This window comes from Odocoileus virginianus, chromosome 30 (genome assembly GCF_023699985.2).
Source record: "Odocoileus virginianus isolate 20LAN1187 ecotype Illinois chromosome 30, Ovbor_1.2, whole genome shotgun sequence".
NCBI classification, from domain to species: domain Eukaryota; kingdom Metazoa; phylum Chordata; class Mammalia; order Artiodactyla; family Cervidae; genus Odocoileus; species Odocoileus virginianus.
Genome location: NC_069703.1, coordinates 13,020,105 through 13,164,283, shown reverse-complemented (window position 1 = coordinate 13,164,283; position 144,179 = coordinate 13,020,105). Strand labels below are relative to the sequence as shown.

The following is a 144,179-nucleotide window of genomic DNA, read 5'->3' as shown; positions in this document are numbered from 1 at the left end:
GGAGAATCCCAGGGACAGCAGAGCCTGATGGGCTGCCGTCTAGGGGGTCGCATAGAGTCGGACACGACTGAAGCGACTTAGCAGCAGCAGCAGCAGCAACATATTAATAACTCTGTTTTATCTAATCTTAGGTAATAAATGCATGTGCGCTCAGTCCTGTCCAACTCTTTGCAACCCCAGGACTGTAGCCTGCCAGACTCCTCTGTCCATGGCATTTTCCAGCTAAGATACTGGAGTTTATTAACATTTCCTTCTCCAGGGGATCTTCTCAACCCAGCGATTGAACTCCTATCCCCTGCATCTCCTGTATTAGCAGGCAGACCCTTTACCACTTGAGTCAATCGTTCTAATTCTGCTTTTGTGAAATGTCATAAATTCCTGCCTCTATTAGTCAGAATAGACTATGCACACTGCAATAACAACTAAACCACAAATAATCAGTATACAATGAAAAGTTATATTGCTCGTCTGTATCATAACCTGATGTTGGTTAGTTAGTCCTCTTGAGTCATTTTATTCCCAGTGTTTATTCACCAGGTAGCTTCCTTCTTAAAACTTTATGTCTTGAAATACTTCTAATCCAGCCATCTGGACAAGAGAGAAAGAGCAAGACTGTAGGAGACAGGAAGAATAAAAGAAAAACAGACTCCAGCAAGGGCCGCAGGAGAAATTTATAATTATTGATAAACTGGATGCTATAAGGCATGAGACTCTTGGAACAAGTCCAGAGGGGACAGTTCATAGTCTTGAAAACAAGATATGATCCTGGGGTCAGAAAAATGACCCCGGACTGTTTCTCAACTGGCATCTGAGTCACATGTCTTATGTATCTGGTGGAAAATCTATAGACAAGAATATTAGTCTTAGTTACTGATCTGTTATTGATTACTGTTTCTTTGTTACTTAATGGTTAATGATCATTTTGTTCTTTGGCCTTGAAGGACACATGAATTATAGTTTATATTCTTTCCTTCACACATATTCTTTCCTTCACAGCTGAAAGTATAATAAAGCTAGCTTGGATTCAGTTTCGGCGCCGTCACCTTGGAGCAGTGTTGGTCCCCCTGATCTTCACTTTTCACTGAATTCTTACCTTGTTCCTCATTCTCTCACCCGTATCACGCTTTCAGAAACCCTGCTTGTCAGGCCAGCCTCGACACAAGATGACCTATACACTCTTTTATTTCTCAAATTACTTCATCCCATTGGTGAGAACGATTCGCACCCTGAAATGTGGAGGAGCACAGGAACATTCTCTGAGCACTGAAAGCCTCAATACTTCTTGGACTGCACCTCGCAGGCCGGTAGGCCTCATGTTTGCCAGCTTCAAGACCGAAGAAAGAGCCCAGAGTCAGAGACACAGACATCAGTAGTTTAATGGATAGGGGAACTTACACGTCTGAATCAAGGTTCTGGAGTCCACCCTGCTGTGTGCAGTGTAGGCAGGCAGAACATGGTGGCAGTCTTCAATCCTGGGGGTTAGGCGAGGTTACCAGTTACAGGGGGATTTGCATCAGGTGGGCTTATTAGTTACGGAGGAAACTGGCAGAGGAGCACATCCCTCACTGCCCCCTTACATAAAAACTATCACCAGTTGCGGCCTGGAGCAAGTACACATTTGGAGCTTATCACCAACAGAAGTCTAAACACTTCTGCCCTCTATGTCCTGATACCATAATCACCAAGGAAAATATTAATACAACACAACAAGTAACATAACCAGATTAAGTCCATGATAGAGTCATTCATGACAAGCCCCAGCGTGAATGAGGGTTTCTGTGCTGGCTCTCCCAGAAAAGAAAGTCCTAGGTCAACCAGTCAGCACTTACTCACATAGCACTAGTTACCTGACCTGACTCCAAGTCTTCTCTTGGTCCACAGAAGAAAAGTAAACCTGTTTTAATCAATCAGCAAATGCCCAGTATTAGCTCTTTGTTCTTACTTAGTAAGAGTAGTGTTAGTCACTCAGTCGTGTCCAACTCTTTAAGATCCCATGGATTGTAGCCTTCCAGGACCCTCTGTCCATGGAATTCTCTAGGCAAGAATACTGGCGTGAATAGCCATTCCCTTCTCCAGGGGATCTTCCCAATCGAGGGATCCAACCCAAGCCTCCTGCACTGCAGGCAGGTTCTTTACTATCTGTGCTACTAGTGGTTCTTTCTTATTCTAGTCTATTAAAATCCCTCACCTTATACTGATCTTTGGAACTTCTTTCTATCTGCTAGATTAGATGTTCAATTCATGAATCACTGAATAAAGCCAATAAGATTTTAAAATTTACCTGGTTGTATTTTGTCCTTTAACACAGAGGAACTCTGCTTGGAATAACATTTTGCTTACAGAGAACAGACAGGAGCAAGATCAGCTTCAGCAACAGGAATCAACTTCCTATAACCAGTGGGTCCCTCCTGGCTGCTGATGCAGGCGAACAGGCCTGCACATATCCCCTCTTACGTTGCACAATGAAGGATCCTACCCTCTTCTCAGAGGGGGTGGATATAGTAGTGGGGGTGCCTAGGTGCCCTAAAACACGCATGCTTAAGTAGAACAGAGAAACACACAATGAGCCTAAAACAGGGAAAGAGATTCCCACACAAGGTATAAGCCCAGCACAGGTTGTGAGGACACTTCGTTTCTTGGTAAGGAAGTATTTCAGCCCCAACACCTACTCTTATGTGGCCTGCTGGGAGTCAAAAGGCTGTGTATATGAGTCTTCATTTCATGACATAAATAACAACTAGTCTTCCAGTAGGAGGACTTGGCAGCACCACTCATTTACACATAGCTCATCTTAAATTCACCTGCTAACTGTAGTGGCCATTTGTGTTCACTACTTGCCTTTATCAAAAGGAAAAAGAGAAGTTCCCTCTGAGAGGCAGGTAGTTACAATTTGGAACCAGCTTTCTCAATTACACATCCCTGTGGATGGGCAGGTAGGGGTTCTATCTTTCTTGATATTTACATTTCAAAGCGATGGTACCCAGTCCTTGAAAGACATTTCTTGTTTGTAAAACTGGCAAAAGTCTTTTTAGCCTTTAAAACATGTATATATAATATCAATATATATCAAAGGAACAAAGAAAGTATTAGGTAGTTAGAATAGGAAAACGGACTCCAGAATGGAAGTGGCTAAAAGACAAAGAAGGGAAACGCCCGCGAAAATAGAACAAAGGAAGGTCGAGTGAGAACCTCAGGTAAAACAAACCAGCCCAATTTACTTAGGGGCAGTCTCAGAGGGAGGAGAAAAAAACATAAAAAAAGGAACCAAAACTGAGCTGAGGGCTTATCTTCTCTTCACGTCTTTGGGGTCGGCCTGCCCTCACACCTCGAGGATGTTTTTTCCTTTGCTTGCCAATAAAACTGAGCTATAACACTGGTCCATCTGTCTCTTCAAATTTTTGCTGCAGCAAGACAGAACCAAGGAAGCTGCACGCTCCCCTGACAAAAGGATGCATACATAGGTTTTTGAAAGAAAATAAGAAAAGGGAAGTGTAAAAGTCTCTCTTTGCGTTTCAGGGAAAATTCCAATTTTTTTCCTTTTTAGAGTTGTGTTTACCTTAAAAAAGCAAGTGTTTTTGAAGAAGTTTATTCTGAGGGAATGGTTTTGAGAAAGACCTGCTGCCTGAAATTAAAGGAAATGCACATTTTCCTTTCAAACAGTGTAACCTGATTCTCTTTTGATTGACATTTGCTATTTTCCTTTCTCCTTTTATCTCTTTTCCTTTTTCTCCAGAAGGAAAAAAAAAGTCAAGAAGTGGGACAAGAGCAAAAGTCAAAAAGGAAGTCAGAGAACTTTGGTTAAATGGAGCAGTGTGGCTAGAATGTTATTTATGTTCGAGCTACAGGGAAGTCTTTTATAGCCAACACATGGAATCAAATGAGAGTATACAAAGTAATCCCATTCATTCATCTATAAATCAAATAGATTCTCAGGTTCCTTATAGTCCTGGATACTATCACATGTAAAGAAATACCTTTCCAAAACTACAAGTAATTAAAATCTAATTCCAAATTATATGTCTTAAAGCAGACTAATAGAGATCTAAAATAGATGTTATGAACTATTGAAAAATCCCTTCCTCTACTTTCTTATTCCCTTAAAGTACCATGGACGCTCCAGAGTATCTCATCCACTCAACCTCTTACTATTCACATTCTGTCACCAGATCACCTGTAAACCTCTGCAGGGGAGGGAAAAATACTTTCCCTCTACCCTTCTAAATTCTAGCTGGGCAACCTATAGTAAAATACAGATTGAAAAATAGAAAAGCAAACAAAATTTATTAGCATGTACACCACATGTACACATGGAGATACAAAGAGGAAAGTGAGTAACTCTCAGAGATGGCTTAGAACTCAAGTTTGAATATCATCTTCAACTCAAGACAGAAGAAAGAATGGTGTGGGGGAGGCCAGTTATGGGAAGTGACCAGGAAAAGCTCCAGTTAACAAGGGTAAGTTTTCTCTCGTGCAGATTAAAGTGGATAACTTCTGCACTGACCTGCTTTTCTGATTTAGGATCATCCTGTTCTTCCTGGCACAAATAGATAAACACCCTTACAAATGGAGATTTCCTTTATAAATGTAAATTTCCCTTTCAAAAGGACAACTTTTTCTTTTTTCCCAGAGCTACTCCAGTGTCTATGTTTCTCAAAATAATCCTTACATCAAAGTGGAATATTGGGGGCAGCATATATTCTGCTATCCTTCATCCCTTTTCCAAAAGGTTTCTCTCCACACATTTAATCTCCAACTTGGGAATCTTACCTTTGTCTCTGGGGTGGTAAACTAACTTCTCTAATAGGCAGCAGCAACTAGAGCAACAGAAGCTGACTCCAGAAATTAAGAACAGCAACAGACTGTAGCCAAGTCTTCTCCAGCTAGAAAGCTGATCCAAAGTCATTCAGTGTTTGGCCAAAGTGATACAAGGTGGCACAGTGGTAAAGAATCTGCCTGCAGTGCAGGAGACCCAGGTTTGATCACTGGGTCAGGAAGATCCCCTGGAGGAGGGCATGGCAACCCACTCCAGTATTCTTGCCTGGAAAAATGCCATGGATAGAGGAGCCTAGAGGCTATAGTCTATGGGGTCTCAAAGGGTTGGGCACATCTAAGCACAACACAACACAACCAACACAAGCAGTAATTGGCAGACTTGGAACTTGGCTGTCAGGTTTTTTGACTATATATCTACTTTAACCAAAAATGAAAATCCTCTTATACCTTTCTTATAACTTGCTACATATATTTAAGAACTGTGCAAAAAGATGTAGAAAATAGAATTCCAATCAGGAAAATACTAAACAACATACATGCATATGAGGAGAATAGAGGTTTCTGGGTGTGCTTTTTCTCTTCTAAGTTCCTTTAAGCAGTGACACATTTTTATCCAAATTAGGATTAACTAAACTATGAGGTCACATTCACTTGCTCTTACCTGTTTTATATTTCGGGGTGGCTAGTAATCACTCCTGAAAACAGTTGTGTTGCTAAAAAGAAAAGAATTGATGGGAAATGGGAGAAGTCATGACTCAATCAGATATTTACAATCTGAAATCATAAGTGTGAAAATTAGTACTTTGGGATAAACACAAAATTCCCTGGGCTCAAGATTATGGGAGTTGACACAAGAGTTAGAAAACAGCAAGAGTTGGGGTTTTTTTTCAAATATTGTATATTAACTCATACATATGGAATCTAGAAAGATGATACTGATGAATCTCTTTTCAGGGCAGCAGTGGAGATGCAGACATAGAGAACAGACTATGGTCACAGGGAGGAGGCAAGAAGAAGGGTGGGATTGGAATGAAAGGAGAGCATAGCATGGAAACACACACACTAACATATATAAAATAGATAGCCATGGGAATTTGCTGTCTGACTCAGGGGATTCAAACCGGGGATCTGTGACAACCTGGGAGGCGTGGAATGGGGTGGCAGGCGGGAGGGAGGCTCAAGAGGGAGGGAACATATGTATACCTATGGCTGATCCATGTTGATGTGTGGCAGAAACCAACGCAATATTGTAATTATTCTCCAATTAAAATTTTTAAGAATTGTTTTTAAAAGAGTTAATAGGTTTTTTATTCCATGTAACTTTTGATTGTAGCATTTACTAGCAAGTGGGATTCAATTAAAGTGTGAATCATAATGTACCTGGGGACAGTTGTCTACATGTGTGGAGCTCTCTGCTACATGCTACGGATTGTACAGGCACCAGGGAAGTCAAGAGAGGAAAGAAGAAAGGCTCAGAACCTAGTAAGCAAGACCCACATGCACTTCCGTGTTCTTTTCCTGAAGACCTATTTGGGCAGTGCTGTTTATTCCTATTTATTTAGGAGGTGTCAAGAGCTCTTCCTATCAGACTAACAATACTTCAAGATCTAGAGTCTCTTTGTGAGATGTCAGGGAAAAGGACATCTCAGATTTTGTTTTCATAGAGCCACCTTCTGAATTTGTTGTTTCATCTTTGATACTGACATCCTTATTCCAGGGTAAGGCTCTGCATTAAGCTTGACAGAGATGCTGGCAATTATTTTTGCAAAGGATCCAACACTACAGGAATTTTGTCACTGTTTCTTACATGTCTTACCCTGTCAGGAAAGTCCTATGTTCTCCCCTATCATAGGGTTTTATAATGCAGAGTATGGACAATATATATATTTTTTTAAGTGTCAGGACTGGGGAGTGCTGAGAACAGAGAGGGGGGGAGAAAGGTGTAAAATGTCACACTTGGGCTGCTGAGTAAAGAATGAAGAGGAAGGGATTTGGGGAATAGGTAGCCCCATAGAAAAGGCTTCCCCAGTGGCACTAGTGGTAAAGAACCCATCTACTAATGCAGGAGACATAAGAGATATGGGTTCGAAGCCTGGATTAGGAAGATTCCCTGGAGGAGGGCATGGCAACCCACTCCAGTATTCTTGCCTGAAGAATCGCCATGGACAGAGGAGCCTGGCAGGTCCATAGGGTCACAAAGAGTTGGACAGGACTAAATCAACTTAACAGCAGCAGCCCCACAGCAGTGTAAACTCAACAGAGCAGCCACAGTGATGATTTTAGAATATAAATTAGATCACGTTATTTACTAATCTGAACCTTCCAAATGGCTTCCCATATCACTCGGGATAAACTCTTTCACTCTCTTTGCTTCCTGCCCTTACTAGTCTTTTTGTTATTCAGAGAGTACATCAAGCAAGCTTCTACCTCACATCCTTTGTACTTGCTGTCACATAGGCCTGAGAAGTTTTATCCTAATGATTGCTTAGCTCAACCCTGCATGATATCAAGTATGAATTCAAAACCTGCTATATCATCATGGAAGCCTTCACTGATCACCCCTTCCTCACCTACCCCTCTTCCTCTCTACCATTTATCTGCCTTTGTTTAATTCTTCATAGCACTTGGCACACTTGATATATATATTTTTTAATGTATTTATTATCTGCTGCCTTTACAGATATCAAGGGAAAATTTCAGGTAAAGATGGGCTCAATAAAGGACAGAAATGGTATGGACCTAACAGAAGCAGATGATATTAAGAAGAGGTGGCAAGAATAAACAGAAGAACTATACAAAAAAGATCTTCATGACCCAGATAATCGTGATGGTGTGATCACTCACCTAGAGCCAGACATCCTGGAATGTGAAGTCAAGTGGGCCTTAGGAAGCTTCACTATGAACAAAGCTAGTGGAAGCTATTTCAAATCTTGAAAGATGATGCTGTGGAAGTGCTGCACTCAATATGCCAGCAAATTTGGAAAACTCAGCAGTGGCCACAGGACTGCAAAAGGTCAGTTTTCATTCCAATCCCAAAGAAAGGCAATCCAAAAGAATGCTCAAACTACCACACAATTGTACTCATCTCACACGCTAGTAAAGTAATGCTCAAAATTCTCCAAGCCAGTCTTCAGCAATACGTGAACCGTGAAATTCCAGATGTTCAAGCTGGTTTTAGAAAAGGCAGAGGAACCAGAGATCAAATTGCTAATATCCGCTGGATCATCGAAAAAGCAAAAGAGTTCGAGAAAAACATCTATTTCTGCTTTATTGACTACGCCAAAGCCTTTGACTGTGTGGATCACAATAAACTGTGGAAAATTCTGAAAGAGATGGGAATACCAGACCACCTGACCTGCCTCTTGAGAAACCTGTATGCAGGTCAGGAAGCAACAGTTAGAACTGGACATGGAACAACAGACTGGTTCCAAATAGGAAAAGGAGTACGTCAAGGCTGAATATTGTCACCCTGCTTATTTAACTTCTATGCAGAGTACATCATGAGAAACGCGGGGCTGGAAGAAGCACAAGGTGGAATCAAGATTGCTGGGAGAAATACCAATAACCGCAGATATGCAGATGATACCACCCTATGACAGAAAGTGAAGAAGAACTAAAAAGCCTCTTGATGAACGTGAAAGAGGAGAGTGAAAAAGTTGGCTTAAAGCTTAACATTCAGAAAACTAAGATCATGGCATCTGGTCCCATCACTTCATGGGAAATAGATGGCGAGACAGTGGAAACAGTCAGACTTCATTTTGGGGGGCTCCAAAATCACTGCAGATGGTGACTGCAGCCATGAAATTTAGACACTTACTCCTTGGAAGGAAAGTTATGACCAACCTAGATAGCATATTAAAAAGCAGAGATATTACTTTGTCAACAAAGGTCCATCTAGTCAAGGACAGGGTTTTTCCAGTAGTCATGCATGGATGTGAGAGTTGGACTCTGAAGAAAGCTGAGTGCCGAAGAATTGATGCTTTTGAACTGTGGTGCTGAAGAAGACTCTTGAGAGTCCCTTGGACTGCAAGGAGATCCAACCAGTCGATCCTAAAGGAGATCAGTCCTGGGTGTTCATTGGAAGGACTGATGCTGAAGCTGAAACTCCAGTACTTTGGCCACCTCATGTGAAGAGTTGACTCATTGGAAAAGACCCTGATGCTGGGAGGGATTGAGGGCAGGAGGAGAAGGGGACGACAGAGGATGAGATGGCTGGATGGCATCACCAACTCAATGGGCATGAGTTTGAGTAAACTCCAGGAGTTGGTGATGGACAGGGAGGCCTGGCGTGCTGCGATTCATGGGGTCACAAAGAGTCGGACACGACTGAGTGACTGAACTGAACTGAACTGAACTGCCTTGCAATAGAATGGAAAACTCAGGAGAGTAGTAACTTCCTTCTTTTATTCTTTGTCATATCCCCAACATCTAAAACAGTGCCTGATATATAGTAGTCACTTTGAAATATTTTGGAATGAAGAAATTGTCTTCATTATATAAGATGTCTCCTTACAAGGAGGCAACTCCAAGGATGAAGTTTTTCTCTGTGGTAGGCAGAACTTGAAGATGACCTCTGTCTTAGTTTATTCAGGATACTATCATTAAAACCATGAACAGGAATTTATTGCTGAGTTTGGAGGCTAGAAGTTTGAGATCAGGGTGCAAGCATGGTTGCATAAAGGCCCCCTTCTAGGTTACAAAGATTTCTCTCTGTGTCCTCACTTGACAGACGGGGCAGTGTCTCCTGAGACCCTCATTTATAAAAATGCTAATCCCATGGAGGGGACTTCCCTGTGGCTCAGATGCGAAAGCATCTGCCTACAATGCAGGAGACCTGGGTTCGATCCCTGGGTCAGGAAGATCCCCTGGAGAAGGAAATGGCAACCCACTCCAGTACTCTTGCCTGGAAAATCCCAGGGACAGACGAGCCTGTTGTGCTACAGTCCATGGGGTCTCAAAGAGTCGGGCATGACTGAGCAACTTCACTTCACTTCACTTCAATCCCATGGAGAATTCCATGGACAGAGGAGCCTGGTGGGCTCCTCTGGGGTTGCAAGGATTCCATGGAGTCACAAAGAGTCAGACACAACTGAGCAACTAATATATATAAAATCCCATGTATGTAAAACCTACCCTCATGACCTAAGTACTTTTCAAGGGTCCCACCTCCTATCATCTTTGTTGTTGTTCAGTTGCTCAGGAGTGTCTGACTCTTTGTGACCTCATGGACTGCAGCACACGAGGCTTCCCTGTCCTTCACTATCTCCCGGAGTTTGCTCAGACTCACGTCCATTGTATCCATGATGCCATCCAACCACGTCATCCTATGTTAGGGAGCTAAAATTTCAACATCTGAATTTAGGGGGACACATTCAGACCATTGCAGCCCCCCAGATTTCCACCCAGCTTTATCCTCCCCTGTATAACCTCCCCCGAAATGTGTGCAGAACTCATGAAGATAATGTTACTGCACTCCACTCCTTTGACTAGGTTACCAGTCCGTTGACTTTCAGTTCAGCAAATAGGAGATCTTCCTCAGTAGCTCTGATCTACCAAAGGAGACTTTCGAAGAAGGTTAAGTGTCAGAAAGACGCCCCCCTTCTGGCCAGGAAAAGAAGTAAACCTCTCTGATCTCTACTGCAAGAAACACATTTTTCCACTTGAATATGAAGACCTAGCCTCCAGGTAAGAACCCAACCCCCAGGCAATGCATCGATTGTAGTCTTCTGAGAGGGGCTGAAGCAGAGGGCCCAACGAAGCTACAACTGAATCCCTGATCCACTGAAACTCTGATATAACTGATATGTATTGTTTTAGGCCCTAAATTTGCAGTAAGTTGTTACTCAGCAATAGAAATATAATATCTTTGTCAAATTTAAATGTTAAATTTGATAAGTGCAGCAGCCTAAAAATAGAGTTGAAATCTTTAAAAGGTTATGGTTCCATGAATGAGAAATGAATATTTGTGGCAAGACCAATTTAACATTTAGATCAACTGTTCTATGGAAGTCTATGTATATTCTGAACATTGATTAGGCAAAATTGAAAACATTGGCATCTTTTGACGTAAAATGTTTAAATAATTTTTTACTCACAATGTGATGACAGGAAAAAATGTCAAAAATAGAAAACCACACTACTGCCTTTAATAAATTAATATAGCAATAAACTCATTTCTAAAGAATTAAAAAATACTATGGATTTGATTGAATATTTAGTAACTACATAAAAGTCTTATAATATAGAAGTTTTTCACAAAGTCTTATAACTCTGTGAAACCAGGCAGCAGGGGAGATGCATTATTTCAGGACTCAAAAAAAAAAAAAAAAAAAACCAGCTGTATTTGCTGGTAGTAATTCTCTTTTGGCAGAATTTATATTAGGATTGTCATAATCATTTGGGTTGAATGGAAACTCAACCCAAAATGGCAGGCTTGCCAGATTGAATGAATTACAATTCTACCTCTAATTTAAAGATTATAACTTTTAACAAGTCTCACTCCTTAAACAGAGTCAGGTTTAGAATTACATAAATAATGCATAATGGAGGTCATGTGACAAATTTTACACTCTGTAAAAGCCTTTACTCTCTAGAAGTTTGGAATCAATGACTATCAATGAGAAGGTTAAATCTGACAGGCCTCCAGATTCTAGCTCATGACTTAATTGAAGGCATTATTAATGGTCCAGGTCTTGCATTTCTTAGAATATTTCTAAGGAATGACTCTTGCTGAATCCATTCAATTTAAGGCAGGCTGATTAAGTAGTAATGGCATATATACCAAAAAAAAAGGGGAGGAGAGTTTAGTTGTAAAATAAAGCTATGACTCAATTTTTAATATGAAGTTTCTCTTTTTACCTTTGCCACTTTCTTATCTTCCTACTGGTGATAGATGGATTTGTACAGTAAAACAGGTCCGTTATTTGTCCTCCTAGAAGCCTGTGCGTCTTTTGCAGCACTTTGTATACTTGCTATTGTTTAACTCCCTTCTCCAAGGGATCTTCCCAACCTAGGGATGGAACCTGGGTCTCCCACATTGCAGGCAGATTCTTTATCATCTGACCCACCAGGGAAGCCCATTATTTAACTAATATTTTGTAAATATTTACTGATCATCCATCTTCCAAAAGACTCTTTCAGCTTCATGGAGGTAAATCCATACCTCTGTATTTACCACAATTTCCCCAGGGCCCAGATAAATGCCCAACATAGAGGGATATTTAGGAAAGACTTCTTTATGGAATATGTGTTGCTGTGGTTAGTTACTCAGCCGCATCTGACTCTGTAACCCCATGGGCTGTAGCTCACCAGTCTTCTCTGTCCACAGGGATTCTCCAGACCAGAATACTGGAGTGGGTTGCCATGCCTTCCTCTAGGGGATCTTCCCAACCCAGGGATCGAACCCAGGTCTCCTGCATTGCAGGCAGATTCTTTACCATCTGAACCACTAGTGAAGCCCAAGGACTAGTCTTTAAGAACTGCTTTTCTATGATTTAGTTTTCTATTCATACTTTCCCCTGATTTCATCTCTATAGAAAATTTCAGTCATTGAGGAAAACACAACTGATTTTCTCTGAAACTCAAATTCTTCTAGGAAAGCGGTTCTCAAGCAGAAATCATTTTTCTCTAAAAACCAATACCCAGGTCCCATAAAATTAAAATCCCTGGGGTTTGGGGTTTAAACATCAGAATTTTTAAGCCCCCAGATATTTCATTTAGTACTGAGAATCACAGCAGAGAGCCTGCAGTTCCCAAGTTTTAGTGTGCGTAGAATCAACTGGAGACAGGGGATTGTTAAAAAATTATATCTCTCAGTCTCAATGTGATATATCAGACAATTGTCTCAATTCCTCTTCTTCTATTCCTTTGCTACCCAAATACACAGTGACTTCCTACTGTGGACTGGACATACTTCCCCACTCCTTGACTTCTGCTAAACCATATGACTTGCTTTGGCCAATAGAATGTCACCCGTTATGACATAAGCAGCGCCTTGAAAAGTACCTGTATGATCAGGCCTGCGCACTGGCACTTCTATCATTGCCATGAGAAAAGAAAACTGCTTCACCTAGCCAGCTGGTCTCAGGAGGAGGATGAAAGGCCCAGGCAGCAGAGCCAAGGTAATCCAACCAAGCCCAGCCTCGGTCAACTGACTTCCCCGAAAGTGAGAAAGCCCAGCCATGATTTGCAGAACTGCCAGCCATTCTCACCTTCAATCAGTCAGCATCCCTTGTCAAGCTACAGATGTGGGAGAAAAATACTCTTTCTGATTTTGTGTTTGTTTGTAATATAGCAGTGGATAACTGACATAATCTACACAAACAACTTTTGATTTGATGACTACTGTAGTCAGAATCCTTATGTTTACAATTAAAAGATAACCCAAACACTTAAAAATAGAAGAATTTTCTGACTTACAAAATGAATAGGACAGATTCCAAGACAGTTTCAGAAATGACAGAATTCGAGTATTTGAATGCTGACAGCAATTTGTCTCTCAGCACCCTCTGCATTGGCTTCTTTCCCAGGGAGGGTCCCTACAAGTAACAGTAAATATGGTCACCAGAAGCTCCAGGCTTGCATTCTACCAGCTGCCCCTTGCTAGGGGAAAGAATCATCTCTTACAAAATAGTGTCAAGAAGGCCAGATATTACCATTTTCATTGGTTATAATTGGAGCACCTGCCAATTCCTGAACCAATTACTATAATTCTGATTTTCTAGGCTAGTGTGACTATTCCTTAAGCTGGGTGGTATTATTCAAAGCGGTCACATGGACTAAGGATGAGAAAGTTGAGTCTGCAAAGGAAAATCTGGCTACTGTCACAGAAAGAGGAAAAGATTGCTCAGCAGTCATATTTAAGAGTTCCACAGCAGTAAGCCTGTGCTGGGATTCTATACTAAAAGGTTCTATTTTGTGGAACCCCAGGATGACATTTAAAAATAATTATATTATGAATAGGATACATGTTTCTGGGCACTCAGCCGTTAAATCATGTCTGACTATTTTGTGACCCCATGGACAGTAGCCAGCCAGGCTCCTCTGTCCATGGGATTTCCCAGGCAAGAATATTGGAGTGGGTTGCCATTTCCTTCTTCAGGGGATCTTTCCAGCATGGAGATTGAACCCATGTGTCCTGCATTGGCAGGCAGTTTCTTTACCACTGAGCCACCAGGGAAGCCCTACCTTTAGTAACACTCGGAAGGAAAGGGTATAGTTTAGCCAGCTATTTAAATATTGCAGACAGCCTTAGGAATAGTATTTGGTCCATAATAATTAATGGTGTCAACACAATCTCTGGGACTGTACTTCATAGTAGAGGTATCAGGCTGCTCTAAATTCTTATTCCTTGGTCATTTCTTAGGCATTAGAAAGTTTATGATATTTTTGTTGTTCTGATGAGTTTTCTTGAATGGAGAGGGGATAGAAATCCTCTTTATCATCTTGACCTCTAACATGCAGTTTTGCTGCATTTCATGAGGCTGCTTTTTATTCTCTGCTTGATTGAAAAGAACCATAAGTAAGAATCAAACACTGATGCCATTTGTAATGGAATTTCTATTGTAAAACTGTCATGCTGAAATCCTGGAGTCACAGGCCTAACATTCTAGGTCATGTCCTCATTTACTGAAGAAACTAGTCCTGCTATTTTAACAAAAGGGTGAGAAAAACCAGAAGCAAAAAGTAAACATCACCCCTAGGTTAGATTAAATTCAAGTAATGAATTACATCTCTAAAACAAACTCATTGTCACTCACTTCCCTCAAGTTGTCTTTTCTTTAATTCAGACCCAGAGTCTGACAATTTTAGGAAATAATTTTCTTATTGCCAAATGTTGCCCAATCAAAAATTACCTTGAATTGTACTTTGATATAGATAATATTTCATTTGACTCAGTAAAATATACATTTTTACAGTAATTTTGTGATGCTTTTAAAAACAAAAATAAGTGAAACAATTTAAATATCAGTGGTTCACCTGAAAAGTTTTATTCTCTAAAGGAGTGACACATGGTCTTTCATCAAAAGTAACTGAATGGAGCTAATCAGAGTTCTATTCACTGTCAACTGATGGGCAGCTTGTGCTGTGGGACAGGTTGAAACTACAAGAATTCACTGGTTGTCCCAGAATATTGGAAATAAAAGCAAAAATAAACAAATGGGACCTAATTAAACTTAAAAGCTTTTGCACAACAAAGGAAACTATAAACAAGGTGAAAAGACAGCCTTCAGAATGGGGGGAAATAATAGCAAATGAAGAAACACACAAAGGATTAATCTCAAAAATATACAAGCAACTCCTGAAGCTCAATTCTAGAAAAATAAATGACCCAATCAAAAAATGGGCCAAAGAACTAAACAGACATTTCTCCAAGGAAGACATACAGATGGCTAAAAAACACATGAAAAGATGCTCAACATCACTCATTATCAGAGAAATGCAAATCAAAACCACAATGAGGTACCATTACACGCCAGTCAGGATGGCTGCTATCCAAAAGTCTACAAGCAATAAATGCTGGAGAGGGTATGGAGAAAAGGGAACCCTCTTACACTGTTGGTGGGAATGCAAACTAGTACAGCCACTATGGAGAACAGTGTGGAGATTCCTTAAAAAACTGGAAATAGAACTGCCATATGACCCAGCAATCCCACTCCTGGGCATACACACCGAGGAAACCAGATCTGAAAGAGACACGTGTACCCCAATGTTCATCGCAGCACTGTTTATAATAGCCAGGACATGGAAGCAACCCAGATGCCCATCAGCAGACGAATGGATGAGGAAGCTGTGGTACATATACACCATGGAATATTACTCAGCCATTAAAAAGAATTCATTTGAATCAGTTCTAATGAGATGGATGAAACTGGAGCCCATTATACAGAGTGAAGTAAGCCAGAAAGATAAAGACCATTACAGTATACTAATGCATATATATGGAATTTAGAAAGATGGTAATGATAACCCTATTTGCAAAACAGAAATAGAGACACAGATGTACAGAATAGACTTTTGGACTCTGTGGGAGAAGGCAAGGGTGGGATGTCTGAGAGAATAGCACTGAAACAAGTATATTATCAAGGATGAAACAGATCACCAGCCCAGGTTGGATGCATGAGACAAGTGCTCAGGGCTGGTGCACTGGGAAGACCCAGAGGGATGGGATGGAGAGGGAGGCAGGAGGTGGTATCAGGATGGGGAGCACATGTAAATCCATGGCTGATTCATGTCAATGTATGGCAAAAAACACAATATTGTAAAGTAATTAGCCTCCAACTAATAAAAATAAAAGGGAAAAAATAAAAATAAATAAAATGAAATGTCAAAAAAAAAAAAGGAATTCACTGGTTATAACTGCTCTTGTATTCTATTGGTCAAAAGGGAATCATAGAGTTAACTTAGATTTGAGTGGAGGGAGTTATACAGGGCTTAATTATCAGGAGTCAATAGAGAGCTGTTTTTCAAAATATGGAACAGAAGGCATATATCAATCACTGTTTCATAGCAGTTCTGAAATCTATATGGGCATATCACCAGTCCCTAGAATGGAACCAGTTCTGTTTCCTAAGAGAAAGTTGCCATGGCTTTTTGCTTGGCCTTTTGGGCTTTTGGCTCTGAACTCTGAGTTACATGTTCTTTTTCCATAAGAAATGGTCCATATTTTCAGCTCTGTAATTTCTGATTCTGCTTCTTGTCACTTGAAATCTAGAGACCACTTTAAAATGCATACATTATGGTCATTCTTTCTGTTATGATATTCTATGCATGCATGTGTGCTCACTCAGTTGTGTCCGACTCTTTTTGCGCCCATGGACTGTAACCACCAGGCTCCTCTGTCCCTGGTATTTTCCAGGCAAGGATACTGGAGTGTGTTGTTGTTTTCCCCTTTAGGGGATCTTCCTGATCTAGGGATTGAAACCGTCTCCTGCATCTCCTGCATTGCAGATGGATTCTTTACTCCTGAGCCACCATAGAAACCCATAAAATTCTATACATTTTAATAAACTCATAATGTCATGTACCCTACAAGAATACCATACAGAATAAATTCACCATCCTAACAAATTCCATGTTTTATCTATTCAACCCTCTCCTTTTTTATTGAAATTAGTTGTTCAAGGCCAAAGTTGACAAAGTCTACCACACTAGTGAAATATCCTACAACAGAGCTGTTATATTAGCTTGAAAGTAAACATTTCCTTGAAGAACTTTAAAGAAACAGATCTAAAGTGGATTTTTAAAAGCACCAAAGACTACATATTTTCTAGCAAGAAACATTTTATAAAGAAAATCCAGTCATCCTGACAATTAGACTATTAATTTATGAAATCATATAATAATTTGAAAAATACTTAAAGATATAATTTTTATTGAATGCAGAATTGACAAACCAACCAAAAATTAAAACGTTAGTGTGATTAACCACAATTTGTTTCCAGTTTCTTTTGCTCTTCTTTTGTCAGTCTTCCATTTCCTAAATTATTTCCTAAATTAATTATAACTTAAAAATAAGTCATAGTGCCAAATGCTAAGTGGGGAGAATAAAGCAGATGACATAGTATGAATTCATTAATCATATTTGCCACAATTTTCTTTACTCACTTATGAATCAGCTTAGTATTTAAGGATCCTAGCTGTGTGTGTTTGCTCAGTTGGTTAGTCATGTCTGACTCTTTGCAACCCCATGGACTATAGCCTGCCAGGCTCTTCTGCCCATGAAATTTTCCAGGCAAAAATACTGGAACAGGTTGCCATTTCCTACTCCAGGGGATCTTCCCAACCCCAGGATCAAATCTGTGTCTCTTGTGCCTCCTGCTTTGACAGGTGGTTTCTTTACCACTGTGCCACTTGGGAAGCCCCTGATCTTAACTATGGTTTCCAACATTTCTGGATGCCTGATAGCTTATTTAATTTACATCATTGCCATAAAAAGAAGTCATTGCATTCTTTTCCTATATGTGGAAAGTCACTTTCCATATCATATCTTGAGGTTCCCTCTCCTATCCCATTTAAGCCATCTATTCTGTGCATTTGTAAGGACCTAAAAATGTTTTCTAAAATTCTCTTTTGTTTATCATATGAAAGTCCTCTCAAAGATAGAGATTTTCTAAATGATTCTATTTATACATTCTTGAGTGAGGAGAACCCTATCCAGGGTCAGTATTTGAGACTAGAAAAGTGGAGTACCTTGCTCTCAACTCCCTGCACAATCAAATTATAGGCTTAAATATATTCCCTTCTCAAATCTGTGTCTGACGGGCAGCTTGATTCATACGGCATTCAGCTCAATTCACCCATTAGTTATTTACCTGGGGCATGTCTGCTGGACAAAGTTTGACTACTTCTTAATCCAGCTGTCAGAAGGCTAGAGTTATTTTATTACTACACATCTGGGGATTTAGTTACATCTCATATTATCAATGGATAGAAAATTAGAAATGACAGTTTAACAAAGCAAAAGACAACATGGCCAGGAGAGGAAGAATTTATGCAGAGTTTGCTCAGGATGAGTAATCTCCTACCACTACAGTCTCTTCTTGCATGGTTTGAAGTGCCTTGATGAGCAGAAGGTGGGTTGCACTGGACATAGTAATCTCAGGAAAGGGCATAGCGATTTAACCATCTACCATGAAAAGAGGAAAATATGCCACAAAACATACTAACTTCCAAGATGCTAAAGTAGTATAGATATAGTTCAAGTACATGGGACTATGCAGTTATGATTAATAAGAATTCTATTATTTTTCATTGGAAAAAGAAAGGGGAAAAAATCATAATCTGAACCACTTTACTCCTTGTGAAGATAATTTATTAGAGTAGGGGAAAAAAACAGGCAGTTGCAATATCTCTCCAGGAAAACTAGCTTGGTATTATAATTATGTGCAATGGAGAAAAGGTCCTTTTGAATTTTTCAGACTTTCCCTCCAACATGCTAACCTCACCACACTATCATAACATTTGGTTCAGAAATGCTTATAAACAAAATAAGCCATCACTTTCAATTCACTTTAATTAATCTTGTTTTGAGATATTTGAAATAGCATTAGGCTGTCAATTAGTGTATACTGGATGATAATGACAAGAAAAGAGGAAAGAAAAGATGCTGATATAAAACTCTCTACTAGCCTAGACTCTAATTCTCTATTCAGACACAAATAGAGAAAATACTTGATATAAGCAAGACCAACAAATAGCATAGGAAACTTAACTGGGGTCTAAAATCATCCTCTTTCAGAAACAAGAAGTCAAGTTTGTCTACCATGATACCTAAAATGCTGCAGCTCTTCCTTCTTGGAATCTAAACACTAAATACTTGAATTAAAATGTTACTGGTCCTTTGGAAGGACATCATGGTGAGGTGACATGAGCCCAGAGCCCATTCTCAGGTCTACCACTTACTCACTGTGTCACCACGGACAGCTCACAGAACTTTATTGGACTCTTTTCTCATCTGCAAAATGGCAAGGATACCTGTCTTGAGATAGTTTATATGAAAGCACTCTATCACCTAAACGAAGGATCGAAATTAGTTTATAAATAGGAGACAGAATAATGGGAGGTGAACAGAAAAAAAGTAAGTTAAATATGATGAGAAGGAATTTTTCACTATAAATTATGTATTATAATGATAAAGAATTATAATTATAAAGCATTATAAAGGATAACTACCAAATAAGAACAAACATTCATAGGGGCTCATATATCACAATGATGGCCCCAATTTATATCCACTCCTTTTGCCATACGATTTTGCAGTTCCTTTTAGGCTGTATTCTCCACTATGTGCATTTGGTCTGCCAAGATTGCCAGGAGAAATATCAATAACCTCAGATATGCAGATGACACCACCCTTATGGCAGAAAGCGAAGAAGAACTAAAGAGCCTCTTGATGAAAGTGAAAGAGGAGAGTGAAAAAGTTGGCTTGAAGCTCAACATTCAGAAAACTAAGATCATGGCATCTGGGCCCATCTCTTCATGACAAATAGATGGGGAAAGAGTGGAAACAGTGGCTGACTTTATTTTTCTGGGCTCCAAAATCACTGCAGATGGTGATTGCAGCCATGAAATTAAAAGATGCTTAGTCCTTGGAAGGAAAGTTTTGACCAACCTAGAGTTTTTAACCTCTACATATTAAAAAGCAGAGACATTACTTTGTCAACAAAGGTCTGTCTAGTCAAGGCTATGGTTTTTCCAGTGGTCATGTATGGATGTGAGAGTTGGACTATAAAGAAAGCTGAGCACCAAAGAATTGATGCTTTTGAACTGTGGTGTTGGAGAAGACTCTTGAGAGTCCCTTGGCCTGCAAGGAGATCCAACCAGTCCATCCTAAAGGAGATCAGTCCTGGGTGTTCATTGAAAGGACTGATGTTGAAGCTGAAACTCCAATACTTTGGTCACCTGATGGTAAGAGCTGACTCATTGGAAAAGACCCTGATGCTGGGAGGGATTGAGGGCAGGAGGAGAAGGAGGCGACGGGGATGAGATGGTTGGATGGCATCACTGACTCAATGGACATGGGTTTGGGTGGACTCCAGGAGTTGGTGATGGACAGGGAGGCCTGGTGTGCTGCAGTTCATGGGGTTGCGAAGAGTTGGACATGACTGAGCGACTGAACTGAACTGAACTGTACTTTCTAAGACCAAAAGAATATAACAGAGGGACTCTATTCTCTAGGTAATGGAAAAGATGTTGATGACATAATTCAAGAAAGTGATTTTGTCTACTCATATTTGACTATACTCGTAACTAAATATTGAGTCAATAAATTAAGTTATTGTTGACTGTTAAAAGCACAAAGATTCTAAAACTCTTGACTTCAATAATCTATTGTAATAAACATAGTGAAATATAATATTTCCTTTCTCTGGACTCTGAATGACCCACTTCTCTTTTTTCTCTGAAGGAAAAAAATGTACAGAGAACTTTGAATCAAATTTCAAATGAAAATGGAATCAGTTAGTGAAAAATCATCTCTGGCACAAAAACTCACTGACCTTGTGGGTATAAAATTCTCAAGAGTCAAAGTAGATATTAATGTCTTGAGATGTATAGCCTGGCTTCCCTTCTTAAAGAATGATAAGTAATAGCAGCATCTCTGCTTTGTTAGTAAATTTCTTTTAAAAAAAGGAAAGCAAATATACCAGAAAAGTAATTTCTAAAGACTGATGGGAATGATAGCCTTACTTTTATTTCAAAACTGGCTCATTAACTAACCATTACTGGACTCCCCTATCTATACTCCGCTGTGAATGAATGGCCTGGATCAACGCCCTTTATAAACCATTAATGATATTCCTAATGGAAAGGTTCTACCTATAAAATTTCTTTTAAACAAGATATTCCTAAATTTCTTCACATAAATAAACCTTGAATTTATGGATTCAGGGAGCATATCTGATTGGAGAATGTAGTAGTCACATAAGCTATGTTATTAATGAAGTATAAAATGGAGACTTTTATAATGACTCCTCTGACAAACAATGGTTCTATATACATTGCTCAAAATTTTTGAAACAAATACATATTAATATAGAGAAAAGGGATATTTTGGGTAGCTGAATCTGATGGTTCCAAATACCTCTAGGGAAAATAAATTTCATCTGTGCCCTATTCTTGCCTGCATCTAGTTAACAATTTGTAAGGTTTGACATTGGTTAGTTTCAAGTTTCACATGAATCTGCTTTAATTATTCAATATATTATGCTAATGCAAAAAACAATTTAAGAAATACAAAATAGTTAAATATAAGTTTCAATCCTATTTAAGGTACCATGTAAACATGTAATTATTTAAATTCTCTTAAAATTCACCAGGAAATGGCTATATTTCTCCTATCTCTTCTAGGGATGTATCCAATGAAAAATTTATCTTTCCAATTTCATATAATTTTGACTTTATATATTATAAAAGTAATTAGTAACAAAAATCAAGGGAAAACAGTATACAATGTCACATTTGTGAGTAGGCTGACATAAATTGTGCTTGATCAACACAAAATTAAAATAACAGGTTTTTAAATTATTGCAGCTGGAGAGCAAGTAATTAATGTCAGTGTATAATTGCAATGCTAAATAATGCACACAACATCTGAAATAGTGAAGTGCTTTATTAGAAAGAGAGGTCAACAATAGCAATGGTAGAAATATTTTGATTTCAAAATCTTGGAGAAAACTGAATCCAGAGGCAGGAGACTTAAGCCCAAAACCTGAGAACACCAGAAAACATAGGACATCTAATAATGAAATGCTAAGAAGATCCAGCTTTTTTGGTATTTTGATTACTGATAACTTACTTTCATGAAAAGCATTAGCATCTTAGTTCTTCAAAATATACTTTGCTTCAGAAAAAGATTGAGGGTAATACTAAAGAATCCCTAGATTGTTAATCAGGAGATGTAGGGATTTTAGTTTCCCTTCTTGATGAAGGAGTTTTAGGATCCTGAGCTTCAAGGTCAGCCACACTGAGAATGAGCTTTTAATCATAGCCATCTTAAGTTCTTTTCTATCAAAATAGGTTCTTTTTCTTCAAACAAATGGGGAGGCAGAATACACACCATTGTTTGTTTTACATCTCTAACTTAAGTGTGAGCCAATGCAGTGCTCACTATGGCTAACTGTCCAAATCCATTAACTGATCTCATTAAACCCATAATGACACACACTTTTCCCTTTCTATTGATAATATAGGTACATAATTCAATCAGGGCTAAGGTGAAGGAAAGTCTGCAGGAGGCTTCTGAAAAATATTTCCTCACTCTTAAGAAGTAGTGGAGGGACTTCCCTGGTGGTCCAGTGGTTAAGACTTCATCTTCCAATGCAAGGGCTATGCGTTCCATCCCTGGTTGGAGAGCTAAGACCCCACATACCTCGTGGCCAAAATCTCAAAACTTAAAACAGAAGCAATGTTGTAACAAATTCATTAAAGACTTTAAGAGTAATCCACATCAAAAAAATCTTTAGAAAAAAATGTAGTAGAGAGCATTCCTCTTATTCTTTGCCTATTTTTCTATGACTACTTTTATCTTTTTATTGTCAATTGTTGGATTTTTTACACATATTAGGGACATAAAACTAATTAGATATGATAGTTCTTTTGCTTTGATATGAATTAAAATATTTGTTTTATTTGTTTATGGTTGATTTTGCATTGCAGTTTCTATAATAATCAATCTTTTCTTTGAAGCATCTGGCTTTCATGTCAAAAAGACCTTTCTCACTCTGGTGTAATAACAGAATTTTTCTCATAATTTCTTCCACTTCTCTTATGTTTTAATTTTTTTAAATATTTTATCAATTTTGAATTTATCCCAGTGTAACATATGAGGTAAAACTGATTGCTCAGTTGTGTCTGACTCTCTGCAACCCTGTGGACTATAACAGTGCATGAAATTCTCCAGGCCAGGATACGGGAGTGGGTAGCCATACCCTTCTCCAGGGGAAGATCCCCAACTCAGGGATTGAGCCCAGGTCTCCTGCATTACAGGCAGATTCTTTACCAGCTGAACCACCAGGGAAGCCCTATGATGAGATGATAAATATAATATAGTAATCCATATAATGTAGGAATCCTATGTTCTTAGTATTATCCAGACTCAGAGCTTTAAATTTTTATTCTTTTCTTCATAGTTAAATATACAATTACTCATCCTAAAATTTCAAATCTTTAATGCCCCCTCCATCTTTGCCTCAACAATGTTGATTATGAGATCTATGCAACAAATTATTAGAAATAGTAATCATTTTTTTCCATTTCCCAATCATTCATTTTCACTAAACACTAAGGGGAAAATGAGATAAAATATTCAAAAATATTGCTTGGACAGTATTCTATCAATACGGCAATGCTGCCACAACTGAATTGTTCTCTGGAAGATGTGCTACCAGTATTATAATTTGAAATGCTTGTTCATGAAAGATGAAATGTCACTTGGGCAAAAAAAAGAAAGGTAATTTAGGGGCATTACTGAATAATGTTAATTAGGGTCATACAAAAATCATCAAGAGAAAAATTTTATGTACATGATATAATATATATATGATTTATATTTTTCATAATATTAATAGCCTTAAAGTACATCTGAAAATATCTAAAATTGACTGTAGGTGCAGTGCAACAAAACTCATTATCTCCTGGAACTCTGCCAGGTTTAACTGATTCCTCTATACCAGACAGGACTGAGTTTCATGCATTTCTCTAAAGATAGCACGTCTTTGAGTGAAGGCACTTCTTACACCACCCAAACTATGGATGTCCTGAGTTATCACTTGTCTCCCACCAAGGAGAATGCTTCAGTACTGCTTCCTTCAGTGTTACTGCCCCCTAGTTCTTATATCTAGAGCTCAATCAGTTCCCCTGAGCATTGCTTCTGGGATGTTTCATCTCCAAGTTAAGTTTAGAGTTTGAAATTCTGAGATGGTCCACACATGTTTTTAATTCCATTTTGAGATAAACTTTGCCATTTATCCTCTCACCCTATAGAAGACAACTTTATGAGGAAATTAAACCACTTTGGCTCATGCAATAGCACAGATCAAATCCTTAAATAACCCTGCCAACTCAAAGAGAGAAAGAGTGAGAGTGAGGGAGGGAATGAGAGAGTGGTTCTCAATTTTTATCTTCCAGTAGAGGTGGAGTCAGGGGTTTTCTACTGAGATCCTTTTGTCGGTTCCACTTTCTATACAAAATTCAAAATTCATCTTCTTCCAACTTCTTTTTCTGGACAACCACATCCCATGGAATTTAATCAGTGGGTTTGAATTAAATTATATCCTTTTCTTCAAAAGTGTTTTTCTGTGCTAGTAGAAAAACTAAACATAAAAATAAGTAAACACAAAGAATTAGACTACACTATGTGCCCATGTTATAAGAAACTACTCATGGGGGTGTACCACAATCCAACTGTGAGAAATTATTCATAGAAGTCATAGAAGTTCAAGCAAATCTCTAAAAACATATTTTTTAATCAGATCTTTAGTAATCCAGAAATTATTAACGTAGTTTAAACATTTTCTCTGGAGAAATAAGCAGTCCAAAGTGTTTTTCATCAATAGCAGGAAATCCATTAACATACTTGAAAATGTCCCTCTGCTTCTTACAAAAGGGGATAAAATCTATTTAAAATTAGTGTAGAGTTAGAAGTTTGTATTTTGGTGATAACAGCATTGATTCAAGTGCTTACACTTTTCTTTGACAAACTCATTCGATGAGTTTGACAAGAAATGATTCTCATGAGGAAGAATGAAATTTTTCTGTTGCTAAGGAGATCGCAACTGAATCTCAGATGACAGAGACTTAGAAACACACTAAACATCTCAGAAGTATCGTTGTGGTTGTGTTAGTCGCTCAGTCGTGCCTACTCTTGTGCAACCCCATGTACTATAGCTTGCTAGGCTCCTCTGTCCATGGAATTCTTGTCCAAGCAAGAATAGTGGAGTAGGTTGCCATTTTCCTTATCCGGGGGATCTTCCTGACCCAGGGATTGAACCCGGCTCTACCCGCATTGCAGGCAGATTATTTACCATCTGACCCACTAGGGAAGCCCTTCACAAGCATAGACTGGCAATTTTGACGAAAATAAGGAAATCCAAGGAAAATAAGAAAGGAGGCAAATGAAGGGAAGAGCCGTAGCATCTGTTCCCAAAAGAAAATGGGACCAAAAATATGACAGTTTTCAAGAAACCATAAGACCTAAAGAGAACAGCACTGAGGTATCCGTTTAAGCCATTAGAATGGCTGTTATCAAAAAGGCAAGAAACAACCAGTGTTGGCATGGATCTGGTGAAAAGGAAACACTTATACACTGTTGGTGGGAGTGTAAATTGATGCAGCCTCTATGGAAGATAGTGTGGAGATTCCTCAAAGAATTAAAAAATAGAACTAATATATAACCCAGAAATTCCACTATTGGTATTTATCTGAAGAATTCAAAACACTATTTGAAAAGATTTATGCACTCTATGTTCATTACAGTATCACTTACAATCAGTTCAGTTCACTTGCTCAGTCGTATCTGACTCTTTGCGACCCCATGCATTGCAGCATGCCAGGCCTCCCTGTCCATCACCAACTTCTGGAGTTTATACAAATTCATGTCCATTGAGTCAGTGATGCCATCCAACCATCTATTTCATTCTCTGTCTGCCCCTTCCCCTCTAGCCCTCAATCTTTCCCAGCATCAGGGTCTTTTCCAATGAGTCAGCTCTTGCATCAAGTGTCCAAAGTATTGGAGTTTCAGCTTCAACATCAGTCCTTCCAATGAACACCCAGGACTGACCTCCTTTAGGATGGACTGGTTGGGTGTCCTGTAGTCCAACAGAATCTCAAGAGCCTTCTCCAACACCACAGTTCAAAAGCATCAATTCTTCCACTCAGCTTTCTTCACAGTCCAACTCTCACATCCATACATGACCACTGGAAAAACCATAGCCTTGACTAGACGGACCTTTGTTGACAAAGTAATGTCTCTGCTTTTTAATATGCTATCCAGGTTGGTCATAACTTTTCTTCCAAGGAGTAAGCATCTTTTAATTTCATGGCTGCAATCACCATCTGCAGTGATTTTGGAGACCAGAAAAATGAAGTCAGCCACTGTTTCCACTGTCTCGCCATCTATTTCCCATGAAGTGATGGGCCCAGATGCCATGATCTTAGTTTTCTGAATGTTGAGCTTTAAGCCAAATTTTTTACTCTCCTCTTTCCCGTCATCAAGAGGCTCTTTAGTTCTTCTTCACTTTCTGCCATAAGTATGCTGTCATCTGCATATCTGAGGTTATTGATATTTCTCCCAGCAATCTTGATTCCAGCTTGTGCTTCCTCCAGCCCAGCGTTTCTCATGATGTACTCTGCATATAAGTTAAAGAAGCAGGGTGACAATATAGAGCTTTGATGTACTCCTTTTCCTATTTGGAACCAGTCTGTTGGTCCATGTCCAGTTCTAACTGTTGCTTCCTGGCCTGCATACAAATTTCTCAAGAGGCAGGTCAGGTGGTCTGGTATTCCCATCTCTTTCAGAATTTTCCAGTTTATTGTGATCCACACAGTCAAAGGCTTTGGTGTAGTAAATAAAGCAGAAATAGACATTTTTCTGGAACTCTCTTGCTTTTTTGATGATCCAATGGATGTTGGCAATTTGATCTCTGGTCCCTCTGCCTTTTGTAAAACAAACTTGAACATCTGGACATTCACAGTTCACGTATTACTGAAGCCTGGCTTGTAGAATTTTGAGCATTACTTTACTAGTGTGTGAGATGAGTGCAATCATGTGGTAGCATTCTTTGGCATTGCCTCTCTTGGGGATTGAAATGAAAACTGACTTTTTCCAGTCCTGTGGTCACTGCTGATTTTTCCAAATTTGCTGGCATATTGAGTGCAGGACTTTCACAGCATCATCTTTGAGGATTTGAAATAGCTCAACTGGAATTCCATCACCTCCACTAGCTTTGTTCATAGTGATGCTTCCTAAAGCCCATTTGACTTCACATTCCAGGATGTCTGGCTCTAGGTGAGTGATCACACCATCATGATTATCTGGGTCATGAAGATCTTTTTTGTATAGTTTTTCTGTGTATTCTTGCCATCTCTTCTTAATATCTTCTGCTTCTGTTAGGTCCATACCATTTCTGCCCTTTATTGAGCCCATCTTTGCATGAAATATTCCCTTGGTATCCCTAATTTTCTTGAAGAGATCTCTAGGCTTCTTTGCATTGATCACTGAGGAAGGCTTTCTTATCTCTCCTGGCTATTCTTTAGAATTCTGTATTCAAATGGGTATATCTTTCCTTTTCTCCTTTGCTTTTGGCTTCTCTTCTTTTCACACCTATTTATAAGGCCTCCTCAGACAGACATTTTGCTTTTCGCATTTCTTTTTTGTGGGGATGGTCTTGATCCCTGTCTCCTGTATAACATCATGAACCTCCATCCATAATTCATCAGACACTCTGTCTATCAGATCTAGTCTCTTAAATCTATTTCTCACTTCCACTGTATAATCATAAGGGATTTGATTTAGGTAATAACTGAATGGTCTAGTGGTTTTCCCCTCTTTCTACAACTTAAGTTTGAATTTGGCAATAAGGAGTTCATGATCTGAGCAACAGTCAGCTCCTGGTCTTGTTTTTGCTGACTGTATAGAGCTTCTCCGTCTTTGATTGCAAAGAATATAATCAATCAGATTTCAGCGTTGGCCATCTGGTGATGTCCACATGTAGAGTTTTCTCTTGTGTTGTTGGAAGAGGGTGTTTGCTATGACCAGTGCATTCTCTTGGCAAAACTCTATTAGCCTTTGCCCTGCCTCATTCTGTACTCCAAGGCCAAATTTGCCTGTTACTCCAGGTGTTTCTTGACTTCCTACTTTTGCATTCCAGTCCCCTATAATGAAAAGGACATCTTTTTTGGGTGTTAGTTATAAAAGGTCTTATAGGTCTTCATAGAACCATTCAACTTCAGCTTCTTCAGCATTACTGGTCGGGGCATAGACTTGGATTCAAATGGATAGAGAAGATGTGGCATCTATATACAATGAAATATTTACTATTCAGCTATTTGATAAAAGATGAAATCTTGCCATTTGCAGCAATATGGATGGACCTTGAGTGTATTGTGCTAAGTGAAATAAGTCAGACTGAAAGAGACAAATATTGTGTGGTCTCACTCACACATGGCAGATAAACAAAGCAAAATAAATGAACAAACCAAAACAAGCAAAAGCAGACATATAGATCTAGAGAACAGAGAAGTAGTTGCCAGAGGAAAAGGGACAGAGGCAGGAACACTAAACGGGTAAAGGGAACAAAGATATGGTGACAGATTACCCAAAGTGCGGTCAGCACACTATAGGGTATACAGAAATAGAAATATAATGTTGTACACGTGCAACTTATATAATGTCATAAACCAGTGTTACCTCAATGAAAGACTACCTAAAATATGCACAAAATATATAAATCAATAAGTGAATAAATGAGCTATCAAACCACCAAAAAAGAACAAGATCTGAAAGAAAAGTTGATCATAATTGTTCTTAAAATATATGATGTGTTGAAGTGTGAAGGACTTCCAACCCTCCACATAGTTAATATCTCTAGAATGGGTGAGGGTTTGCTGCTTGGCTCCACATCTTAGATGACCACTTAGATTTGATCACCTAGTGTCTATACTATTTCCCAACTTAGACACTGTCCATATCAGTACTTTTCTCTTGGGATCTACTGGTTGGCTTTCTCCCAGACAATATCTATGGGAAGAGGCCCACTTCTCCTTTCTTGGGTTTCCTTCCAGACATAGCTCAGCTCCTATCCAAAGAGGAGCAAGTGCAGGCAGATAACTTCAATTAAGAGTGATAAAGGGCTTCCAGGTGGCGCTAGTGGTAAGGAACCTGCCTTTCAATGCAGGAGACCTAAGAGATGCAGGTTGGATTTGTGGATTGGAAGATTCCCTGGAGGATGAGATGACAACCCACTCCAGTGTTCTTGCCTGGAGAATCCCGTGGACAGAGGAGCCTGGCAGGCTACAGTCCATAGGATCACAAAGAGTTGGACATGACTGAAGCAATTTAGCGTGCACGCATGCAAGAGTGACAAAATAGGTTTATAGAGGGTAAATCATCTTACTTCTTTTATCTGTAATTGGAGGGATTTGGAAATGATTAGTACCAGAAAATAACTGAGAATAACTGCCCCAAAGGAGTGAAAGTTGGTAGGGGTGAAGCCAGTTTACCTTACATATTACAATTGTTTGTAATCCTCCAAAGTTCAATTTTAATCAACAAAACCTTCAGTTCAGTTCAGTTCAGTCACTCAGTCATGTCCAACTCTTTGCGACTCCATGAACCGCAGCACGCCAGGTCTCCCTGTCCATCACCAACTGCCGGAGTCCACACTAACCCATGTCCATCGAGTCGCTGATGCCATCCAGCCATCTCATCTTCTGTCATCCCCTTCTCCTCCTGCCCTCAATCTTTCCCAGCATCAGGTCTTTTCAAATGAGTCAGCTCTTCGCATCAAGTGGCCAAAGTATTGGAATTTCAGCTTCAACATCAGTCCTTCCAATAAACACCCAGGACTGATCTCCTTTAGGATGGACTGGTTGGATCTCCTTGCAGTCCAAGGGACTCTCAAGAGTCTTCTCCAACACCACAGTTCAAAAGCATCAATTCGGTGCTCAGCTTTCTTTATAGTCCAACTCTCACATCCATACAGGAGAAGGCAATGGCAATCCACTCCAGTACTCTTGCCTGGGAAACCCCAGGGACAGAGGAGCCTGGTGGGCTGCTGTCTATAGGGTGGCACAGAGTCGGACACGACTGACGTGACTTAGCAGCAGCAGCACATCCATACATGACCACTGGAAAAGCCACAGCCTTGACTAGATGGACCTTTGTTGACTAAGTAATGTCTCTGCTTTTTAATATGCTGTCTAGATTTGTCATAACTTTCCTTCCAAGAAGTAAGCGTCTTTTATTTTTTATTTTTTTTTTATTAGTTGGAGGCTAATTACTTTACATCATTACAGTAGTTTTTGTTATACATTGAAATGAATTAGCCATGGATTTACATGTATTCCCCATCCCAGTCCCCCCTCCCAATAATAGCAAATGAAGCAACAGACAAAGGATTAATCTCAAAAATATACAAGCAACTCCTCCAGCTCAACTCCAGAAAAATAAATGACCCAATCAAAAAATGGGCCAAAGAACTCAACAGACATTTCTCCAAGGAGGACATACAGATGGCGAACAAACACATGAAAAGATGCTCAACATCACTCATTATCAGAGAAATGCAAATCAAAACCACAATGAGGTACCATTATACGCCAGTCAGGATGGCTGCTATCCAACAGTCTACAAGCAACAAATGCTGGAGAGGGTGTGGAGAAAAGGGAACCCTCTTACACTGTTGGTGGGAATGCAAACTAGTACAGCCACTATGGAAAACAGTGTGGAGATTTCTTAAAAAGCTGGAAATAGAACTGCCATATGACCCAGTAAGCGTCTTTTAATTTCTTGGCTGCAGTCACCATCTGCAGTGATTTTGGAGACCAGAAAAATAAAGTCAGCCACTGTTTCCACTGTTTCCTCATCTATTTGCCATGAAGTGATGGGACCAGATGCCACGGTCTTCGTCTTCTGAATGTTGAGCTTTAAGCCAAATTTTTCACTCTCCTCTTTCACTTTCATCAAAAGGCTCTTTACTTCTTCGCTTTCTGCCATAAGGGTGGTGTCATCTGCATATCTGAGATTATTGATATTTCTCCCGGCAATCTTGATTCCAGCCTGTGCTTCCTCCAGCCCAGTGTTTCTCATGATGTACTCTGCACATAAGTTAAACAAGCAGGGTGACAATATAGAGCTTTGACATACTCCTTTTCCTATTTGGAACCAGTCTGTTTTTCCATGTCCAGTTCTAACTCTTGCTTCCTGACCTGCATACAAATTTCTCAAGAGGCAGGTCAGGTAGTCTGGTATTCCCATCTCTTTCAGAATTTTCCACAGTTTATTGTGATCCACACAGTCAAAGGGCTTAGTCCTTAGTATTCAATTTCTTGCATTAGGGATAAATTAAATTTTAACTTAATTTTTCTTCCTATGGGGCTCACAATGAAAAAGAGATTGAGAAATATTGGTAATAGTTTATAAAACACAATATAATTATATACAGTATCAGTCAACTATATATGAATATTCACAAATCATATTGGCTTTACATTCCCATATCACTAAGAATTACCTGGGTGAAGAATTTGTCTTGATATTCTTCTTTCAGATAATTTTGTTGATCTTCCTTTTACTATCCCATGGTCTATGCTAAAATCACTGCCATTTTTTAATCAGAGAATTTATCAGTGACAGGTAAAATCTCAGTTTCTGCTTATGAGACTGCTTTAAATCCTGATTTACATAACTTTAAAGAGATAGGAATGATCTTTCTCTCTTCATCACTATAGCTTATTTCTCTTTATTTCTTACCCCCTCCCTTTCCTTTAACTACTAGCTTTGCTTTCTTGAACCACAGACTTGTGGTTTCAAGCTTGAACTCACTTTCAAAATGCTTCCAATTAGGCAGAAGTATGGATGCTCAGGAACTTTCTCTGTCACATCTATCGAAGGTAAAAGATAGATGTTCCCACTCCTGCTGTTTGAGGTTTAATTCCCAATCATTTTATTCTTAATTCTGTGTAGGCTACATCCAGTGTCAAAATGGTTTTGAAAAGTGAACAATTATTTTTTGGAAGATACTTATGAAAGAAAAAAATAATCAGCTTGCCTAAACCAAAATAATTTTTCCCCTTGAGATGACTTTAAAATGAGAGAGAGTCTTTCTATACTGGTCTAGACCTGGCCAATTTTACCAAGATTTTAAGCAAAGAACAGTTTTGTTAACTACTTGATTTCACTGAGTCATCCAATCTCTATGGTATCACCATAACCTTGTTTAAAATTCATGAAATAAATACTTCACAGATATGTTTTCAAGTCTGCATCTAGTGAACACAGAAAACAAAATAACACACACAGACTCAGATGCATATATACAAACTTATAATTTGAAATCATAACCTTGAATTTGAGGGAAGTAATAAAAAGCTCAAATTCCTGAAAAGTCAAATTTCCATTAAGTTCAGAAAGCAAGAGGACTGCAAAAACAATCTAGTCACACAAATCTAATCAATGTTCATGCAACTTCCCCAAAAGAAAATAGTGAATCGTTCAGTCATGTCCGACTCTTTGCGACCCCATGGACTGTAGCCTACCAGGCTCCTCCGTCCATGGAATTTTTCAGGCAAGAGTACTGGAGTGGGCTGCCATTTCCTTCTCTAGGGGATCTTCCCGACCCAGGGATCAAACCGGGGTCTCCTGCACTGCAGGCAGACGCTTTATCATCTGAGCGACCTGGGAAGCCCTAAAAGAAAATAATTAGGAGTTTATTCAGTGTAATGCTAATTGCAACAAGTAAGTTTTGTAATACTTGGGAAGGACTTCCCTGGTGGCTCAGTTGTAAAAAATCCACCTGCAATGCAGGAGACCTGGGTTCAATCCCTGAGTTGGGAAGATCGCCTGGAGGAGGGCATGGCAACCCAATACAGCATTCTTGCCTGGAGAATCCCTGTGGACAAATGAGCCTGGCAGACTACAGTCCATGGGGTCACAAAGAGTCAGGCACAGCTGAGATACTAAATACGCGGCACACAATTCATTTAATAAGTGCTAGTTTTGTACCTACTGTGCATGACCATAGCTTGTATTTTAAGGTCAACACATTTGAGCATAAAACTTTCTAACGGATATTTCTAGTCTTTGGAAGGAACAAATCTAACTAACATGCAACAGATTTTTAAAAAGGTAACTTGATTCAAAAAAGAAATTGGATGCCTAACACAGTAAAGAAATAACCAACAGCAGTGGCAAATGAGGAATAAGGGTAGTGTGGAACTGAGAGCATGTTAAAATATGTTTGGGTCATCATTCTGAATACTCATGACATTTTACTATGCAATTCACATAACACCAAGGGAATAATTTGGAAATGTTAGTGTTAATTTAACTTACATAGCAGTTTATATTAGACTAGAATAAAAATATATACCTTATGTTCAAAATATTTTCATTTGTTGATTTTTAACAATGATATTCTCAAAACTTTATACTATTTAGGGTCATGGAGACTATTTTAAAATATTATGCATGAGCCAATAAACCCAGATTACTCAGATATTTATTTTAAAGAGAAAAATAATTTTTCCTTCTGCTTTAATTGGTTGGAGACATTTTCTAGAGATTCAGTTCTCAAACCTTTTGGTTTTGGGATCCCTTTACACTGTTAAAAATTGAGAAACCAAAAGAACTTTTTTTGTCTCAGTTATATCCATCAACATTTATCATACTAGAAATTAATACTGTCGCATTTTAAAATATTTATTTATGTAATTGAAAATGACAGTAGTATATGTATTCTCTATAATATGCAAAATAGTAAACATTTTAATGAAAAATGACTGTATATTTTCAGAAAAGAGAGCAGCATTATCTTACATATTTGTAAAATCTATTCAATGTCTGCTTTAACAGAAGACAGCTGGATTTTCATATTTGTTTTTGCATCAAATTGGTTGAATGTGTTGTTTTCTTGTTGATGTGTACAAAGAAACTGAACCTCACAGACTGAGTAAAGTCTTAGGGATGCTCTGGTTGTCCTAAGAACACACCTTGAGAACAACCACTCTAAAGCAGACCAACCAGCTGAAGTGGAAGAGTTACCCCCATGATACAAAATAAAAGAATGTTTTCTGTACCAGGGGTTGTGACCATTTCAATTCTTGCTTGAGCAACAAATTGTGCTACTGACAGCAAAATTAGGCCTGATTTGCCCACATGGGTGTTAGTTGGGAGCAATGTTTGCAAAATTCCTGTCCTTTTGGCAAAATGCCTGCTGAAAGAGAGGAGCAGCTGAACAAAACATATGTTTTCTAGTTTCATCAACTTTCACAGTAGTGGGAAGTAATATTTTTGCACCTGCATGAAGAGAAATTGATAAAGAGAAAGTGCACGAAAACAAACCAACCCATAGAAAGATAAATACAATCTAAAAATTGAATTATTTTATAATTTTACTCTTTAGAGAAAATGCATTTAGGAGCATGATAAAACATTGGAGTAGATGTATGCTGAACATGGATATTTCCAGTTCTTATGCTATCACAGCTTCCTGTTTGTGAGGCAATTTCTGCTGAGAGTGATATGGTGAATAGCATCATCTCTAAGAGTCCTTTAGCTGATTGATTAATTGACTGATAGTAAGAAGAAAAAGAAAAATATTGACAGATGTTTAGAAAAGGGAGCATTAAAAGCCTACATCCATGTGCCCTAATTTCATGAGAGGCTGTCCACTTTTGTTCACACTTTAAATCACTTTCTTCCTTGATTTAACAAGCATTTAAAATAGGAAGCTTTTAAAAACTAGAGAATACATTTAGCATTCCTTCATTTTTCCAACAAAATATTATTGAGGAGAACCATACCAGAAGACAAACGGTTTTATTTATAATGGAGAACACATGTAATTACACATAGTTTGGTCTTATTAATCCATTTACAAAATACTAAGCTTTTTTGTTAACCAAGGACCAAATAAAGAGTTAATTGAAAGTATTACTCAAATTTTCAACAAAGATGGAAACTAAGCTTATCTTCACCCCCTTGAACCTAATAGTCAACATGATCACTTTGCTTCAAAATGGAATCTTGATGGCCCTGTATTTGAGTTTTCAAAAGGAAATCACTTTTTCTACATGTTAATATTAAAAAAAAAAAAATTCACTGCTTCAATAGTAAATGTATCAATTCTATGCACTAATAATATCACATTCATACCTTAAGATTTATCATTGATCTTTATATCAAGAAATGTTCTAATTAAATTTGCATTTTATTAATTTTTACCTTAAGGAAACAAACTATTTCTGACAAAGGGTCTGATTATTATTTATATATGGAGCACTTGGGTAATCTAAAATCTAGACTAATGACTACAGGCTAGCAAATCAAATATTTACAACCTCTAATTCTATTGTGTGATCACCACTGCCTGACAGATTCAAAGTGACCTTGGTTGCTGCCCAGGTGTGCAGTAGATTGTGCTACCCAGGGATGCCTGCTCCGGGCCCTGGGAGAACTCTTATTCCACCTAGCAGTTCCCCAGTGTGGTAACCAGTAGTGGAAAACCAGGGCAAAGAGTGGGACTAGTCTTCCCAGGAGTCATGACATAGTATGTTAACAAAGCTGAACAAAGAAACACCCTGCTAAGTCTGGGATTTTCTCAAATTATTTTCTAAATGGAATTGGTAAGATTGATATTATCCAGATAAAATATTTTCAGGCATGAAAGATTTCAGATGGAAAGCTGGAATATTGGCTCACCTGTTTTAAAATAGAATACCTTGCAAGCTTATGGGAGCTGCATGACCAGCTTGCTCCAGGGCTGAATTAGAACAAGACTTATAAATCCCAGCCCTGAAAATCTTCCACTTAAATGAAGTTAGTACTTTCTTTTCTGGTTGAATTTCCATTGAAATAAAGAATTAGCGATTATAGCATATCAATGATCTATGTGAAATTATTAATAACTTATGGATGCAGGCATTCATTCTCAGTCGTCTCTGACTCTTTGTGACCCCACAGACTGTAGCCCACCAGGCTCCTCTGTCCATGGAATTTTCCAGGCAAGAATACTGGAGTGGGTTGCTATTTCCTACGCCAAACCTGGGTGTAATGTATTTAAAATCCTACCTGGTCACTGTGTGGGTACCAGTTTCATTATGGTAAAGTGGAGCTGTGGTGAGGATTAACACAAGTAAAACACAAAGCACCTGGTACAAGGTAATTTCTAAATAAGTGGTATTATTTATTGTTTACAAAGGAAATGTCTTATTCAAGCTATAGATAAGATCCAATGGTACGCATGTAAACAGTGATGTTAAAGAAGGCAGTATTTCATGTCTCAGTAGCGGCTCCATTAAGCTGTGAGTTTTTATGTCTAGTGTAGAACTCTGAACCCACTGAGAGGATCTAATAAAGACAGATTAAACAAAGATGATAAAAATAATATTTTCCCTTTCCATATAGACAAGCTCTCTGATTTAGGGACTTTCTGGATCAGGCACTCAGTGGCCATATCTCCTATATTTAAATATATTTTACATTTTATTCCCTATTCACATTCAGGTATTTCATTTCATCCAGATTTCATTTACATGAATGAAAGGGCAACATGAAAAGAAGTAACTGACCAGCTCTTACTATATCCTCATCATCCTGAATTGTTTTGATCAGATTTCATTACTATTATTTGGAGGTAATGACTCAATTTTATAGACAATTAATGTCACTGTGCATGAGCCTGCACATATGTTGTAGTATTCTGCTTTAGTTTCCTTTCTATATTTTATTGGCATCTTTCAATAAGCCAATAATTTACCATCATGCACATGATTTGATGAGGACAAGTCATTTTCCAATACAGTGTCAATGTAACATGCTCCAGGTGATTCAGATGTTTAAATCTAAGCAGCAATTTTAAAACTAATCACACTATGGAAATACTCTCACTGAATGTGACAGCTCTTAAATTAATTCATTACAACGTATTTCTGTGTTAATTGAGCTTTCTTTGGTTAGTTTTCAATATTCAACTTTTGACAAAATCATTATATATTTACCATGTTTATCAATTGACACTGAATTTAATAAATTATGTCAACTTTATTATATGTGCCAATAGCTCTCCCACAGACGTTATCGAAAAGCACACCATACAAATACAGACACACACTCTGATACTTACACACACATATACACAGTTAAAATGAGGAAGAAGGAAATGGTTTATACCTATTTCCTTAGTATCTGAGTTTAGTCCTTATTCATTTAGAGTCATAACTTCTTTCCACTACTAGAGTGATTATGTGTTCTTTCTATATTTCTCAGAAATAAGTGTATGGATATTGATCCATCGGTACTCATGTAAACAATGTGGCATTACTAGATATGTAGAATAAAGTGGTGATCCTTGACATTTCCTAAAACCTCTTCATCATCCAGGTCCCTAATTGATATTGAAATCACCATTCAGTTTTAATACATGATGTACTTACTCTTAATATGAATTATGCATTATGTGAATATGAATTACATATCAATGTTCACTTTCAAATTCTAAAGGAACCAGTACAAAGTTTAATTCTTCACTTTACTGCAGCTCAGAATACCTAACATACCACTAATCAATCGCTGTGACAGTATATTTGAAGAAAAAAGTAAAACACACCTTATCTTGTCTATTACCTTTGAGTGAAGGTTATGTGAGAGATTGGTACAGACAAACCATGTTATCATGTATTTTCTTGGTTCACAATTCCATGCCTCACTACATTCAATTCCTCTCTTAAACTAGTTTTCATTCAGATGTTTAAAAGATATTAGATAAATACATTGCCATTTTTGCTACTTTCTTTTCAGGAAAAGTGTGCTTTTAAAAAAGTTACCATGGTTACATGTGGGTCAGTAGCTAGCCTGGTTCTTTTTTAACTTGCTATAAACCAAATAGGACTGAAATTTATAAAGTGGATGGAGCCTCACAACTTGGAATTTTCAGGCAAGGGCTGTTTCTCTAAAAAATGTATCTAAATGCTTGCTGTTTACTATTCCTATTCTACAGTGCCTATCTTAAATCCAGCTTCTCTCAGAAAGGTCTTTCCAACTACTAGAAATACAACACATCTTTCCTTGGAGCCCTCTTTGGAATTTTTTCTGTCCATTATTTCTCAAAGTGTGCCACTTTCTCCTAAGAAGTACCTGATATAGTTGCTAATTGTGCCAACTTCTAAGTTTCACCTGAGGTTTAATTAGTTGGAAACTCTGTTGTTGAATATGGTAATCTAAATAAAATATTTAACAAATGTTCAGAAAATTTTTCTTAAAAAACACATTCTTACAGATTTTTTGAAGTAAAATTCCACAAATGTCATAAATCTTACAATATATCATTTTGTGCTTTAGCCAGAAAATAGGTTTTAAAGAAATCTTATGTGTACAGTTTTAACAAGTGTAAAGACCTGTGTAACCTGTGCCCTTATCATGAATAAAAACATTTCCACAACACCTCAAAAATCCTTCATATCCACATCCTCTCAAATTCCCTTTTTCCAGAGTACTTCTCTGATTCTGGGTTTTTTAAATACTTTGTGATTTCTATCAATGCAAATGTTACCCGAGATTGTATAAGGTTTATATAAGGAAAACTACAAATCTCTGAGGAAAGAAATCAAAGGACCAAATAAATGGAGAAATGTTCCATGCTCATAGACAGAAACAATCAATATTGTTAAGATGTTAGTTCTTACCAACTTGATCAATAGATTCAATGCAATCCCAATAAAAATCACAGAAAGCTATGTTGTAGATGCTGCCAAACCAATTGTAGAGCTCATAAGAAAGGCAAAAGACAGAATAGCCAAACCAATATTGAAAAAGAAGAAAGTCAGAGGACTGATGCAACCTGATTTAGGACTTACCATAAAGCTATAATAATCAGAACAGTACTGCTGAAAGTTTAATGTAACAGAATAAAAAGCCCAGAAACAGACCTAGACAATTGATCTTTGACAGAGAACCATAGGCAATACAATGAAGTGAAAATAGTCTTTTTCAACAAAAAGTGCTGGAACGAATGGACATCCACATATGAAGAAAAAAATGAATCTAGACACAGACCTTATACCCTTCACAAAAATTAACTCAAGATGGATCATTGACCAATATGTAGAAGGTAAAATTATAAAACTCCTGGAAGACAACATAGGAGGAGAAAAACTATATGACCTGGGGTTTAATGATTTAAAAAAATTTTTTGGTTATTGTAGACTCATCCAATAAAATATTACCCAGCAATAAAAGGAACAAGCTACTTATACCTCAGCAACAAAGATGAATCTCAAAACGTATTACACTAAATGAAAGAAATCTACATGGTATATGATTACATTTACATGAAATGCTAGAAAGGTACACCTAATCTCTAGTGACGGAAAGGAAATCAGTGGTAGCCTGGTTCCATGAGTGACATAATATTGACTGGGAAGGATCACAAATGAACTTTCTGAGGTGATAAAAATATTCATGAATGTGGTGGTAGTACACAGGTATATGCTTTTATCAAAACTCTCTGTACAGTCTATTTAAAATAGGTACTTAAAATAGGTACATTAATATGTGCATAAAATAAGTCAATGATATGACTGATAAGAGATTCATATCCAACATATATAAACAACTCATACAACTCAAGATCAAAAAAACAAACAACCCAATTTTAAAAAATGAGCAGAAGGACTGAATAGATATTTTTCCCAAAGAAGTATCACAGATGGCCAACAGGCATAAGAAATGATGCTCAACATAGCTAATAATCAGAGAAATGCCTCTCAAAACTACAATGAGAGATTACCTTACACCTGACAGAATGGCTATCACTGAAAAGAACACAAATAACGAATGTTGGTGGGGATGTGGAGAAAAGGGAACCCTTGTGCACTGTCGGTGGGAATGTAAATTGATGCAGCTGCTGTGGAAAACAGTATGGAAGTTTCTCTAAAAACTAAGAAGAGAAATATTATATGACCCAGCAATCCCATTCTGTAGTGGAATATGGGGTAAGTATATAGCAAAACAAACCAAAACACTAATCTAAAAAGATACACCTACCACAGTGTTTACAGCAGCATTATTTATAATTGCCAAGATATGGAAGTAACCTAAGAGTCCAACAACAGATAAATGGATAAAGAAGATATGGTGTATGTATGTATATATATATATATATATATATAGAGAGAGAGAGAGAGAGAGAGAATGGAATACTACTCAGCCATGAAAAGGAATGAAATTTTGCCATTTGCAGCAACATGGATGAACTTGGCATTATGCTAAGTGAAATAAGTTCAACAGAGAAAGATAAATACTGTATGCTATTGCTTATACATGGAATCTAAAAAAAAAATCAACAAACTAGTGAATATGACCAAAAAAAGCAGACTCACAGACAGAGCATTAACTATGGTTACCAGTGAGGGGGGAGGGGCGATATAAGGATGGGGAATTAGAAGGTTAAAAACTATTGGATGTAAGATAAGCTCAAGGATGTATTATAAATGCAACATGGGAAATCTAATCAATATTTTGTAATAACTGTAAATGGAAAATTGTATAAAAATTTTTAAGAATTTAATTTTAAAATAGGTACATTTTATTTTTAAAAAATATCTTTTTTAAAGTGGGGTCACTGGGAAATTTAACGTGAAAAATATGAATTTTCACTGCTACTTTTCTAATAATGTCTGCTTTTGTTTATTTTAATATGAAGACAAATGCTTTCAAATAAAATGATGTTACAATCATAATGGTATACTTTAGGGAAAATAAAAATTTGAACATAAGGAAAATAGACTATAGTAGCTCATTAATAGTGGGGGAGATTTAAACTTACCTGCAAAGCAACAATAGAGACACAGATGTAGAGAACAAACTCATGGATACCAAGAGGCAAAGGGAAGTAGGATGAATTGGGAGATCGGGGTTGACATATATACACTTCTTGTTTAGTTGCTAAGTCACATCCAACTCTTTGCAACCCCATGGACTGTAGGCTGTCAGCCTCCTCTGTCCATGGGATTTTCCAGGAAAGAATAAACTGGACTGAGTTGCCATTTCCTTCTCCAATATATACACTGCTATGTATAAAATAGATAACTGTGTGTGTGGGTTTAGTTGCTCAGTCATGTCCAGCTCTTTGCAATCCCATAGATTGTAACCTGCCAGGCTCCTCTGTCCATGGAATTCTCCAGGCAAGAATACTGGAGTGGGTTGCCGTGCCCTCCTCCAGGGTATCTTCCTAACCCAGGGATTGAACCCAGGTCTCCCATAATGCAGGCAAATTCTTTACTGCCTGAGTCACCAGGGAAACCCCAAATAGAAACTAATGAGAACCTACTGTATAGCACAGGGAACTCTGCTCAATACTCTGTGGTGACCTAAATGGGAAGGAAATCAAAAAAGGGGGATGAAGGTAGATGTGTAGCTGAGTCACTTTGTTGGACAGCAGACCATTGTAAAGCAACTAGGCTGTTTAGTTGTTAAGTCATGTCCGATGCTTTGCAACCCCATGGACTGTAACCCAAAAGGCTCCTCTGTCCATGGGATTTTCCAGGCAAGAATACTAGGGTGGGTGGTCATTTCCTTCTCCAGGAGACCTTCCTGACCCAGGGATCAAATCTCATCTCCTGCATCTCCTGCTTGTCAGGCATATTCTTTACAACTGAGCCACCTGGGAACCTCAAAGCAACTGTAGTCCAATAAAAAGTAATTTACAAAAAGCAATGGGCAGGTTCAAACCACTGAATTCTTCCCTCATCCTATTAGAATATGTTCCCATCCAAGCAAACCACAAGAAGAAGCATATGATCTTAGAGGCATAGACCACACAGCTGAAGTGGTATGGTATACGTGGCACATGCTATGAGACAGCATATTTTTGTTTATCATTCTGACTTTTTCTAAATTTACACACATTTTTAATGTATACACAAATTCAGTAGCTATCCAACTTTAGTTCATGTTTCATGATTTACATTAATTCATTATATGCTGTATTTCATGCCTAATCGCCTTTTGGAGAGTTATGTATTATTTCTTTCTTTTGAACATCACTATTTTTCATTGTGATGTGCCTGTTTGTGATGTGCCTTTCATTTTCTTATGTTTTCTACAAGAGAAAAAGAATAAAGGAGGTGGCATTTAAATTAAAAAGCTATTAACTATATCTACCTACACATATAAAATTCATAGTCATATATCTATATACATATTGCTATTTGATGACATTTTCTTAGAAACTTAAGGAAAATTAAATAATACAGGCAGAAAGTAAGGTGACACTAATTAAATTTATATTCATCTTCCCACTAGGACCATAGTGTGAAATGCCTGTCTTAGCATTCTGAACGACTGCCTGAAGTAAAATTTGGAGTGTCTAAGCTTTCAAACTTTTCAATATTTGAAACTGTCATGATTTCTCATCATTTTGCCTTCAAATATTATTTTTTCATAGTTAAAAAATTATGCCCACTGAATAGTCCAATGTCATGCTTGCTTCAGTGTTTTCTGTAAAATAACTATTGATAAATATTTACCAATGAAAATGATCTTATTTGCCTTTGTCACTTCTTTTCTAGTATTCTGTTTATTATTAATATGTGAAGCATCTTCTCGATGACAAAAATTCCTTCTATTCCTGAGCCTCCTAATTTAGATGGCAGAATTTTGTGTGTGCAACCTTCTCTAGTCATTTCTCATCACCTATCTGCCAATCTGGCTTTAAGGAAATTTATAGGAATCCTTATATGCATATAATCTTCATCAACATCATTAAAATAGTCTTAGAGTCTGTACAGAATTCCTGAATTTATTGTTATAAACAAGGAAGTCTTAAGATATACTGCAAAAAGTTGCATTAACAAGCATGCATGTGGTAAGACAACAGTAAATCATATACCAAATTTGAGGACATTTATGCACTTACTAGCACATAAAGCTTTACTTTAGAAAACTGCTTACAGCCCAGAAAGTAGGGAGCTCAGAGGCAAGGATGTTTAAGTCTGACACAGTCACATGAAAGGTGAGATGCGATGGGACACAGGGTAGGAAGACAGTGCGTGGTCCAACTGGTGATGAATGTGGGGACTGGAGGTAATCTTCAAACTCAGGACACTGAGATGTCAAAGCAGAACTGGGAGAGTGCATGAGAGTCTAGAATTTGTGGGTGAAAAGAACTCTCAAAAACTGTGAGAGCCCCTGGGATGGGAAGTCTGAGTTTTTCACCCCTTTGTTTGCTGTATCTATCATAGAGCCTGGCACATAAACGACCTAAGTGTTAGTTGAATGACTAGTATGTGAATGAAGTGGTAATCCATGTGAGTTAAAATAAGGAGTAGGATTTTTTTCTTGGGAGAGGTACACCAAGCTTGCCTTTCTTGCTCATTATCTTCAAATAATACTGATTTCATTATATTTTTAGAATATTCAAAACTCTTCCCTGCTGAAGAATTTGCTCTTGCTGGGCCATCTTCCTCAAAAAACATTTCCGCAGCAGTCTTTTCGGTCTCAACTCAGAAGCCACATCCTCAGAAAAAGGGCTTCCCTGACCTACTGTATCTTAAGCATCTCCCCCAATATAACTCTGTCTTTTCACTCTTAATTTTCTTCATAGCAGCTAATGTAATCTGAAATTATCTCATCTATGAAAGACTTCATTTGTTTACTATGTTCTTTTCCCAAAGAATATAATCATTTTGAGAACAAAAACCCTATCTATCCTGTTCATTGCTTTAATCTCATTTCCTTGAACACAATGTGAAATATTTTTTGAATGAATAAACTTCTGGATAAAGTATAACTTTTTCTATCAATATTCTTTGGACTGAAAAGGTAGAAAAACCTCAAGTGGCAAAAAAAAAAAAAAAGTATTGGTTTCATCATTAAAGAGCTTATATGTGAGTTGAAGAGATTCTTACCACAAAACAAGGTCATCAGGATGCATGCATCAGCTTTGTCTCTTTGGGGACAGTTACACTGCCGAGTTCTGTGTAACGGCAGTTTTAGTAAGCAAGCGAGTTGCTTTTCCCCAAGAGCCCAACCTCTTTCTTCTTGGTCATGCCCTTGTCACACCAACCTGATTACCTGCCAGAAGAAAGAAGCTGCTTAATCAAAACCTTACAGATGACTCCTGGGAGTCACAAGAGCTATCAATCCCACCCAAGTCACCTGCCTGAGAATGGGGAAGGGTAGATTTCCCAGAGGAAATTTGAAATATTATTTCAATTTTATAATATAAATTCTGATTATGTTATTATCAGAATGAAAGAGAACAGATACTGGGCAGTGAACACAAAATACTCTTCACAGTATCTTTCTTTGAATCCCTTAATTGCCGCCCATCATAGCTAGATTCAAACCTGTCATTTTATTTGAATGTTATTTAGATTTATGCAATGCTGCTATTTCTGACCAGAATCAGGAAAACAAAAAGGAGTGTTGAGTCTATGTTACTTAATATTCTTTTTATTGTTCATTAATATTTCTACAGCTCCTGCATGCTTACTCACTCAGTAGTGTCTGATTCTTTGCGACCCTTTGGACTGTAGCCAACCAGGCTCCTCTGTCTTTTGGGATTTTTCAGGCAAGAACACAGGAGTGGGTTGCCATTTCCTCCTCCAGGGGATCTTCCCAACCTAGGGATCAAACCTGTGTCTCTTGTGTTTCCTGCCTTGCAGGCAGACTCTTAACCAACTGAGCCGTTGTGCTGACTACCACTCTGCCCTAACACCTCTGCAGGGAGGGAGATCAAGATCGTCAAACCCAATGAGGCTCATTCCATCGTTTATCAGTCTTAAATTACTGGGTGATGACTCTTTCCTTTGAGCTGAGACCAGATAATACTTATCAAAGTCTCAGTGGTACTGCCTGCAAAGCTCTGGAGAAATGGTGGCCAGTGCAATGGCAGGCAGTGATTTCTCTGCCTCGGAGGAAATTTCCTCTTTATTTCTTCTCCCATCCTCAGACTAGCTTACTTAAAGGGCTCTCAAATTCAGCATGCCCAACACTGAACAAACCCGCTTCGCTGTGTAGTACGTCTGCCTGCCTTCTACACTCTAGATATGGTACAGGTTCCCCCCTCACTGTCCAAAAGTAGAATGTTTTTATAAGCCGAAGTGGTGTAAAACAAGGAAGCATGTTCCCTAGGACATATCTTTCTAAGGGATGCACGAAATAAATCGCAATAAAACACAGATGCTCGCATGCAGCTCAAAGCTGGCAACTTGATGCTGAGATGCTGAGCGTAATTCCCTGGGAAGTAGCGTGACAGACCCACTCTCGCTGCTCAGGGTATATGCTGCCTCTGGCTACAAAACAAAGCCTGAATGCTATTTTTGCTTATTGCCTTTTTTCATAAAAGTGAAAATTCTCTTCACATTTCTTTAATTAATACTAGATATATTTATGGGCTTTCCGGGTGGCTCAGCTGGTAAAGAATCCGCCTGCGATGCAGGAGAACCTGGTTCGATTCCTGGGTCGGGAAGATCCCATAGAGAAGGGATAGGCTACCCACTCCAGTATTCTTGGGCTCCCCTGGTGGCTCAGATGGTAAAGAATCTGCCTGCAATGTGGGAGACCTGGGTTTGATCCCTGGGTTGGGAAGATCCCCTGGAGAAGGGAACAGCTACCCACTCCAGTATTCTTGCCTGGAAAATCCCCATAAACAGAGGAGCCTGACAGAAAGAGTCAGACAGGTCCGAGTGACGAAGCACAGCACAGATATATATATATACGAGCCAAAGGATCCTGGTGTGTGATTTTTGTTATATGTCAACTCATATTTAAAAATTTAATGGAAATTAGACTATGGTGTTTATACTGATCTCTTACATTTATTCCTAACTTGCTAACATGAGAATTTTTTAAAGACTCTTCTTTTCAAATGGTTTTGTATTTTTAGAAACGTTCCAAAAATAAGTACAGAGTTCCAGTACACCCCTCACCTCACACTGGGTTACCCTCTTTGTTAACACTTTATATTACCCTTGTACACTTGTCAAACCTCAGGCACTAACAATGGCACATTTACTAGTAACAAAACTCCAAACTGTTTGGATTTTACCAGTTTTGACATTAATCTCTTCTTTCTGTTCCATGATCCCGTTCAGCGTCGACACCTTGCGTTTAGTTGTCCTGTCTCTGTCCCCGCTGATCGTGACAGTTTCCTCTGTCTGTTCTCTTTTCCTGACCTTGACAGTTTTGAGAAGCACTAGCCAAATATGCTGTAAAATATCCCCAACCGAGGTTTGTCTGTTCTCTCATGACTAAATTGAGGCAAAATGAAAATTTTCAGGGAAATAGCACTTGCTTAAGGAGTCCTATTTTAAGGAGTCCTTTTCTTAGTGTGTGAAAACAGCCTGTGAAAATTTTCTTGGTTTATTCTGCCCATAGTCAGACCCCAAAACAAGATCCAGCAAGATTAAATCATACATTGCCATTTTTTATTATAAAGAATTGTTGAGGCATTCTTTTCACGTTACAATGGTTTTGAAAACATTAGGTGTTCTGGTTGCCAGTTGGGATGGAATTGGGGGTACCTGACTCTTGTCTGCTCAGGTTGGCATTTTTCTGAGGCACTGATCTCTGTTGCCAGGCTCTGAGGAGGTCAAAGTCAGACTTTGGAAAAGCCCTTGGTCATTAGGAATCTGCTCTATGTGCTAAAATAGTGAAAAGAAAATGTTACACAAACTCAGAGTTTCATTTATGAAATGTTTTCCTATTTAGCCATTTTAATCATTAACTAAATGAGCCACATAAGCTCCACAAATGAAATGTGGTCTAAGAAGAGATTAAGGGTCTAAGTTGGGGATAGAATTTAAATACTAACATCATTAAATTAAGAGTCAGTGAGAGAGAAGGACGTTTACCATTTTGCTTGGCTCTGCACCAATTATAGATACTTCCGTTGCTCTGAGTGACTTTTCAGTTCAGTTCAGTTGAGTTCAGTCGAACAGTCTCATCCAACTCTTTGTGACCCCATGGACTGCAGTACGCCAGGCTTCCCTGTCCATTACCAACTCCTGCAGCTTACTCGAACTCATGTCCATCGAGTCGGTGATGCCATCCAACCATCTCATCCTCTGTCGTCCCCTTCTCCTCCTGCCCTCAATCTTTCCCAGCATCAGGGTCTTTTCCAATGAGTCAGCTCTTCCCATCAGGTGGCCAAAGTATTGAAGTATCAGCTTCAACATCAGTCCTTCCAATGAACACCCGGGACTGATCTCCTTTAGGATGGACTGGTTGGATCTCCTTGCAGTCCAAGGGACTCTCAAGAGTCTTCTCCAACACCGCAGTTCAAAAGCATCAGTTATTCAGCGCTCAGCTTTCTTTATAATCCAACTCTCACATCCATACATGACCACTGTATGTATGGCTTTGACTAAACGGACCTTTGTTAGCAAAGTAATGTCTCTATTTTTTAATATGCTGTCTAGGTTGGTTATAACTTTCCTTCCAAGAAGTAAGCATCTTTTAATTTCATGGCTGCAGTCATCATCTTCAGTGATTATGGAGCCCCAAAAAATAAAATCAGTCACTGTTTCCATTGTTTCACCATCTATTTGCCCTGAACTGATGGGACCAGATGCCATGATCTTAGTTTTCTGAATGTTGAGTTTTAAGCCAAATTTTTCACTCTCCTCTTTCACTTTCATTAAGAGTCTCTTCAATGCTTCTTTGCTTTCTGCCATAAGGGTGGTGTCATCTCCATATCTGACATTATTGACATTTCTCCTGGCAATCTTGATTCCAGTTTGTGCTTCATCCAGCCCAGCATTTCTCATGATGTACTCTGCATATAAGTTAAAGAAGCAGGGTGACAGTATAGAGCCTTGACGTACTCCTTTCCCAATTTGGAACCAGTCTGTTGTTCCATGTCCAGTTCTAACTGTTGCTTCTTGACCTGCATACAGATTTCTCAAGAGGCAGGTATACCCATCTCTTTAAGAATTTCCCACAGTTTATTGTGATCCACAGAGGCTTTGGAGTAGTCAATAAAGCAGAAGTAGATGTTTTTCTGGAACTCTTTTGCTTTTCAATGACCCAGCAGATGTTGGCAATTTGATCTCTTGTTCCTCTGCCTTTTCTAAATCTAGCTTGAACATCTGGAAGTTCATGGTTCATGTCCTGTTGAAGCCTAGTTGGAGAATTTTGAGCATTGCTTTGCTAGCGTGTGAGATGAGTGCAATTGTGTGGTAGTTTGAGCATTCTTTGGCATTGCCTTTCTTTGGGATTGGAATGAAAACTGACCTTTTCCAGTCCTGTAGCCACTGCTGAGTTTTCCAAATTTGCTGGCATATTGAGTACAGCACTTTAACAGCATCATCTTTTAGGATTTGAAATAGCTCAACTGGAATTCCATCACCTCCACTAGCTTTGTTCGTAGTGATGCTTCCTAAGGCCCACTTGACTTCACATTCTAGGATGTCTGGCTCTAGGCAAGTGATTACACCATCGTGATTATCTGGGTAATGAAGATCTTTTTTGTACAGTTCTTCTGTGTATTCTTGCCATCTCTTCTTAATATCTTTGGCTTCTGTTAGGTCCATACCATCTCTGTCCTTTATGGAACCCATCTTTGCATGAAATGTTCCCTTGGTATCTCTAATTTTCTTGAAGAGATCGCTAGTCTTTCCCATTCTATTGTTTTCCTCTATTTCTTTGCACTGCACTGAGGAAGGCTTTCTTATCTCTCCTTGCTATTCTTTGGAACTCTGCATTCAAATGGGCATATCTTTCTTTTTCTCCTTTGCCTTTCGTGTCTTTTCTTTTCTCATCTATTCTAAGGCCTCCTCAGACAACCATTTTATCAGTGAAAAAATGGAAACCCCACATAAATGTTGTCTTTAAGTGCCATAAAGATGAGTAATCTAAAGGCAAAATTTTTCAAAGCAATTTCTGCAACAAGAGATAGGCAAATTTTCCACAGTCTCCTAAGGCAGCCTAAGAACAGGATTTAGAGGTTATCAAGACATTTTACCTGTATACACAGAAAAACAACACTTACATAACAGCTTGGAAATCTATGTGTCAAATAGAAAAGTAATGTTCCCTATGTTTAAAAATACTTTGTTCAGAAATGAAATACATCATGGGATGCAGATTCTCCTCTACATATTTACTGAAACTACGTTACCTCTAATAGATGTAAGTCATTGATGTTGCACTTAATACTTTATAATAATACTACTTTATAATAAGAGCACCTATTATTTCTCCAGGATTGAAGAATTTGAAAGAAAACACAATTTGAGGACTTCCTCTGTTAGAACGCTGTGATTTCATTTGTAAAATAAGTAACTAAGAACCAGATCATATGAAAAGATTGGTGCACTACATGTTAACTGGTAAAGAATGACCAGGTTCCTTAGGAGTCAATGCTTTTAAAGAAACTCATCCACATTTCTGGCTTTAATTTTATGATCTTTTCTTTTTTTAATCCCCCCTTACTATTCATAATGAAAACATGACCACATTTACTGTACATCAAATAAAAATGTTAACAAAATACTCCTTTACGTACCAATTGTAAGGTATGTGTACATTCTTAAAAAAAAAAGAACGGGATTTAGATCTTTATAAACTTGAGTTAGATATCTTGGGTGAAATTTTTAAAAGAGCATAAACTGAAAAGTTATTTTTTATTTTGATAGTCATGATACACTGGTTAATAAAAATGCTTGGGGCTTCCCTGGTGGCTCAGTAGTAGAGAATCCACCTGCAAATGCAGAAGACATTGGTTTGATCCCTGGTCCAGGAATATCCCACATGCCTTGGAGCAACTAAGCCCGTGAGGCACAACTATGGAGCCTGTGCTCTAGAGAGCTGCAACTACTGAGCCCGTGTGCTGCAGTTACTGAAGCCCAGGCACCCTGGAGTCCATGCTCTGCAACAAGAGAAGCCCCCACAATGAGAAGCCCATGGACCACAGCTAGAGAGTAGCCCTGCTCTTCACAACTAGGGAAAAGCCCATGCAGCAATGAAGACCCAGCACAGCCAAGATTAAATTAAATAAGTCAATAATTTTTAATGCTTTTATCAAAAACTGTTGTCTGCTATTATTTCTTTTTTACTTGTCCTTGATTATTGGTAATTCTACCATTAAAGTAGTTGGAACTATTAATAATTATTTTTTATTTCCTCACTGACTTGGCATACCACTAGACTCTTGATAAAGAAAATTCAAAAGGGTCACATGGGTGAGAGAATAATGAGGAATTTTAGAGTTAAACTGAACTGGGTTCAAATCTTGGCTCAGCCACTGTGATTTTGAGCAAATTGTTTTACTTCTGATTATCACGACATTTTTGAGATGGTGATAACTGCATCACAGAGTGTAATGAAGACTGTATGATAAAATATACTGAAAATACTGAGCTTAGTACCTAAAACAAAGCCAGTGTATATATATAATTCTTTGTATATGTTATTTCTAAACTGCCCATCCGTTCAGAACTGAACTTCCTGGGAGAAATTGCTTCTCTGTTTGTCTCAGGGAGAGGGTTCAAGAGTGGAGGACACAGACAGAACAGGCCTAAAGAGAGAAAAAGACTGAAATCCAATTCATGGACCAAAATACTTAATAACTAAAAAAGATGAGAATGTCTTTTAATAAACTCAACTGTATAAATATTTATAATTATAAAAATAACTGCTGGTAAGAAAGTGAGTTCTAATGACTATATGACCCAAGAAAATCTACAGAGTCAATGCAATCCGTATCAAATTACCAATGGTATTTTTCACAGAACTAGAACAGAAAAACTTTAAATTTGTAGAGACACAAAAGACCCCAAATAGACAAAACAATCTTGAGAAAGAACAGAACTGGAGGAATCATAATCCCTGACTTCAGACTACACTATAAAACTACAATAATAAAAACAGTATAGAACTCATACAAAAACAGACACATAGATCAATGGAATATGATAGTAATCCAAGAAATAAACCCACATACTTATGGTTAGTTAATCCATGACAAGGCAAGAATGTACAATGGAGAAAAGACAGTCTCTTTAATAAGTGGTGCTGGGAAGACGGGACAGCTACACATAAAATAATGAAACTAGAACATTCTCTAACACTATTTTACAAAATAAACTCAAAATGGATTAAAGACTTAATGTGAATCCAGATAATATTAAACTCCTAGAAGAAGGCATAGGCAGGACACTCTGACAAAAATCACAACAATTTTTTTTCTTTTGATATTTCTCCTAGAGCAGTAGAAATGAAAACAAACAAATTAGACCTAATCAAACATGAAAGTTTTGCACAGCACAGACAACCATAGCAAAAAGACAACCTACAGAATGGGGAAAAATATTTGTGAAGGATTTGACCAGCAAGGGATTAATTTCCAAAATATGCAAATAGTTCAGACAGCTCAGTATCAGAAAATAAATAATCAATCAAAAAGGGGGGGGGGGCAGAGGACCTAAACAGACATTTCTCCAGAGAAGATATGCAGGTGGTCAACAGGGACAGAAAAAGATGCTTAAAGTCAGTAGATCTGGGTCTGAAACCATGTTCTCTCAATCACTAGTTATGTGACTTTGGGCAAGTCAATCTACCTCCATGAGTCACAGTCATTTGTAAAAAGGAGACAGCAGTAAGACTTACTCCATAAACTTTGTGGTGAGGATTAAATAAGTTAATGTGTGTAAAAACCTAGCAGGATATGTGTACCCAACATGCATACAATAAATATTTAACTGCTACAATATACTGACTTGTCAAGCTCAGTGAAGTTCTGGGCTACATGCTGATCTCTAGATTTGAAGATGGGACATTTGATTCCTAGAAACAAAGTTAGATGCTAAGAGAACATTTTAAAAAGTGACTCAAAATGTATTTTTAAAACAAACTTTAATTTATCCCACATGCCATCTGGAATACAGTAATAGAACAAAGAAAAAAAATAAATTCAGTGTGACCATCACTATAAATGATTACAAACAAAATCTGTTTGCAGACATAAGCTCACTGACCAAGAAAACCTTGTGTTAAGGTTTACAAGAGAGTGAAGACTTGAGATTTGGCTGGTCACAGAGGGGACATTCAAAAATAGGAATATGTGCAATATTCTTTTTTGACTAACTTCCCTTTTTCCTAGAATGAAACAAGTTTCTCACACATTTATTATTTTAACAAAATCCAGACAACGTATCTTCTAGTGTGTACTTGTTCTGCGATCTTTAATCTTTCAATGTACATTTTTAGACCCTAATTGTTCCTATGCACAGACAAAATGAATGGAATGATAGAAGTCCCTTAAAGTGGAAAAAAGAATACTGATTTGTTTAAAGGAAAATGTCACATACCAAATGATCTCTATCATATTTAGAGTGATATTTACAAGAGAAAACTAGAACCAAGCAATTGAAATGTTTCTCTACCCAAAAGGAGCAGAAGAATGAACATCACAGAGCAAGTACTGCACATTAACTCAGAAAAGAATTTGATGCCAAAATAAAGTAATAAACTGCTCCACTGACTTTCTCCTTTTGTGGCTTTAGTATTTACAGGAGCCAATTCATGGAGCCTGAAAATGGGCTGTGAACGCTGGAGCTCTGACTGCTCAGCTCTGGGGCTAAGCAGCGGGATGCAGGCTAAGTTCCTCTGACACAACCAGAGGAACCAGCTCTTCAAAGCCACAGATAGGGATTCACAGATCATCCTCGGTTTCTCCTTTGCTTCCTTCCAGGCCTGTGTTAAATTCTAACGGTCTGGAAGACTCCTCCATTAGAATCTCATCTCCCTGCCTCCCGCCACTTTCCTTGGACTCTTCATGGAGACCAAGTTGTGGTAGGCAGTCCTGCTCCGAGTTACTCCAGACGTAGCCAGGTAAAGTCACGTGGTTGTCGGGCTGTCGGCTGGCCTTCTTGGAGGCTTTGCCTGAGATGAGCACCATGCGCGTGCTGGCCGCCATCTGCGACTGGCTGCTGGTGCTGTGCGTCAACGTGGTGAGCACGGAGCCGTATCTGTGGCCGCTGCACGGGGGCGTCCTTTTCCAGTCCACGGAGAGAGTCCACCGACTCCACAACTTCTTCACCTCAGACTGAACCTAAACACCACAAGGACCATTTCATGCATCAAAAACCTTCATAGGCCCTGCAGCCTTATTGGATGGATGTGTGCCCTGACTTCATTGATAGTAATAATCACTAAATTTCCACTGTGTACCAGGGACTTTATATATACAGTTGACACTTCAACAATGCAGGGATTAGGGATGCCCACCACCTGCAGCTGAAAAATCCCCTGTGAATTCTCAGTTAGCCTATATCTGGAGTTTCACATGGGTGGAGTCAACCAACCCAAGATGGTGTGGTACAGTAGTGCATATAGAGTGAAAATGTATAAGTAGACCTACGCAGTTCAAACCTGTGTGGTTCAAGGGTCAACTGTGTATTCTCTCTCAATCTCTTCCTGAGAGGTGTGAGTACTGGAGATGAGCAAACAGGCTTAGAGAGAGGCAAAAGGATTTGTCCAAGGTTAGTGCTTTAATAGAAGTTGAAACGCAGCCACTATAAATGTGTGACTCATGGGAGAGGAAAAAGAGGGGTCTGGGTTGGAGGAGAAATGTGGATACACAGTGTCCGCTGGGGCTGTGGAAGGGCATGGACGATGCTCATCTGTAAATGGAACTGTAACCCTATCGCTCTGCACAGGCATACTGAAGGAGAGGAACCGGGAAGAGGACTGGACTATGAAAAGTGGGCACTGCAAGGGCATTCTTAGCGGGGTAGGGCTCTCGTTTCCTGCTGAAGATTCAGTTCTGCTACTCCAACTTTCCAGAAGGGAGCTTTTTGAAAGTTCCATGGGAAGCAGTGGAAACCAGATAAGCTGATGTCACCTAGAAGATTAGTACCATTCTTTCTCTCCAGGCAAATCGTGAATGAACTGAAATTGTCCCATCACCATCTGGTAGTTTAAAAAATGTCACAATGTTCTAATGGGTTATTCCCAGAGAGTTACATTTGATTTTCTTATAGAACGTGAAATTAAATGTAAGTTGAAGCACTGACTGGAATATGATGTTCACTGTGCTTCCGAGTATCAATTTGCATTCCAACAAATTGGGCTTCTGACATCAAGGTTTGCAACTGAATTGACATTGCAAAGTGCTGGAAGAGGAAGACCTTGGCTTATTTACATCAATTCTTGCTTTATCAAAATAATTTATGATGAAAATATATCCTTTCTCCCTGCCCATTCTTTCCTGTAAGCCCCGGGGATTCTAAAGAGCTTCAGGTCATATTGTGATAGCCATTTATACTGAGATAGACCTACCAGGGGTCTGGGGTTCCTTCAAACTTACCTCTCCATTGCAATAGCAGTAGATGATAGACACAAAGAAACCCTGGAGGAGAAAATAGAATGTTTTAATTAATTAATTTTAATTATGAAGATCATAGCACTAAAGCATCTTGTGTCAAAATGCATATGTTGAAAAACAGGTTTTTTAAAATGATTCCTCCAGAAAATTATACAAGTTATTCTCTCCTAATATTTCCAAATCCTTAAATATATATGAAATTTGTCTGAGATCTTTCCTTGGTGTCAAATTAACCAAATAAATAAATAAAATACTCCAGGATACATGAATAACTGATTTTTATCATGTTAATTTCATGTTTGCCACTCAGAATCACAGAACATGCCCTAGCTGGTAAGTGAAATTTATACACTGTGAATGTTGGCAACTATAGGCATAGGGTATATTATAGTGAAAACACAAACTTTTTTTTCCCATTCATTCAAAAATATTTGTTGACTTTACACACTGTGAAATGCTCAGTGTTACAGAGATAAACAATTTAATCAAGACAGATAAGGTCCCTGTTCTCTTTACAGCTTATATTCTGGAAGAGAATACAGATGAATAAAATATAAACAAATAGCCACAGGAGAAAATCGTAAAATGATGAGATAAAGACTATTCAGGCAAAACAAGTGGTGTTGGAAGAGAAGAGTGGAGAAGATCTATCAGAGGGGGAGCTCGATGAAGACCTCTCTGAGAGGGTGACATTTAAGCTGATTTGAGTGAGAAGAAGCCAGGCCATATGAATATTAGAGGGAAGAGCATTCCAGGCAGAGAAAACAGCAAGTACAAGCCCCTGAGGCCGAAGTGAACCTGAGGAACAGAAACCGTGGATGAGCTGGTGTGGCTCAGACTTAGTGGGCAGCGGGGAACATGATGTGAGGTGAGGTCACAGCCGGGCAGGATCCCTGCAACGCAGGGCTGTGCACACAAGGAAACACTGTTTGGATTTCATTCTGACTGCAATGCGAAGCCTCTGGATATGTCCAGCTGGTAAGTGACATGGTCAGATTTATCTTTAAGAGTCTTCAGACTATGCTATGAAGACTAGGTTGAAGGCAGGAGGTGGCAGCAAATGAGTAGCAGGAAGAAGAGTTAGGAGGTGTGTGTAGCCGTCCGTGCGAGGGATGACGCTGTCGTGTTTTCCACTGAGATCAATTGTATGGAAGCAACCTCTTCCTCTTCTTGTCTCCCCTTCCCTTTGTCCCTCTCGCCTGCCTATCCTGTCTTTTGTTTCACTGACTTTCCACACACACACAGACTCCTGCTCTAAAGGTGTCACATATGTTACAGCAACATGCTTTCCTGTCTCACAGCCCATGCTCCTGCTGTGGTAAGAGGTTAAGCTGACCTCCGCAGGGTAGAGAAGCACAGGTGCTAGAAAATGGCCCCTTTCCTGGCCCCTGGGAGATGGGTGGGTCACCACCCAGAGAAGAGTCAGAGACATGAGCTTGCAATTTGGTAGCGTCGGAGGGTGTTGCAGGAGCGGGGGGTGGAGAGGAGGGCAAAATATAGGAATCACATTACTAGATGGCACTCTCTACCTGAAAGGAGTTGAAAAAGAGCTCACAGTGCATCCGAATCTCCCACCCCAGCCCCGCAAAGGAATGGGGCAGACACACGAACACGATGTAATGTACACCAAAGACCATCACCAGCACCAGTGTGGATTTGGCGAGTTTCCTGGAAGAGAACGGCAAGTCTTTTAATTAGTCAGTATAGAGTGCCCTTCTGTAGACATTGGAGAAGGAAATGGCAGCCCACTCCAGCATTCTGGCCTGGAGAATTCCATGGGCTGGATAGTCCATGTGGTCGCAGAGAGTTGGACACGACTGAGCGACTTCACGTCTTCACTTTTCTGTAGACATGTGTGTGCTAAGTTGCTTCAGTCAAGTCCAACTCTTTGAGACTTTATGGGCTGTAGCCAGCCAGGCTCCTCTGTCCATGGGATTCTCCAAGAAAGAGTACTGGAGTGGGTTGCCATTTCCTCCTCCAGGGGATATTCCTAACCCAGGGATCAAACCCACATTTCCTGCATTGCAGGAGGATTCTTTATCACTGAGCACTGGGGAAGCCCTCTGTAGACACAGCTTTCTGGAAAACATAAAGCTTAGCAGAGCTAACAGGGACAGATTTCCCCATCTTTGACCCACTACTTCTGCTAGCTTTTCCCTGCCTCCCTCTTCTTCCTGTCACTTCTATTCTAAATAAGGTGATTTATTCTCACTTCTGGTGATTATTATCCCCTGAAAGAAGTGAAAGTTGATCAGTCATGTCTGACTCTTTGCAACCTCATGGACTGTAGTCTGCCAGGTTCCTCTGTCCAAGGAATTTTCCAGGCAAGAATACTGGGATGGTTTGCCATTTCCTTCTTCAGAGGGTCTTCCTGACCCAGGGACTGAACACAGTTCTCCTGCTTTGTAGGCAGATTTTACCATCTGAGCCACCAGGAAAAACCACAATTACTCCCAAAATCTTTCTAATCTCATTTCTACTCTTTTTGCTTAAAGGATACTCTTTTCATAAAATTTTAAAATCGCTTTTTTTTTTATGTCCTAAATCTTCAGCTTCAACATTTTAGATGTAAGAAGTGGCTCTTTCTCTAAGAAATATACCTCTTTCTCTAAGAATCATTTAAAACCCCAGTAATCTCCAAGTAAAGTCAATCTTAAAGGAAATCAGTCCTGAATATTCATTGGAAGGACTGATGCTGAAGCTGAAACTCCAATACATTGGCTACCTGATGGGAAGAACTGACTCACTGGAAAAGACCCTGATGCTGGGAAAGATTGAAGGCAGGAGAGGAAGGGGACGACAGAGGATGAGATGGTTGGATGGCATCATCGACTCAATGGACATGAGTTTGAGTAAACTCCAGGAGTTGGTGATGGACCGGGAGGCCTGGCATGCTGCAATCCATGGGGTCGCAAAGAGTCGGACACAACTGAGTGACTGAACTAACTAAAAAAATCTCAAAAGACTGTAACCTTCTTCCTTCCTTTCTTTCGTCCTTCCTTCTTTCCTTTCTTTCTTTCCCTACTTATTTTTTCTTTTTGGAAGTAAGCTAGTTTCAAAGATAATCCACTCTTTGTTCTCACCAGAGTTTTTCAAGTCTCTTGGGCAACTTTCTACTGAAAGTATAATTTCACATCATTCAGAAATAAAGGAAATAGTAGCTTTTATTCTGAACTAGAGAAATAAGCAGCTTTCAAACACCAGTGCACTTTTTCATTTTATGAAGATTGAAAGGCTACTTACATTTTTCCATTTCTATCGTCCTTTGACCTTTGTCTTCACCAACGGGATGTGAGATGAGACAAGCTATACTAGTATAGCATGGACACTTTACTGTAAATGCTTGGGCACAATTTATAGTACTACCTCTTGCACCATACTGAAAATAACTGGAGCTAGCAGCTGATCATTTGTTCATACTGTGCATCCTATTCTAGACCTCAGCCCATCTGTACCTGTAGTCTTTTCTGCCTGACAGTCAATGCTTCCTACATGGTATAGGGGGATGTTTCCACAGAGGACTTAGAGAATGTTTGTGAGAGAAGATGGAAATGCTGGCTATGTCTGTGTCTGAGATAGCATTTCATGACAATGTGAGGCAGAAAGAAATAGATTCTTGTTAGGAGATTGCAAAAACTAATCCACATGCTCCTGACTAGTGGGTGTATATGTTCAGTTGCCTAAAAGCCAGTTCCAAAATTATTTAGAACCTCTGAAATGATCATTGGGAGAAACAGACATAGTCTTAAAATAGTTTGATAATGATTATAAATACTTAGGATCTTCCTGGTGGCTCAGACAGTAAAAAATCTGCTTGCAGTGCGGAAACCCAAGTTTGATCCCCGGGTCAGGAAGAACTCCTGGAGAAGGAAATGGCAACCCACTCCAGTACTCTTGCCTGGGGAATCCCATGGACAGAGTAGCCTGGTGGGCTACAGTCCAAGGGGTCACAAAAAGTTGGATACAACTGAGTGACTAACACTTTCATATTCATAAATACTTAATTTGTCCTTTTTTCCAACAAAGACTGAATAATAGACCTCCTCCAATCAGCGTATTTGAAATTTCTTAAAAATCAATTATTTGGGAGGTGCCAACTTGATGGGAAGGCTTCTCAGGTGGCACAGTGGTAAAGAATCTGCCTCCCAGTGCAGGAGAGACAGGAAATGCAAGTTCAGTCCCTGGGTCAGGAAGATCCCCTAGAGAAGGATACAGCAACCCACTCCAGTATTCTTGCCTGGGAACATCCCATGGACAGAGGAGTCTGATGGGCTACAGGCCATGGGGTCGCAAAGAGTCAGACATGACTGAGCACACAACAGACACAATTTGATGGGCAGACTGGAACCAATATAGCAAATACACTTTCTTGATTTTTGTTGTGTGTGTGTGCTCCATCGCTAAGCCCTGTCTGACTTTTTGTGACCTCCTGGACTGTAGCCCACCAGGCTCCTCTGTCCATGGGATTTCCCAGGCAAGAATATTGGAGTGGGTTGTCATTCCTCCTTCAGGTGATCTTCTTGACCCAAGGAGAGAACCTGCGTCTCCTGCTTGACAGGTGGATTCTTTACCACTGAACCACCAGGTAAGCCCTGGTTACAAAGTTTATTGCAAAATCCCAATTGCTAAGAACATATTTTTTAAAATATACTTAGAATTTAAGCATAATGGGAAGGTTTGTTGTTATTTATATTTTCCTAAAATATATATATTTTTCTGATAAATAGCACAATTAAACCAAACAAAAATACATGTTCACAATTTAGTCTCTTAGAGACATTTCAGATCAACTGATACCTGTCCTTTAGTCTAAATAGTAACCAAAATATTTTCTCTTATGGATGTCTGTCTTGGAATTACCTGTATTGTTTTCTCGTGTCATGCCCAACCACATTGGTCTCCCGGATTTTAGTAGCCAGAACTCTAACGGTATTCAGAAACAGGATAAAATTCAGCTGAAAAAGAAGATAATATTACAAAGAATTATAACTTAGTCTTCAAGTTGTTTGCAAAAATTTACATAAATTGAACTTTGTATTGAAAGACTGAAAATTACTGATTTCTGTAAATGTGGATGAGGAAACCACAGATAAGATATTAGAAAGATAGTGATTCTTGATTTGCCCTCATGAAAACACAGAGAAAATTTCAACAACACTAGAAATCAGAAATACCAGAGGATAACCTGCCAGAGTCCATGGGGGATTTCCAGGCCAAAGTTCAGATGAAGTTCTGTGGCAGACTGATTAAAGGATAATAGTTACTACATAAATGTAACTGACTGCCTTTTCGAAATGAATTACCTGTTTCTGCATCTATTTTAGGGAGAATAATAGGGTTGCTTTGGGGATGCTGTCTCTTTTACAATGTATGAAAAGCACTGGGTGAAGTATATACAAGGTTGGGGTGGGGGGGGGGGGGGAAGCCAGGTAAGATGCTGTATAAGATAAGAAAAGGTCCCAGTGTTGGCAATTAAATTGAGATATGTGCACCACCAGAGACAATCAAGTCCTGGCTTTAAAAAGGAGGGAGTAAAATAAATGAATAAATAAATAAGTATTTTAAAAAATTAAATAAAAAGGAGGGAGTGAGGAAAAGATATTGGACCTCAAGGGCCTCAAGGATTAGTGAACAGGTCCAAAATGAAGAAGAAGACAAGATCTCCAGCGCAGGGTTCATAAAGAGGTGGAAGCCCAAACCCCTTGGGTCCCTTCATTCAAGGAGATGTCTATAGTGCAGGAAGTGCCAGTACTTAGGAATAATGGAAATGTGGGTTACCAAGAGTGGGTTTGTGTTAATGCCAGAGTAACAGCTCAAAGGGAGGAGGACCTATCAACTCTGCATCCTGGGATAACTTATCCTGAAGAGTCTTTAGTCCTTTCTGGAATTTGGAGAATTTTGGTTATTGGGTGACTCATGTGCCCCATTACCCAATCGAGTTTATCATCTGCATCAGCCCTTAATTGCCACCACCATTTTTGCCATCCTACCACTGACTACTCCATAGGCAACTCTAACCAATTTCAGTTTCCCACAAGAATTGGGGGTCTTGAGCCCCATATCCTAGAGAAAGGACAGAGCTGTGCTGTGAACTTGTGGAATAAGGATGTCTTCAGGTTAATAAGAGCCACTAAGTAGTGAATGCTCTCTCTAGTTTAAATGTTCACATAAATATGAGACAGGCATATTTATTATGTATAAAGAAACTCTAGCTCAAGGAGGTTAGCTGATTTAACCTAGACTACCCAGCTATCAGCTGGAATTTGAACTAGATCTATATGAGTCTGTAATGTGGAGTTCTTAACCATTATCTTTATTTTTTAATTAGATTGAATTTTTTAACTTACTGAGGTAACATTAGTTTATAACAATACATAAGTGTCATGTACACCACATTATATTTCAATTTCGGTATATACTACAGCATGTTTAACACCAAAAGTCAGTTTCTATCCTTCGCCTTTACCCATTTCATCCTCCTCACCCCCTTCCTCTCTGGTAAACACTCTGTATCTAAGTGTTTGTTTTTATTTAGTTTGGTTTGCTCATTTACTTTGTTTGAGGGGGTGTTTTTTTTTTTCTATATCCTACATATAAGTGAAATCATATAATATTTGTCTTTCTCTGTCTGACTTATTTTGGTTGGTGTAATATCTTCAAGGTCCATCTGTGTCACAAATGGCAAGATTTCACCTTTTATAGCTGAATCATATTCCACTGTGTGGGCCTGAGTATGTGTGTAGATAAATATAGATATATAGGTATCAAGTCTTCTATGTCTATTCATCTATCAATGGGCACCTGGGCTGTTTCCATATCTTGACTATTGTGAAAAAAATGCTGCTAGGACTATAGCGGTACATATATCTTTTTGAATTAATGTCTTTGCATTCTTTGAGTAAATAGCCAGAAGTGGAAAAACTGGATTGTATATGATAGTGCTATTCTTAATTTTCTAAGGAATCTCAATGCTGTTTCCATAGTAGCTACACCAATTCACATTCTCCACATTCTCTCCAACATTTCTTATTTCTCATTTTTATTTCTCATAATAGCTATTCTAATGGACATGGAATGATACCTCACTGTGGTTAGATTTGCATTTCCCTAATAATTAGTGATATTAAACATCTTTTTGGTGTTTATCAGTCATCTGTGTATCTATTCAGCTCCTCTACCCATTTGTTTTTTGTTGTTGTTTAGTTGTGTAAGTTCTTTATATGTGTTGGATATTAGTCCCATTATTAGAATAATGATATATATGATTTGTAAATATTTCCCCCATTTGGTAGGCTGTCCTTTGTGCTGCTGATAGCTTTCTTTGCTATGCAGAGGCTTTCTAATTTGATATAGTCCCATTTGTTTATTTTTGCTTTTGTTTCCCTTGCCTGAGGAGACATACCCAGAAAGAAATTGCTAAGATCCATGCCAAAGAGCATACTGCTTATGTTTTCTCCTAGGAATTTATGGTTTCAGGTCTTACATCTAAGTCTAATCCACTCTGAGTTGATTTTTGGGTATTGTGTGAGATAGTGTTCCATTTTCATTCTTTTGCAAATGGCAATCCAGTTTTCTCAACACCGTTTTTGAAAAGACTATACTTTCTCCATTGCACGTTCTTTGTTCCTTTGTTGTAAACTGATTGTCAATATATGCGTAGGTTTATTGCTGGTCTCTCAATTGTATTCCACTCCACTATGTTTGATTTTCAGCCAATACTATTCTGTTGTGACTACGATAGCCGTGTAATAATTTTGAAATCAGGGACAGTGATATTGCCAGCTTTGTTCTTTTCTCTCAGGATGTCTTTGGCTATTCAGGAAACTTTTGTGGCTCTATATAATATTTTTTTAATTTTTATGTTCTAGTTTTGTGTATAATGTCCTTGGGATTTTGATGGGGATTGCATTGAATATGTATATTGCTTTGGGTAATGTAGACATTTTCACAATATTATTTCTTCCAGTTCATCAGCACAGACTGTTTTTCCATTTCTTTGTGTAGTCTTCAATTTCTTTTACCCTCTCTTATAGTTTTCAGTGTAGATATTGTTCACCTCCTTGGTTAAATTTGTTCCTAGGTATTTTATTCTTTTTGCTAAATTGTAAATGGGATTGCTTTCTTAGTTTTTCTTCTTACTAGCTCATTGTTAGTGTATAGAAATGCAACAGATTTAGTATATTGACTTTGCACCCTGAAACTGTACTGAACTTACTAGTTCTAAAAGTTCTTTTATGGAGTCATCAGGGGTTTTTATGTATAAAATCATGTCATCTGCAAATAGCATTAGTTTGACTTCTTTCTTTTTAATTTGGATGCTTTTTATTTCCATTTCTGGCCTAACTGCTCTAGCTAGGGCTTCCAATACTATGGTGAATAACAGTGGTAAGTGTGGGCATCCTAGGGATAGGTTTCAGTTTTTCATTGTTCAGTATGATGTTAGCTGTGATTATCATGTATGGTCTTTATTATGTTGAAGTGTATTCTTTTGATATCCATTTTATTGAGTGTTTTTTTTTTATCATCGGTGGACACTGAATCTTGTTAATTACTTTTTATGCATCTACTGAGATGGACAGGGAGGCCTGGCATGCTACAGTCTATGGGGTCGCAAAGAGTTGGACATGACTGAGTGACTGAACTGAACTGAACTGAATTGAGATGATCACATGATTTTTATCTTTCATTTTTTTAATATGGTATATCATGATAGATTTGCAGTCATTGAACCATCCTTGAATCCCTGGAAAGAATATCACTTTATATAATGTATGCTCCTTTTAATATATTATTGTATTAAGTTTGCTAATATTTTCTTGAGGGTTTTTGCAATATTTTATTGGGCTTCATTTGTTCTTCTTTTCTAGTTCATTTAGGTGTAAAATTAGATTGTTAGGCTGTTTATTTGAGATTTTTCTTGTTTGAGATATGTCTGTATTGCTACAGACTTCCCTGTTTAGTACTACCTTTGCTGTATCACATTAATTTTGGTATGTTGTATTTTCATTTTCATTTATCTTAATTTTTTTTTCATTTCTACTTTGATTTTTTCTTTGTTGCTGTTGTTCAGTTGACTGGTCGTGTCCAGCTCTTTGTGACCCCATGGACAGCAGTACAGCAGGCCTCCCTGTCCATCACCAACTCCCGGAGCTTGCTCAAACTCATGTCCATTGAGTCAGCGATGCCATCCAGCCATCTCACCCTCTGTCATCCCCTTCTCCTCCTGTGTTCAAGGTCCCCAGCATCAGGGTCTTTTCTAATGAGTCAGCTCTTCACATCAGGTGGCCAAAGTATTGGAGCTTCAGCTTCAGCATCAGTCCTTCCAGTGAATATTCAGGATTGATTTCCTTTAGGACTGAGAGGTTCGATCTCCGCTGCAGTCCAAGGGACTCTCAAGGGTCTTCTCCAACACTATAGTACAAAAGCATAAATTCTTTGGCTCTCAGCCTTCTTTACCTTCTTTATAGTCCAACTCTCATATCCATACATGACCACTGGAAAAACCATAGCTTTCACTATATGAACCTTTGTAAGCCAAGTAGTGTGTCTGCTTTTCAATTATGCTGTCTAAGTTTGTCATAGTTTTTCTTCCAAGGAGCAAGCGTTTTTTAATTTCATGGCTCCAAGTCATCATCTGCAATAATTTTGGAGCCCAAGAAAATAAAGTCACTGTTTCCATTGTTTCCCTAACTATTTGCCATGAAGTAATGGGACCAGATGCCATGATCTTCATTTTTTGAATGTTGAGTTTTAAGCCAGCCTTTTCACTCTCCTCTTTCACTTTCATCAAGAGGCTCTTTAGTTCCTCTTCACTTTCTGCCATAAGGGTGGTGTCATCTGCATATCTGAGGTTATTGATATTTCTCTCAGCAATCTTGATTCCAGCTTGTGCTTAATCCAACCTGGCATTTTGCATGATGTACTTTGCATAGAAGTTAAATAAGCAGGGTGACAACACACAGCTTTGATGTACTCCTTTCCCAATTTTGAACCAGTCCATTTTTCCATGTCTCGTTCTAACTGTTGCTTCTTGATCTGCAAACAGGTTTCTCAGGAGGCAGGTCAGGTGGTCTGGTATTCCCATCTCTTGAAAGGGAAATTCTTGAAGAATTTTCCACAGTTTGTTGTGATCCACACAGTCAAAGTATTTGGCATAGTCAATGAAGCAGATGTTTTTCTGGAATTCTCCTGCTTTTTCACTGGTCCAACAGACGTTGGCAATTTGATCTCTGGTTCCTCTGCCTTCTCTAAATCCAGCTTGAACATCTAGAAGTTCTCAGTACTCATACCACTGAGGCCTAGCTTGGTGAATTTTGAGCGTTACTTTGCTAACATGTGAAATTAATGCAATTGTGCAGTAGTTTGAACACTTTTTTGGCATTGCTCTTCTTTAGGATTGGAATGAAAACTGACCTTTTCCAGTCCTGTGACCACTGCTGAGTTTTCCAAATTTGCTGGCATATTGAGTGCAGCACAGTATCATTTTTAGGATTTGAAATCACTCAGCTGGAATTTCATCACTTCCACTAGCTTTGTTTGTAGATAATGCTTCCTAAGGCCTTACTTGACTTCACACTCCACGATGTCTGGCTCTGCATGAGTGATCACACTGTCATGGTTATCTGCATCATTAAGATCTTTTTTGTAGAGATCTTCTTTGTATTTTTGCCACCTCTTCTTAATATCTTCTTCTTTGACCCAACAGTTATCCAATAGCATGTTTTTTAGTCTCAAAATGTTTATTATTTTTTCAGCTTTCTTCTTGTAGTTGATCTCTAGTTTCATACCAAAGGAGTTTCCCTTGTGGCTCAAGAGGGTAAAGAATCTGCCTGCAGTGCAGAAGACCTGGGTTCGATCCCTGGATAGGGAAGAGCCCCTGGAGAAAAGAATGGCAACCCACTCCATTACTCCTGCTTGGAAAATCCCATGAGCAGAGGAATCTGGTTGGCTATAGTCCATGGGGTCACAAAAAGTTGGCACGACTGAGCAACTAACACTTTCATTTTTCAGGCCAAAGAGATTGGTAAACTGTTTATGTTTCATGTCTGTGCTCTAGATTTATGTTTTCTGGTCACCATAAGTATTCTCTTAGCTTCATTAACTAATATACCCTGTTCCTTCCTCAGATTTGGGAAATTCTCAGCTATTGTTTTTTTAATATAAACTTTCTTCTCCCTTCTTCCATTCTTCTCCTGCTGGGATACCAGTAATATAATTCTTTCCTTCCTAACAGAGTCACATAGTTCTTATAGAATGTCTTTTTTTTTTTAAGATCTTAATTCTCTTTTCCCTTCTGTCTCTATCATTTCTAGATTTTTATCTTCAAACTCACTAGTTCTCTCTTCCATATTGGCAGCTGTATTTCCAGGACTTTCTTAATCTCATTTATTGAGTCCTTCAGGTCCAGAATTTCACTTTGGTTCTTTTTTAGAGTTCCATTCTCCTTGGCAAAATATTCCTTCTGTTCATCAATTTTATTTCTGAGCTTATTTAACTGTCTTTCTATATTTTCTTATAGCTTGTTGAGTTTCTTCATGACAACTATTTTGAAATCTCTACCAGTAAAATCACAATAGTCTGTGACTCTAAGTTTGGTTTTTGGGGATCTGTCATTTGTTTTTTGTGATACATGGTTGCCATGGTTCTTCATGGCTCTTGATGAGTTGTTCTTCTGCCAGCACATCTGAACTAATGAACACTCTTCTTTAGGTAAAGATTTTTGTTGTTTTTGATTCTAAGGATTCAACAGATTAGTAATTAGTAGAGGCCTCACAAGTTTCTGGTCTCTTACCTGAGCTGCTTCTGGTTATATTTGAGAATCAGCCTTTTCTACCTTTCATCAGCTCTGTCAGAGGTGTCATGCATGTCACTGCTTGTGCCTTTGGGGTTATTAGTGCCTTGTTGCTGCTGGCATTGTTACCTAGGACATTAGGGTGGTGGTCACTTCTGCTAGGCCCAGGGTCTCAGCCTCTATGATCCCTGGGGACAGGGGTGACAGGGAGCCAGGGTCACAGCCCCTCTGCCATGGCCAGGGTTGTCAGGTTCACAGGCTCTACCACTGTGGGTAGGGGCAGATGGAGGAGCCAGAGCAATCGGTATCTCCGTAACCGGAGGGACAGGGTCATAGGCCCCCTGCTACTACTGCCTGGATCCCTGTGGCCAGGGGCACCACTTTGACTAGGAGGCTGGAGTCACATGTTCTGCTTCCCCTGATGCTACCAGGTTCGCTGGGGCTGCAGGCTCAGTTACCATGGCTGGGGTTCCAGGATCACAGGCACCACCTCTGCTTTCCCCTGGTTCTGCCTCCTCCATGTGTTCTAGTCCACCTACCTCTGCAAAGGTGCTAAATCACTTCTGTCATGTCCAACTCTTTGTGACCCCTGGTGGACTATAGCCCACCAGGCTCCTCTGTCCATGGGATTTCCCAGTCAAGAATACTGGAGTAGGTTGCCATGCCCTCCTCCAGGGGACCTTCCTGGCCCAGGGATCAAAGCCATGTCTCTTACATCTCCTGCATTGGCAGGGGGGTTCTTTTACCACTAGTGCCACCTAGGAACTCTGGTCTCCTGCTGTGTTGAGCAGAGGCACCGTTGTTGAGTTATGGATGTTTTTACTGGTTGTAGATTGAAGAGAAAAGGCAAAGAGCGTGCCATACACCACAATGATGCTGATGCCATGTTTAACCACAGTCTTATACCTTCTTTTCAGGAGGATAAAAAGATGCAAAACATGAGAGCTGAGGATTTTCATTTATCCTCTCCCACTACAATATTTGGTTCACATCTATAGAAACATTCTCAAAAAGAAGGTGAGAAGGTACTGCATATATATTGTATGAGTGCTACTTTCTGAATGGCTAAACTTACTCATGCTTCATTAATTCCTCTTTCCTTAAGACTATACTCCCTGGTAACACAATGCAGGTGGAAGTGATACTGTGTAGGTGTGAAGGTCCAAGTGCTAGGAGCTGAAGTGGGCAGAGCCATGGAAACAATACTAGCTGGGTACTGTCATTTGCCATTCCCTATTCCTAGAAAATAAATAATTACAAATGGCTGCAGATGAGCCAATCTTTAGCTCCATCTATATTAAGATACCCATGACCAGGGACTCTCTCAAATCAGTAGACCATACTAAGTAAATGCAGCAAACTTAGGGGCAGTCCCAAGATGGCGGAGGAATAGGATGGGGAGACCATTTTCTCCCCCACAAATTCATCAAAAGATCATTTGAATGCTGAGCAACTTCCACAAAACAACTTCTGAATGCTGGCAGAGGACACCAGGCACCTAGAAAGGCAGGCTGTTCTCTTTGAAAGTAAGTAGGACAAAATATAAAAGACAGAAAGACAGACAAAAGAGTTAGGGACAGAGACCTGTCCTGAGGAAGGAGTTTCCAAACAGCAGGAAGCTCTCTCACAGGCGGGTCTGTGGGGAGTTCTGGAATCTCAGAGGGCAACATAACTGGGAGGGGAAAAAAAAACCCACACAGAATAGGTGCCTAACCGCAACTGCCCGCAGAGAAGTAGCCCAGACGCTTGACTGGACAAGGAGGTGCGGGTTCATCATCGGTCCTCAGGATAAGGACCAGGCCTGAATGCCCTGCGGACAATCTGAGGAAGCTAATATGAGATAGCAAACCAAACTGTGGGATCGCCAGAGAGGAAGAAAAAGAGAACTTTCCCTCAAAAGGCTCTAACCTAATGCACAGCCCGGCCCTCTCACAGAACAAAGGATTGAACAAATACCAAAGGAGAGCTAGCCTGCTGTGTACAGGTCCCTCCCCACCGCTGGAGGCAGAGAGGCAGGCATGCAACAGCCAGAGCTGGAAAGCAAGGGGCTGCTCCAATCTTGGCCCCAGAGACCGGCATCCTCCACCAAACTGTGAGCAGGCTCCCAGTTGCTAGCCACATCTTCCTGGGATCCGGGATGGTTGACACCTGCCAGGAGGGTTGCAGCCTGAGATCAGCTCCCCAGAGGATTCACACGACTCACCTGAGATGGCGCTCGTGCGGCGGTGCACCGGGAACCCGAGAAGCCAGGATGGGGGAGGTGATTAAGACACACGGCCCACCTGGGACAGAGCACTCGCCAGGCACCTGGGTGTCTGAGCTGCTCGAACCTAGGAAGGGCACAAAATGCATGCCCAACCGAGTCTGTGCCCTCGCAGAGTACCCGAGAACCTGAACCTGAGCAGCTTAGACCTGGGAAGTGCATGCAATGCAGGGCCTGCTTTGGACAGCACCCCTGCGGAGCACCCTGGAGCCTGAGCAGTGCAGACCCGGGAAGCACACACACCGGGGCTGGGGCAAACCCAGTGTGGTCCGTACCCCGCAAGCACTCCCCACACAGCCCCGCAATATTTGTTTGTAGTGCGTCTCCCTCCCCACAGCACATGTGAACAAGTGAACCTAAATAAGTGACCACCTTCGCCCCCTTATGGCAGAGCAGAAATTAGACACCGAAGAGACTTGCAAACAGAGGAAGCCAAAATAAAAGAGGGAACCACTCTGGAAGTGACAGGCGCAATAGATTAAAACCCTGTAGTTAACACTGACTAAGCACTGGAAGGGGCCGATAGACCTTGAGAACAAGTACAAGCTGGAACAAGGAATTATCTGAAACTGAACGGACTCCACACTGCCCACAAAAGCTCCAGAGAAATTCCTAGAAATATTTTTACTATTATTTTTAAAAATTTTTTATCTATAAGTTCTTTATTACTCCTTTGATTTTCATTTTTATAACATACTATTACCTTGAAAAAAAAGACCCTATTTTTAAAGCAAATTTCATAGAGCCGGCTAGCTCTCCTTTGGTATTCACTCAATCCTTTGCTCTGTGAGCAGGCCAGGCTGTGTTTTAGGTTAGAGCCTTTCACGGGAAAGTTTTTTTTTCTCTCTGGTTATCCCACAGTTTGGGTTGCTATCCTCCCTCAGATTAGCTCCCTCAGATTGTCCTCAGGTCACTCAGGCCAGGTCCTTACCCTAAGAATGCAGCCTGAGCCTCCCCATCCAGCCCCCACTTGCGGGTGGCGGTCATGGGCATCTGGGCTACTTCTCTGCTGGGAGCTGTGGTTAGGCACATATTCTGTGGGGTTTTTTCCTCCTGGTTGTGTTGCCCTCTGAGATTCCAAAACTCCGCACAGACCCACCTGTGAGAGGGTTTCCTGCTGTTTGGAAGCTTCTCCTCATTCACGATTTCCTCCCCAGGATGGGTCTTCATCCCTAACTCTTGTCTCTCTTTTTGTCTTTTATATTTTGTCCTATCTCCTTTTGAAGAGAACGGCCTGCATTTCTGGGTGCCTGGTGTCCTCTGCTAGCATTCAGAAGTTGTTTTGTCAAAGTTATTCAGCATTCAAATGATCTAATGGTGAATTTGTGGGGGAGAAAGTGGTCTCCCCATCCTATTCCTCCGCCATCTTGGGACCACCACACATAGTGAATTGATTACTGACTAGATTGCTCGCTCCTTTTTTGATTCCCCCTCTTCTCCTCCTGGTCACCTCTATCTCTCTCCTCCCTCTTTTCTTCTCCATGTAATTCTGTGAACCTCTCTGGGTGTCCCTCACTGTGGAGAATTATTTCAGCATTAACCTAGATGTTTTATCATCTGTGCTATACAGATGGAGAAGTCTTGAGGCTACTGTAAGAATAAGACTGAAAGCCAGAGGCAGGACGCTTAACTCCAAAACTTGAGAACATCAGAGAACTCATGATTCCAGGTAACATTAATAGACAAAAGCTTATCCAAAAGCATCCATACCTACACTGAAACCAAGTTCTACCCAAGAGCCAACAAGTTTCAGAGCAAGGCATACCATGCTAATTCTCCAGCAAAGGAGGAACACAACCCTGAGCATTAAAAGACAGGCTGCCCAAAGCCATGTCAAACCCATAGACCCTAAAACTCACTACTGGACACTTCATTGCACTTCAGAGAGAAGAGATTCAGCTCCACCCAGCTGAACACAGACACAAGCTCCCCTAACCAGGAAACCTTGACAAGCCATTAGTCCAACCACACCCACAAGGAGCATGCTCCACAATAAAAAAGAACCACAAACTTCCAGCTTACAGAAAGGGCACCCCAAACACAGCAATTTAAACAAAATGAAAAGGCAGAGAAATATTCAGCAGGTAAAGGAACATGATAAATGCCCACCAAACCAAGCAAAAGAGGAGGAGGTAGGGAGTCTACCTGGAAAAGAATTCAGAATAATGATAGTAAAGATGATCCAAAATCTTGAAAACAAAATGGAGTGACAGATAAATAGTCTGGAGACAAGGATTGAGAAGATGCAAGAAATGTTTAACAAAGATAGAAGAAGTAAAGATGAGTCAATCAATAGTGAATAATGCAATAACTGAGATCAAGAGCATTCTGGAGGGAACCAACAGTAGAATAACTGAGGCAGAGGATTGGATAAGTGAGGTGGAAGATAGAATGGTGGAAATAAATGAAGCAGAAAGGAAAAAAGAATGAAAAGAAATGAGGACAACCTCAGAGACCTCTGGGACAATGTTAAACACCCCAACATTCGAATCATAGGAGTCCCAGAAGAAGGCCAAAAGAAAGGCCATGAGAAAATACTTGAGGAGATAATAGTTGAAAATTTCCCTAAAATGGGGAAGAAAATAGCCAACCAAGTCCAAGAAAACCAAAGGGTCCCAAACAGGATAAACCTAAGGTAAAACACCTCAAGACATATATTGATCAAACTAATGAAGATTAAACACAAAGATCAAATATTAAAAGCAGCAAGGGAAAAGCAACAAATAATACACAAAGGGATCCCCATAAGGATAACAGCTGATCTTTCAATAGAGACTCTTCAGGCCAGAAGGGAATGGCAGGACATACTTAAAGTGATGAAGGAGAAAAACCTACAGCCCAGATTACTATACCCAGCAAGAATCTCATTCATATATGAAGGAGAAATCAAAAGATTTACAGACAAGCAAAAGCTGAGAGAATTCAGCACCACCAAACCAGCTCTCCAACAAATGCTAAAAGATCTTCTCTAGACAGGAATACAGAAAAGGTCCATAAAATCAAACCCAAAACAACAAAGTAAATGGCAATGGGATCATACTTATCAGTAATTATGTTGACTGTAAATGGGTTGAATGCCCCAACCAGAAGACTGGCTGGATGGATTAAAAAACAAGACCCCTATATATGCTGTCTATAAGAGACCCACCTCAAATCCCCCAAGGGACACATACAGACTGAAAGTGAAGGGCTGGAAAAAGATATTTCATGCAAATGGAGACCAAAAGAAAGCAGGAATAGCAATACTCATATCAGATAAAATAGACTTTAAAATAAAGGCTGTGAAAAGAGACAAAGAAGGACACTACATAATGATCAAAGGATCAGTCCAAGAAGAAGAATAAATCCAAGAAGAATAAATATAAATGCACCCAACATAGGAGCACACAATATGTAAGGCAAATGCTAACAAGTACAAAAGGGAAAATTAACAATAACACAATAATAGTGGGAGACTTTAATATCCCACTCACACCTATGGATAGATCAACCAAGCAGAAAATTAGCAAGGAAACACAAACTTTAAATGATACAATGGAGCAGTTAGACCTAATTGATATCTATAGGACAGTTCACCACAAAACAATGAATTTCACCTTTTTCTCAAGTGCACACAGAACATTCTCCAGGATAGATCACATCGTGGGCCATATATCTAGCCTTGGTAAATTCAAAAAAATTAAAATCATTCCAAGCATCTTTTCTGATCACAAAGCAGTAATATTAGATGTCAACTAGAGGGAAAAAAACTATTAAAAATACAAACATATGGATGCTAAACAACACACTTCTGAATAACAAACAAATCATGGAAGAAATCAAAAAGGAAATCAAAATACACATAGAAAGAAATGAAAATGAAAACACGACAACCCCAAATCTATGGGATTCAGTAAAAGAAGTGCTAAGGGGAAGGTTCATAGCAATACAAGCTTACCTCAAGAAACAAGAGACAAATCAAATAAATAACCTAATTTTACACCTAAAGCAACTAGAAAAAGAATAAATGAAGAACCCCAGGGTTAGTAGAAGGAAAGAAATCATAAAAAATTAGGGCAGAAATAAATGAAAAAGAAACAAAGGAGACTATAGCAAAAATCAACAAAACTAAAAGCTGGTTCTTTGAGAAGATAAATAAAATAGACAAACCATTAGCCAGACTCATCAAAAAAAGGGGGCGGGGAGGGGAGAAGAATCAAGTCAACAAAATAAGAAATGAAAATGGAGAAATCACAACAGACAACACAGAAATACAAAGGATCATAAGAGACTACTATCAGCAACTATATGCCAATAAAATGGACAACTTGGAAGAAATGGACGAATTCTTAGAAAAGTATAACCTTCTAAAACTGAACCAGGAAGAAATAGAAAATCTTAACAGACCCATCAAAAGCATAGAAATAAAAGCTGTAATCAAAAATCTTCCAACAAACAAAAGCCGAGGACTAGATGGCTTCACAGCTGAATTCTACCAAAAATTTAGAGAAGAGCTAACACCTATCATATTCAAACTCTTCCAGAAAATTGCAGAGGAAGGTAAACTCCCAAACTCATTCTCTGAGGCTACCATCACCCTAATACCATAACCAGACAAAGATGCCACAAAAACAGAAAACTACAGGCCAATATCACTGATGAACATAGATGCAAAAATCCTCAACAAAATTCTAGCAAACAGAATCCAACAGCATATTCAAAAGATCACACATCATGACCAAGTGGGTTTTATCCCAGGGATGCAAGGATTCTTCAATATTCGCAAATCAATCAATGTGATACACCACATTAACAAATTGAAAGGTAATAACCATATGATTATCTCAATAGACGCAGAGAAAGTCTTTGACAAAATTCAACTCCCATTTATGATAAAAACTCTCTAGAAAGCAGGAACAGAAGGAACATACCTCAACATAATAAAAGCCACATATGATAAACCCACAGCAAACATTATCATCAATGGCAAAAAACTGAAAGCATTTCCCCTAAAGTCAGGAACAAGACAAGGGTGCCCATTCTCACCACTACTATTCAACATAGTTTTGGAAGGTTTAGCCACAGCAATCAGAGAAGAGAAAGAAATAAAAGGAATCCAGATTGGAAAAGAAGAAGTAAAACTCTCACTGTTTGCAAATGACATGATCCTCTACATAGAAAACCCTAAAGACATCACCAGAAAATTACTAGAGCTAATCAATGAATATAGTAAAGTTGCAGGATATAAAATTAACACACAGAAATCCCTTGCATTCCTATACACTAACAATGAGAAGATAGAAAGAGAAATTAAGGAAACAATCCCATTCACCATTGCGACAAAAAGAATAAAATACTTAGGAATAAATCTACCAAAAGAAACAAAAGACCTATATATAGAAAACTATAAAACACTGATGAAAGAAATAAAAGATGACACAAACAGGTCGAGAAATATACCATGTTCATGGATTGGACAAACCAATATAGTGAAAATGAGTATACTATCCAAAGCAATCTATAGATTCAATGCACTCCCTATCAAACTACCAACAGTATTTTTCACAGAACTAGAACAAATAATTTCACAATTTGTATGGAAATACAAAAATCCTCCAATAGCCAAAGTAACCTTGAGAAAGAAGAATGGAACTGGAGGAATCAACCTGCCTGACTTCAGACTATACTACAAAGCCACAGTCATCAAGACAGTATGGTACTGGCACAAAGACAGAAATATAGATCAATGGAACAGAATAGAAAGCCCAGAGATAAATCCACGAACCTATGGTCACCTTATCTTCGACAAAGGAGGCAAGGATATACAATGGAAAAAAGACAACCTCTTTAACAAGGGGTGCTGGGAAAACTGGTCAACCACCTGTAAAAGAATGAAACTAGAACACTTTCTAACACCATACACAAAAATAAACTCAAAATGGATTAAAGATCTAAATGTAAGACCAGAAACTATTAAACTCCTAGAGGAAAACATAGGCAAAACACTCTGACATAAATCACAGCAAGATCCTCTATGACCCCCCTCCCAGAGTAATGGAAATGAAAGCAAAGAAACAAATGAGACCTAATTAAACTTAAACACTTTTGCACAACAAAGGAAACTATAAGCAAGGTGAAAAGACAGCCTTCAGAATGGGAGAAGATAATAGCAAATGAAGCAATTGACAAGGAATTAATCTCAAAAATATACAAACAGCTCATGCAGCTCAATACCAGAAAAATAACGCAACCAAAAAATAGGCCAAAGAACTTAACAGACATTTCTCCAAATAAGACATACAAATGGCTAACAAACACATGAAAAAATGTTCAACATCACTCACTATCACAGAAATGCAAATCAAAACCACAATGATGTACCATCTTATGCCAGTCAGAATGGCTGCTATCAAAATGTCTACAAACAATAAATGCTGGAGAGGGTGTGGAGAAAAGGGAACCCTCCTACACTATTGGTGGGAATGCAAACTAGTACAGCCATATAGAGAACAGTGTGGAGATTCCTTAAAAAACTGAAAATAGAACTGCCATATGACCCAGCAACCCCACTGCTGGGCATACACACCAAGGAAACCAGAATTGAAAGAGACATGTGCACCCCAATGTTCATTGCAGCACTGTTCACAATAGCTAGGACATGGAAGCAACCTAGATGTCCATCAGCAGACGAATGGATAAGAAAGTTGTGGTACATACACACCATGGAATATTACTCAGCTGTTAAAAAAGAACACATTTGAATCAGTTCTAATGAAGTGGATGAAACTGGACCTTATTATACAAAGTGATGTAAGCCAGAAAGAAAAACACCAATATAGTATGTTATCATGCATATATGGAATTTAGAAAGATGGTAACAATGACCCTATATTCAAGACAGCAAAGAGACACAGATATAAAGAAAAGACTTTTGGACTCTGAGGGAGAAGGTGAGGGTGGAATGATTTGAGAGGATAGCATTGAAACATGTATATTACCGTATGTGAAACAGATCACCAGTCCAAGTTTGATGCATGAAACAGGGCACTCAAAGCTGGTGCACTGGGACAACCCTGAGGGATGAGGTGGGGAGGAAGGTGGGAGGGGGGTTCAGAATGGAGAACACAGGTACACCCATGGCTGATTCATGTCAATGTATGGCAAAAACTACCACAATACAGTAAAGTAATTAATCAGCCTCCAATTAAAATTTTTTAATTAATTTTAAAAAACTTAAATAAGAAAATAAATGTTAGCACAACATTCCATAAATAAAGCATGTGATGTAGTTAAGCACAGTGCAATGCACGTTTTTAAGTCTCTTCTGAGTGACTGGCACTCTGATAGACCTAAAGGTAGATGAAGTAATATGCTTAACAACTCAGTCTTTGTCTGCCTTTCACTCTGATAAAACAATAATCTAGACAAATCTGATTTAAACTGTAGGTGATCTTGTATTCATTGACAGTGAAAGGGAAATTTGGCCACCTGATGTGAAGAGCTGACTCATTTGAAAAGACCCTGATGCTGGGAAAGATTGAGGGCAGGAGGAAAAGGGGATGACAGAGGATGAGATGGTTGGATGGCATCAGCGACTCAGTGGACATGAGTTTGGGTAAACTCTGGGAGTTGGTGATGGACAGGGAGGCCTGGCGTGCTGCAATCCATGAGGTCGCAAAGAGCCAGACACTACTGAGTGACTGAACTGAATGGAACTGAACTGAAAGGGAACTAATATTTATTTAGTGGATACACCAGGCTCTTTATCCAAAAACCTTGTAACAGTGAAAAAAAAAATGCAGAAAACTCCCAAAAACTTGATTAAAGAAGACACCCACCAATCAGTCCATCAGTTTGATAGCTAAAATGATAATCAAGTGGATTATGGAAAGAATTAAGAACAACTAAGATTACGAGAACTTACTGCCTTAAAAGACAGGTAAACAAAATACACACATGCACATATACTCACATAACAGTTGAATGAAATTTTTAAAAAAAATATTATAAATAATTTAGGAAAGTATAGACTATAGGTTGATTAGAAACTGAGTTATTGACTACTTACAATCCTAAGTATTTCAGATGAATTGACAGTCTTCACAACAGCTCTATGAAGCAGGCATATTATTGTCCCCATTTTGCAGGTGAGGAATCTGAGTCACAGCTTACACAAATTAGGTATGGTCACACAGCCAGCAAGATGCAGATCCCTAATGAAACCCATGCAGCCCAGATGTACAGAATGGACTCTTAACCACTGCACCCAACTGCCCATAAAAGAGAGTTAATAATGGATTGAGGTACAGAAATTTTTTAAAGAGTAGAAAGAATTAAGAAAAAGAAGGAAAGAATCTAACTTATCAGTTCAGTTCAGTCGCTAAGTAGTGTCCGACTCTTTGCAACCTTGTGGACTGTAGCATGACAGGCCTCCCTGTCCATCACCACCTCCTGGAGCCTACCCAAACTCATGTCCATTGAGTCAGTGATGCCATCCAACCATCTCATCCTCTGTTGTCCCCTTCTCCTCCTGCCCTCAATCTTTCCCAGCATCAGGGTCTTTTCCAATGAGTCAGCTCTTCCCATCAGGTGGCCAAAGTATTAGAGTTTCAGCTTCAACATCAGTCCTTCCAATGAACGCCCAGGACTGATCTCCTTTAGGATGGACTGGTTGGATCTCCTTGCAGGCCAAGGGACTCTCAAGAGTCTTCTTCAATACCACAGTTCAAAAACATCAATTCTTTGGCACTCAGCTTTCTTTATAGTCCAACTCTCATATCCATACATGACCACTGGAAAAACCATAGCCTTAACTAGACAGACCTTTGTTGGCAAAGTAATGTCTCTGCTTTTGAATATGCTGTCTAGGTTGGTCATAACTTTCCTTCCAAGGAGTAAGCGTCTTTTAATTTCATGGCTGCAGTCACCATCTGCAGTGATTTTGGAGCCCAAGAAAAATAAAATCAGTCACTGTTTCCACTGTTTCCCCATCTATTTGCCATGAAGTTATGGCATGATCTTAGTTTTCTGAATGTTGAGCTTTAAGCCAACTTTTTCACTCTCTTCTTTCATTTTCATCAAGAGGCTCTTTAGTTCTTCTTCACTTTCTGCCATAAGGGTGGTGTCATTTGCATAACTGAGGTTATTGATATTTCTCCCAGCAATCTTGATTCCAGCTTGTGCTTCATCCAGCCCAGTGTTTCTCATAATGTATTCTGCATATATAACTTACATACTATTCTTTCCTATATTATTTATAATAATTATTTTTGAATTTCACTCAACTGTTAAGTGAGTGTATGTGCACGTGTATATTTTGTTTACCTGTCTTTTAAGGCAGCAAGTTCTTTTAATCTTAGTTTTTCTTAATTCTTTCCATAATCCACTTGATTGTCATTTTAGCTATCAAACTGATGGACTGATTGGTGGGTGTCTTCTTTAATCAAGTTTTTTGGAGTTTGCTGCATTTTTTTTTACACTGTTACAAGGTTTAACAAAATAATGTTTGTGGATAAAGAGCCTGGTGTAGCCACTAAATAAATAAGCAGGGTGACAATATACAGCCTTGATATACTCCTTTTCCTATCTGGAACCAGTCCATTGTTCCATGTCCAGTTCTAACTCTTGCTTCCTGACCTGCATACAGGTTTCTCAAGAGGCAGGCCAGGTGGTCTGGTATGCCCATCTCTTTCAGAATTTTCCACAGTTTATTGTGATCCACACAGTCAAAGGCTTTGGCATAGTCAATAAAGCAGAAATAGATGTTTTTCTGGAACTCTCTTGCTTTTTCGATGATCCAGCAGATGCTGGCAATTTGATCTCTGGTTCCTCTGCCTTTTCTAAAACCAGCTTGATCATCTGGAAGTTCACGATTCATGTATTGCTGAAGCCTGGCTTGGAGAATTTTGAGCATTACTTGACTAGCATGTAAGACGGGTGCAATTGTACGGTAGTTTGAGCATTCTTTGGCATTGCCTTTCTTTGGGATTGGAACTAAAACTGACCTTTTCCAGTCCTGTGACCACTGCTGAGTTTTCCAAATTTGCTGACATATTGAGTGCAGCACTTTCACAGCATCATCTTTCAGGATTTGAAATAGCTCAACTGGACTTCCATCACCTCTACTAGCTTTGTTCATAGTGATGCTTCCTAAGGCCTGCTTGACTTCACATTCCAAGATGTCTGGCTCTAGGTGAGTGATCACACCATCATGATTATCTGGGTCATGAAGATCTTTTTTGTACAGTCCTGTATATTCTTGCCACCTCTTAATATCTTCTGCTTCTGTTACGTCCATACCATTTCTGTCCTTTATTGAGCCCATCTTTGCATGAAATGTTCCCTTGGTATCTCTAAGTTTCTTGAAGAGATCTCTAATCTTTCCCATTTTATTGTTTTCCTCTATTTCTTTGCACTGATCACTGGGGAAGGCTTTCTTATCTCTCCTTGCTATTCTTTGGAACTCTGCATTCAAATGGGTATATCTTTCCTTTTCTCCTTTGTTAACCAGGTTTTAAAAATCAATATTAGAAACACAAACATTAGGTCTAACAGAGCAGGAAAATGGATTTAGCAATTTAGAAGACACTTGAAGAATCTTCCCAAATGGAGGAATGAAGAACAAAGACTTTTGTGATGAGGGATAGATGTCTCCATGGAGGGCACAGAATTGAAAGTCATTATGAAGATTATTTCTCTTTCTGAAGAAAATGATAAATAGAAAAACCAATAAAGACATAAAAAGAAAAAGATCCTGCTCTATAGAGAAAGATTTGAGCCTATAGAAGGAAAAATGACATTATATATTGGGAAATGGAATGAAAAACAACAACTCACATACTGGGGAGATTTTTAAATTTCTTTTAAATAAAGAAATGTCATTTAGAGAGAGAAAAATCACTCAAGAGGATCCTTGCATATCTCAAGTAACCTTCTTGAAGGGAAAATTTTGCTTAATGTCATTAATAAACCAGTGAAAGAAAGTGAACGTGAAAGTAGCTCAGTCATGTCCGACTCTTTGCCACCCTGTGGACTATAGTCCATGGAATTCTCCAGGCCAGAATACTGGAGTGGGTAGCCTATCCCTTCTCCATTGGATCTTCCCCACCCAGGAATCGAACCAGGGTCTTCTGCATTGCAGGTGGATCCTTTACCAACTGAGCTCTCAGGGAAGCCCAAAAGAGAATTCCAAGGAATTCAACAAGAGCATTCCTTGGAGGGATTTCCCAGGCAAGAATACTGAAGTGGGTTGCTATGTCCTTCTCCAGGGGATCTTCCCAACCCTGGGATCAAACCTGGGTCTCCTGCATTGCAGACAAACTCTTTATTGGCTGAGCCACCAGGAAGTCCTATAGCACACAGAATAAGCCAGTAGCAGCATACAGAATTCATTTTGTGCAAATGTGGCTTTAAAAAAATGCAAATATAAATATTAGATTCTCTCTCAAAAACGTTTTTAAAGATTTATTCAAAGTGAACCACAGATGAATTTCAAATTCAAAATTTCAGTCATGAAACCTGTGGTTCCTTAGGCCATCTCAAAGACTGCTCTTAGAATCACCTTTACCAGAATCATTCTACCCACTCCCTCTGCTCTCCCATCCTTACTAGGACAGCTCATTCTCAGGCTTTAGCCTGAATGTCACTTTTTCTCAAAAGCTACTCCTGACACCCCATTCCCACCCTAGCACTTGTCACATTTAAATCTTGTCTCACCCCCATGGGCTTCTCACACAGTGCAGTGGTAAAGAATCTGGCTGCCAGTACAGGAGACACAGGCGAGGAAGGTTTAGTCTCTGACTCAGGAAGATCCCCTGGAGAAGGAAATAGCAACCCACTCCAGTATTCTTGCCTAGAAAATTCCATGGACAGAGGGCCTGGCGGGCTACAGTCCATGGAGTCACAAAGAGTCAGACATGACTCACTTGCATGCACTAACCCACTATGATTAAGTTTAAGGAGAAACTGGTGTCTGTTTTCCCACCATCTCATCCCCATTGCTCACACAGCATCTGCAGTGTTCTTGGTCTTAACCAAGATCTGTTAAATGAGTGAATGAAATGGGCACTCTCTAAACCCTACTTGTATTGGGGTAAACTAGCACACCCACTTCAGAGTAGAATTTTCACTTCTAAATGTCTATCACAAAAGAGTTTAGTAGAGAAAGAAGTCAAAATTTAGGTACAAGAAAGTCCACTGTTTCAAAATATCTTTAAAGATATCTGAAACTGAAACTGTTAGTTGCTCAATCCTGTCCAATTTTTTGTGACCCCATGGACTGTAGCCCGCCAGACTCCTCTGTCCATGGGGTTCTCCAGGCAAGATTACTAGAGTGGGCTGTCATTTCCTTCTCCAGCGGATCTTCCCAACCCAGGGATCAAACCCGGGTCTCCTGCACTGCAGGAAGATTCTTCACCATCTGAGCTAAAGAATCTGTACAGCTGTCTATTTACACTTAAAATTTTTGTCAGTGCCTTTGGACACATAAAGAGGAGGGTTCTCTTTCTCCCCATTCCTGATCTCTCCTTCCAGCGAAGATAGCTTAAATGATGTGCCCTTCTGTTCTCCCCGCTCCACCTTCCTGTCTCCATCCCTGGAGGAGATGGGCTGAGGTATTTGATGAGTGAATGCAGGAAGAATACTAAATCTGTTTAATTCAACTCATCCTTCTTTACTTTGGCAGCTTGCAGTGAGCAGACTTGCTCTGCAGCATCTCAGCATCTCAACATCCTGTGCCTGAGTGGGCAGATGCTGCCTAATTAAGGGCTTCTTCAACAGGCCCACTGCACCGACAGATGGAAGATCACCCCAGACTCCAGCAGCTCTGAGGATTTTGCTTTGGTTCTCTTCTCTCCTCCTTTGTTTTATATCTCGACTTGTTTAGAATCTGAGCAGCAAAGAGGGATGCTATGTATTAGCTGCCCTCAGAGATCCTCTGAATACATCACATCTCACCCCATATATTGGTTTCTTATTCAGTATCATGAACATGTGTCTGCTTTGTTTATATGTACATCGGTTCTAAATATTGAGCATTTAATGATAAGATAATAAACTCCTTAATCTTTATCAATTATTATCACTTGATTATCTTTATAACAGGTATGATAATAAAATATTTAACTCAATTCTTATCAGCTGGAATTCAATTTGCAACTTATGGGTAAATGCTTAAGCTTTAATTTCACTTGAAGTTCTATATTTGACTTATTTAGAAGAGGAAAGGGATTATGGATCAGAGATTTTCCTCTAGAGGAAAAAACTAATTTTTGTATTTGCAATTCCATCAAAGATTAGAAATTAAATTTCCTTCATTTTACTTTAAATTCCTTCCTTATCAGTCATTCCTCTCACCCTCCCCTCTTGTGCTTCATCACTAAGCTTTCTTTAATAACCACCAGGCGGAAATGAATCACTGACTCAACAGCAGCTGGGGTGCTTGTACTCTGTCCCCTTCTTTTTATATTTATAAAGTACACTGGGTATTATTTTTTTTAACTCATCACTGTAAAACTCTTCTTAAAGGAATTAGTAAAAGTACCATCTTATTCCATTTGCTGGAATTCCCTGAAATATCCTTTGATAGGTACATGAACAAAACATGTATAAGAAAAAGATGAAAGTCTGGAGCCTCTCCATTTAATGCACTCTAAATAGCATGCAGTCTCTTCAAGGGCCACTACTTAGTCACTCAAATTAGATCATTACTCATAGGATGAGCAAGCCCATGACAAACATCACAAACTACTTCTTGACCAGAGATTAGTCCTTAGCTTGGGTACACAATGGTGCTGTAATCCATGACAGACATCTAAAAACAAGCAAATATACCAATAACAGAAAGAAAGGGGGGAGGGGAGGGGAGAGAGAGAGAGGGAAGGAAGGAAAGAAGGAAGGAAGGAAGGAAGGAAGGGACTGTTGCCCTGTAATTTCCTAAAATCCATCAACATGTATAAACCAAACTATATGCTCTCACAGTTATCAATTTTCTGTAGGCTTATTTAAAGACCAAAATCTCTGAAATAGTGTTGACAGATTATTATCAGGCAAGAGATCCAAAAAATGCTTTCCAACATGTACATTTTTTATTTTATGGCTTTTTTGGGGGGTGTTACCAGGAAATAAACTACTGCTTGTAGAAAAACAAGTACACAAATTCTAATATCTGAATGATTTTGCTGATACAGCAAAATCATGGTGGTTGCACTCTAAGCCACTTGGAAAATGCTGAACTAGGCAAATTCCCTTGACAAATAAATTTGAAGTGGCTGCAAAAGACTTGACAAGTGTAACCAGCAGTTGTGGAAGTACTTGTGTACACAAGTACACAAATTTTAATATCTCAGCAAGTGATTTCACACTTCTGTCTCTTTAATAAAAGTTTTGGGTTGCTTTAAGACTGAATTTTGGATTTTCTATTTCACCCCTCCCACATTGCTTAGATGTATGTACCATAAGAAAAGTAACTCGAAGAAATTTATACCCTCCAAGTATAAAAGTTGTGTTGCATGTGTGCTCAGTCATATCTGACTCTTTGCAATTCCACGGACTATAGTCCACAGGTTCCTCTGTCCATGGGATTTTCCAGGCAAGAATATTGCTGCAGTTTGCCATTTCCTACTCTAGGGGATCTTTCAGACCCAGAGATTGAACCTGCATTTCCTGTGTCTCCAGCATTGGCAGGCAGATTCTTTACCACTGAGTCACCTGGGAAGCTCCCAAGTATAAAAGATGTATTATTAAATAGTGATACATTAAAATCCATGATACATTAAAATCAGCAATAATTTTTATCAATGACACCTTTTCTTGGTTTCTTAAAAATAAATAGTTCTTATTGCATTTACATTTTGGTTCTGCTAAGATGAAGCAACACATTGTACAGAAAAATATTTTGGGAGTTTGTGATGTCTCCAAAGGAACGGATTTATGTGAATGGAAGAGATGGGTCTGACACCTATCAGAAGAAGAAAAAGCCTTGAATTGCTGTCACCCTGCTCATGTTCACCAGCTACTGAAGCACTGATGTCTCTTTGCTGCCCACCTTAGTTTAACACTGTTTATGGTTGTTCCAATTCTAACATAATTCTTTAATGCTTGTATCTTTCTTTGGAAAGCTACATGAAGAAAATGACCTCTCATAGAGAAATTTGAGGACCTTCAAAATATCGTAATTGATGAGAGAGTTAATCAGATAGAATTACGTACTTAAAAGTGAATAGCTAATAGCTCTCTTAAACAGATGTCCATACCTCCAGACTAGTTCATTTAACCCCTGCTCTTGATCTTTCCTTGCAGGGGAGGCAGCTCAACTGATGTGCACTTCTGCTCTCCCCACCCCTCTTACTCTCTCCAGCCCTGGAGGTGATGGACTAAAGCATATGATGAGTGAACATGGGAAGAATACTGAGCTTGCTTGACTCAGCCCACCCTTCTTTGTATAGGAAGCCTGCGGTGAGCAGACTTCCTCTGCAGTTATCTCCAGGGTTAGAAGCATCCTGTGCCTAGACACCATCCCCGTTAGGTCAAAACCTAAATCTAATCTGATCACTAACCTGCTCAAAATCTTCCAAAGTCTCATCACAATTTTAAAGAAAATTCCAGTGTCCTTTTAGCACAGAATACAAGGCCAATCACGATTCAACCCCTCTCCAATTCCAGTCTACTCTCCTGCATTTTCCACAAATGCACCCAGCCAGCCAGTCACAGAAAACATGACCCGTCCTTCTATATTTTTAAAATCCCTGATCACATGAAACACAACTAGTCTTCCACAACTACTGGTTACACTTGTCAAGTCTTTTGCAGCCACTTCAAATTTATTTGTCAAGGGAATTTGCCTAGTTCAGCATTTTCCAAGTGGCTTAGAGTGCCACCACCATGATTTTGCTGTATCAGTATTATTCATCCACTATTATTTACTTGATACCCTTCTTCAATCTATTTTTATTAAAGTTTAAAAATTTAAATTTCATATCATTACCATAAATGGAAACCCAGTAGAAGCTGCTATAAGCAAGTGGCAACTATAAAAATAAATACAATGGAAACAAGTCATGTGAAATTTTATGTAGACTGTGTTGTCTGTCCCCCACCTCCATCCCCCAAAGGAAGATATCACACATAATAGAAAAGTACTAAAGACCAGTACCAAAACAAGACTGTCTCTGAAATATGTTCAGAACAGTTGGAGAAGAACCAATATTCTCAGTATATGTCTCAACATTACTTAATAATATTGCATGTACTACTTAATCAGTCCTCTATGCACCAGGGTATGTGCTCTTAATCTGGCAAACACTGGCTGAGCTTAAATTCAATTACCACAAACAGAGAAATCTATGGGCTCTGTAACTATAATATATTGCCTGAATTTGACTCTGGCCTCAGCACTTTATAAATGTATAAATCTAAGCTATTAATAGTTACATAACTGCTCTTGGACTCAAACTAAGAATAATGAAAATCCCAGTCTCAAAGCTGTTTGAGGGTTAAGGAAGAAAAGGTTTTGTGGTAAAACCTGAAGCAAAAAAGACCCAAAAATATTCTTTCATCAAATAAACAGAAAGTAAGACATTTAACTCTGTCAAGAGACAAAAGAAAAGACTTCTTGTTAAAATGAAATTGAGCAAGGACTCACAAGACCATTTGATCACATATCAGAGGATGATGAATATGAGGATGAAGGGATGAAGTCGACTAACACAGGATGAAGGTAACAAGTAAAGACAAACACCAAAGAGTTTCTGTTTTCCTTTTCCCTAACCTATAAATTCAAGATGTGATTGCTGTGAGGGCCAAACCTCTCTCCACCCCATATTATGGGCATCTTCAACACCAAGTTGTAAATGCTCAAGAGCATTTCTGCTCAGTTTGCAGTCTGTCCTTCTGTCTGTGGTTTTATTTCCCTTCAGCCATTACAGACTCTCTCCTGGTTGACACCAGTGACAATGCAGGTCCTCATGTCTTGGGGGGCCGTGCCCTGCTGGGTCAGGATTTATCACATCTGCCAACTTCACCTTGACCACTTCTAGAAGGTGCTGCCCCACCTGCGGTTTCTCCTGCCCTGCCAGCCAAGCAACCAGTTCCTTCTAAGACTGCTCTGGGAGGCCGGGCGCCAAGACAGTGCTCCAAGTCCTGCTGTTGATTAGGAAATATTCCTCTCATACTTTAATGCTATATAGAAAAATTTTTTAAATTGTCTTTGAGTCAACATCAAGATGCTGCAGGTGAATAATTAGTTATGGTTAGAGACATTTATTTTCAGAACGAAAATTACTACTTTCAAACATAATTGTACCACATTTGAACAAAACACAGAAAACCACAGTGCTACAGTTTTAGAACATTCATCCTTGGAAGAAAAGCTATGACAAACCTAGACAGCATATTAAAAAGCAGAGACATTACTTTGCCAACAAAGGTCCATCTAGTCAAAGCTATGGTTTTTCCAGTAGGCTTGTACAAATGTGAGAGTTGGACCATAAAGAAGGCTGAGCACCAAAGAACTGATGCTTTTTAACTGTGATGTTGGAGAAGACTCTTGAGAGTCCCTTGGATGGCAAGGAGATCAAACCAGTCCATCCTAAAGGAGATCAGTCCTGAATATTCTTTGGAAGAACTGGTGCTGAAGCTGAAGCTCCAATTTGGCCACCTGACGTGAAGAGCCAACTTATTAGAAAAGACCCTGATTCTGGTAAAGATAGAGGCAGGAGGAGAAGGGGATGACAAAGGATGAGATGGTTGGATTACAACACTGACTCAATAGACAAGAGTTTGAGCAAACTCTGGGAGATGGTGAAAGGACAGGGAAGCCTGGCATGCTGCAGTCCATGGCGTCACAAAGAGTTGGACACAACTGAGTGACTGAAAAACAACAATTTTAGATTTCATGAGTCCAAAATCAAGTGGTTTCTTCCAAACTTGTACTCAAGTCTATAATTCTCTCTAAAATTCAATTCTCTTGATATGACTTCTTCAAGTCAGAACCTATGAATTCTCATTCATACTATGTGCAGTGCAAAACTAAAAAACAAAATTTCATCCCAAATTTAATATATAAAAACTGTAAATGCAGCCATAAAAATAAAAAGATTATTTCCCCATAATTTTGAGAAAAAGATTTTTACAAGCTTTGGATATGTAAGTGAAAAAAACATGGTCCAAAAACGCAGGTTATAGTCTTTGTTTTGTCATACTGGCTGTGTGACCTTTATGTGTGTGGACTTTAGTTTCCTTTTTAAGAAAATAAAAAGATTGTGTGAAATGAACTCAAAAGTTCTGCAATTATACTGGCTTTGTGCTCTTATTTCACTTCTTACTTCTTACTGTTTCTGCAGATTATTTACTTTGTACACAAGTTTTATTTTTTCAGCAAGTGTTTATGGAGTGGCCACTCCATTTCAGGCAAATTGCTGGGCATTAGAATATAGACATGGAGAAAAATATGGTTCCTATTCACATAAACCTTGCAGTTTAGTGGGCGAGAAAAGCATTCAACAAAAAATCCAAAGCATTATACTAGATGATGATCTTGAAAAGGAAAAACCTCACCAGGCTCTGCAGGATATAATACTGCTGCTGCTAAATTGCTTCAGTCATGTCCAACTCTATGCAACCCTATGGGCTGCAGCCTGCCAGGCTCCTCTATCCATGGGATTCTACAGGCAAGAGTACTGGAGTGGGTTGCCATGCCCTTCTCCAGGGGATCTTCCTGACCCAGGGATTGAACCCAGGTCTCCTACATTGTAGGCAGATTCTTTACCACTGAGCCACCAGGCAAGCCCTCGGGTTTTAACAGGTAAACTAACTTAGTTGGAGACCATCAGGGAGGCCACAATGGAGAAATGACATTTAAAGTGAGGAGTAGAAGGCAGCATATCCCAGACTTCCAGGTGTATAGTGCAAAATGAAGAACAGTCCCGAGAGGGGCAGACATCGAAAAGTTCAAGGAACCGAAAGGGAAACAACGAGGCAAAGGCAGGCACATAAAGGAGTGTGGGCACGAAGGCCAGGGTCTTCTCTGAACTATCAAGAATGCTGGCTTTTATCACAAGTGTACGGAGCTCACTAGTTAGGGACGCTGGCCCCGATGTTCAAATCCGAGCTCCGCCACTTACTAGCTGAGTGACCTTGGGCAGTTTCCTCATTTAGAGTTACTGGTAAGATTAGATCAACGTAAATCAATGCAATCAATGTAAATAAAGTGTATAAAACAGTGCCCAGTGGTGGTAAGCTCTTGGCTATGTATGTTGTTATTATTAGCATCATCTTTCAGGCTTCAGAAGAGCTCAGAAGAAGGAGCACTGCACTCCAGGAGCTGAGACCTGGGCATCTCTTCCCGTACAGGCTGTTTCCACCATAAAATGATGAAATCTTAAAAGGAATTGAGATAACCCTGAATCGTAATAAAGAAACAAAAAGGTAGCTTCAAGTGAATAGAAAGGTGCTCGTGAATCTCTTCTCTGATTTTTGAAATTAAATGGATGTTCTAATATGGAAAAAAGATTTAAGAATTTTTGATCTGTGTAATGTTAGTTCTAGAAGATGAAAATGACGTCCCACTCAAGTTTCCTTCAAAATGTATTGACTGTACCATCATTCTGGTTCCCTTTCACCAATGGCAAATCTTTCAGAATCTCTGTAAACACCTAGGGGCTTCCCAGGTGGCGCTAGTGGTAAAGAAGCCAGCTGCCAATGCAGGAGACACAGGCAGGAAACGCAGGTTCGATCCCTGGTCAGGAAGATCCGCTAGAGAAGGGAATGGCAACCAACTCCAATATTCTTGAAGAGGAAAAGTTAAAATTTTACACAACCTCCTGCTCCTTCGGCCTCTGTAACTCAGCTTGCTCCTTGCAAAGTCTGGATCACATAGGTCACATAGTCTCAGAAAGTGGGAACTTACAATACTAGGAACTGGAGCTTATCTCACTCACCCTCATCCTACTGTTTGCAACTGGCCTGCCCCTGCAAACCTGCTTAATCATGCCTCTCCGTGTAAAGGTCAGGCATCCCCCCCCCATCTTGACTGCTGTTCCCGCACACAAAACCCCTTAGTTTAAATCAGCCTATTAACAGCTAGTGTTGCCCACTATAGTCTGTCCATAAAACCCCTTTGTTTGGGGCTCAGAGCTTAGAGTGTTAACTCCTTTGGACCAGCCAGCATAATAAACATGGATTCTCCAACTCTCCAAGTGTGGTGCTTGGTTTCTGGATTACTGGTTTCTGCAACATTCTCACCTGTAAAATCCCATGGACAGAGGAGCCTGGTGGGCTACAGTCCATGGGGTCGCAGAGTCAAATACAACTGAACGACTTTTAACTCCCTCAGTCATAATCACCTAACTTAACTGTTTCACATTGCAATCTAGAAAACTCGGCATGTAAACTTCTCGTCCGTATTGGTGATGTGAGTAAGGTGGCTTAGTGGGTAAAGACCCTGCCTGCCAATGCAAGAGATGTAAGAGATGCAGGTTTAATCCCTGGGTTGGGAAGATCCCCTGAAGGAGGGCATGGCAACCCACTCCAGTATTCTTGCCTGGAGAATCCCCACGGTCAGAGGAGCCTGGCAGGCTACAGTTCACAGGGTCACAAAGAGTCAGACACAACTGAGCAACTGACACACACAAAATCTGCAAACAAATGACAAGCCTTCAGACAAAAATCAACTATAACATACACTTGAAATATTACAGGCAGATAAGGTCCCATGCAATATGATTGCCAAGTCTAGTCTTTTTCTTATTACTTATTAGAGGATACACGTCAATGTGGAATTCTCTTAACTCCTTTGGGAAAGTATGTCAAATAAAAGCTTTAGACAATGCTTTATAATAAATTATACTCTCATATTTCCCTCTCTATAATTCTTGTTCTCTTGCTATTCCATCTTGACCTGTCCTCCTGACCTATTACCAGGTAATCAGAACATTATAAAATAATGGCTGAAAAAAGAAAAGAGTTTAAGGACCTCCCAACTGCTTGAACCTGTAAATGTTCATAGATATTTTGAAGTCCCAGAATTTTTCCTATGTGCTAGCAGATTAAAGGGAGGGTATGTGCTTTCTTCACAGATCTCAGTGTCAGCCAGGAACAAGGATCTAATTCCCAACCCAGAATTTCTCAATAGCTATTATATAACATGAGGTTATATAATATATTTTATAAACAAAGTGACCAACAAATTTTCTCTGGATTTTAGCAAAAGTTTAATTATACATCTTGTTTTTCTTTTTTAAAAACTATACAGGCTTTTAAACTTACCCCAATAGCAGCTAATATTGGGGCTTGGTAAATCCACTTGATGTCTCCAGCACTAAGTTCCCAGCATCTGAGACATGAAAAAGAACTTCCATGAATAGACTGGCAAAGCAAATAAGCAATAAGAATTAAGTAGCATTTTAAGTTTTACCAGAAACTCCATACCCAGGATTGTGATTAAGAAACAGGTAAACCAAAAAAAAAAAAAAAAAGAAACAGGTAGACCAAAAAAAAAAAAAAAAGCTCCTAAAACTCCCAGTGCGGAAAAAATGTAGTGAGTCCTGCTTTCTATACTATTAGCTACCCTTTGGGGATAAGTATTATAATTAGTGGTGTATTATTTATATAACAAGAGTCAAAACTATGTTTCCAGAGCCACAAAAACTTAGTCTTCTAAATATGGTACTATTGATTCTTTACTTTTGTTATCACTGGAATGAGCCATAACGGTTAAACAGAGTTTAACAGGTGATAGAGAAAGTCCTCCCATTTTCAGAATTTACCCCATTGGCTGCAAGACACTGACATTAATACATTCTTATCCATAGACATGCAACATAAAACTAACAATAATACAAATGATCCTTGTTAATAGGAATGTAGAAAAAACTGAATATAAATGATTTTTATCCCTAGAAAGGAAAATTAGCTGTTTGGTAAAATGTAAGTGACTACTGATCTGTGAATATTGACCAGTGTTTACATTTATTTGTAAAATCATTTCAGCATTCACAGTACTAAATATAAACATGTGATTCTTTTATTTCTCCTTTGAACCAGTTATAATAGCTTACTGGTTACTAAGCTAAGCTTACTGGTTAGCTTACTAATCAGTGAGTCAAAAAATCTCTATAGGTAGTCATTTCATATTTGCATAACATGATGACTTTTATCTTCTTTTTTTAAGTTATTTTTTTACAGTATTAATAAAAATGCATTAGTTGCTCAGCTGTGTCTGACTCTTTGCAACCCTGCAGGCTGTGTAGATCACCAGGCTCCTCTGTCCATGGAATTCTCCATGCAAGAATACTGGAGTGTGTTGGCATTCCCTTTCCCAAGGATCATGGATCTTCCTGACCCAGGAATTGAACCCAGGTCTCCTGCATTGCAAGCAAATTCTTTACCGTCTGAGCCACCAGTATATAATTTACCTATTTGCTATACTTATTTTCTGCTTCCTGCTTGCTCCAACTAGAATTTAAGTTTAGATAGGCAGAGATTGCTGTTGTTTTTGTTTTCTATTATAAGTGCCTAGAATATACACAGGCTCTAGGTAGCCAATAAACATGTTTTGAATTAACTGAATTCAAAGGAAGTTGAACTTCACCCAATCTGGTTTGTGGTAAAGGTCTTACACTAGAATAAATGGAACAGAGTTGAGAAAAACTAGTTCCACTTGAAACTTTAAGATAGCACTTTAAAGAGTTTTTTAAAATTAAAGATACGTAAATAAAAGCCTTCAGTTTCTGTCTCCTTAGACCTAACATTGATTGTAGCATTAGTAAATAAAATCTTATGAAGAAATTTTAGTGATATAATGACAATTTTTTTATTCTAGATGATAAACTTATATTAAGAAGTTACTTTCAAATTACTGAACAAAAAAAAAATAAATTACTGAACAAATTATGGATAATAAAAAGCTATTTCAACTATTTCTTGAAAGGAAAACATTTTCAGCACACATATAATAACAAAAATTTTAATTTTTTATGTAAGCAACATATTCTCATTTCAAAAATCAACCTATATAAAAAGACAGACATTGAGACATTTCAGTCCTCCCCATCTTCCTGTCTATCTCTGACCTTGCCCTTCTGCTTACAGGTTAATCTTTATTACTTTATTGTGCATGCTTTCAGTGTTTTGTTGTGCATATACAAACACATACAGATATTATAATATTATTTTCCCCATCTTACAAAAACACAATGTACATTCTGTTCTGTAACTTGCCTTTTCCTTTTTATAGCATATCTTTAATTTCTTTCCATATCAGTACTGAGAGAGCTCAGTAGCCCAGCATTCCATTGGAAGGAGGAACCACAGCTAAATCGACCAAACTCCTACACCAAAGTTTAATTCTGATCCAGCCACACTGAAATCAGCAAAATCAATGGGCTTGAAGACTGAATCAGAATGGACATCAAACATACATTACTTGTTTACACAAGTAACTTGCATACATTACTTGTTTACACAGTATTGAACACTGCCCAATATTATCTGCATGCACCTATTATCCACATTGTTCAGCCAGACAAGAAAAAGATAGTGTTATGGAGTCATGCAAAAGGTCTATCACACTACCCTAAAAAGGCTTCCTACTGTAAGGAAAGAGGCACATATTGTGAGAGTATAAATTGAACACTGATTCACTAGCTATGAGACTCTTGGATTTCATAAATTCTCTTTTCAGCTTTGACATTTGGTGATATCTTCATAATCCTCTTTCTTTGTGCCATAATGACATTTCATTGTGGTGTCTCCTAACACGCTGGAAATCAATTACACAATTTTAGCTCTACAAAATACTCGTATCTGGAAGTAGGTCAAATCAGCTACTTCTAAAAACAAGAAAAACTTGACTTTGATCACTTTCAGTGTCAAAGTTTTAAATTTGCCCTTGATAAGAGGCAACTGAAGTTTCAGATTTTTTTAAAGGAAATGCTGTTGATTCTTGTTTTTCATTAATTATTCAATGACCTGTGTTTGTGAACATGACCAAGAAACTACCCTCTGTTCAGATTTTTTTTAATAAATTTTAACACCCTAGGACATGCAGGAACAAATGTCAGTAAATATGTAATTCTGGAATAGTAGAGATGAGACACAGTCATCTTTAATAGTAGAGCATAGACAGGAAAGTAGGTCCTTCTGCAGCCAAGCTGGGAGCAGGAAATGCATCGTTCTGCCACAGGGATCCTGTATTGGAATACTGTATTGTCTCCAACACTCACACTCTGATAAGAGAAGAGGAAGTGAAGTAACCTCAAAGCCATGCAGATTTCCCAAGAATTACAGAGTATAACATTTCTTGGTCCTTTTCACTGCAAGCCTTAATGCTCCTACTGGCATCTCTTATCTCCTTTGAGTGAGCAGGGAGATGGTAATAAGGTATCTCATAAGGTATTTTGCTTTTGTAAGTTAAAAAGAAAGAGAAACAAAATTATTCACTCTTTAAGTCATTTGTGCAATCTAAACTGCAGGAAATTTCTTAAAGGAAATCAACCCTGAATATTCATTGGGAGGATTGATGCTGTAAAGCTCCAATACTTTGGCCACCTACCTGATGCAAAGAGCTGACTCATTGAGAAAGACCCTGATGCTGGGAAAGATTGAAGGCAGGAGGAGAAGGGGACAACAAAGAACGAGATGGTTGGATGTCATCACCAATTCAATGGACATGAGTTTGAGCTAGCTCTGGGAGATGGTGAAAGACGCAGAAGCCTGGCATGCTGCAGTCACAAAGAGTCGGACATGACTGAGCGACCGAACAACAACGACAAACTACAGGACCCAATTATCTTACCCTACCTTAGTCAACACTTCACTAGAGCTTTAGAACTGGAAGAAACTTTTTGTATATTCAATAGTTCAGAGTACCTTCTAAAACTGGGTCTTATCTGCTTATTTCTAAATGTCCAAGATACAGAGAAAATAAGAGTTCTAGCTTTGAAAGGCCAGATCAAAAAAAGATAAATCTCAAGTGTAACAGACATGAACCAGGACCCTATCTGGCCTTTGGAGATGCTCCCAGTCTTCTCTCTCCACCTGAACTTTGCGACATGACACTATACGTAGGTTAGACAACACTCAAGAAAACCCAAAAATCTTTTTATCTTAGACAAGCTGAATTTCATGAGAAATCAAATCAGGCAATTATGAAATTATGCCATGAATGTGGTAACACAATTTTATTTTCTATGCAAAATCAATGTAAAATGACCTCTTAGCCCAATTATCATACTCAGATCAGAGCACTATAGAATTCAAGATTTTATTCTAAGGTAAGGTAGGAATAAATATGTTATGCAGAGGAGTCATATGATCTAACTTATAGTTAATATTTTTACATTAATTCATCTGTTTTAGAGCAATATTTAGTACCAGTTGTAGTTTTGCAAGTATTATGCACCTAATGGATTTTTTCTCAAAATAATAAACTCATATTTCCTATTTTTTCAGCAAAAGATTTATGATTATTAATAACTTAATACCTAGTTTATAATTTTTAAGAAAAAAATGCAAGATAACTATGGAAACTACCTATTTAATTCAATATATAATGCACTATGAATATATTTGCTTTCTTTCCATGCTCAAGGCCTGGAAGAGGCCTTGAATGGATGGAATGAATTGAATGGATGAATGAATTGAAGTGCTCCAGGATATGTATAGGCCATCAGGTCTCATTCTCTTCATCTCTCAAAACTGAGGACTGGATGAAACAATGCCTTTGGTTCTACCTTCTCTAAAATTCCAAATCTGAGTGATTTGGTTACATATCTTGGGGTAAAATTATTTAGCATTATTTACTACCTCTACTGACTCAACCTCCCTCTCTCCTTCAAGAAATCAAACAGCAAGTCTGCAGGTTTTCTTTGAGATTTCCAATATTGCTGTGTAAATATAACAATAATGATAACAATGTAGATAACATGAACCCCCATGTGCATAGTAAGACACTTCGATCATGTCCAACTCTTTGTGGCCCCATGGACTGTACCCTGCCAGGCTCTTCGATCCATGGGATTCTCCAGACAAGAATATTGGAGTAGGCTGCCATTTCCTTCTCCAGGGGATCTTTCCAACCCAGGGATCAAACCCCAGGTCTCCTGCATTGGCAGACTGGTTCTTTTCCACTAGCACCACCTGGGAAGCCCTCATTAATCCCCAAGTGTCAGCAGATCCAAATAGCAAAAAGAGATAAAGGTAAGTAAAAATGAAACCCTACAGGATCCTTCCGGGTACAAGCCCTTCCACATTCCCACTTATTATTTGGGAAAAAGCTTTAGCCTTGTGAAATGGAAATATCTCCTGCCATATCAAACAAGAAACGTCACAGCCTTCAGTAATTTCTGGCCTCCAAATGTCAACAAGGGCTCCCAAAACTGTGATCCAACAGAGGCAGCCACCTCCCACTTCACCCGCCTCCCTCCCTCCTTGCTGAGAAACTGGGGGAATGCAAGAAACAGCCACCAGCCAGTCCCAAAGGTGAACATGGAAATAGGATTTGGCGCCAGAGAGCTGAGCTGCATATGAAAAGAATGAACTCAGTGAGTCCAGAGGCTTGCATCTTCCCGTACATAGAATGCTAAATTCCTTAACTTGATATTGAACCTTCGATGTTCAGACTGCCTACTCCCTTCGTTACAAACTTGTATAAAGCCTAACTCCCTCCTCCTGCCTCCTTGGAGCAGTTTTCTCAGAGCTACTGAGATACTGTCTCCCGGGCTCTGAGTTCTAAACATGCACACCAAACAAAATAATTCTACTTTCAGGTTGTGACTATATTTTTTAGTTGACAGTCTTCAAGGGCTTCCCCATGTTTCAAAGAGCAGACTCAAACAGTTACTAATTAGGGAAGTGAGAAAATGCAGAAACCAAGGAAAAGCAGTCAAGCAAGAAAAGTAGTAACAACATGAACAGAGTTGCAGGACTCCTAGTTTCTCCTGAAGAAATATAGATAATGATCTAATGCATAACTTTGCACTGTCCTGCAGAAATTAAGCACCAGCCCAGTGGAGGATGTTGACTACATGCTGACTACAAGCATGTAGACTCCGGGCTGGTTAAAACCAGAAGACTGGTAATTAAGATTCCCAAAACATCACCCTGTTACCTAACCACTAACCAGTATCCTTGACATCATCTTGCTGTGTGCTCACAAAAGGTTTACTTTATGCATGCAGAGAGAGAAGGCACCCTATGGTTTCTCTTCTCATGAAGACACTAATCCTGTTATATCAGAGTCCTATCCTCAGGACTTCATTTAACCTTAATTACCTCCTTACGGGCACTATCTCCAAATATAGCCACATTGAGGGTTGGGTTTTCCCACATATGAATTTGGGGGAGATACATTCAGTCCAAGCAATAAATTTGACAGTGAAAGCAAAGAGCAGGCACTGAATATTTCTCTATGTTCTCCTTTCTCTTCTTTGACTCATCATCACTAAAAATAGAAATAATATGAAGCAATGAATGTTTCAGCATCCATGCGTCATGTAGCATCAAAAGAGCAACAGGCGACTGAGAGGCTAGTGATTCCCTAGGATGGATTCCACTTCTAATGTGCACTTGTTTTATCATTTTAATAAATTTACCTATGCTATGCAAGACAAGAATACAAAGAGGTGGAGTAAATCTATACTTGACATCACATATATGTAAGTAGTAAGTAGAACACGTGTGTGTTAAGCATGAATACTGGATATTTAGGGCAACTAGCACTAAATATCCACAGTTCACCAAACATATGAGACACAAAGTATCCCTTGATGACAGGAAGTCCTTGATATTCTTGATGTCTTAATTAAGCACCAATAGGTGGAACTCATGGCCACATATCTTTTGCCCAAAGAATGCAAATAAAACCTAGGGCTGCTGAGTAGGCTATGTGGCAAGTTAGCGCCATGGCACATAAACTTGCCCTTACATCTCTCTGAGACGGCAAGTGTGTGTCCCTGGCCCAGGGCACCGTCTGTCTGTGGGACTCCTTGCTGCAACCTTACTTCTGGCCCTCGTAACCACAGCGTCAGTGGGGAATGCTGATGTGGCGGAGACTAAGAGAAAGGAGATATGAATATTGCCTAGCCCAGGACTCAGGCAGTGTGGCCCTTTCACCCGTGTGCACAACATCCTAGGTATGTTAACTAACCCATCTCTTTCCCCCAGCTTCTCATGGTATGTTTCAAATTGATTTCATAAACCATGGAGTTCAAGCATCCCAACTGGGTCTGTGAGTCCTTCTGTCCCATGACTCTGGAATGGATAGCTGGCTGGTAATGTATGAGAGGCTACCGGGTAATCCCTAAAGGGCAATGTCATCGAGAACAGCCGCCAGTGTGAACTCCAAGCAGGAAGCCAGCCTTGAGAAAGTCTGAGGCTCTTACTTTACCTCTTTTTCACCCACCTTGCATCAGCCAGAGTTGCTCGTGCTACAGCCCAGACTGTCACAAATGCCGCCGGGAACCCTGCAATCAGAAAAGGATTCAGAGACAATATTTGTTTCAGGATTAAGGTGTCTTTTTCTTATATTCATCACCCAGAAAATATACTATTAAAAGGTGAGAGAGAAAATTGGACATGAAAAATGTTACTATGTGAGCAAGAAAATTCCACTTAATTTCCATCTTGTCCATTTGAGAAGAGAGCTGGTACACTGATGTTATTTGTTCCCAAAAGTCTGAAGAAGAAGATTGGCCCTATTTTCATTTGAGGGGTATAAGGTTAAGCTATGTAAGGAGGGGACTGAAGTCCCTGGAGTCAAAGACAGGCAGTGGTCGGTGCATATAACTTCACCTCTTGCCACCCCAACAGCCACATGCTTTCCAAGAAGCGTGAAGCAACAAGAGGGACTCAGGAGAAGTGACAGGAAGGCTATTGTTTTTAAAAATTCAAATTTTCTCATTCTAAAGGTGGAAGGCATAGAGAGGCTACACTGAAAGTTACAAGATTAGGATGTTTTGATCAGTTTAGCCTCTTCTTTTTTGTTCATATTGGTTCCAGACAGAAGCATTTGCAGGTACTGAAAACTTACCAAAGAATGCTGCTATGTTAGCTTGATGATTTGAGCATGACATGTTCGTCTTTCATAAATAATAATCACCTATGAGCTTGCAACGTCAAATCTATTAATTATACTAACTTTCCATGAGTCTTTGCTTCCAGTAAAGATGGACTGTTCAGTTCATGCTATACTCAGTTAGACTCTGACATCACAAAAGAAACACAAACCATACTTTTATAGAACTCTGCAGTAGATCAAAGGATTTAATGGATATGTGGCCTTTTAGAAAGAAGTTTTAAAAAAAGGAAAGAGAGGCCACAGGAAGCACCTTACAAAGAGAGAAAAAAATTTTAACTCAGAACACTTTTAACAACATTTTTTACCTGTTGAAAAACACATTTGTAATTTTTCAGATATCTTTTCTAAGCAAAGGAACATAAAAATAGATGTAGATGAAAAATTTCAGAAAAGTTAAAATAAGGTGATATCCCACAGTAGGGAATTTCTTTGGTTTCCTTAGCAATCTAGTTGAATTTAACCTCAGTCTGCCTGTGTGGCTATTTAATTTTATAACTCTATATTCCAGTTTTATTTATTGTTTTTATATAACTCCCTCTTTTAAAAAATCTGCTCAAATTCTATGTTTTAGGAAATTTTTGTCAAAACGAAAGTGAAAGTGTTAGTCCCTCAGTCATATCCCACTCTTTGGGACCCCATGGACTGTAGCCCACCAGGCTTCTCTGCCCATGGGGATTCTCCAGGCAAGAACACTAGACTGTGTTGCCATGCCCTCCTCCAGGGGAATCTTCCCAACCCAGGAATTGAACCAGGGTCTCCTGCATTGCAGGCAGATTCTTTACCAGCTGAGCTACTAGGGAAACCCCAAAGGTAAGTGCTTTTATATGATAATACATACATTCTGGCATCTCATCTGACAGGTGAAAATTAAGAATGGCTGCTAATACAGAGGTAAATTATCACATTCAATAAGGATAAAGAAGCAAGATTGAAATCTTTTTTTCTATCTTGTACATTACTTTGGGTCTAAATCTTGTTTAGACCCAATTATAACTTTAGGCCCTCTCTAGGTAGGTAAATACTCAGCACTTTATTACTCACACTGTAATGATGTGTGGAGCTGCATTTATTTACATTGATTTTGCTGGTTCTTAATAATAAATTGGCAAGGAAGGAAATTATCATCTAAAGAGGAACAATGCCATATCTGCCTTTGTAAATTGAAGACTGATATTTAAAATGACTGTTTTTGTACATCTTTATCACAAAACAAGATGTACAGAGAAGCAAAAGCAAATTCTAATGATAACTACGTTTCTATTCTTTCAACCAGTCGTAGTCTTAATTTTTCTTATCCCTGCCTCAATTTTCTCATTAATAAGGCACTTTATTCTTGACTCTAACTGCACATTTTAAAATTACATTTAATTATATATTTAAGAGGGGTCAGTCAAAAAGTACAAATTTTCAATAATAAGTACAACAAAAGGTACAAACTTCCAGTAATAAGATAAATAAGTACTAGAGACGTAATATACAACATAGAAAAAGATTAGTTGTTACTGTTTTAAATCGTGGTTAATTAAGTTAGCATAATATTGCATGTAATATGATTTATAAAAGTGAGCTTTCATGTAAATCCTATTTGCTTTCATGCATGTTATTAAACCATTCAATGAAATGAAGATTTCAAGTTGTGATGGTTATCTTACTGTAGTTGTCACTCCTATGCCAAAATGTTTCCGGGGAAATTAATACAAGTTTTAAAGGAAGGTAAGAAACTAAGACTTGTATAGATGCTCACTGGAATCCTAACTAATTTTTTTTTTTAATTTTCTTTTTCATAGAAAGATTTGCAAACTAGTTTCCTGGGTTTCAGAGCTTCCCTGGTGGCTCAGATGGTAAAGAATCTGCCTGCAATGCAGGACAAGCTAAAGACTTGGGTTTAATCCCTGGGTCGGAAAGATCCCCTGGAGAAGGGAGTGGCAACCCACTCCAGTATTCTTGTCTTGAAAATCCTGTGAACAGAGGAACCTGGTGGGCTACAGTTCATGGGGTTGCAAAGAGCTGGACACAACTAGAGCCACTAACCCTTCCTGGGTTTCAGTGAGACAAACCCCTGACTTTATGAAGTAACAAACTGAGTGAATCAGCCCAAATAAGAGTTGATAGGGGACTGAGCAGCTGACTATCAAACCAATTAGTAAATAAAGAAAAAACAAGCTTATTACTAGTGTGACCAATGTCATACCAAGCCAAAAAAATAAAATCAAACTCAAAGTCACTGTTGAATTTTCTATCAATAACTTTATCAACTTCTCTTAATGATGTGAGCACCCAGACATAATTTTGATTTGAAGGCAAACTACCAAAAACTGTTGAGAAAATTACCAAAGTACCCCCCCCCAAAATATTAAATGTATCTTTTTTTTTTATTTTAGTAACTGGTAGTCAAAGATAAGGGACAGCTTAAAACCAAACTGCTTTCAGAAATAAAATTTTGTTCACAACAATTAGTATTTCATAATAAATAAAGGGTGACAGTAAACTGACCCTTTGTCTTCTTAAAGGTTATTAACTAACAGGAAATTCAATATCCCTTACTTTACATTTTCAAATGTTAAGACAATGTCAAGGCAAAACAGGCAAAAAAACTTTCTTATTTTGGAGGGGAAAAAAAACCTTCAAATTTAATCTTGAGCCACTTATTTTTTTCCCTCTGCTGACCACCTGATCATCTACAAATTAAAGTAGCAGTTGTTAATCTTGAGACTTCTTAATTTTAACCACATATGAGCTTTAATTTCTCTTAAACTATAACAAACAAACAACATTCTTTCTCCATATCACATTGAGTTAGTGTCTGGTTCAGTAATCCCTCTAGGACTGAAAAGGCATTTTGGAATGTGAGTTGACTCTTTTTTTTTAATTACTTATGCCAAAAGTAATTCTATTTATTTCCTTCCAAAAGACATGGTAAGTCTACATAATTTTAGCTTGTAATTTGTATTGTTAAATACAGCCAAGATGGTTCTATAAATTCCTCTCTGGCATTCTCATCATATGACCTAGAATTATAAATCAAAGATGCATCATTATGAATCAGAAATTCAAAAAAATCAAAATTTGTAGAATGGAATTACTGTTAAATCAAGACACTGACATAAGATATGATGAGCACGGCAGTTCTAAATGTGTAAGGCAAACAAGGTATTTCCCCCAAAGAATCCTCTTAAGAATCTGGTCTAAGAACAGTAACCCTAAGTTAAATGTGAAAAGTTTGTTACCACTGGGAGAATCATAGACTTGATTTTAACGATTTTCCCCAATAAATAATTAAAGAGAAAGGAAAGATAAAGATAGCATGGGGAGAGATTATTTCAGGAAAAGAGCTGAAAGAATGCTGATGACAGGCATGACACAAGCCCTGAAATCCATAACCCACTTGAAAAGGAAAGGAGACAGAAATGCCTTACCCCAGCCTATCAGGGTGAAGCCCCACAGGCACTTGGTGTCCGAAAAGAATGCCACAAAGATTAAACTATGCAGATAGAGACCTTCCACCAAAATCCAATAGTAGTTTGTAGCCAAGAAGTAAATAAACATCACAACAGCCATCTTGCACCCAATCTGTTACAAATAAACCAACATGGCACCATATTAGAACTCCTAATCATACTGTTTCCAGCATTAGACCACTAAAAAGCAGTTCCTCCATTTCTTTTTTAGAATCTAATGTCTCTTATACATGGGGAAGCCAAGACTTTTGAAAGAGGCCAGAACAATGTTATTTCAATATAGCATTTCTAAGACTGCTGATTTGATTTTATTTTTAAAATAAGATTTTTTTTTCCTTTAGAAGTAACAAGAAATCACTTTTCCTCAATTTATTCAAAAAAGAATACTTGATAATCAGAGAAAATTAGGAAAGTACAGAAAAGCATAAAGAAGAAATTTACCTATCATTCTACCATGAATTTATTTTATTCTGGACTTTGTTATACTCCAGAAGTTAAATGACTTAAAACACTAAATATTTAATGTGTCTTATGAATTCATGGATTGGTTAGGTGATTCTACTGATCTGGGAGAAGCTCAGGTAATCTTGACTAGGTTCACTCATAGAAGTCTACCTTCAACTGGCATACCATCACACCCACTTTGTCCTTCATTTTAAACAAGTCACAAATCCAATGCAGAATTAGAATCAGCAGAGATGATAGTGAATTACAGGGAAAAGGACAAAGATAACTATGGCATTAATTCACACCATCAAGAAAATCAATCTACTCTACCTAATTTCCAGATATACGGCTTCAAGGTGATAATGCTGTCCATTAACTGAATGACTGGGTAATTCTACATACTTAATAACACTAGGATATCTAAGAACAAAATCAAGTGCTATGGAATCTTCCATGGGAACAAGTCTTTGGGTGTCTAATAAAGGAACTAAATCCCCTGGATTTTTAAATCCCAAGCTTCTAGTTTTGCGGGTAGGTTTTTCTTTTACTTTTAGAAGTGGTGAGCCATGTAAGGGGTCATGAGGAAAACACTTACATATTGTGATTTGTCCACAGCAGGCACGTCTATGGATCTTTGCAGGTCATCCTGCAATATCAGGGACCGCAGCTCCTTTACTCCTATGTGAGCATGGACCACTCTGTCCTTGACAAAGATGCTCGCAGCCCTCAGCATGAAAGACACAAATAAATGCATGTGGATATAGTTCCTAGTACAATGCAGTCGTCTACAGAGAGAAAATATTTAGTATTTAGATCTGAATAAAATTAGAAATGGAGAAAGAAACTACATAAATGAGGTCAAACTACCCCCTCAAAAGAAGAAATATAATAAAGCTGAACAAAAAGAGCAACAATTGGAGTCAAAAACTAAAATATAATTTTTTGAGAATTAATTTCAAATATATCCTGATCAGTTACCATGTTTATCCAGATTATGCAGTGTTAAATATTATACTACAGTATAATATTATAATATAGCATTATATTATGTGTGCATGCATGCTAAGTTGCTTCAGTCATGTTCAACTTTTATGTGACCCCATGGACTGTAGCCCACTAGGCTCTTCTGTCCATAGGATTTCCCAGGCTAGAATACTAGAGCGGGTTGCCATTTCCTTCTCTAGGGGATCTTCTCAACCCAGAGATCAAACCCGCATCTCCTGCATTGGCGGGCAGATTCTTTACCTCTGAGCCACCTGAGAAGCCCCTGTTTCTTCCTGTATGGTATCGAATCATCTAGAGATTATTTAAGATGAATTTCTGTCCCATGCCACCAAAATCATTTGGAAAAAGTGAAATAAGTCTTCACATCATGAGTGAAAATTTTTCTAACTCATTTGACAATACTCTGCATCACTTAGCAAAAATAGACTGCAATGCAGACCCACTGTTTTAATGGTTTCATACTGCTTTGAGGCTTTAAGTCTTTAAACAAACAAACAACAAAGAATAACCCTGAATTTTTCATGAAAAATAACTTATCAAAGTCAAATAATATAACACGAAGTTGAATTCAGAAACTTTTGTTTAGGGAAAGTATCTGGAGGCACAGATTGTGAGAGGTCTCTGTCTTTGATGAAGAAACAGACCTGCCCCTTCACGGAGGCAGTGATTGAGAATTACTCACCTGAAGTAACCAATGATGAGAATAGCCACGGCCAGGGATGCAAAGGAGACAGAGTATCCGATAGTGTACATGACAAAGAGGCGTTCAAAGAACTCTTGCTGCAGAGCAAGAGATTTAATCAGAAACACATATTTGATGGAGGTAAATTAAGAGCATGCATTTAAAAGATAGGCAATGTATTGCCACATTCATATAATATATAGATTATTTTTATGGCCTTCCTTTTACTCCCCAAATTCAAGTCAACATTAACATATAATAAAATAATCGGCATGTCTTCTTGCTTTAAGTGAGGCCAAATTCAATGTTTCGAGAGTCACATCATGGATTTTTTGCAGTGTTCATTTTAACGAGTTGGAATTATATATCTAACATGATATTTGGAGTAAATAAAACACACTGAAGGATGATTTTAAAACTAGTCAAAAGGATATATCACTTTTGGAATATTATTTCTAGTTTCCTTTTGCTTTTCTACCAAGCTGTAGTTTCTATGAAAGCAAAAGGTGCAGATTTTAAACGAGCAGTTTGATGGGTTTTGACAAACTGAGTTATTTGTGCCACTAGCTAGTCAAAAACCCACCCACCATCCACCCCCCAGGTTAACTACTGTTCCAATTTCTGTCATCACAAATTGGCTTTATCTGTTCATGTACTTCATATATTTCTTGACTGTTCTTAGACTTCTTAGAATTATGTAGTGTACACTCTTTTTTGTCAAGACACTGTTATGATATTCACTGATATTATTACATGAATCAACAGTTCATTCCTTTTTCTTCTTTTGTATTTCAAAATGACTGTAGATTCAAAAGAAGTAGGAAAAGACAGTAAGAAAGGTCCTATGTACCCCTTCGCCAGTATCCTCCAACGCTTGTGTCTAATTACACTAAAATACCAAACTAGGAATTTGGCATTGGTGCCATTTATGTGTTGACAGTTCTGTGTCATTTTATCACATATGAAAAAAAATTTAAACACCTCTGCAGTCGAGCTACAGAAATATTCCATCACAACAAAGATCTTCCTCCTGCTGTTCCTTTTACAGTCATACCTACCCTCTTCTTCTCCACCATCCTTATCACCCACCAAACATTAATCTGTTTTCTACCTCTACAATTCTGTCATTTCATAAATGGAGAAATGAAATCCTACAGAACATGAACTTTGAGTCTGGCTTTTTTCACTCAGAGTAATAACCTCAAGATCCATTCAGGTTGCTACCCATACCAAGTTTGTTCTTTTTTATTGCTGCACTGTTTGTGGCAAATGATTAGAATAATTAAGAGATACAGCTAAACTAGGGCTTTCCGGGTGGTGCTAGCTATAGAGAACCTGCCTGCCAATGCAGGAGACATAAGAGACACAGGTTCACTCCTTGGGTCAGCAAGATCCCCTGGAGGAGGGCATGGCAACCCCCTCCAGTATTCTTGCCTGGAGAATCCCAAGGACAGAGGAGCCTGGAGGGCTACAGTCCATGGGGCCACAAAGAGTTGGACATGACTCAGTAACTCAGCACACTGCATGGTATGTACCTAACCATCATTATATTTGAAATGAGTTTTAGACTTTGTAGATAACATACAAAGTTGGGTCATGTTTCTTATAGACTCTTCTAATTTCTGTTAATTGCTATCTTAAGATATCTGTTTTTAATATAACATTGATATCATATTAAGGCTAAGTCCATTCTATATTTTTATTTTCTGTTATGTTTTTCATTACTGCGTTTTAGTTTTCTGGCCATCCCTGAATTACTTGAACAATTTGTAGAATTCCATTTTGATGTATATTTTTGGTGGTGGCTCTAGGTATTACACTATATAACTTAATGTGGAAGATTTGATCACTGAATTTTCAACTTTCTTCTTTTCTTAACTATTGAGAGCTATAAATCTATCTCGACATCTGCTTTTGCTATTTCCCACAGTCTTTGATATATATTGAGCTTTCATATTTATCCAAATTTTTGCCATTGGTCACATAATTTTCAACTATTTATGAATTCTCTACATATTTTAGTTGATTTCCTATTGATTCTTTTGTGGTCAGAGAACATACATAGCCTGTGTGATTTTAATCTTGAGATTTATTGAAACTTGTTTTATACCCCAGCATATGTTCTATCTTGGTAAACTTTGGTAACTACTTTAAAAGAATATGAATTTTTCAGTTATTGTGAATGAAGTAAAGTGAAGCGAAAGTCGCTCAGTCGTGTCTGACTCTTTGCAAACCCATGGACTGTAGCCCGCCAGGCTCCTCTGTCCATGGGATTCTTCAGGCAAGAATACCGGAGTGGGTAGACATTCCCTTCTCAAGGGGATCTTCCAGATCCAGGGATCAAGTTCTGGGTCTCCTGCATTGCAAGTCGATTATTTATCACCGTCTAAGCCATCTGGCACCCCCCTCCAGTACTCTTGCCTGGAAAATCCCATGGATGGAGGAGCCTGGTGGGCTACAGTCCATGGGGTCACGAAGAGTCGGACATGACTGAGCATCTTCACTTTCACTTTTCACTTTCATGCACTGGAGAAGGAAATGGCAACCCACTCCAGTGTTCTTGCCTGGAGAATCCCAGGGATGGGAGCCTGGTGGGCTGCCGTCTATGGGGTCGCGCAGAGTCGAACATGACTGACGTGACTTAGCAGCAGCAACAAGCCATCAGGGAAACCTTTGAAGCTCCTAAACACATGTATATTTAGGATTATTTCCTCTTGATAAATTGATTCTTCATAATTTTAAATATTGCTGTCTTGGTAATGCTCTTTGTCTTGATGTCTACATTTCTCAAAGACAGCATACAGTTGAACCATACTTTTATTATCCATTCTAACAATCTCTGCCTTTTAGGAGAAATGTTTAGTTCACTGACCTCAAACGCAATCATTGCTGTGACTGGGTTTAGATCTAACATATAGGTATTTGCATTCTATATGTCTATCTTTTCTCTGAGCCTCTGTACCTACTTCCTTATCTTTTATTGGGGGTTGGGGGATGGGGAACTCAATCAGGTATTTATTAGTATTTCACTTGTGTTTTCTTTTAGTAGTTACTATAGAGACTTGGTTATGCATCTTGAAGTTATCAGACCTACATTTAATAATATTGAACTATTTCACCATATAAACAGATATTTACAATTATGTACCTAATTTTGCTCCCCTAGCCTTTGTCACATCTAGATTTTGTTCTACACAATTTATAAACCCTAATGAGATGTTATTGTGTTTGCTTTAAGCAGTCAGCAGACTTTTAAATGAATTAAATTATAGATATAAAGATGGATATAAACATAGCAATAAATAAGGATAGGTATATAGTTAAGCTTATTATTTTAATCTGTCATTTTTATCCACATATGTACTATTTTGGTACCCCTCATTATTTCCTGTCAATCTTTGCTTCCATCTGATATATTTCTCTCCCATCTAGAGAATTTTTTTGAGCATTTCTTATGAAGAAGTCTGATAAAGATGAATTCTCTCAGATTTTTTTCTGTCTGAAAAATATCATTATTTCCCTTTATCTTAATGCATATTATCACTTTTAGAATGCCATTCCATTGTATTCAGGCCTCTATTGCTTAACTAAAAGACAAGCATCCTTTTAGTTTATGTTGTCCTGAATATCCTGTGCCCTTTTCCTCTCACTGCTTTTAAGATTTTATTCTTACCTTGATTTTAACTAAAACCATAGCATTTTAACTATGATGTGTCAAAGTATGGCTTTCTTTTTATTCAAACTGATTAGGGTTTTCTGAATACCTGGAACTTGTGATTGATTTATTTCACCCACTTTATAAAATTACCATTCATTGCCTTCTGAAATATTTATTTTGTCCTATTCTTTCCCTCTCTTCTTACCCCTAATTTCACATATCTTAGGCAATTACATATCATCTCACAGTCTCAGACGGTTCTGTTTATTAAATTTATTTTTTCTCCTAATGTTTCACTTGGAAAATTTCTGTAGCCTTCTTTTCAAGTTCACTGATGTTTATCATGCTGTGTCCACTATTCTGTTGAGCATATCAAATAAATTCTTCATTTTGAATATTTCAATTCTATTTCTTTTTTTTTAAGTTTTCATTTCTCTGTCAGTTTTCCCATCTGTTTATGCACTTTTTTCACTAAATCAGCTAACATATTTATCATTACCTGGAAATTACAACATCTGGATCATCTATTTTTTCTGCTTTGTTTTTACTCTAGATTTGGGGTCCCTACTTTGAAATTTTTTATTACATTATGGGCACTGTAAGTAAAAGAAGAGTTGGGATGAAGCATATAATATTGAGGCAGGAGGCAGATGGGCACCCCCCTCCCACCAGGGTAAAGCAAATTGAAGATTCATTTTCTATTGACCAAAACTCTAAGACAAGAATGAAAGTGAAAGTGAAAGTGAAGTCGTGTCCAACTCTTTGCGACCCCATGGACTGTAGCCTACCAGGCTCCTCTGTCCATGGAATTTTCCAGGCAAAAGTACTGGAGTGGATTGCCATTTCCTTCTCCAGGGGACCTTTCCGACCCAGGGATTGAACCTGGGTCTCCCACATTGCAGGCAGACGCGTTACCATCTGATCCACCAGGGAAGCCCCAAGACAAAAATAGAGGGGCAATTAAGGGAGGGGGCTGGACCCTGCACAGACCACACAGTTCTCGTTTTCGGAAGTTGGGAGACCTCCTGGACCACATATGTGCAGAAAAGGCCCGTTGGAGGCCAAAGGGGAGTCATGTCAAGGGATGTTCCACCCAGATGCCTCTTCATTAGGATCCATCTTGGCTAAGAGATGCATGTGCACACATGGGAGGATCCTGAGATACACCAGATATAGACTGTGAACCAGGCAAATCACAGCGAGTGGCCAAAGGAGACCTGGAAGAAATGCCCCATATAAGTGATTTATACTGCCATGAAGGTGCAACTCAGTGACTCTCCCTCTGAGTCTGCCTTCTGTCTATCCCACGTGTACTGAACTCTTCTCTTTCTAGTAAACACTTTACTTGCTTCACTACTTTCCATCTTCGTGGAAAGTCTTTTCTGCAAAGCCAAAGGGCCAGGGCACTTGTTACTGACCACTGGTCTAAGTGACTAGGATTTGGTGCCTTCACCACTGCAATCCAGCCCATGTCTGGCTGGAAATCCAAGTCCCGCCTGAAGCCATTGCAGACAGAGACCACCCCAGATCAATATTAACAGGCTGAAAAGGGCAGTCATCTTCCTCTATCAGGCTTCTTGGGTACTGAGGATGGATTACTTTGTTTTAATCTGGGGTTGGGTTTGTTGTAGTTTTTCTCAGTTTCTTGCTCTTTCCAAGATTCTGTTTATCTTGGTTTTAGGTTTTGAGAGCAGAATCCCGAATTCTCCTTCAGTAGATGATGGGATGCTCTGAAAGTGCTGCACTCAATATGCCAGCAAATTTGGAAAACTCAGCAGTGGCCACAGGACTGGAAAAGGTCACTTTTCATTCCAATCCCAAAGAATGCTCAAACTACCACACAGTTGCACTCATCTCACACACTAGTAAAGTAATGCTCAAAATTCTCCAAGACAGGCTTCAGCAATACATGAACCGTGAACTTCCAGATGCTCAAGCTGGTTTTATATAGGGCAGAGGAACAAGAGATCAAATTGCCAACATCCGCTGGATCATCAAAAAAGCAAGAGAGTTCCAGAAAAACATCTATTTCTGCTTTATTGACTACGCCAAAGCCTTTTACTGTGTGGATCACAATAAACTGTGGAAAATTCTGAAAGAGATGGGAATACCAGACCACCTGAACCACCTCTTGAGAAACCTATATGCAGGTCAGGAAGCAACAGTCAGAACTGGACATGGAACAACAGACTAGTTCCAAATAGGAAAAGGAGTACGTCAAGGATGTATATTGTCACCCTGCTTATTTAACTTATATGCAGAGCACATCATGAGAAACGCTGGGCTGGAAGAAGCACAAGGTGGAATCAAGATTGCCGGGAGAAATATCAATAACCTCAGATATGCAGATGACACCACCCTTATGGCAGAAAGTGAAGAGGAACTAAAAAGCCTCTTGATGAAAGTGAAAGAGGAGAGTGAAAAAGTAGGCGTAAAGCTCAACATTCAGAAAACTAAGATCATGGCATCTGGTCCCATCACTTCATGGGAAATAGATGGGGAAACAGTGGAAGCAGTGTCAGACTTTATTTTGGGGGACTCCAAAATCACTGCAGATGGTGATTGCAGCCATGAAATTAAAAGATGCTTACTCCTTGGAAGGAAAGTTATGACCAACCTAGAAAGCATATTAAAAAGCAGAGACATTACTTTGCCAACAAAGGTTCATCTAGTCAAGGCTATGGTTTTTCCAGCAGTCATGTACAGATGTGAGAGTTGGACTGTGAAGAAAGCTGAGTGCCAAAGAATTGATGCTTTTGAACTGTGGTGTTGGAGAAGACTCTTGAGAGTCCCTTGGACTTCAAGGAGATCCAACCAGTCCATTCTAAAGGAGATCAGTCCTGGGTGTTCATTGGAAGGACTGATGCTGAAGCTGAAACTCCAATACTTTGGCCACCTCATGGGAAGAGTTCACTCATTAGAAAAGACTCTGATGCTGGGAGGAATTGGGGGCAGGAGCAGAAGGGGATGACAGAGGATGAGATGGCTGGATGGCATCACCACTCGATGGACATGGGTTTGGAGGGACTCCAGGAGTTGGTGATGGACAGAGAGGCCTGGCGTGCTGCAGTCCATGGGGTTGCAAAGAGTTGGACATGACTGAGAGACTGAACTGAACTGAAGATGATGGGATCTTAGCACCAGCAGCCTCTAGCAGCCATTATATGGGTTTTTGTCCATAAAACCTGAAAACCTTAGAAAAACTGAAGGTTTTCTAAGCTGCAGAGAAACTCTTTCTGCTTTCTCAACCATTCATCAGCTATATAAAATTCATATAGCCTTTAGACACAAGAATATATGATAATTTCTACGGTATGCTGCTGTTTTAAATATAATACTCTAAAGAATTTAACAACCTCATGGCCTCTCATAAGCATTCCGTACCTTTTTTGTCTTTTAATTTCACTTTGCTGTGAATCTCACTTTGCTCTCTAGCCTGCCCTGAGCTTTCTGCATCTCAGAACGTGTCTGTCCATTATGCTGCTCTGCTCCAGTTTGCAGCTAGCCAAGGCCTCATTTTAGATGAAGACCTCTTGTGCCTAGAAAAGATCTTTCTCAGCTCTTTTTTGTCAGGCTTTTCACTCACTGAGATCTGTCATCTCGGGGGTTTCTCTCAGCTTTCCTGCCCTCCCCCAATAGTCATGCTCTAAGTGAGGGCCCCAAATACCCCAGGAGAGGTCTCTCAGCTCCTCTGTTCTGTCCCATGCCTTCAGCTGACAGTTACCTCTCACCCAGGGAGCGTCCTACGTATATCTTGGGAAGTTTCTCTGTGTCCGCCTACATTGCCCTCAGTCTTTAACTCACTGCCTCCAGAAACTCCACAGTGAAGGTTCATGGGTAAGAACTGGCTGATGGGTAATAGCTCACCCTGACTAGGCTTCATTTCTTGAAATTCTAAGCCTTTATTCTAGTCTTCATCTGATGGAAGTTCTTTTAAAAAATGGTTCTTTTCTTTTTATCCCCTTCTATAGCCTGGTTGCTCCTCTTCTAGTGCAAGAACAGGGATAAATACAGCCACAGGTCTTTTCTGTCATAAGAAGAGGATTTCCTCTTTCTGCAATTAGGTTCGTTTAGATTTCTTGGCATCTTCAGCTCACTGACAGGCTTTTACAGATTATTCATGTTGCATCTTGCTCAGCTTATTCTTAATGCTGCAACTTCTCACTGGAACTTCTTCCTGACTGGAAGTAGAAGACTATCTCTTACTGCCTTTTTAAAGCATTTATGACATATTTTCTCTTAATAAAATGTTAAACTTCTATAGAAAATATTTGGATAATGTGTAAAATGAGAGAGAGAGAAGAGGAAAAAACGCCATAATTCCCACACAAGCAAAAAGAAACACTGCATTTTGTGTATTTCTTTTCATTCTATTTCTGTGTATCACTTCTTATTGTTTTTAATATTAGCATCCCCAAATTATATACAACTTTATTATCTGATTTTCTTTCAAGTAATTGAATAACAAAAGATTTTCCCAAGACCACAAACTCTTTACACAAAATATATATTTCAGCTGATTTACCCAGCTCTTCATTGGAAATTTAAATTCTTCAAAATATTCACTATAATAATTAATGGTTCAATGAACACTATTCCATTCAGTACCCCCAACCCCAAATTTTTATGCTTAAATCTCAGAAATAAAATTACAAGATCAAAGGACAAGACCCTCTTGAAGTCTCTTAATATATATTGTTAAATTGTTGTCCAAAAATTCATATAGACTTCAGACAGAAGGCTATATGAAAATTTCTACAGTATGCTGCTGTTTAAATATAATACTCTAAAGAATTTAACAACCTCATGGCCTCTCATAAGCAATCCCTGCCTTTTTTGGCTTTTAATTTTTGAAATCGTTTTCTGGACAAAATTATTGGAGTGGGGTTGCCATTTTCTCCTCCAGGGGATCTTCCCATCATAGGGATCAAACCTACATCTCCACGTCTCCCACATTACAGGCAGATTCTTTACTAGTGATCCACTGAGGAAGCTATACTCCCTTTTTATTAAAAGTAATTCTCTCATTTGTCAAGTGAATGATATGAAAATTATTTAAAGAATGAAACAATAGATATTTTAAAAATCTTCTTATTTTCCCTATAAAAATGTGGCATGTATTTTAAATTCACTGCTTTTACTTTTACCTTTTGTTTCTTATACAAAAATTCTGATTACCACCATCAATAATTAATATCTCATATATACATAATATCATTTTGCCCTACAGCATATCAAAACCTCAGGAGCTATCCAGTTATCTTATTAGAAGATTTTTTTACATTTCTTAAGTTTTCTCTAATTACTACTTAAGGGTTGTAAACAACAGAAAACACTCTGTACTTTTAATTAAGGAGATAAAATTATTTATGGCTAACAAAATGAACTCCTTATTGCCAAATTCAGACTTAAAGTGAAGAAAGTAGGGAAAACCACTAGACCATTCAGGTATGACCTAAATCAAATCCCTTACGACTATACAGTGGAAGTGAGAAATAGATTTAAGGGATAGATCTGATAAACAGAGTGCCTGATGAACTATGGATGGAGGTTCGTGACATTGTACAGGAGACAGGGATCAAGACCATCCCCATGGAAAAGAAATGCAAAAAGGCAAAATGGTTGTCTGAGGAGGCCTTATAAATAGCTGTGAAAAGAAGAGAAGCAAAAAGCAAAGGAAAAAAGGAAAGATATTCCCATTTGAATGCAGAGTTCCAAAGAATAGCAAGGAGAGATAAGAAAGCCTTCCTCAGCAATCAATGCAAAGAAATAGAGGAAAACAACAGAATGGGAAAGACTAGAGATGTCTTCAAGAAAATTTGAGATACCAAGGGAATATTTCATGAAAAGATGGGTTCGATAAAGGACAGAAATGGTATGGACCTAACAGAAGCAGAAGATATTAAGAAGAGGTGGCAAGAATACACAGGACTGTACGAAAAAGATCTTCATGACCCAGATAATCACGATGGTGTGATCACTCACCTAGAGCTAGACATCCTGGAATGTGAAGTCAGGTGGCCCTTAGAAAGCATCACTATGAACAAAGCTAGTGGAGGTGTGGAATTCCAGTTGAGCTATTTCAAATCCTGAAAGATGATGCTGTGAAACTGTTGCACTCAATATGTCAGCAAATTTGGAAAACTCAGCAGTGGCCACAGGACTGGAAAAGATCAGTTTTCATTCCAATCCCAAAGAAAGGCAATCCCAAAGAATGCTCAAACTACCACACAATTGCACTCATCTCACACACTAGTAAAGCAATGCTCAAAATTCTCCAAGCCAGGCTTCAGCAATACATGAATCATGAACTTCCAGATGTTCAAGCTGGTTTTATATAGGGCAGAGGAACCAGAGATCAAATTGCCAACATCCGCTGGATCATCAAAAAAGCAAGAGAGTTCCAGAAAAACATCTATTTCTGCTTTATTGACTACACCAAAGCCTTTGACTGTGTGGATCACAATAAACTGTGGAAAATTCGGAAAGAGATGGGAATACCAGACCACCTGAACCACCTCTTGAGAAACCTGTATGCAGGCCAGGAAGCAACAGTCAGAACTGGACATGGAACAACAGACTGGTTCCAAGTAGGAAAAGGAGTACGTCAAGGCTGTATATTGTCACCCTGCTTATTTAACTTATATGCAGAGTACATCATGAGAAACGCTGGGCTGGAAGAAGCACAAGGTGGAATCAAGATTGCCGGGAGAAATATCAATAACCTCAGATATGCAGATGACACCACCCTTATGGCAGAAAGTGAAGAGGAACTAAAAAGCCTCTTGATGAAAGTGAAAGAGGAGAGTGAAAAAGGAAGCGTAAAGTTCAACATTCAGAAAACTAAGATCATGGCATCTGGTCCCATCACTTCATGGGAAATAGATGGGGAAACAGTGGAAACAGTGGCTGACTTTATTTTGGGGGGCTCCAAAATCACTGCAGATGGTGATTGCAGCCATGAAATTAAAAGACACTTACTCCTTGGAAGGAAAGTTATGACCAACCTAGAAAGCATATTAAAAAGCAGAGACATTACTTTGCCAACAAAGGTCCCTCTAGTCAAGGCTATGGTTTTTCCAGTAGTCATGTATGGATGTGAGAGTTGGACAGTGAAGGAAGCTGAGCACTGAAGAATTGATGCTTTTGAACTGTGGTGTTGGAAAAGACTCTTGAGAGTCTCTTGGACTGCAAGAGATCCAACCAGTCCATCCTAAAGGAGATCAGTCCTGGGTGTTCATTGGAAGGACTGATGCTGAAGCTGAAACTCCAATACTTTGGCCACCTCATGCGAAGAGTTGACTCACTGGAAAAGACCCTGATGCTGGGAGGGATTGGGGGCAGGAGAAGAAGGGGGCAACAGAGAATGAGATGGCTGGATGGCATCACCGACTTGATGGACATGAGTTTGAGTAAATTCTGGGAGTTGGTGATGGACAGGGAGGCCTGGCGTGCTGCAGTCCATGGGGTCACAAACAGTCGGACACAACTGAGCGACTGAACTGAACTGAACAAAATTAATGAAATTTTTTAGTTAAATTTTAAATCATGTTCATATAAAATAGTATATATTTCGGATATTTTACCATCCTTAGATATTTTGATTCTTGGAACACAGAGTAGTCAAAAAGAATGATTATAATATTAGAGTTCAATGTAAATTAAATCATGATATAATTTAATGCCATTTAAAAGCTGTGAAAGACTTGAATTTGTCATTTAATCCACAAATTTATAACACAGAACACTAAACATTGTGAATGTTTATTTATTTCAATGAAATTGAAATTATTTTAAAGTGTTTTACATTAACTTGGCTTTGGCTCCACTGTAACATACACAACTAATTTTATCTAAGAAGCATCTCAACAATGAAATACTAAACTGAAGTCTTTTAGCAACTTACTAAAGAGTCCTTAAGGTGGTAGGGTTTTGTGTTAGAAAAAAAATTAAGGAAAGAAGTCCTGACTATTAATGTCTAATCAAACAAGGAACTCTCCAACTCACCAGTACTCCTGCCACTGTTCCTCCTCCCCCACAACCAAAAAAGATCACCAAGCATAAAGAAAAATGTCTGCTGTTAGGAGAGTTATGCATTATGACTGTTCTCAGGTGTCTCATAAAATCATTTATACTTCAACTTATGTTCACCCGTACCATCATATGACTATGGTGAACTTATGCTCATTCCTATAGCATCATGCATTTTATAGAGGAGGTTTCAGTGATAGGAATTTAAGCATGACTTTTAATCTATCTACTATATAAAACCTAAAAGTAACTATCTAGAAGTTTCTGAAGTTTACATGTGATTACCATATCAGAAATAGCACTGATAAAGAATGTGGAGACCAGGGCCCTGCTCTAGACCCTGTCATAACTGAGCTGTCACTTGGATCAACCCTTCATCTCTGGTTCTAAGTTGACATACATGTGTACAATTAAGGTATTATGTGAGAAGATCTATAAGACACCCCCTTGCTCCTCTTTAACTCTACATACTCTTAATTTTTCCTACACTGATGAAATCATCTACTGGCAAATCTTTTTTTTTTTTTTTTCATTTATTTTTATTAGTTGGAGGCTAATTACTTTACAATATTGTAGTGGTTTTTGTCATATATTGACATGAATCAGCCATGGATTTACATGCATTCCCCATCCCGGTCCCCCCTCCCACCTCCCTCTCCACCCAATTCCTCTGGGTCTTCCCAGTGCACCATGTCCGAGCACTTATCTCATGCATCCAACCTGGGCTGGTGATCTGTTTCACTATAGATAATATACATGTTTCGATGCTGTTCTCTTGAAACATCCCACCCTCGCCTTCTCCCACAGATTCCAAAAGTCTGTTCTGTACATCTGTGTCTCTTTTTCCATTTTGCATATAGGGTTATCATTACCATCTTTTTAAATTCCATATATATGTGTTAGTATACTGTAATGGTCTTTATCTTTCTGGCTTACTTCACTCTGTATAATGGGCTCCAGTTTCATCCATCTCATTAGAACTGATTCAAATGAATTCTTTTAATGGCTGAGTAATATTCCATGGTGTATATGTACCACAGCTTCCTTATCCATTCGTCTGCTGATGGACATCTAGGTTGCTTCCATGTCCTGGCTATTATAAACAGTGCTGCGATGAACATTGGGGTGCACGTGTCTCTTTCAGATCTGGTTTCCTCAGTGTGTATGCCCAGGGCAAATGTTATGAGATGAAAAACCCATCTCTACAATTTAAAGTTACTCCAGGAACATATAGTGAGATAAGATATTGCTATTCATAAGTAACCAAGAAAAACATCATAAATTATGTTGCTGACTACCTATTTGGATTTTTACACATAATATAGCATCATATAATGTAATATAAACATAATTTAATATAAGTGACACATATTCATAAGTATACATACATATACCTCAGCCAGGTAATTCTAACTAAAAGAAAATACCAAAATGTTTCAGGTCCTAGACTTTTCCTTAACTAGGTATTTGAAAAGCTTTCAACCTTGCTTTTATCCTTTTCGATATTTGTGTCAGATAATATAAGAGTTTTTTGTACAGTGGTTGGTAATCAAGAATTGCATTAAAACATTTTGTTTTCCTTTAGGGGCTCACAAATACAAAAATAATTACCTTTCCTATGTTGATATCTGGTTGCAGAAAGCGAAGGCAGTCTGAATAATTAGACCATGTTTTATTTAAACTGTGCATAAAATCCCATGTTCCATTGGGGTTACAGTGTCGGAAAGCAACTCCTATAAAGATGTGAAGAAAAACACTGAGATTGCTCAGTTCTTGTAGAGTCTATTATTTTTTAAAAAGGAAGTTTCTATTCCAAATGAATCATTTCACAAAAAATTAAATACCTTTATGATTGAAGTCGTAAATATAAGGAGGACATGGGACAGCCAACATTTTCCCCACCGTTCCTCTAGGCCAACAGATGAGTCCATCCCATTCTGGAAAACAGTTTCCTTCTGATAAGGAAAAAATTAAAAAACAGATAAACAAAAATGCAGCTAGAACCAGAGAGTCAATGCATTCAAAATACAAAATTTCAAGTCACTGCCTATAGCAAAATGTAAAACAAACTGGTAGTTTTGTAAACTAGAATGTGATGGACTTATGATGTAAACATCTCAAAATTCATCCATCTAGCCTCATCAAAGGCCCATTGCTAGAAATATTTGATTTCCATAAATTAAAATTATTTAGTGATTCTAATATATATGAATCATAGCAATGAATATGTAAGAAACATCAAAATTCATTGAGAACAATTTCCTTTAGTAAAATTCTGTCATAGTTACCCTAGGTTTTTCAAATTACTGTTGAAGAATATGACACATGAAAAAGATTGAACTTCACAGATAAGCTCCAAGATCTGGGTTTGCCTTTTTACAAATAATTAGTAATTTATTTGAGTCTAACAATCACCTCAGACAAAATTCTCATGAACTCTACTCTCCTCCAGATGAATCCAGAACCCTATTACTTCTCACAACCTCGACTGCCACCCACCCCCCCACCCCCAGTCCACGCCACCACAACTCCAGCCTTAATTATTGCAATGGCCCCCAACTGGTCTTCCTGGTTCCATTCTTGTTCTCCTCATGCAATAGCCCAAAGGCTTCCCACCTCACTCTGAGGAAAAGCCAAGTCTTTTCAATGCCTAAAAGCCCCACAGGATCTGCTCTAGTCTCTGGCTTATCCCTCATCCTCCCACTCCAGCCTACACTCCTTATCCCGATTTCATGTTATGTTTTTCACTTGAGCTCTCTTTTTTCTTCCACTATCACATTTTAATTTATTATAATTTTCTTAAACCATAGGATTTAAGGACCTTGAGAGTGGGGAATTCTGTTACACGCATTTGCTCTTCCGGGTTTTTCAGGACTCTCCTCCATTTTTTGTGCATAAAACTTCCAAGAAGAGAGCCCATCAGCCAGGTCATATTCAAACTTCCCCAAAAGAGACTTTTAATGATTTCTTTGTTCATTTTCCCTTGTTACTATAACAAATTACCACAAACTTACAGCTTGAAATAACCCAAGCTTATTATCTCACTATTTCTGTGCATCAGAAGTCTGGTGAGCTCAGCCAGACCCCTGCTTAGAGACTCACAAACCTAAATCAAAGACTAGACAGGGTTAAAAACCCATTTCCTTACTCATTCCAGTTGCTAGTAGAATTTAGTTCCTTGCAGTGATGACTAAGATTCTCATTTCCTTCCTGGCTGTTACTGAGGGCTGTTCCCAACTTCTGGAAGCCACTTGCATTCCTTGGTTCATGGCCCCCCTTCCTCTGTCTTAAAAGTCAACAAGGGAGGTCAAGTCTTTCTCATGTTTCCAATCTCTCTCCACTCTTCTTTTCTCTTGCCAACTATTTTGCCTTCATCTTCCACTTTTAAGAATCCATATATTTACATTAGTCCCATCCAAATAATCCAGGCTAATTTTCCTATTTTAAGGTTGACAACCTTAATTCCATTTGCAATGCCCCTTTGCCTTGTTACATAACATACACAGGCAGAACACCAGAGATTAGGGTTTGCACATCTTTGAGGGGACATTATTCTGCTACCATAAGCACCATTACAGCTCTCAGTCTTTTAGTTACCAATTACACTAACTGTGGCTGAGGATTTTGTTCTAGCTAAGGTGGCAGCATGGTAAAGAAGCTGCCTGTCAATGCAGGAGATACAAGATGCAGGTTTGATCCCTGGGTTGGGAAGATCCCCTGGAGGAAAAAATGACAACTTGCTTCAGTAATTTTGCTTGGAAATCCCATGGACACAAGAGCTTGGTGGGCTAAAGTCCAGTCCAGTTCAGTTCAGTCGCTCAGTCATGTCAGAATCTTTGCAACCCCAAGGACTGCAGCACGCCAGGCTTCCCTGTCCATCACCAACTCCCGAAGCTTGCGCAAACTCATGTCCACTGAGTCAGTGATGCCATCCAGCTATCTCATCCTCTGTCTTCCCCTTCTCCTCCTGCCCTCAATCTTTCCCAGCATCAGGGTCTTTTTCAGTGAGTCGGTTTTTCACATCAGATGGCCCAAGTATTGGAGCTTCAGCTTCAACATCAGTCCTTTTCAATGAATATTCAGGGTTGAGGTCCTTTAGGATTGACTGGTTTGATCTCCTTGCAGTCCAACAGACTTTCAACAGTCTTCTCCAACACCACAGTTCAAAATCATCAAGTCTTCAGTGCTCAGCTTTCTTTATGGCCCAACTCTCACATCCATGCATGACTACTAGAAAAACCACAGCTTTGACTAGACAGACCTTTGTCAGCAAAGTAATGTCTCTGCTTTTTAATAAGCTGTCTAGGTTGGTCACAACTTTTATTCCAAGGAGCATGTGTCTTTTACCTTCATGGCTGCAGTCACCATCTGCAGTGATTTTGGAGCCCAAGAAAATAAAGTCTCTCACTGCTTCCATTGTTTCCCCATCTATTTGCCATGAAATGAGGGGACCAGATGCCATGATCTTCATTTTTCAAATGTTGAGTTTTAAGCCAGTTTTTTCATTCTCCTCTTTCACTTTCCTCAAGAGGCTCTTTAGTTCCTCTTCACTTTCTGCCATAACGGTGGTATCATCTGCATATCTGAGGTTATTGATATTTCTCCTGGCAATCTTGAATCCAGCCTGTGCTTCATCCAGCCTGGCATTTTGCATGATGTACCCTGCATATAAGTTAAATAAGCAGGAAAATATACAACCTTGACGTACTCCATTCCCGATTTGGAACCAGTCCATTGTTCATATGCAATTCTAACTGCTGCATCTTGACCTGCATACAGATTTCTCGGATGGCAGGTAAGGTGGTCTGGTATTCCTATCTCTTTAAGAATTTTCCACAGTTTGTTGTAATCCACACAGTCAAAGACTTTAGCATAGACAATGAAGAAAAGTAGATGTTTTTCTGGAATTCTCTTGCTTTTTCTATGATCCAGCAGATGTTGGCTATTTGATCTCTGGTTCCTCTGCCTTTTCTAAATACAGCTTAAATATCTGGAAGTTCTCAGTTCATATACTGTTGAAGCCTAGGGAATTTTGAGCATTATTTTTCCAGCATGTGAGGTGAGTGTAATTGTGCTACAATCCATGGCTACAACCCATGGGGTCTACAGCCATCTAGTCCATGGCTACAGTCCATGGGTCACAAACAGTCAGATATATTGAGCGCACAGACACACACGCACAGAGCGTTCATTGTGTCAAGTTGTTTGTTTGGTTTTGAACACTCATCATAACAGAACCTCGTAGAAACACCAGTATCTACAGTAAAGAATTCAGTGTGAACCTGAGGTTGACTTGCTAATGTCCACCATATCACATGGAAACAAATACTTGATTTGTTCTGTGGATGGCTGAAGCAATAAGAAAATGAGAATATCTTCCCTCACCCACACTGTTCTTGAAGAAGAGAATGTTTTCTTGGAAACAGCCTCACTTTGCTCTCATAACAAAAGCTTGGATTTACATACTGCTAGTAACCATGGAACTCATCACACTGGCTCCCATATTTGGTACATGGCTTTACCTGCTTCTTTCCACCATGACCTATTTTTTGTTTATCTTTACTCTTAAATAAAGTATAATGAATCAGTCTCTTCCACCAGCTTCAGTTCAGTTCAGTAGCTCAGTCAGCTCAGTTCAGTCGCTCAGTCATGTCCAACTGTTTGTGACCCCATGGACTGCAGCACGCCAGGTCTCCCTGTCCATCACCAACTCCCTGAGTTTACTCAAACTCATGTCCATTGAGTTGGTGATGCCATTCAACCATCTTATCCTCTGTCGTCCCCTTCTCCTCCTGCTTTCAATCTTTCCCAGCATCAGGGTCTTTTCAAATGAGTCAGTTCTTCACATCAGGTGGCCAAAGTATTGGAGTTTCAGCTTCAGCACCAGTCCTTCCAAAGAATATTCAGGACTGATTTCCTTTAGGATGGACTGGTTGGATCTCCTTGCTAGTCAAAGGACTCTTAAGAGTCTTCTCCAACACCGCAGTTCAAAAGCATCAATTTTGTCCTGAATATTTTCTGTCTTGATAGCATTCAGTATGGTTTCCCATCCATTTACTTTATATTTAATAAGTCATGTATCCTTATTTTTCTGAAACCAATACTTTCCCAAATATCTATCATGTAGTCTACATAAAGTGGACCCAGACACATATTCTTTTGTTCTTGTAACTAGTTGTCCTTCAAAATGTGTGCTTCAATATCACATGAGATTTTCCAAGAGTTGGTCATGTGATGAACTAAGGTCTTCATAGAAGTCTGAATCAATGATCAATTTATTCTATAATTATGCAGTCTTTAAGCTGCAATAGAGAAAACTGTTGTTATTTTGCTTATGCTTTAAAAGGGATAGTTTTTGGTTCCCTAAAAGGTTGTTGTTGGTGTTCAGTCACTAAGTCGTGTCTGACTCTTTGCCACTCCATGGACTGCAGGATGCCAGGCTCCTCTATCCTCCAATATCTCCTGGAGTTTGCTTAAATTCATGTCCATTGAAAATGTGATGCTATGTAACCATCTCATCCTCTGCAATCCCCTTCTCCTTTTGCCTTCAATCTATCCCAGCATCAGGGTCTTTTCCAATGATTTGGTTCTTCATAAAAGGTGACCAAAGCATTGGAGCTTCATGCCACCCCAAATATACAAATAGCTCATACAGCTTAATGTCGGAAATCAGCAATCCAATCAAAACATGAGGAAAGGGACTTGCCTGGTGGTCCAGAGGCTAAGATTTCATGCTCCCAAAGCAGGACGCCCAGGTTCAATTCCTGGTCAGGGAGCTATCCTACATGCTACAACCAAGACCCAACAAGTGAATAAATAAATATTTTTTAAAATGAGCAGAAGCTCTAAATAGACATTTCCCCACAGAAGACACACAGATGGCCAACAGGCACATGAAAAGATGCTCAATATCACTAATTATTAGAGAAATGCAAATCAAAACTACAACAAAGTACCACCTCAGACCAGTCAGAATGGCCATCATTTTAAAAATCTACAAATAATAAATGCTAGAGAGGGTGTGGAATAGAGGAAACCCTCCTACACTGTTAGAAATGTAAGCTGGTGCAACCACTATGTAAAACAGTATGGATTTTCCTCAAAATACTAAAAATAGCATTGCCTTTTGATCTAGCAATCCCATTCCTGGGAATATATCCAGAAATAATTATATTTCAGAAACTTACATGCATCCGTATGTTCATAGCAGCACTACTTACAATAGCCAGGACATCAGAGCAACTTACACGTCTATCAACAGATGAATGGATAAAGACAATGTGGCATATATATATATATATGTATGGTGGTGGTTTAGTTGCCAAGTCCTGTCTGACTCTTGTGACCCCACGGACTATAGCCTGCCAGACTCCTCTGTCATGGGATTCTCCAGGTGAAAATACTAGAGTGGGTTGCCATTTCTTTCTCCAGGGGATCTTCCTGATCCAGGGTCTCCTGCATTGCAGGCAGATTCTTTACTGACTGAGCTACAAGGGAAGCCCATATATATATATATATATATATATGTGTGTGTGTGTGTGTGTGTGTGTGTGTGTGTGTGCATGTGTGTAATGGAATACTATTTAACCATAAAATAGAATGAAATAATGCCCTTTGCAACAACCTAGAGATTATCATACTAAGTGAAGTAAGTCAGAAAGAGAAAGACAAATTCCATATAATACCACTTATATTACACAATCTAAAATATGACACAAAAGAAATTACCTGTACTACAGGAACAGACTCAGACATGGAGAATAGACTTGTGGCTGCTAAAGGAAAAGGGGGATGAGGGAGGGGTGCATTGGACATTTGGGATTAGCAGAGGCAAACTGGTATATACAGAATAGATATACAACAAGGTCCAACTGTATAGCACAAGGAACTATATTCAATATCCTGTGATAAACTACAGCAGAAAAGAATATGAAAAAAACTCTAATTGGAAAAGATATATGCACCCAATATTCACAGCAGTAGTATTTATAAAAGCCAAGACATGGAAGCAACCTAAATGACCGCCAACAAATGAATGGATAAAGATATGATACCTATATAGATATATACACTGGTATAGTACTCAGCTATAAAAAATATAAAACAATGCCATTTGCAATAATATGGATGGACCCAGAGATGATCATACTAAGTGAAATAAGTCAAACAGAGAAAGACAAATATTATATGATATCACTTCTGTGTGGAATCTAAACAAATGATACAAATGAACTTATTTACAAAACAGAAATATACTCCCTGACACAGAAAACAAATTTATGGTTATCAAAGGAGATGTGAGGGAGAGATAAATTAGGAGTTTGAAATTAACATATACACACTATTATATATAAAATAGGTAAACAACTAGGTCCTTTTGAATAGTACAGGAAACTTATACTCAATATCTTATAATAACCTGTAATGGAAACTTATAATGTATATATACATATAGATAGGTATAACTGAATCACTCTGCTATAAACCTGAAACTAACACAACATTGTAGATTAACTATATTTCATTTTTTTAAAGTTTTTAAAAATAAAATAGTATTTCTCTTAAAAAAAAAAATACCATCCCACACACATACACACAGAGATATACTCCAAAACTGAGAAAACCAACACTCCCCCAAAATAATATTTCTGTAGATTGTAGTAATTTCTCTGCTGGCTATTTGACAAAGAGAATAATCAATATTCACAAAAGGTTGAGAAGACTGGGAAAGCCATGCCCTCATACAGATAATATCCAGAGATCTTAATTAGCATCTTCTCTTTGATCAACATTTCACAATCTGTATGAGTAAATACTTTCATTATTTGGCAAGAAACTAATTAATTGCCTAATGAGTCACCAAAGTCCCTTTATAAATCAACACCATTAATTACATTCTGTGCAATCTTTTGTGTGTGCCAGGAGGACCTAATCATTAGTGAAACTTGTCAAACCATATTTACACAAAGCATTCTAAAATTTGGAGAATCTGACTTTGACTCTTTTCAGTTCTACAGTTTCCATAGCATAATATGACCATACAATTGTAAAATAAACCTGGGATCATATTTGGGGGTTTGTTTTTAAATACTTAAATAGTTTTATAACTAGATATTTTTACATTTTCTTTTCTTTCTTTCATAGAAAAGAGGAAAATTTCTACTTCCTTTTTATTATAAAAACTTTTACAGAAATAAAACAGAGAATGTCATATACTCAGTATTTAAAATTTACAGTTGGTAATATTTTATCAAATTTATTTCATCTAAGTTATTTTTCATTGTGGTATTTTAAAGTAAGTTGCAGACAGCATAACAGCTCACTCTTAAATATTTTGATATACATCTCTCAATTTAAGAGAATTTTAAAATGAAAACTTCTTAAATAAGATAGTGGATTCAAAATGTCATTTATCTTTTTACAGTTGTAGGAGAGAAATGTTGGATCAATTTACATACAATTAGACAGTTTTCATTGAAAGTAGACCAAAGTTTGTCTAGATTTAATTCTAACATATTTTATAGAGAAAGATCTCAAAGAACATGTCTTTTCTCTTAATATTTATTCCTCTACATGTTTCACATGAGTTGCACCTTCACAAATTTTAGATGTTATAAAGTTTACGTCTAGATCATTTACTCTTTTTATGTTTAACTCTCATGATGTGTTACTGATTCCCAGTTGCTTGTCTTTACCGACCTTATTCTGTCTACATGGAATGTCTTTTTACTTCCTCCTTTACACATCTAATTCCTACTCCTTTACTTGTCCATAAAGCTTTCTCTGATTCCTCTGTGATGAATTAAGATGCTTTTTTTCAGTGGTTCCACAATTGTGATACTTCAGTTGTTAAACTTAGACACCATCTGAGGGGTGTCTACTTCCTAAACTATTAGATAATCATTTCCAAGGAGTAAGGATAGAATCTGATTCATTTTTTCCGGTGCTCACTACAGCAGGAACACACTGTAGGCACATATTTGTTGAACTGTTAAAGGGACACTAAAGATAATAATGTTAGACTAGATAATTTCTAAGACATATTCCAGCTCAAAATTTCATGAGACTTCATAAAAGATAATTCATTTAACTCTCATAGATAACAATCTTTATAAATACCTTCATGGCAATGTTGCCCCTCATTAGTAGACCTGAATGTCTAAGACATCAGGGTCAGTGTTCTTTAAAGATAACACTAGTGATTCCCTTTCCTGACATTATTAGCCTAGCCATTCAGAAAACTCTTTCCTAGTCCAAGACACCTACAAAGGCTGAATTAATATAAAAACTTTCTTGCTTAAAACATGGCTTAGGGAGGGAGGCTCAAGAGGGAGCGGGGGATACATATATATATGACTGATATGTGTTGTTGTTTGGCAAAAACCAATACAACACTGTAAAGCAATTTTCCTCCACTTCAATTTTTTTTAAATATGGTTTATGGCTACAAATTTAAAAATATGAGGCCAGAAAATATTCCACAGGATCAGCAATCACCACATTGAGGCTTACAATAGAGGCCTCTACTGACTTGTTGGCTAAAAATTTGGATTTTGATGGTATTCTGATAAAACAAAAATTAGTCTGAAACCTGATGAAGTAGGAAGCTATACCGAAAACTCCTGTATAAGATTAGGATTCCCAAAAGATGAATCACTTAGTAGGTGAACAAAAAACAAAAGCATCCTTTAGAAAGAGACTGACTGTTTTACTGCTGGCTGTATTTAAACAGGTAACAGTAAGAAAAAGATTCTTCTCTCAAAATTTCTAACCACAAGCTCACACTTTGGTGTAGTCTAATATATGGTCTTAGTTTAAAGTGCAGTTAGATCAATAGTTCTACTAGGCATCTTGCAGAAAACAGAAATTTTCTCTAGAAGAATGGATATTAAATGAGGATCTCATAAATCCTTTATCATAAGTCATTAGACACACAAGGAAATAAGCCCCCATGTGTGGTAGTCAGTATTGACAAGCAAAGTCTGTAGTTATCTTAATATCAAATGCAGAATATAAAATAGGTCTAGTGAGAAAACAAGAAAGAGATTAAAATTATATTTAAGATTAAAAAACTATCAAAATTAAATAGACTTCAAAACTGAGAAAGAGAATAATAAAAATTAACTTAATGGATGGATTAAAGAGCCTTTAGACATAGCTCAAAAAATAGTTGATGAATTGGAAAATATATTTGAAGAAATTACCAAAACAGCAGTAGAAAAACAAAGAAAAGGAAAACATGCAAGACACAAAGATACAAAGGGTAATGGGAGAAGCTCCCTCATTTATCTACTTAAACTTCCAGAAGGAGAAAATAGGAAAATGAGGAAGAGCAAATTTTCAAAGACAAAATAACAAAACATCCCCACCACTGAAAAAAGACACAGACCCTTAGACTCTGAAAATCAAGTGAACCCATACCTAGACATAGAATGAAATTACAGAACATCAAAACCAAAGAGAAACTCTGAAAAGGAGCTAATAAGAAAAATTAATGACCAACAAAATTTGCCAACAACAACAATGGAAGCTACAGTGGAAAAATAAAATCTTTAGGAGCTAAAAGTAAATAATTCTCATCCAAAGATCATTAGCCCAGAAAAAATATCTCTAAAGATTGAGATTGAAATTAATACCTTGTCAAACAAACAAAAATACAGAGCACTGTGTATGCACGCGTGCTCAGTCGCTCCAGTCGTGTCCAACTCTTTGTAATCCTGGGGACTGTAGTCTGCCAGGCTCCTCTGGCCACAGGATTTTCCCAGCAAGAATACTGGAGTGGGCTGCCATGCCCTCCTCCAGGGGATCTTCCTGACCCAAGGATCGAACCTTCATCTCTTGCATCTCCCACACTGCCAGTGGATTTTACCACTGAACCACTGGGGAAGTTCAGAAGTAGTGATACTACTTATAGTATCACTATAAGTAGATTTCAGTGTAAGGAAATCTCTTAAAAAGATGTATTTTAGGAAGAAGAAAAGTTATACAAACTTACACTTAATATAAAACTATATGATAACAGCATATAATTTGGAAGCAGTTAAGGTATTTCAAAACACTTACACTATTTGAGAGGGGGAAGTTACTGATAACTTTAAAGTGAAAGTGAAGTCGCTCAGTCGTGTCCGACTCTTAGCGACCCCATGGACTGCAGCCTACCAGGCTCCTCCATCCATGGCATTTTCCAGGCAAGAATACTGGAGTGGGTTGCCATTTCCTTCTCCAGGAGATCTTCCCAACCCAGGGATCAAACCAGGTCTCCTTCATTATAGACAGATGCTTTACCATCTGAGCCACCAGGGAAGTCTTTGATAACTTTAAACTTTCTTTAATATAACATGAAAAATTCTAGGCTAATCACTAAAGAATTAAATATAACATATACCTTCCAAACTAGTAGGGGGAGGGAGGATGAAATAAGGAAAAAAGTCTCAATCAATTCAAAAGAAGCCAACAGAAGGTGAAAGTAGAGAGTAAAAGGAACCAGAGGAAGAGCTGGTAAAATGAAAAACCCAAACAGATGGTAAATTCAAATACAGTGTATTCATAATCATAATTAATGCAATTGGCTAAATTCTTTAATTATAGACAAAGTATCAAAATGGATAACAAGAAAAATTCCAACTGTGTCTTGTTTATAAATGAAACTCCCAAAATATAAGTACACAGAGAAGTTTAATAAATAAATAGGAAAAGATAAGGAATTGCTTAATGGAGTTAGAGTGTCAGTTTTGCAAAATGAAAAATTTCTGGCTATTGGTTTAACATAACAATGTGAATATACTTAACATTATTGAGCTGTATGCTTAAAGCATTTAAGATGATTAATTTAATACTATGTGCATTGTACCATAATTAAAGATTTTTAAGGATGGGAAAATAAATGCAAGGCAAATATCAAACAAGAGAGAAAGAACTAAGTTATTTATTAAACATTATTTTAATATAATAATTTTAGAATTTAGTTAGTATACAAAGCAAAAGTAAACTAGAAACAAAGAAAGATGCTTCATATCAATGGAAGGTTTGATTTACTAGGAAATATAACACTTCTCAATTTGCATATACCCAATAACATATTTTCCAAATATACAAAGCAAAAAATTCATCATCATTGTAGGCTATTTTAAGATATATATATCAGAAAAAGAATAAGTCAAATAGATGAGAAATCATAGCAGAATACATGAGCCACACAACCAATAATCTTAACCTAGTGGATACTATGGAGAAGGCAATGGCACCCCACTCCAGTACTCTTGCCTGGAAAATCCCATGGACGGAGGAGCCTGGTAGGCTGCAGTCCATGGGGTCGCTAAGAGTCGGACACGACTGAGCGACTTCACTTTCACTTTTCACTTTCATGCCCTGGAGAGGGAAATGGCAACCCACTCCAGTGTTCTTGCCTGGAGAATCCCAGGGACGGGGGAGCCTGGTGGGCTGCTGTCTATGGGGTCGCACAGAGTCGGACACGACTGAAGCGACTTAGCAGCCGCAGCAGCAGTGGATACTAGGAAACACTGTGCTCAGAAACTGAACAGTACACATTCTTTTGAAGACCACATGAAGCATTTATCAAAATTGACCCCCATAGAAGCAAGTAAGTCTCAGCACATTTTTGAAAATTAATATCATGCAGATCACATTCTCTGATCATAATCAACTGAGAAATCAAACACAATGATTTTGCATTTTACACCAATCTAAAATGAGGTTGTAATCCACACACTCAGCTTGTCATTGCTTAACTTTATAGCACAGTCTGACGGCAAAACAATCATGGCATTGCTTTCTTTAAAAGCTGATCTGACATTCATGTTTGTAGCCAAGAGTCTACCTGGAAATGCTGTTGATTTCCCAATTTTGAACAGGGTCATTACAGGGAGGGAAGAGTTGATTGATATATGAGAATAAGCTTATTCTGTCATCACTTCATCGCAAACAGGAATACTATAAAACTCTATACATAAGGAGAGTATTTGCATCTTTGTGAGGATTGGGTGGCAACACCACCAATGTTCTTCTGAGCATTCCCATTCCGGAGCTGGCTGTGTGTTGCCGTTCTACATGGGTCGCCGCACAAGGACAACTGACCTCTTGTAGGATTGCCATGACCGCGAGCATGAACAAAATACAACAGTGTCAAAAACTGAACATGTACACATCTTTAACCAACACAAATTTTTTTTAAAGCACAGCTTTAAGGACATCATCTACTGCATACAGATTTAGGGAACTCGGTAAACAACATCTCTCTGTTTTTAAAAATTGTCTCTGAATACATTCAACTATCAAGACAAGGCATTTCCCTATTTACAACATTGTAATTTTCATACTACTCAATTCAATAAATGACTTTATCCAATGGCCCTAATGAGAACTGTGAGTGACCACCAGACCCCAAGAACACAAGCCACAGGTCCCCAGCTGCAATGGGAGAGACTCCCGAGACCACCAACATCACCACAAACTCGTCAGCAGTTTTGTAGCTTTGTTTTTATAGCTTACCACTTGGAACTAATTGAAAAATTACATAAGGAGTTAGCAGATGAAGATAAGATAATCACTTTATTGAGAAGAAAGTTTCTGGAGAACATAGTCTATATATGCATCAGTCGGCTTGCCTAGTGACTCCTTTGAATTTTACATACTATCTAAAACTGCAGTTGATAACCACAGCACTCAGCCTGCTCCTTGAAGCTTACTGCACAGTCAAGGGCAAAACAATATGCATGCTGTCTGCAAACAGACAGATCTCAAAGACATGTCTGAGAAAGAGACATATACATGCCTGGTCTATTCCCAAACTCACAAACCAGGCAAGTCACTCATCCACAGGGAAGGAAGAGATGATGGTGGAATAGATGAAAATAGCATTATTCTGCCACACACCTCTCCACACACAAACATGGAATGACTGATGAGAAACTCCCTACTACTCAATAAGGAGGAGATTTGCAATCTTTGTGAGGATTTGGGTGGGACACATGGGGGACAGTTTCTTCAGCATCTTTACCTCCTTCCTGGAGCTGGGCTGTGATGTTGCGTTCACACTGTACTTTAGCTTTCAGCACAAGGACAATCTGCTCCTCTATAGTGATGGTGCCATCAGAATCCAGCTGTAGATATGAACAAAATACAAACAGAGAAAAACACGCCACTATTTTTTCATGCCATGATACAATCTTTCATTATTTCATCTTCTAATATAATTAAAAATTACTTTGATATCAAGCTACCTTGATATAGTTCTTTATAGAACTAATTCTAAAGAAATAGTTCTTTATCTGAATCAAAATTCAAAATCCATCAATGTATAAGATTTTAGAATAATCGTATTTTAACTGCTTAGCCTAAAGAAAAAAAAACCATTTTTTATAAATTAAAAAGCTATATAAATTTTAATTAGGTAACCCTACTAGATGTAACATAATCATAAAAAATAATAAACATATTGAAATTTTCCTGGAATGTTACAAAGACCCAACATTTCATTAGTCCTCTTACAATATGTCAATTATGGCACATAAAAAGGAGAAGTGGACTAGAAGATTCTGTTTAGCTCCACTGAAAAATTACCAGTGAAACTGGGCAAATCATTCCATGTTTTGAGGTTTTGGTTTACTCATCTGTGAAATGAGAGAATTACTTCAAATGGTTTCTAGTTAATTTTTGCCTTTTTTCCTCCAGTTTTATTGAGATATTACTTACAGACAACATAAATTAAGTTTACAGTGTACTATGTAGTGATTTGGTACATTTACATATTGTGAAATGACTACCACAATAAGATTAGCTAACACCTCCTTCCCCCCACCACATAATTACCTTTAACATGTGTGTGATGATAACATTTAAGATCTACTCTCTCAACAATTTTTGAGTATATAATCAAGTACTGTTAATTACAGTCACCATATTATACACTAGATCCCCAGATCTCAGTCACCTTATAGCTAGAAGTTTGAACCCTTTGACCAATATCCCCTCATTTCCCCCACTCTCCAAGCCTTGGCTGCCACTATTCTACTCTCTGAGTTCATCCTTTTTAGGTTCCATACAAATGAGAACATACAGTATTTGTCTTTCTCTTACTTATTTCACTAAGAATAATGGCCTTAAAGTCAATCCATGTTGCACAAAAGGCAAGATTTCCCTCGTCTTTATGGATGGATCATATTCCTCTGTGTGTGCGCATCACATTTTCTTTATTCATTCATCCCTTCACGGACACTTAGGTTGTCCCCAAGTCTTGGCAATTGTAGACAATGCTGCAATAAACAAGAGGGTACAGATACCTAACCTTTGAGATAGTGATTTCATTCCCTTTGGGTATTATCCAGAAGTGAGACTGCCAGATCATACAGTAGTTCTATTTTTTATTTTTTGAGGAACTTATACTTTTTCCAGAGTAGTTGTACGAATTTACACTCCCACCAATAGTGCACAAGTGTTCCCTTTTCTCCTCATCCTCTCCAAAACTTGTCTCTTGTCTTTTTGATGATAGCCATTCTAATAAGTGTGAGGCAAGTGGATACCTCATTGTGATTTTTGAGGTACACTGCCCTCATTATTAGTGATGTTGAGAATCTTTTCATGTACCTATTATTTCTTTTGCTGTAGAGAAGCTTTTTAGATTGAGGTCATCCCAGTTGTTTATTTTCTGTTTTATTGCTTGCATTTTGATATTATATCCAAGAAACAACTGCCAAGATCAATGTCAAGAAACTTTACCCCTGTTTTCTTCTAGTAAGCTTAGAGTCTTAAATTTAAGTCATTAATCCATTTGGAGTTAATTTTTGTGAGTAGTATAAAATGGGGGTCTAATTTTACTCATCTGTATATGAATCCCCATTTTTCCTAACACCATTTATTGAAGAGACTGTCCTTTCCCCAGTAGGTATTCATGGCTCTCTTGTCAAAGAGTTATTTCTGGGCTCTTGATTCTGCTCCATTGGTCTATGTGTTTTTATGCCAGAATTCTGCAGTTTTGATTATTGTAGTTTTGTAACAAAACTTGAAATCAGGTAATACAGAGTAGATCAGTAAATAGGTATATAGTCTTAAATATTTCTGCATAGTATTCATGGGCTTCCCTGTGGCTTAGTGGTAAAGAATCTGCCTGCCAACACAAAAGACACAAGTTTGACCCTGGGGCCTGGAAGATCCCCTGGAGAAGGAAATGGCAACCCACTCCAGTATTTTTGCCTGGGAAATCCATCCCATGGACAGAGGAGTCTGATGAGCAAAGTCCATGGGGTTGCAAAGAGTCGGATACAACTTATCGAATAAACAACCCACATTTATTTTAATGTGAAAGGAGAAAATAATCAAAACTAATTTGGGGGGTTGGAATACACACCATAATTTAGCTAATAGTGAATACAGTGAAGTCATTCAATCGTGTCCGACTCTGCGACCCCATGGACTGTAGCCCACCAGCCTCCTCCATCCATGGGATTTTCCAGACAAGAGTACTGGAGTGAGTTGCCATTTCCTTCTCCAAATTTAGCTAATAGACTAACACAATGCAGACTGTGAGTTAAAGGCAGCTACACTAAAAGTCTGCCATAAAATCTCACTTATCAAAAAGGGAGAAAAAATGGAAAGAGATGAGTCACCTGCATGGGCAGGGGGTAAAATCTGACTTCTTCCAATATTCTCTAGAAACAACAGTCAGGCACCATTCAAATTGTTTTGGTTTTTTGTTTTGTTTTTCCTGGCTGTTTTTCCAATTCGTTACTTTCTTTTACTTTAATCCCAGAAAACACTGGGTAACCTATGACCAAGTTTTAGAACTATAAATTCGATTCAGAGAAATCTGACCTCAATTATTAAACATGAACATTTCAAATCACACTGTGTACTGTTTTTACCTGAACACATTTACTTTTGTTTCCTTTTGTACAGAGGTAGCCTTTTTACTGGGACAACATTTTCAGGAACATAATCATCACTTAAACTACAACTTCTAAAGATAATTTTGTTCTAAAAAAAAAATGTGGCCAGTTTAACCAGGAGGTAAGTTTGATTAGCATGTGCTAACTGATGATCTGTAAAACTGATCATTAGTTATGTCATCAAATGAAAGTAAGAAAATGTTCATCTTTTATATTGTTTTTCCTTCCATCTGTGTTACAGAAACACGTATTCTTTACCATAAAGGGACATTAAAAATCACAGTGTACTTAAACCAAAAGAGCAGTTTTCATATTCAATGTCTGTTACTCCAAAAGCAACAACTACATCCAAAACAAAGCAGTACATTTAGAAATATACATTTTAGCAATGTTTCCTGTGCAAATGATCATTTGTAACAGGGAAGAACACATCTAACTCCATAGTGGGTCTGTTTCTTTTTCTTTAAACTTTGTGCTCTCTTGCCTGTGGTTAGTCAAGCTGGCTCTGCACCTTTTGTGAAAGAGTGGTGCCTACAGCCTAAAATATTAATATATAGGATAGCCCATTCTCAAGACTCTGACCTTTAAAGATATAATACTCTTCCATTCATATAGTGATAAAAAGTTGCAGTTAAAGGATTAAAAGAATATGTTAATTGAATTCTGTTTGTCAGTTACTAAGACAGGAGAGTTCTAGAAACACCCAACTCTTTTAGATATATGCTTTGCCAGCACCTCTCTTCTCTCCAGCTTTGTGACCAGATGTGCGTTCTACTGCATAATTCGTACCCAAAGCAACCACCTCTGCCCCTTAGAGTAGAATGACATTTTAAAAATTAAAACTGGAGTAAGTAATTAGAGATTTGAGTTCCCTACGGGCTCAAAAAAGACAGATTTTCTTGGAATGAAAGAAATACAAATACAAATTACCTCAGTCAGTGGAGTGATACAACTCCAAAGGTGGTACCTTATGGAAAAGCTACCACCCAAAGGCACCGTGCTAATTGTCACAGGGGATTCCAAACTGCTTTCTACTTCTCCGTGGGATTGGCCAAGACTTTGTCAGGCTTGCATCCCAGTCTGAGGCTTTTTTGTGCAACCCTGCTTCCTCACCCTGTTATCCTTCTCAGGCATCACCCTCCAATAAACCTCTGTTTCCCGGAGGATTCACTAACAGTAAAGAAAAACAACAGACATTAATACAGTTGTCTTCATTACCACGTGAAAATCTGACTGGGAAATTAATTGCTGGGCCCTGCAATGACGCTGGATGCATGAATTCATGGCCTCTGAACTGATCTGAGCGAAAGGAGGGGTGGGGGGTAACCTCAGCAACTAAAGACCACAGAGTTATTCAAAACAATTGAAAAATTGGCCTATGCTATCTATTTTGTAATGCGATCCAGGATTTGCCAGATACTAAGCATTTATTATACACAAGCCACAAGCTAATTCTGCTTAGATGAGTTCCCTTTGTTGTTCTATCAATATAGTAAAACTTTTAAATATATGTCTTGGCTGGGAATGAAGGAACTGAAGACCAAACAAGGTGTCAATGTGTCTAGGCAAATCTCTTTAATGGAACCTTCAGATTTTGTTTAAAGTGCAAAAAATGTAAATATTATCACAAACTGTCATTTTACATGACTCAATCTATAAACATAAATGGAAATCATTGTTAAGCAACGGGTCTCAACCAGAGGTGATTCTGCCTCCCAAAGGACCGTGGGCAGTATCTGGAGAGACATTTTCAGTTGTCACAGCCAGGCAGGCGTGGGGGGTTGCTACTGGATCTAGTGTAAAGAGTACAAAGACTGTACTAAACATCCTACAATGGACAAGTCAGCTCCCATGACAAAGACTTACATGGCCCAGTATGTTGAGAAACTTTGACTTAAAATTATAGAAAAAGTGTTCAATGTCCTGATTTTTCTAAAGCTAAAAGGAAACATCCTTCCCATGATAGCATAGTGATTTTTTTCTTTGTTGTGTTAAACAATATCTCTCCATTTCCTTAGAAAAAGTAATCTGGAAAGTTGAATAAAATAAATGGTTAGAGGTCATTTGGCCCTTATTTAAAGAAGCTGCGTTTTCAAGCACAGTATTCAAATACTTTATGAGACAGAAACATTAGAGATCACCCGGGTTCTATCACTGTCACCAAATTCTTAGTTTTTTTCCATTCTTTCACATTCTTTTTGTTACCTGGGTGAAATTTTTTCAGGTTCGAGCATACTCTACTTTTGAGCATTCATTGACAGTCTTATTGCCCAATGACAATGTACCTCGTTTGATTTTTTTTTTTTTTTTTAACAGATTTACTTCACATGAACTATCCTGGTCATATCAGCAGGGCAAAAAAAAAAAAAAAAAAACACTGCACGTTTAGAATAACTGAAATTTAAACTGGCCGTTTGAAAGCCAAGAACATAGTATTAAGTTTAGACAGTATCAGGGCATAAATTAATGCCTTAATTTTCTCACGGGGAAAGAATTTAAAAAACAAAAACAAAAAAACTAATCGGGGGCTTTATTTGACGGTCAAAATGCGCCCCCTTCCGAACAAGAGAGAAATAACCTTGGTTTCAGTCATTCTGTCTCAGGGCTCTTAAACTGCACTTCACTCAACTATAAGCATCTCTTTCTAGCTCATCGGAAAACTTGAGTGTAAATCCTACATTTTATTTGATTCAAAACAATGTGATGATGAATTATGACTTTAGATGTACATTAGATATACTCTAGATGTACATTAGAGAGGCTCCTTTGTGAAAGATCACCCAGAAAATCTCTGAAGGATACTAGCAGTCCGAATATGACAATTGCCATTTATTCTAAAAATGAACAACTCAGCTTTAACAAGTTATGTATATTTTTCTATCTAGTTTCCTCGCTTTAATGATGCATGATTCTGTACTAGCGAGATCCTGCTATCCTTTCAGACAGTGGTCACAAACAAACCTATAATTTAAGTTCTCAAAACGGACAGTAAATTCCCAGCAGACAAAAAATAATGTAATTAAACGGGGAACCAAGAAGTCTAACAGTAAGAAAAGTTCCTCACCTCTCAACCTCACTCTACTGATCCAGAAAGCGTGGTTCCTAAATATCCTCTTACTTAGCAGATGCCAGGATGCTGGTCGGAATACCACCCCAAGACATCATTCGCCTAAAACATATCTCTGCAGCTCCACTAAATGCCTGTCAAACCTTGCCGAATGCACCTCTGTGTGTGTGTGTCTGTCTGTCTGTCTCTGTGTGCGTTAGTGCCTGGGTGTGTAAGGATGCGCGCACCTTGGTCTCAGCCAAGTCCCGGTTCAGCCAACGCCGGGTTCCGGCGGGTGGCTCCGGGAAGCAGGTGCCTCGGAGCATGGGCTCTTACCTGGGCTCCGGCGAGAATGCAGCAGCCGAGCAACAGCCACCCCCAGAAATACAGCGAGGCCCCTGGCCCGGCCATACCCAGACCAGCCCGAGCGAGGAACAGGAACATTCTTCCCGGACCCCGAGATAAGCTCCACACTCGCAACTTGGCCGGCGCGAGGCAAACTTGTGACTGGGAACGCAGCGCAACTGGGAGTCGGGTTCGAGGCTACCGGCCGGGATGCCCGGGACCAGGCCGTCCGCGCCGCGTGCGTTTGGGGTTGGGTCTTGCCTCTCGGAGGCTGGCGCCTTGGTCGGTACTTCCAGGCTGAGCTGCTCGAGTACCGGCCTTGACTTGCTGGCCCCGCGCCGGGTGGACGCGCGCGCGCCCCCCGCGCGGCTGCTGGAGCGGCAGGAAGGCGCTTGCGCTCCTCTCAGTCTCTCTGTCCCGCAGCCCAGGGGAACCCGAGGGCGACGGCTCCGGAGCGCCGCTGCCGCCGCCCGCAACTCGCACCGTCTCTGCCCGCCTCCACTCTGTCCCACGTTCCGATGCCCTGTCTCTAGGGGTACCCTGGGTCGTTGAGGAGTGTCCGAACTTCCCCTCCTGTGCAGACGCGGGCTGACCACCAGCCGCTGAGACCCGAACAGCGTGGTTAAAGGTTTCGGAGGCCAGGTGCATTCCCCATCCACGACTCTAAGCTGACCAGTACCTACACCTCTAAAGTTCTGATTGCCTTTCTCTTTAACCACTGTACTAATACTGTGCCTCTGGGGCGCGGGGGCGGGGAGAGGTTCTACTCCAACAGAAATCTCTAGGTCAAAAAATTTTGGATCTTTATATTTTTGGATCCAGGCATTAAAAAATACTAATATTCTTTAATATTTTTCTGTGTGTAAACACCTCCGTTTGAGACAGTCTTTTTATTTTTCTTAGAGGCATAATCGTCAAGATGCCAGAGACTGCTTCACAGACATTGAATTGAAGAATATTGTCTCCCAGCATCTGATACAATTTGGAAAGAATGATGCCCATAGATGAAACACAAATTCGCTCAGGTCCTCTTGACAATGAGCGTCTGACTTGTCACCACTGGCTTTCATTTGAATGCCGAAGTGAAAACGGAGTTTGCTTTTATTTTTTACTTTTTATTTTTTTTTACAGTATCTTTTATGCTTTTTTTTCTTTATTTTTTTTTCCATTTATTTTTATTAGTTGGAGGCTAATTACTTTACAACATTGCAGTGGTTTTTGTCATACATTGAAATGAATTAGCCATGGATTTACATGTGTTCCCCATCCCGATCCCCCCTCCCACCTCCTTCTCCACCCGATCCCTCTGGGTCTTCCCAGTACACCAGGCCCGAGCACTTGTCTCATGCATCCAACCTGGGCTGGTGATCTGTTTCAACCTAGATAATATACATGTTTCGATGCTGTTCTCTTGAAACATCCCACCCTCGCCTTCTCCCACAGAGTCCACAAGTCTGTTCTATACATCTGAGTCTCTTTTTCTGTTTTGTATATAGGGTTATCGTTACCATCTTTCTAAATTCCATATATATGTGTTAGTATACTGTAATGGTCTTTATCTTTCTGGCTTACTTCGCTCTGTATAATGGGCTCCCGTTTCATCCATCTCATTAGAACTGATTCAAATGAATTCTTTTTAATGGCTGAGTAATATTCCATGGTGTATATGTACCACAGCTTCCTCATCCATTCATCTGCTGATGGGCATCTGGGTTGCTTCCATGTCCTGGCTATTATAAACAGTGCTGCGATGAACATTGGGGTGCATGTGTCTCTTTCAGATCTGGTTTCCTTGGTGTGTATGCCCAGAAGTGGGATTGCTGGGTCATATGGCAGTTCTATTTCCAGTTTTTTTAAGGAATCTCCACACTGTTTTCCATAGCGGCTGTACTAGTTTGCATTCCCACCAACAGTGTAAGAGGGTTCCCTTTTCTCCACACCCTCTCCAGCATTTATTGCTTGTAGACTTTTGGATAGCAGCCATCCTGACTGGCGTGCAATGGTACCTCATTGTGGTTTTGATTTGCATTTCTCTGATAATGAGTGATGTTGAGCATCTTTTCATGTGTTTGTTAGCCATCTGTATGTCTTCCTTGGAGAAATGTCTGTTTAGCTCTTTGGCCCATTTTTTGATTGGGTCATTTATTTTTCTGGAGTTGAGCTGGAGGAGTTGCTTGTATATTTTTGAGATTAATCCTTTGTCTGTTGCTTCGTTTGCTATTATTTTCTCCCAATCTGAGGGCTGTCTTTTCACCTTGCTTATAGTTTCCTTTGTTGTGCAAAAGCTTTTAAGTTTCATTAGGTCCCATTTGTTTATTTTTGCTTTTGTTTCTAAAATTCTGGGGTGTGGGTCATAGAGGATCCTGCTGTGATTTATGTCAGAGAGTGTTTTGCCTATGTTCTCCTCTAGGAGTTTTATAGTTTCTGGTCTTACATTTAGATCTTTAATCCATTTTGAGTTTATTTTTGTGTTCGTGTTAGAAAGTGTTCTAGTTTCATTCTTTTACAGGTGGTTGACCAGTTTTCCCAGCACCACTTGTTAAAGAGGTTGTCTTTTTTCCATTGTATATCCTTGCCACCTTTGTAGAAGATAAGGTGACCATAGGTTTGTGGATTTATCTCTGGGCTTTCTATTCTGTTCCATTGATCTATATTTCTGTCTTTGTGCCAGTACCATACTGTCTTGATGACCGGAGTTTGCTTTTAAAACGTGGATTGCTAATGACTGTGTGCCCAGTTGCTCAGTCATGTCCAGGTCTTTAGGACCCCCTGGACTGCAGCCTGTTAGGCGCCTCTGGCCATGGGATTTCCCAAACAAGAATACTGGAGCGGGTTACCATTTCCTCCTCCAAGGGATCTTCCCCACCCAGGGATAGAACCCAGGTCTCCTGGGCTTCCAGCATTGACAGATGGATTCTTTACCACTCAGCCTTACTAATGACTGGACAGCTCTAAAATACTAGAAATAGATAACTTTTATTTCTAATTCTATATATCCAAAAAAAGTTCACTCCTATCCTTTTTATTGTTTATAGTGCAGATGGGTATTATAAACAATTTCATGGGCTTTTCTCTATCCATAGGATTTTCCAGGCAAGAGTACTGGAGTGGGTTGCCATTTCCTTCTCAGTGGGATTCCCGCATTGCAGGCAGACTCCCGTCTGAGCCCTGAGGGAAGTCCTTTTTTGAAATTAGCAAAATCTGAATTATATAACATATACACACACACCTGCAAAATTACCCATAAAGTTCACTTTCCACTTATTCTATCAAAAATTTAAGGGGGGGGGGTGTACACCATTTTTCAAAACAGGACTCTATAGTCACTATTATCTAAAATCTTTGGTTTGATTAAATTTTTAAATTATTTATTTTTGGCTGTGCTGGTTAGTCATTGCTGCACAATCTTTAATTGTGGCAAGCAAAGGCTACTCTCTAGTTGCAGTTCAAGGGCTTCTCATTGCAGTGGCTTCTCTCGTTTCGGAGCATGGGCTCGAGGGCACACAGACTTCAACAGTTGCAGCGTGTGAGCTCAGTAGCTGCAGCTTCCAGGCTCTAGAGCACTGAGTCAATAGTTGTGGTGTTTGGGCTTAGTTACTCTGCAGCATGAGGGATCTTCCTGTACCAGGGATTGAACCTGTATCTTCTGCATTAGCAGGATTCTTTACCACTGAGCCACCAGAGAAGCCCCTGGTTTGATTAAATTATTTAGAATTATTAACTGTTATACTACCCTACTCAAGCAAGAAAATAATAACAGTAATAATACTGACAGCATTTAATGAGTGCTATATTCCAGTGACTCTCCTATGCACTTAAAATAATCTCTACAATTAACCCTGTGAGATAGTATTACTGTTATCCATACTTAGAGATGAGGAAATAGACACCAAGTCACTTGCCCAAGGTCTAGATATTCTATCACATGGCACTTTTGATCATCTGTTCTCGTGTTTGGCAATGGTATTATTGCAATTTTTGTTTCATATTCCTTAGGCATCACAAAACCAGAAACACTTTTCCAGCCAGTTTTTATTTTCATTTCTTTGTTTGTGCCCCCTCCCAAAACTTGAGAATAATTTACTGTGTATTACAGCAGTACTTCTGAGCCAGAGGAAGTTTTGTCCCAGGTACATCTGGCAAAATGTCTGGACATCTTTGATGTGTCACAGTACATGTTTTGGCATGTTAGGTAAAATAAAAAAAATAATTATGAAATCACTGTGATAGCATCAGGATATTTGTCACTCTTCTCATAAAATGCTATAGTCGCTTATACTATGGGTCAACATGGAATAATTAGTTAGGATTATTTACAAACTGATAATTGGGGGAAAAAACAAAGCTTTGTGCAAAGTTGATGAAGTGGTTTAACCACCAAGTATCTTTGCAAATAACATCTTGTCAATCTTTGAAATCAGTGAAAACTAGGCAAAGGCTCTGATCATCCACATTCACAAATGAAAAACAGGATCCAGATGATAGAGGAACTCAATTTCAAGTCAATCTTGGTCTCCAGGAAATTATCTATTTACGGCAAAGTTTCATTTTATGTCTTGTTGTTTATTTACTTGTTAGCTTGTTTTTGTCTAAATCATAAGCTGACCATCTGCAAATTTAGCTGGCATGCTTGTTAAAAGACACCTTCTGGGGCTTTACCTCAGACCTGCTGAATCCCAGTATCGAGGATCGGGTTCAGGAATCTCCATTTTGAACAGGCTCCTGGGTGAATCTCATACAAGATTAAGTTTGGACACTGCTGTCTAGACTGATGGATACCACAGCTGATGTGGGCTTCATGGGCAGTTGAAAGGTCTGTTAGTGCAATCCTTTTCTTCTTTGCAAAGTGTATTATCCTATACAATGAAGGGCCAGGGGTCAACAGTCAGCCTACTTGGTAAGAGGCAGATATGGGGACAAATAAGCTATTATCCAGACATTCCCCCAAATTGCAGATTGGACAGCCTTATTTTTTTTTTTTTCAGTCTCACTTTTTTTTTTTATTATTTGGAGGCTAATTACTTTATAATATTGTAGTGGTTTTTGCCATACATTGACATGAATCAGCCATGGATTTACATGTGTTCCCCATCCCGATCCCCCCTCCCACCTCCCTCTCCGCCCGATCCCTCTGGGTCTTCCCAGTGCACCAGGTCTGAGCACTTATCTCATGCATCCAACCGGGGCTGGTGATCTGGACAGCCTTATTTTGAGGAGGATTATTTTTGTTGTTGTTGTTCTGTTCATCCATCTCTAAGTGCAGCCATCTTTCCTTGTTTTAATGTTGTACTTCTTTCTTGGTTTTTACTGGGGAGAACTGAAGGATCAGAGGCTCTGCTCTGCTTCTCCCCGAGGCTCCAGGTTGAGCTTCTCTTGAGCAGATCACCTACTGTCTCTAGAAACAAATTTGGAGGACTTCATGCTGGGAGCAAAGATTGCTGCTGTTAGCGGCTCTGCATTTGGAGGAAAGGCAGCTAAAACATTAAAATCAATTAATTAATTTGAGGCTAGTTAATCATCTATGTAAAGTAATTGCTTTGATCATTTCTCTAAGTTCTTTAAAGCTTTTTAATCACGAGCTAGGATGTGTGGTTGTGCAGTTGCTGTGTGTGTCTGTGAGTGTGTCTGTGTTTGCCTGTCTATATCTGTGTGTCTGTCTGTGTGTGTTTACAATTGTATCTATTTTTAACATTCCAGGAATTTCTCAAAAATTTTAATGTACTGATCTCAGGGTTTTTTTGTTTTCCAGTATGATGCTGTTTGATTCTTTTAAAATGTGGATATGCATTTTCTTTCATTTCAGTAGGGTTTTAAACAGCAAATACAAATAAATGTATGTTCTCTATTCATGTTTTCTGGAAACCCAAAGGGAAAAAATGTATTTAAAAATTCTTGGGAATTCCCTGGTGATCCAGTGGTTAGGACTCTGCTCTTCCACTGCACGGGTCCTGGCTTTGCTGGCAGGGGAACTAGGATGCCACAAGCTGCATGGAGGGGGAAAAAAAATTTAGTCACATTTTTATTACAATACCTATTCCAAGAGAAAATTTTGCAAATGCATAAAATCACAGAGGAGAATAAAAATCCAACAAAATTCCTCTACCCACCATTTTGTTTGCTCATAATTATTTTGAAATAAGATTGGCCTTTTACTGATTATAACATTTTTTAAAGGATGAAAAACAAACACACTGAATAAGAATGGTGGGTTGGCTGGGTTTTATTATTTAATTTTCTATACTTTCTGTTATTATATGATACAATATTCTGGAAACAAAGAGTTATCACTGGGATGACTATCCTTGAACATGTATTTTTATGTAAATCATTGAATATTGCCTTAAAATAAAATTTTAAATCAAAAATTTTCTTTAAAAAATATGCTCAAATTTAAGACTTACTACAGATATTTATAAACTGAACTTGAACTTGTTTATAATTTTGCTGAAGCATTTCCTTACACTCTTGCTTTTGTTGGTATTACATTTTAGAATTTTGTCCATTTAGAAAAGATGACATGTCCTTACTGTTTTTATTTTTAGTGTATTAATAAGGTTGACTAATGCATACATGTATTGTCCAATAGTATCACTTCTTTTTAAAATCTATTCTTGCTTCTTGAGGGAAGAGATGAAGAGGCACACAAACTGAAACAAGAAAGCCTGGGTTTGATTCCCAGTTCTGCCACTTCCTAGCTGAGTAACCTGGGGAGATTACATAAAGGCCTTCCTTTGTCTTAATCTCCTCAAACATAAAATGGAGAAAATAAGAGTACCTCCCTCAAAAGTTTGTTGGAAAAGTTAAGTGAGTTAACAAACATAAACAGTGAGAAATTACCTGGTTCAGGGGAAATGCTCAATAGATGTTAGTTACAGTAACTAGTACTGCTTTATTTCCTATTACTATTATTAATGATTTTAGCCTTGTGACCAGTGTATGAATGAGCAAAGGATTGTGGTGCGTTTGAATGATTCTTATTTATGGAAAGAAAAGCACTATCTCTATTTAGAATATTAAATATTTTTTACTAGAAATACCAAAATGTCTTTTCAACTTTATTTTTGGCTTAATTTGAAATGTCTGAATCAGTGTAGAAGTTTAAAAAAAAAAAACTTTTATGGATCTGAATCTATCAGTCTTTTATAGTTTCTTCCTTAGCTTTTAAGTCAAGAAAGAAACAGCATTCTAAAAACTAGAATATCTTTTCATCAGATCTTTTTCTGTTTTTTCACTATTTCATAATTTCACATTTAATACTTTAGAAGTATTGACTTTTCTACAATGATGATTTAACAATTTTCCCAAATACCTAACCAGTTAATGCTGTATCATTTATCAAAGAATCCACTTAATGAGAAAGATATTTTGAAGAGAGGTGGAGGATGGACTTTGCTGATGATTCCAAAAATCACAACTTGGGCTCCACATGTGACCGCTATACTAGAAGAGGTTTAAAAATTATAGCAGTGTATAGGGCTTCCCTGGTGGCTCAGAGGGTAAAGCGTCTGCTTGCAATGCAGGAGACCTGGGTTCGAACCCTGGTCAGCAAGATCCCTGGAGAAGGAAAAGGTAACCCACTCCGGTACTCTTGCCCGGAAAATCCCATGGATGGAGAAGCCTGGTTGGCTACAGTCCATGGGGTCGCAAAGAGTCGAACATGACTGAGTGACTTCACTTCACTTTGAATACAGCATCTGTCCATCTCATCCAGAGTAGAATCCCACTCATCAAACCCAGATGTTTTGGAAGCAACCAAAATGTCCATTGACAGATGCATGGATAAAGAAGATGGGGAGGTGGGTCAGCTACATGTATACATATGTCCCCTCCCACTCGAGCCTCCCTCCCACCCGCCTCCCCGTTCACACCGTCCAGATCATCACAGAGCAATGAGCTGAGCTACCTGTGCTACACCGCACCTTCCCACTGGCTATCTGTTTTACACATGGCAGTGTATATACGTCAGTGCTGCTCTTCCAGTGAAAGAGATGGGAATACCAGACCACCTGACCTGCCTCTTGAGAAATCTGTATGTAGGTCAGGAAGCAACAGTTAGAACTGGACATGAAACAACAGACTGGTTCCAAATAGGAAAAGGAGTACATCAAAGCTCTATATTGTCACCCTGCTTATTTAACTTATATGCAGAGTACATCACGAGAAATGCTGGGCTGGAGGAAGCACAA

The 144,179-nt window shown here is 38.7% G+C and overlaps 1 protein-coding gene across 2 annotated transcripts; it reads right to left on the bottom strand.

Annotated features, from left to right (window-relative positions):
* Positions 1 to 51,825: 51,825 nt before the first annotated feature.
* Positions 51,826 to 143,814, bottom strand: PTH2R (parathyroid hormone 2 receptor). Of its 2 annotated transcripts, none has more exons than XM_020893662.2 (13): positions 140,653 to 143,814; positions 129,719 to 129,821; positions 116,547 to 116,657; positions 116,314 to 116,435; positions 103,014 to 103,111; positions 101,922 to 102,111; positions 100,838 to 100,991; positions 96,747 to 96,807; positions 89,612 to 89,678; positions 59,178 to 59,272; positions 55,847 to 55,985; positions 54,300 to 54,341; positions 51,826 to 53,042 (listed from the first exon to the last, which is right to left on the bottom strand). In XM_020893662.2, the coding sequence occupies exons 3-13, from the start codon at positions 116,593 to 116,595 to the stop codon at positions 52,644 to 52,646; spliced, it is 1,416 nt and encodes a 471-aa protein (XP_020749321.2). In that variant the 5' UTR covers positions 116,596 to 116,657; positions 129,719 to 129,821; positions 140,653 to 143,814; the 3' UTR covers positions 51,826 to 52,643. The 2 variants fall into 2 exon arrangements, with proteins under 2 accessions (XP_020749321.2, XP_020749320.2); XM_020893661.2 differs by lacking the exon at positions 140,653 to 143,814 and adding an exon at positions 135,985 to 136,412.
* Between the last annotated feature and the right edge of the window lie 365 nt (positions 143,815 to 144,179).

Excerpts from the sequence above, each read along its gene's own strand:
- PTH2R (XM_020893661.2), bottom strand. The coding sequence starts at position 136,092 with ATGTTCCTGTTCCTCGCTCGGGCTGGTCTGGGTATGGCCGGGCCAGGG. Across the intron at positions 129,822-135,984 it reads GCATTCTCGCCGGAGCCCAG|CTGGATTCTGATGGCACCAT; the intron begins GTAAGAGCCCAT and ends TCATATCTACAG. Across the intron at positions 55,986-59,177 it reads GACACGAGAAAACAATACAG|GAAACTCGCCAAATCCACAC; the intron begins GTAATTCCAAGA and ends GTTCTCTTCCAG.